The sequence below is a fragment of the Populus trichocarpa genome, chromosome 14, assembly GCF_000002775.5.
Source record: "Populus trichocarpa isolate Nisqually-1 chromosome 14, P.trichocarpa_v4.1, whole genome shotgun sequence".
In the NCBI taxonomy this organism is placed as follows: domain Eukaryota; kingdom Viridiplantae; phylum Streptophyta; class Magnoliopsida; order Malpighiales; family Salicaceae; genus Populus; species Populus trichocarpa.
In genome coordinates, this window is record NC_037298.2 from 7,076,672 (window position 1) to 7,187,404 (window position 110,733).

General features: G+C 34.2%; 13 protein-coding genes and 1 non-coding gene across 31 annotated transcripts; 10 read left to right on the forward strand and 4 right to left on the reverse strand.

Annotated features, from left to right (window-relative positions):
- Positions 1 to 794: 794 nt before the first annotated feature.
- On the forward strand, positions 795 to 1,859 carry LOC18105252 (60S acidic ribosomal protein P1). Of its 2 annotated transcripts, XM_006375326.3 has the most exons (4): positions 795 to 954; positions 1,111 to 1,183; positions 1,304 to 1,510; positions 1,613 to 1,859. In XM_006375326.3, the coding sequence occupies exons 2-4, from the start codon at positions 1,115 to 1,117 to the stop codon at positions 1,667 to 1,669; spliced, it is 333 nt and encodes a 110-aa protein (XP_006375388.2). In that variant the 5' UTR covers positions 795 to 954; positions 1,111 to 1,114; the 3' UTR covers positions 1,670 to 1,859. The 2 variants fall into 2 exon arrangements, with proteins under 2 accessions (XP_006375388.2, XP_006375389.2); XM_006375327.3 differs by lacking the exon at positions 795 to 954 and having other exon boundaries at positions 983 to 1,183.
- Positions 1,860 to 4,788: 2,929 nt separating this feature from the next.
- LOC7455362 (uncharacterized) lies at positions 4,789 to 16,058 on the forward strand. The gene is made up of 19 exons (XM_052446915.1): positions 4,789 to 6,409; positions 6,944 to 7,255; positions 7,387 to 7,626; positions 7,745 to 7,865; positions 7,929 to 8,086; positions 8,228 to 8,861; positions 9,237 to 9,301; positions 9,415 to 9,516; positions 9,608 to 9,750; positions 10,084 to 10,139; positions 11,004 to 11,662; positions 11,768 to 11,958; positions 12,073 to 12,379; positions 12,854 to 13,135; positions 13,242 to 13,351; positions 14,449 to 14,782; positions 14,938 to 15,342; positions 15,429 to 15,669; positions 15,752 to 16,058. Exons 1-19 carry the CDS (start codon positions 5,003 to 5,005, stop codon positions 15,775 to 15,777), a joined length of 5,793 nt encoding a protein of 1,930 aa, XP_052302875.1. The 5' UTR covers positions 4,789 to 5,002; the 3' UTR covers positions 15,778 to 16,058.
- Positions 16,059 to 17,745: 1,687 nt separating this feature from the next.
- Positions 17,746 to 17,817, reverse strand: TRNAC-GCA (transfer RNA cysteine (anticodon GCA)). The gene has a single exon. It is a non-coding gene; the product is annotated as a tRNA-Cys (tRNA).
- A 3,089-nt stretch (positions 17,818 to 20,906) lies between these two features.
- On the forward strand, positions 20,907 to 22,897 carry LOC7455363 (28 kDa ribonucleoprotein, chloroplastic). Its single transcript, XM_002320195.4, has 4 exons — positions 20,907 to 21,380; positions 21,883 to 21,984; positions 22,081 to 22,386; positions 22,481 to 22,897. Exons 1-4 carry the CDS (start codon positions 20,988 to 20,990, stop codon positions 22,541 to 22,543), a joined length of 864 nt encoding a protein of 287 aa, XP_002320231.4. The 5' UTR covers positions 20,907 to 20,987; the 3' UTR covers positions 22,544 to 22,897.
- A 1,117-nt stretch (positions 22,898 to 24,014) lies between these two features.
- LOC7455364 (pentatricopeptide repeat-containing protein At4g01400, mitochondrial) lies at positions 24,015 to 26,761 on the reverse strand. Of its 3 annotated transcripts, XM_024585121.2 has the most exons (3): positions 24,937 to 26,761; positions 24,613 to 24,725; positions 24,015 to 24,528 (listed from the first exon to the last, which is right to left on the reverse strand). In XM_024585121.2, the coding sequence occupies exon 1, from the start codon at positions 26,496 to 26,498 to the stop codon at positions 25,071 to 25,073; it is 1,428 nt and encodes a 475-aa protein (XP_024440889.1). In that variant the 5' UTR covers positions 26,499 to 26,761; the 3' UTR covers positions 24,015 to 24,528; positions 24,613 to 24,725; positions 24,937 to 25,070. The 3 variants fall into 3 exon arrangements, with proteins under 3 accessions (XP_024440889.1, XP_024440888.1, XP_002320901.3); XM_024585120.2 differs by having other exon boundaries at positions 24,015 to 24,725; XM_002320865.4 differs by having other exon boundaries at positions 24,613 to 26,761.
- A 4,230-nt stretch (positions 26,762 to 30,991) lies between these two features.
- LOC7486808 (two-component response regulator-like APRR9) lies at positions 30,992 to 36,069 on the forward strand. Of its 4 annotated transcripts, none has more exons than XM_024585100.2 (9): positions 30,992 to 31,157; positions 31,313 to 31,531; positions 32,135 to 32,296; positions 32,395 to 32,525; positions 32,634 to 32,774; positions 33,101 to 33,275; positions 33,384 to 33,789; positions 34,383 to 35,151; positions 35,524 to 36,069. In XM_024585100.2, the coding sequence occupies exons 2-9, from the start codon at positions 31,324 to 31,326 to the stop codon at positions 35,623 to 35,625; spliced, it is 2,094 nt and encodes a 697-aa protein (XP_024440868.1). In that variant the 5' UTR covers positions 30,992 to 31,157; positions 31,313 to 31,323; the 3' UTR covers positions 35,626 to 36,069. The 4 variants fall into 4 exon arrangements, with proteins under 4 accessions (XP_024440868.1, XP_052302876.1, XP_024440870.1 ...); XM_052446916.1 differs by having other exon boundaries at positions 33,158 to 33,275; XM_024585102.2 differs by having other exon boundaries at positions 31,015 to 31,531; positions 33,396 to 33,789.
- A 1,841-nt stretch (positions 36,070 to 37,910) lies between these two features.
- Positions 37,911 to 38,974, forward strand: LOC7455365 (NDR1/HIN1-like protein 12). Its single transcript, XM_024584796.2, has 2 exons — positions 37,911 to 38,721; positions 38,859 to 38,974. The coding sequence occupies exon 1, from the start codon at positions 38,063 to 38,065 to the stop codon at positions 38,705 to 38,707; it is 645 nt and encodes a 214-aa protein (XP_024440564.1). The 5' UTR covers positions 37,911 to 38,062; the 3' UTR covers positions 38,708 to 38,721; positions 38,859 to 38,974.
- A 3,096-nt stretch (positions 38,975 to 42,070) lies between these two features.
- Positions 42,071 to 45,689, forward strand: LOC7455366 (metal tolerance protein 1). The gene is made up of 2 exons (XM_024585748.2): positions 42,071 to 42,329; positions 44,199 to 45,689. Exon 2 carries the CDS (start codon positions 44,199 to 44,201, stop codon positions 45,378 to 45,380), a length of 1,182 nt encoding a protein of 393 aa, XP_024441516.1. The 5' UTR covers positions 42,071 to 42,329; the 3' UTR covers positions 45,381 to 45,689.
- Positions 45,690 to 53,061: 7,372 nt separating this feature from the next.
- LOC7455367 (transcription factor bHLH70) lies at positions 53,062 to 55,937 on the forward strand. 3 transcript variants are annotated; one of them, XM_024584924.2, is made up of 4 exons: positions 53,062 to 53,376; positions 54,042 to 54,701; positions 54,902 to 55,300; positions 55,468 to 55,937. In XM_024584924.2, exons 2-4 carry the CDS (start codon positions 54,159 to 54,161, stop codon positions 55,546 to 55,548), a joined length of 1,023 nt encoding a protein of 340 aa, XP_024440692.1. In that variant the 5' UTR covers positions 53,062 to 53,376; positions 54,042 to 54,158; the 3' UTR covers positions 55,549 to 55,937. The 3 variants fall into 3 exon arrangements, with proteins under 3 accessions (XP_024440692.1, XP_006375391.3, XP_006375392.2); XM_006375329.3 differs by having other exon boundaries at positions 53,063 to 53,686; XM_006375330.3 differs by lacking the exon at positions 53,062 to 53,376 and adding an exon at positions 53,734 to 53,950.
- A 12,464-nt stretch (positions 55,938 to 68,401) lies between these two features.
- LOC7455368 (protein CURVATURE THYLAKOID 1B, chloroplastic) lies at positions 68,402 to 71,347 on the forward strand. Its single transcript, XM_002320200.3, has 6 exons — positions 68,402 to 68,733; positions 68,838 to 68,941; positions 69,020 to 69,106; positions 69,239 to 69,301; positions 70,944 to 70,981; positions 71,083 to 71,347. The coding sequence occupies exons 1-6, from the start codon at positions 68,565 to 68,567 to the stop codon at positions 71,138 to 71,140; spliced, it is 519 nt and encodes a 172-aa protein (XP_002320236.2). The 5' UTR covers positions 68,402 to 68,564; the 3' UTR covers positions 71,141 to 71,347.
- A 142-nt stretch (positions 71,348 to 71,489) lies between these two features.
- LOC7455369 (caffeic acid 3-O-methyltransferase) lies at positions 71,490 to 74,377 on the reverse strand. Its single transcript, XM_002320866.4, has 4 exons — positions 73,845 to 74,377; positions 73,164 to 73,498; positions 72,481 to 72,545; positions 71,490 to 72,168 (listed from the first exon to the last, which is right to left on the reverse strand). The coding sequence occupies exons 1-4, from the start codon at positions 74,312 to 74,314 to the stop codon at positions 71,872 to 71,874; spliced, it is 1,167 nt and encodes a 388-aa protein (XP_002320902.1). The 5' UTR covers positions 74,315 to 74,377; the 3' UTR covers positions 71,490 to 71,871.
- Positions 74,378 to 85,296: 10,919 nt separating this feature from the next.
- LOC7486809 (caffeic acid 3-O-methyltransferase) lies at positions 85,297 to 87,208 on the forward strand. The gene is made up of 4 exons (XM_002320201.4): positions 85,297 to 85,767; positions 85,941 to 86,251; positions 86,617 to 86,681; positions 86,770 to 87,208. The coding sequence occupies exons 1-4, from the start codon at positions 85,298 to 85,300 to the stop codon at positions 87,064 to 87,066; spliced, it is 1,143 nt and encodes a 380-aa protein (XP_002320237.2). The 5' UTR covers position 85,297; the 3' UTR covers positions 87,067 to 87,208.
- A 9,788-nt stretch (positions 87,209 to 96,996) lies between these two features.
- LOC7455370 (protein DMR6-LIKE OXYGENASE 2) lies at positions 96,997 to 99,769 on the reverse strand. Its single transcript, XM_024585218.1, has 4 exons — positions 99,548 to 99,769; positions 99,187 to 99,438; positions 98,751 to 99,089; positions 96,997 to 97,239 (listed from the first exon to the last, which is right to left on the reverse strand). The coding sequence occupies exons 1-4, from the start codon at positions 99,767 to 99,769 to the stop codon at positions 96,997 to 96,999; spliced, it is 1,056 nt and encodes a 351-aa protein (XP_024440986.1).
- Positions 99,770 to 102,250: 2,481 nt separating this feature from the next.
- On the forward strand, positions 102,251 to 109,590 carry LOC7486811 (protein LATE ELONGATED HYPOCOTYL). 10 transcript variants are annotated; one of them, XM_052446918.1, is made up of 8 exons: positions 102,254 to 102,545; positions 102,775 to 103,235; positions 103,357 to 103,468; positions 103,676 to 103,737; positions 107,102 to 107,326; positions 107,417 to 107,702; positions 107,796 to 108,859; positions 108,991 to 109,590. In XM_052446918.1, exons 2-8 carry the CDS (start codon positions 103,197 to 103,199, stop codon positions 109,402 to 109,404), a joined length of 2,202 nt encoding a protein of 733 aa, XP_052302878.1. In that variant the 5' UTR covers positions 102,254 to 102,545; positions 102,775 to 103,196; the 3' UTR covers positions 109,405 to 109,590. The 10 variants fall into 10 exon arrangements, with proteins under 10 accessions (XP_052302880.1, XP_052302878.1, XP_024441065.1 ...); XM_024585297.2 differs by having other exon boundaries at positions 102,775 to 102,871; positions 103,046 to 103,235; positions 107,417 to 108,859; XM_052446917.1 differs by having other exon boundaries at positions 102,775 to 102,871; positions 103,103 to 103,235; positions 107,417 to 108,859.
- Positions 109,591 to 110,733: the final 1,143 nt, after the last annotated feature.

Consider the following 110,733-nt stretch of genomic DNA (forward strand, 5'->3'; position numbering starts at 1 on the left):
TTAAATCTCATTTTCTGGAAGCTTCATAAGACTTGTACAATTTCTTTGATTTAAGATTAATAGTATTTGTAAATCACCAATAGATTCGTGAATTTGAGTCAAACGGATGCAGTCTTCAAGTATTAGCCTTTCAAAGGCTAAGAGACCAGAGAAGTCTGGGGTTCTAATGAGATCATGCGAGTGATGGAAATCAAAGAACAGAAGAACTTTCAATTTTGAAAGAAACTGTGAAAATACATGAATTTAGTTGTTATCAATTGAAAACGAGAGAGATAGTTATAGAAAGAGACTAGATACATACCGGTTTGCCTTTCCAAGCATTAACTAAACAGTTTTTGGATAGATCAAGAACCACCAACTTCCCCAAGCATACGTGATTTTGTATGGATCTCACAGAGAATCTATGCCAACATAACCATATCAAATTCTTGGGAAAGTGTTCAAAACTTCCATGAAAATTAATGTAATTTAGTTGAAGAAATTTTACATTTAACATATTTCTAAAAGCATCCGTGTTGAGGATGAGAAACAAACTTGTTCGACTAGTTTGTAATTTTCCCCTATCAGAAAAGTCAGAAAGCCATTGTTGAAAGAAGTTAAGCCTGCTGCGCTTGCTGCGAACCAATACCAAACGGGCTCTTAACGGGTCAACGGAGTAAGAACTTTTGGAAACATGAGGGCTGATATTGACTATTTAAAATACATGGGTCGAAGTGTAACATAACTGAATATATGGGAGTGAAAATATAATCTATCACCATGCGAGTATTACATAATGGGCCTAGCCTTTGTAACACTGAGCCCCGTAAAACACTCAAGCCCGCCTCAGACTGCTTCTAATACTCCTCTCTCGCTCTGATTCCCAAACCCTAGATACTATTCTGTGTTGCAGCAGCGCAGGCGAAGGTTAGGGCACAGACAGAAGCAACCCATCTCAGATCTTATTTTCACAAGGTAAAAGCTCCTTTTCTCTTCTCAATTATTTACGCTCTTTATTTATAGATAGATGGATAGATGTGATCGTTCTACTTTTCTGTGTTTAAATTGATAATTGTGGAAACTTTGTCTGTTGATTTCTTATATTTTCTTTGATGATTTTCATGGTTAAAGAAAGATGTCCGGTAGCGAGCTTGCTTGCACTTACGCTGCTCTTATTCTCTTTGATGAGAACATCTCCATCACTGTATCCTTCAAAAACTAGATAAATAATACTATTGCTATCCGGTTTCTTCAAATAAGTTTTTAGGGCTTGTGATTTTTTTTATAAAGCGGATTTCTTGGATTCTTTAACTATTGCTAATAGGCAGAAAAGATTGCAACATTGGTGAAAGCAGCCAATGTGCAAATTGAATCTTACTGGCCAGGCTTATTTGCTAAGCTTGCTGAGAAGCGCAACATCGAGGACCTCATCATGAATGTTGGCTCTGGTGGTGGTGCTGCTGTTGCTGTTGCTGCCCCAGCTGGTGGTGCAACTGCCCCCGCCGATGCTCCCGCCGCTGAGGAGAAGAAGGTGAGAAGAAAGGAACAAATCGGATTTGTTGAATTGGGTGGTGGTTGTCTGAGGTGCTTGATATTTCTAACTGTTGTGTGATTTGTTCTATGAATTTTACAGGAACCAGTTAAGGAGGAAAGTGAGGATGAAGACATGGGATTCAGCTTGTTTGATTAGGAGCTCCTTTCAGAATGCACAAGTCCTCTGCTGCTTTTAGTGGTTTAAAGAGTACAATTTTTGCACCATATTGCAGTTTTTTGTCGTTATAAATATTTTATTGGTGAATGTAAGACTTGTTAGAGAATCCTGTATTTTTATCTTCATGACCTGATGGTGCTTCTAGATAAAATAGAAGTTTTTTAGATGAGTTTTGATTCTTATGATGTTTCCTAGTGTTGATCTGACGGGTCACTGTTGATGGTAGGTTTAATTATTTGCTATCCTGTTGCATGTTTAGATAGATCAGTGTAATCTGATATTTCCCTTTGAATGCTTCAAAGAGCTTTTTGTCATTGGCTTAAAAATGGTTTTGTTTTAAAGTTCTTTTCCAGACTAGACAGGTTCCGTAATCTTCAATTCTGTTTTTTTTTTTTTTAGTTTCTTGGTCAATTACAAATCAATGACATTATTGTTTGTCTACGCAATGATATTAGTGTCATGTACAGGGCGTCTTTGCATATCATGCAGTAGCTATCAACCCATGTTGATACTTGATAGTAATGAGTTTTTATGATTTGGATTGTTGTATTTGCGTATTTTCTTTGAAATATTTTGCTATTCAAGAACTAGAATGTCTGTCTTGAGCTATTTGCTTACCCGGGCAAGTCCGGGGACCATTGTTGATGCCCGATACTCTTCTGCCGGGTATATGCATGCATTCTGGGCAATTGTGGTAAATCGAGTATGCTACTTCTATAGATGTTTGCTTTGCTAACGCTGTCATCCTGTAGTGAAGTGATTAATAGCAGCATCTTTATTAAGTAATAGTTAAAACCCGAACTTGTCAATCGAAATTTATTGGATGTACTGCTCTTGTAATGTGCGAAGTGAGCATTTAACGTTTTTCTCCATGGACCCTGCGTGCTCGCATCATGGATACCATTGATGGTGGCATAGGGTCATAAAAAATTTCTGAGCTGTACTGTTCTTATAATGAAGAAGCAGCTTACCTGATTTGGTCTTTAGAGACTGTATAACATTTTAAGTGTTTATTTTTATAATTTTGATGTATAAATGTTAAAAATTAAAAAAATATATATTTTAATATAAGCAAATTTGTTAAAAAGTATTCTGCATCATATATAAAACACATACTTTCAATCTTGGGGAACTACAAATTCCTTTTGCTGGCTCTACTCCCTACCATTTCATGGATGTGTTTGGTACATGTTCAATCCCCTACCATTTCATGGATGTTTTTGAAATAAAACCTGGTTTTCACAAAGCTACCATGTTGATTGATTCACCAGGTGATACTGAGTTTGATAATTATAGAACAAATTTATATATAATGGAATGGAATTGAAATATTTACTATTTTTTTTTATTTGGTTGCAAAACTTTTAGAAATGTAATGTAGAAGATCAGAGTGTTATTTTAGTCCTTGTAGTTTTTGAAAAATTATTTTCGTTCCTAAATTCTATTTTTATTTATAAATTGGTCTTTATTAGAAATTTATTTTTGTCCTTGTACTTTATAAAACTTATAACTCAGTCTCTGGGATATTGTTTTGCAAGCATGTCTTTGTAAGATTACCCTTCATCGTGTGTAATGGTTCATCACGTAACTTTCTTATGCAATGCTTGTAATGTAATGAGTTATTATTCTTTTAATCCGTGTACTTTATAAAATTTATAATTCAATTTATGATAAAAGAAAATTGCAAGAAGGTCCTTGTAAGATTACTCTTCATCATGTAACGGTTCATTACATCACTTTTTTTATGTAATGCTTGTACTGTAATAAGTTATTATAATTTAAATGATCAATTATATTATAGTTTTAAAAATTGCACGACCAAATATAAGAATGCAATCATCATTATTATTATTAAAAAAAATTACTGTAGCTTTAGATACAAATTATTATTCAATGGAATAGTATAATTATAAAATTACTCTTAAAGAAAAAAAAACCTTTGAACTAGATATTGAGGGCAGGGTGATCTTTTTATTATAACACAATTATCTTTTACAAATTATATATAATTGTCTTTTACAAATTATATGAGGTTAGATTGGTAATTTTATATTTTATATAGTAAAAATACTCAATTAACCTATAATAAAATAATATAATGCCTAATACTCAAGGATAATTTTGTATTTTAAAATTTTATAGGAAAAAAAATTTATTTTTATAAATTAATTCAAATAAAACAAATAATAATCAAAATAACATTGACTAAATTCAAAGAAAAAATAAATTCAAGGGTTACTTTGAAAATTTAGAGATTGAACACGTATTTCAAGAAGGTGAGAGAACAAAAAAAAAAAGGCTATTGGTTTCAAGCCAGTCATTAAACCACACAACGCTTAGAGATGAAGGAGCTGTCGAGACGGTTTAAAAGCCGTCTCGAAAGCTATTTTTTAGCTGCTGAAAGCCTCCTTATACATTGCTCGAGTAGCGCGACCACAACTCTTTCGCTGGCAGGTGCAATGAATGCATTAATCACTTTTTTAAAAAATAATATTTATATTTATTAAATTATCAAACTACTCATCTTTTAACTTGATAATAACTAGAAAATCAAAATGAAAATATAAAAATACCCCTGAATCTCAATTAATTTTTTTTAATTTTAAAGGTAATTTAGTTATTTAAATACACTTTAAAAGTGAAAAATATGAAAAAAAAACCCTAAATGTGAATTTAAGTTTTATTTTGCTTTTAAGAATGATAGTTAATTCAACATGTTTTAAAAATTAATTTATTCTCTATCAATATGTTAAAGACTAGTGAATCCATGTAAAAAAATTGAATTTCTTGCAATAATTAGTTACTTAATTTTGTTAGAAGTCATATTGTTTCAATCTTTGTAATGTCTTGGTGACAACTACCCTTGTTATTAATTTTTTAATTTTAATACTATTAAAAAAAGAATTTAGGTAATATTTGAAGTCGTTGAGCTTTTAAAAAATTTAATTTTTTTAATTTTATATTATTTTTTATATTTTTAAATTGTTTTAATATATGAATATTAAAAATATATTTTTTTTAAAAATATTTTTTTAATATGTTTTTTAAATAATGACTACTAATATCCCAAACATTTCCTTAAACGAGGGGTCGTTGATTTCATACGCCGAGTTGTCGGCTTTTTATTTTTTACTTGCAGTGATACCGGTGGCGAAGAAAAGTAGAATACTATGGAGACGATCGGAGCAATTCTATAGCCCGGTCTCAGAGGAAGAAGCAAGAAATTTCTCTACCGTGATGACAAAGCAGCCTTTTCTTCTGCAGTCACATACATAAATGAACAAACATCATCCTACCGGATAGAAAATAAACATGACTAAGAAACTAACGAGTACCAAACTCCCTATGGAACTCGACCTTGACTCCTTCCTTAATTCTCATTCCACCTCCGATTCTGACACCGATAACACCTCCGTCCCTCACCGTACTCTCGACGAAATTCTCAACGACTCCGATTCCTCTTCCCCTCCTTCATCCCCACCCTCCATCAAACAATCAGATCTCCCTCCCTCCTACCTCCAACACGCCGTCTCACTAGATTCCTCCACACAATCACAAATTCTCCAGGATCAATTAAAACCCACTTCACTTACTCGAATTACTAATTCACCGTGGCGCCTTCCTCCTCCGTCTTCTAGACAGTTGCCATCGCTTTTCGGTGGAGTGAGATCGAATGCGAAGCCAGGGGCAGCCCTTGCAGCGGCAGCTGCTGCCTCTCGTTCTGTTCCGACACCGCATGCCGCCGCGATCAAGTCCAGGAGATTGAGCAGCGGGAGTGGAACCTTCCAGACGATTCTCGATATAGCAGAATCAGGCTCCAGTGGTGGTGGCGATCATGAAATTGTGTCAAATTCATCGAACGGAGACTCAATTGAAAGATTCCAGTCCCAGTCAGAGGAGAAGATGGGTGGATTATTTCAATCTGCTACAGCAGAGAATGCGATTCCGAATACAGAAGAGGATTTGAAGATTTCACGTGAAAGTGAAGGAGAGCCAGTTTTTCAAATCGAGGGGGAAGTACGGCTTGGTGATGATAGTGGTCAAGATATGTTGCATAATACTGGTTCGACCGCGAATTCTGATGCTAACTTAAATTTGGATGATGAAAATGCAGCTTGTGTTTCTAAAGATAAATTTGTGGAAGTGAGTGATTCGAGTGAAGTAGATATTATTAACTTGAATAATGTTGATTCCTTTAAAGACGAGGCGGTGAAAGGAGAGGGAAATAATTTGGAAGAAAATATGGACGAGGTTAAAGATGATGGGGTAGGTGTTTTTACTATTGATGATGGTGATGATGCAAGTTCAATGAGTGATATTTCGGAGCTTGTAGAGGAGAGAATCGAGCAACTGGAGAGTGAGATGATTAGTAAAAGGGCGGAGAAGAAACGGAAGTCTAGTCTGAAGCCGCTTGAATTGGCAGAAGAACTCGAGAAGAAAATGGCCTATACTGGATTGCATTGGGAGGAGGGTGCGGCTGCTCAGCCTATGAGACTTGAGGGTGTTCGGAGGGGGTCAACTAGTTTAGGATATTTTGATGTTGATTCTCATAATGTTATTACACAAACTGTTGGTTCCCAAACATTTAGGAGAGATCATGGTTCACCTCAAGTTTTGGCTGTTCATCTTAACTACATTGCAGTGGGAATGTCAAAAGGTGTCATTGTTGTTGTCCCTAGTAGATACTCTTCTCATAATGATGATAACATGGATGCAAAGGTTACTTCTGTTCACTCATATTGCTTTTAGTTTATGTTGCATGTGGCTTTTGGCTTGCTTCTTTTTAATTAGTGGATGTCTTTGCCTTTTGTTTTCTTGCTTTTATTGAAGGACGGGAAGGTTTGTTCTTTTGAGGGTGCAATTAGATACGTGCTTCCTGAGACGAGACCTATTTTGTTCATAGATGCAATGTGGAATAAGGAAATCCTAGATCCAGCAGTAATTTGAAGGACTTTCATAAATGTACTTGCATGAGATTATAGTGTTTCTTTTTTAAGTTGTGCTTTAGGCATGGGCTTAATTTATATGCGTGCATAAAATCTTTGTTTTCTTTTCTCAATAGACTCTTCTGGCTCCTGCTTACTAGGAAATTCACTGTAGTGAAACAAACTTCTAATGCTAACTGAATATCCAATTTTCAAGGAAAATCACAGCTGCAAAACATTGTCATTGTCGATATTTTGCAAGTTAGGTTCTTGTTTATCCTTATAGTTAGTCAGCATCACCCACTGAACCATCTTACTCCTTTTCCAGATGCTAATGCTTGGTTTACAAGGTGATCGATCTCATGCCCCAGTGACTTCGATGTGCTTTAATCAGCAAGGAGACATGCTCTTGGCTGGTTACGGAGATGGTCACATTACTGTTTGGGATGTCCAGAGGGCATCAGCAGCAAAAGTTATTACTGGGGAGCATACTGCACCAGTTGTGCATGCATTCTTTCTGGGCCAGGATTCTCAAGTTACTCGTCAGTTTAAAGCAGTTACTGGTGATAGCAAGGGTCTGGTTCTGCTACATGCTTTCTCAGTGGTTCCCTTGCTTAACAGGTTCTCGTTCAAAACACAGGTAAAGACACCATTCTAGGCTAATGGTGGACGCCCATGCCTTGCAGTAAAATGTGTTAATCTGAGTCAGCATATGGTAGGTATGTGTTGTACTTGCCAAATTAATGACTTAATGTTAATTGATTGTTATAGTGTCTTCTTGATGGACAAAGAACGGGCACTGTGTTATCAGCTTCACCCCTTCTTCTTGATGAATCTTGTGGAGGTGCTTTGCCAGCCACACAGGGAAATTCTTCAGCATCATCCACCAGCATTAGTAGCATGATGGGTGGTGTAGTTGGGGGAGATGCAGGTTGGAAACTATTCAATGAGGGCTCTTCTTTGGTTGAAGAAGGTGTGGTCATATTTGTCACTCATCAAACTGCTTTGGTGGTATGAAGTCCCTGGATAATTCTGCAAGTTCCATGCACCTTTTGTTTTGTGAATTAATGTTTGCTTATTTGTGGATGTTTATTCTTCACAATGTGTTGAAACCATGCCTTTTTTACAGGTTAGGCTCAGTCCCAGTTTACAGGTATATGCACAACTTTCTAGGCCAGATGGAGTTCGAGAGGGTTCCATGCCTTACACTGCATGGAAATGTACCACACAATCACATAGTTCATCACCTGGTATGGCCTGCAGAGTTTCTTAAATTTTCTAGTGGACAGTATTCTAAAAAGAATTTGTTGCAGACAATGTTCCAGAACATGTGGCAGAGAGAGTCTCATTGCTCGCAATTGCCTGGGATCGAAAAGTGCAAGTGGCAAAATTGGTCAAATCTGAGTTAAAAGTTTATGGAAAATGGTCCCTTGACAGTGCAGCCATAGGTGTGGCTTGGTTGGATGATCATGTATGTGTTTTTTTTTGGCAAATCTATTTGTTTCTAGTTGTTCACTGTTTATTGTTTTTGCTTTCTCCACTACATTTGCGCATGCTCTGTGGTTTATTTTATCTTTAAAACTTAAGTTAATGAGGGTTGTTCCCTTCCCAGATGCTGGTGGTTCTCACGTTAACAGGACAACTATATTTGTTCGCAAAGGATGGCACTGTGATTCACCAAACTAGTTTTGCTGTTGATGGTTCTAGGGGAGATGATCTAGCTGCATATCATACACACTTGATCAATATCTATGGGAACCCTGAGAAAGCTTATCACAATTGTATAGGTGTAAGGGGAGCTTCTGTGTACATACTTGGACCAACACATCTTATTGTTTCCCGCCTTCTCCCATGGAAAGAGCGTATTCAGGTTCTGCGAAGAGCAGGTGACTGGATGGGTGCCTTGAACATGGCAATGACACTTTATGATGGCCAAGCTCATGGTGTTGTTGACCTTCCTAAATCAGTAGATGCTGTAAAGGAAGCCATAATGCCATATCTGGTAGAGTTGCTTATGTCATATGTAGATGAAGTATTTTCTTATATCTCAGTGGCTTTTTGCAATCAAATTGGAAAAGCGGAACAACAAGATGACTCAAAGACTGGAAGCAACTCAGTGCACTCTGAAATAAAAGAACAGTTCACACGTGTCGGTGGTGTTGCTGTAGAATTCTGTGTCCATATACAGCGGACTGACATCCTTTTTGACGAAATTTTCTCTAAATTTGTCTTTGTTCAACATAGAGGTACCCCTTCAGATTACATAAAATTCTGTGCTTATTTGGTTAATTCTGGACTTTGAACTTTGACTGCTCCACCATGTAGCAATTTTGAATCAATCAATTAGATGCTAGTTGCATTACATCTCTCTGTCACTTCTTGAGGCTTGAGTTTTATAGATTGGATGTAGCCTCTTCCTTATTGTTCATTTTGTGCTTGCTTAAGTTTTCTTGTTATGGGTGTGCAATTTTCTACAATTAATGCTATGAAGTGAATGCCCTTTTCAATAAATTGATGCTGCAAATTGCATGTACTTTTCTTCTTATTTTGATGCTACATGCGATGATTATCCTGTTGAGTGGAAGCCTCAGTTTTTGAATCTTTATTTTTCTGTATTTTAGATACATTTTTGGAGCTTTTGGAGCCATATATATTGAGGGATATGCTGGGGTCTCTACCCCCTGAGGTATTGCTTGATGCTTGTTGTTTTGTTTACCCTCATTGATTTTTCCAATCTGGTTGCTAACTTTTTCACTGTAATGTCTTTTCTTTCATCTTCCTATTCTTACACCTTTAAAGATTATGCAAGCCCTAGTAGAGCATTACAGTAGCAAAGGGTGGTTGCAGCGAGTTGAGCAATGTGTCCTTCACATGGACATTTCCTCCTTGGATTTTAATCAGGTTTTTCTTAATTGTTCCCTTGTTCAAACTATATGTTTGCTATAGTTTTTTCACCAAGAATGGTGAATAATCATTGTATATTGTCTTTTAGGTTGTCAGGCTATGCCGGGAGCATGGGTTATATGGTGCCTTGGTGTATCTTTTCAATAAAGGATTGGATGATTTCAGGACACCTTTAGAGGAGCTATTGGTTGTTTCAAGAACTAGTCAACAAGAGACTGCTGCTGCCCTTGGGTACATGGCCTTAACCCATGACAGATTCAATAAATTAAAACTTCAATGATTTCGAGTAAATGTCATCCTGCATTAAATATATCATCTATAAGCTTGCTAACAAGGCAGGGATTTTCACATGTTAGGTTTTGACTGGGGAAATTCTTTTGCGTGAATTTAATTTTCCTAAGTGAATTTAATTGAGAATCACACTACATAAAATTATCCAAGAAAACGAATCACATCAATTTACCTCCCTCTTCACTTTAATCAAAAAATAAATTGTAAGTTGATTCGTTGACCATGGCTTCTCTATTCTGTATGGTTACCCTTTACTACTGAACTCAATTACAGGTACAGGATGCTTGTTTATCTGAAGTACTGCTTTTTAGGTCTCGCCTTTCCACCAGGTATCATTCAAGTTATGATAGACCTTGATTTGATTCAACTATTACAAAATTCTCTCCTTTTCAATTCTTGTCATTAGATAGATTGTCATAAAAAACTTTCAAATCAACTTCTAAGTTGGGTATTTAATGTTCTGAGAATTGACTATCGAGGAGCACTAGATTATTATCAAGCCTTTTGTGTGTGTGCGCATGTGTTTTTGAAAACAATTTATGCGAGCTCGGAGTCATTATTTTCTGAAGACAGCATGCATTCACACTTTAGAATGGTGCCAAGTTCTGGATAGCTTTTGCTCTTTAAATTTGATATATGAAACTTCTAATTTTATATATTTGTTTATTAAGACAAGTAAGAGGCTCTTGTTGACAAAGTCTATTTGTTTTTTGTAAAACAATAATATCTTTCATGATGTTATAATTTATAGTATAGATAGCTAGCGTCATGTTTGAAGTTTTTTATTACAATCCTTTTCCTATTTATTGGCTCAGCTTTTATCCAATCCGGTTCTTATATAAGTATATATTGATCATGGTACTGGCTATTATGTAACTTGATACCCACGACACGATTTTTTGGCTAGTGTACTCTGATAAGCATATACTTTCTAAATAATTTGTCATTACTTGATATTTCTTGTCAACATTTTATCCTCATCTATAACAGGTTGGTTAAACTTGAAGTTTCTCCATGTAGGAGGAACTTTGGCCGTTCACTCTCAAAATTAATATTTCCGTTGTTTAAACCAATGATGAACTGCTTGCATTTTGGAATAAATGATCACAAGTGGCATACGGATAAAGTACATGTTCAATGTGTAATTTGGTTTTCATGAATGATTATGAAACTTTGAAGCATTGTGTTTGCAGGACATGGGGCTCTTCCTGTCACACGTCTGTCATCTCTTAGGACCGAACTTGTGCAGTTTTTGCTGGAGAGTTCCGATGCCTCTAATCCACAGGCAGTGTCAAAAGGAACATACCTGAACTTGTATCATCTCTTACAGTTAGATACTGAAGCAACTTTAGATGTTTTGAGGTGTGCTTTTTTAGATGGTGAAAATCTGAAACGTGAGTTCTCTATGCAAGATGGTGCTGACACAAGTATGGAGGCTAAGCAAGAAAACAATATTATGGCTGAAAGTCAGAATTTATGGATTCAGAATACTATAAATGCTCTTGTTCAAATTACCGAAAAACATATATCCCGAGCAGATGAGTCTGCTGTTGATAATGTTGATACTCGATTTGTGGATGCATGGCCCTCAAAGAAAGACTTGGAAAATCTGTTTGAATTCATTGCATACCATGTTGCATGTAGGAAAGCTCATGTTTCAAAAGTTGTGCTGAGTCAAATTTTGGAGTACTTGACATCAGAAAGTACTGTCCCACCAAGTGTTCCTGCACACATCATTGAAACTTCAAAGGAGAGAGAGAAACAGGTGCTTGCACTTCTGGAAGTGGTGCCTGAGACTGATTGGAATGAGTCTTATGTGTTGCAGCTATGTGAGAAAGCACACTTTCACCAGGTATCTATGCCATGATCACATTTGTGCTATTGTTTCAGAGAGTGTTTCTTATATCAAGTTCTCTTTTTGGTAGCATCATGCCATTGGCTCTAATATGGGTTTCAGGTTTGTGGCTTAATTCATACCATCAGACATCAGTATCTTGCTGCCTTGGATAGCTATATGAAAGACGTAGACGAACCCATTCATACTTTTGCCTACATTAACAATATGTTAGAAAAGCTGAGTGACAATGATAGTGGTGCTTTTCGATCAGCTGTAATTTCTAGGATTCCTGAGTTGCTTGTCTTAAGCAGGTAAATTTTTTTAAATTTTTTTGTAAGAAGACATGTCAATTTTTACTCTCTTATTTCAGATTTCTGTTATTTGGGAACTTTCTTCTCTAATCGATCTTATGATTTTTTTTCCAGAGAGGGAACATTCTTCTTGGTCACTGACCATTTTCGTGTTGAAAGTCCACATATCCTCTCTGAATTACGCTCTCATCCACAGAGTCTTTTTCTGTATTTAAAGACTGTCATCGAGGTTCATTTGTCTGGAACCTTAGACTTTTCTAATTTAAAAAAAGCTGATGATATAGATGTTGCTGATGGAAGAAGGGTGAAAGATCAGTCAAAAGGACTCACAGCTTATCTGGAAAGGATCTCTGATTTTCCTAAGTTCATGCGGAATAATCCTGTTCATGTGAATGATGATATGATTGAGCTTTATTTTGAGGTCAGCCCATCTACTGTTATCCTAAAAGCAATTGATTGGATTTGAATGACATTGCAACACCACTCCCTCTGAAACATTAAAAAATTGTCATGTCTTTTTTTTTTTTGAGGGTTTGTGTTCAGTCTGATCGCATGGTCTACGTAACTCTTAATTTTGTCTCTTCAAATTTGCTCTCAAGGTGCGCCTGAAAGGAAATGAATAAGCTCAAGTGTTCAGTCAAATAAATGTTGTATTGGTTTGGGTTGTGATATAGGTGCTGCCTTTTTTTTTTTCCTTGTGGGATATAATCATCTACGTGCAATTTTATGCAATTATTGCTTGACTAATTGCATTGTTTTTATCAGAATTATGTTTGCTATGATAACTTCTAATTTCCTGCACTTCTAATTGCTGCTTTTTCACTTCAGAATTTTCAAGAATGGTGTTATCACTTCTTGGGTTAGATTCTTAGTATTTTGCATTTTGCTCTTGCAGCTATTATGTCAGTTTGAGCGCAATTCAGTTCTCAGATTCTTAGGGACTTTTGATAGCTATCGGGTGGAACATTGTTTACGCAAGTGCCAGGAATATGGGATAATAGATGCTGCTGCCTTTTTGTTGGAAAGGGTTGGTGATGCTGGAAGTGCTCTTTTACTCACACTTTCTGGTCTCAATGATAATTTTCCAGAGCTAGAGTCAGCTGTGGAAAGTGTGGTTTCAGATATGAGTGTTTCTGCCAGTAGTGATCATTACAGCACTGTTTTAAAATTGAAAGAGGTTGACAGATTTATGGAGTTTTATGATATGGTTTTAATTTTTTTTTCCTGATAAGAAAGCATGCTTTTAATGGATGTTTAATGCACTCTGCAATATTTATCTTCAGGTGGACAACATACGCAGTATATTAAATGCCTGTATTGGATTATGCCAGCGGAACACCCCTCGTTTACAACCTGAGGAATCTGAGATGCTCTGGTTCAGATTACTTGACTCGTAAGCTCAATATAGATTATTAATTTGATTACATGCATTGTGTGACATTCTATATATAACAGTAGTTTGCTTGTGACTCCTCAGACAAGATTTTTCATATTTCTTCTACCTTTTTTTCTTCTCTCTTCAGTACATCTATTAAAAAATCCAAATCTTTGGTCACCATGCAGAACATTAACAAGCTGTCTATGATGTAAGAAAAAGTTTACTGATTATCGACTCACCTTTTTTCTTATTTTTCTTCTATTCTCCTAGTGAAAGTCCACATCTTTTGTTACCGTTCAGAACATTAACTAGCAGTGTATGATATACGACAGAACACTTCGAGTACTATAGCCAGCTGCCAGGATATCGCTATGTGTGCTGTGTTTTGCCTGTGCATAGTTTTGAAAGAGGAAGCTGAGAATGTTCCTGTCTGCATTTTATGTTTTCTTGCGTTAACAAATGCTGTTCTATTGTTGGTAAAAGCACACCTGGGCATGCTAATGTGTACCTTTTCATCTTCTATTATATTGTTGGTAAAAGCACACCTGGGCATGCTTAAACATTTCAGCTCTCTTAAGGGCAAAAACACCTTTTCATATAAAATAATCTTTTTTTATTTGATTTTGCAGCTTAAACACATAATGCATGTGGTTTTTGATAAATCTCCAAGAATGACAATGTGAACCTTTTCATCTTCTTTTAATTTTGTATTATTTGAGAATGTGTGAGATTAACATCTGGTTAATAGGAACTGCCATAACTAGTGATATATTCATTCTGTAATGGAAGTTATCACTTGAAACAAGTCAACAGCTGAGCAACTGTACAAAGCACTCTTTTTTAATTAATTGGTCAAGTCAACCACTGTTTTGTTTGAATTTCAATTTCTCAATTGCATCTTATGAGTTTTCTTTTGGTAATTTCTATATTTGCATTAAGAGAACATGCATCTCCTTTTAGATCTTGTATTATTCATGCTTCTGGCTTTGCTCCACCAGTCCTTTATGCTTGCTGTTTTATCTATTTTACATTTGCCAAGAATGATATTGTTGTGGAAGGGAACAGTATATGCATTTTTCATTTCCTAATTTTCCATATATATAAAAATGCAGGTTCTGTGTGCCTTTGATGGATTCCTATTCAGATAGAAGGGCATCAAAAGCAAAGAATTACAGTGGAGTGCTAGGTGAAGTTCTGGGCTCCCAAGAGGATGATGGGGCATGGGTAATCAAGTGGAAAATCTCCAGATCTTGCAAAGGTGCTCACTCCTTGAGGAAATTGTTTTCTATGTTCATCAAAGAGATTGTCGAGGGGATGATTGGATACATTCGCCTTCCAACTATCATGTCAAAACTCCTCTCTGATAATGGTAGCCAGGAATTTGGTGATTTCAAAATTACGATACTGGGGATGCTTGGAACATATGGCTTTGAAAGAAGAATTCTGGTATATATTTATGATCTATTAACTTGGTCATTTGAATTTTTTCTTTATCTATTCATCTTAGAATTTGTCTTTTTTATGAACTTTGTGCCAGACGGTTATGAGCTGTTCAACCTTAATTCACAAATTTCTACTAACTCATATTTTATGCATTTTAGGATACTGCCAAGTCCTTGATAGAGGATGACACATTTTACACCATGAGCTTACTAAAGAAGGGGGCGTCTCATGGCTATGCTCCCCGAAGTACTGTATGTTGTATATGCAACTGCCCACTTGCAAAGAATTCCAGTTTCCGTATTCGAGTTTTCAGTTGTGGTCATGCAACTCATCTTGATTGCGAACTTGAAAATGAGTCATCAAGTAGGGGCCACTTATCCGGATGTCCTGTTTGCATGCCTAAGAAGAATACTCAAAGGGGGGCTAGAAACAAATCAGCACTTCCGGAGAATGGTTTAGTGAATAAGGTTTCCGCGAGACCACGGAGAGCACATGGAACTAGCATTTTACACCCACATGAAGATTTGTTAGAGAATTCCTATGGGCTTCAGCAAATATCACGGGTAAATGAGTAGCTTAATTGTTATTGTTACACCACTCATGGTTAGAAGTTGTTAATTGATCAAAACTCATCCTGAATTTTCTGCAGTTTGAGATCTTGTCTAGTCTCCAAAAAGATAAGAAATTAGTACAGATAGAAAGCATGCCTCAGCTGAGGCTTGCACCACCTGCTGTTTATCATGAAAAGGTGAAGAAAGGACCTGATCTTTTAACAGGAGAGAGTAGCAGTGCTCTTGCAGAAGTCGAGAAACCAGGCAAAAGGAGGCAACTCAGAGAGGTAAAACTGAAAGGGTCATCTCTCCGGTTCCCACTAAAATCAAGCATATTCGGTAAGCTTTGTGATCGCTCAGTTCATGTTGGTAAAATTTTGTCACAGAGATGCATCTTAACACCTGGATGATGCTTTTGCAGGCAAGGAGAAGACGAACAAAGGCTGACAGTAGTCACAGTACTGGCTTGTATAGACTAACAAACTGTAGAAATTGAAAACCGGCTGTCCATTAGCTCATGAGTTTGTCATCAACGATGCTCTCACTTGGCTGAGGTTTTTTTCTAACCTATGTAGTCTCTCTCATTCTGTTTTGTTTTTGTTTTTTTTTTTCCGTGATGTATAAAATATTCTGTGCAGTTGTCTTGTAACCATGTAGGAAAAATAAATTTTGTATGTAGTGGGGGGAGTAAATTTGGTGATAAATTAAAAACCTTTTAATTTAAACAAGTTAGGCTCGTTCTTGCCTGCATCGATTTAATGGTGGAGTTTGATGTTTGCAATCCGAAACTACTGTTACCTTTCCATGGGATGGAAAAACTGCTCTTAAAGGCTTGAATTTTTTAAGCTTTGATCGGACGGTTATGAGCATTCTGCTGGAAAATGGGATGGATACTGAAGCAAATATGTTGTTGGCCTTGTCGGGGATTAAGGATGATGCTACGAGTACTATTATATGTGTTCCACCAAGCACCAACTGAACTGAGGATGCTGTAATAAATTATTATGCATGGCAAATTGTAATAGGTGCCTTCTGGAGGAAAATAAAGGAAAGCCTGCAGATTGCTTAGAACGGCCACACTGGATAGATGGTAGGTTCAGAGGTTTAAAATTATAGAAGTAATACCAAATTTGGCCCTTGCTGTGGGTTGGTTTGCCATTGAGTTCTTTAATTAGAGTTTGTAGTATTCATTTTTTTTTTTCATTTGTCACATTTCTTTTTTCAGAACCAAATAAATTGTTTAACACTAAGCGAGTTCAATTTAATCTCTCATGCTATTTTTGCAGTCTAGAATAGAAATCTACCATGAGTTTTAAAATATGTATCAATAAAAGTATCCACTACAAAAGTTTTGACCAATTTTACATGAAAAAATAAAAATTTTAAAATTATTCTTTATTAAATGATTAAAAAATTCCATAAATAAGGGGGGAGATTACCTTGATCAGTTTAATTTTTTTTATATAATATTTTTGAAAATTATAGTTTACATTCAAATTTTATTACATGCATGATAGTTTATTTTACGGCCTGTAATTTTTTAAAATACAGAGGGTAGGTGTAAAAACAACTAAATTATAGGATTATCAGGTTAATTTTTTCTAAAAAAATAAAAATAAAAAGAATAAATAATCTAAGACCATGTTTGTTTAAAATAAAATGGAAGGATGGAAATGAGGAAAGATAGATGAGTTACTAATAATTTAGTTAAGTTATTTGGCCAATAAAATAGAAGAAGGATAATAATTAATCTATCCAAACTGAATATTGAAAATTACTAAAGAGTTGATCCAGGATTGAAAATTATAAATAAGGATTCTTCCAATAATTTTTGTTTGGTATATATCTGTCTTGCCAAAGTAGGCGAATACCTAAAGTCCTAAACCTCTCCTCGCATCACTTTCTCCGTGTGCATCCTTGCCATAATCTCTCCTAACAAGCCCACCTAGCGAAACATAAGTATGAATCTGTATCTTCTTCAAGAGAACAAGGCTAGATCCTTACACAATTGGGAAGGGCATGCCTATCGGAGATACAAAAACAAAAACCTGAAATAATTAAAATTACAAATGTAATCGAGATTTTAGAGCAAGGACTGGAATGCATTGAATGGCACAAAAACTGGAAAAATCAAAATTAAGAAAGTAATCGCAATTTCGTGAAACCAGGGACGAAACTGTTTCTTATCCAAAACAACAAGGAATATCAACATGCAATCGCAATCTTGTGAAACAGAGAGATGAAACTGTTTCTTTTGAAGGTAGTAAAACCTCACAGAAAACTGAAACAATTAAACTCAGGGATGCAATCGAAAATATGGAAACTAGGGATGAAAGCGTTTCTTATCCAAAAGAACAAGGATTGTGGAAGGTGTTGCACGATGTCGTTTAATGCATAAGTTTTTTCATAAAACAAAGGGCCCAACCGGGTTCGAACCGGTGACCTCTTGATCTGCAGTCAAATGCTCTACCACTGAGCTATGGACCCGAATTAGTAGTTGGATACCGCTTGTTTTTATATATATGTTTTAAATTAAAGAAAAAGAATTCTTCTCGTATGCTGGGAAAGGGACTAACGTGTTGGTAAATTACTTTACAAGTATTTATAATATCTTAAAAAGAAGAATATCTCATTATTCAAATCAATAGATTAAATTTTTATAAATATCAAGCAATGAAATTTAATAAAATGTATACATAATTAGGTTAGATTAAATGTAATTAAAAGTGAAGCAATGAAAGATTTAAATTAAAAAATCACGTGAAACTTTTTAGACATTTCAATTCGTCTTGAATCATCACATATGTATGGAATGAGATTTTAAATCATATGCAATGTATGAGTATTTATTTTATTTTTCCAACCGACACATCCCGGAATACATAATTAGATAATATTAACAAAAAATTAATTGAAATAACAAAATAGTATAGATTAAAAAATTAAATAAAGTATAATTGAAATCTTTTAGAAAAGAGTATGTGATCAAATTTAAATTGTGTTTGTTTTTACGGTTCAACCGTGATTTAAAAAAATCTTATTCGAGTGAGATTTTCACTCCTTACCCAAGACAAGATTATAAAGATTAAAATCAAGTCTTTATAAAGATGTAATTTAACTCGAAGATATGAAAATTGATTTGATGCGATATAGAATTTGAAGATTCTCAAGAGAATATAAAGATGAATGAAAACTTTTTAGAGTAAGATAAATTCAAATCATTAAATATATAAGATTGTAAAACAGTAGAAGCATGAGAGGGAGATCTTACATTGAAGTTAATTGGGTACTTATTGAGAAAAGTCCTAATATAGCCATTACTCACAAGAAGAAAAAGGAAGAAGAAATTTGCTCTTCTAAGTGTTTTTCTCAAGAAATAAAAATGGTTAAGAGATGCTTTTGAAAGAAAATTAAGGAGTTGTTGCAATATCATATTATAAAGATGAGTTGATATCTTACGTAAAATAGCTCTTCAATATTTAATACACTTCTTCCAAAATCACAATATCACCGCTCACTAAAAATACATATAAAACTTTCAGTGTGGGCAAGAGTTTAATATTATAATTGACGAAATATGTGATATCCATTTAAAAATACTTTAGTGATAAATACCAAGGCATGTGATGAAATAATATTTCATAAGGTAAGTATAGGTTTTGGCAATAAAATAATTTTTTATTGATAAAATTCAGCAATTAAAAAGTTATAAATAAAATTTATTTTATAAATGTCAAATTAAATCCTATAAAAACTTGATTATATCGTGTGTGCTCTTGAATCTTCAATTCAAGTTTGTATCCAAGAAGTTCATAACTTTAATTTGATGTAGAAAAAATCTTACAATAACAATACTCCAACATACATATTAAATACAATAATATATTGTTATCATCAAAACAATATAGGTGCTCACAGTCTCTTAATCTATAAAATGGCCCAAATTAGCTTTGACAATCTATAGAAAATTAGCAGATTTTTAGAGGACTTGTGGAGATTATCAAAGGTTTTCAAAGGTTTAAAGTGGTTGTTTTTTAAAGTATTTTTTGTTCTGAAATATATTAAAATAATATTCTTTTTTTATTATTTAAAAATTATTTTTAATATCAGCACGTCAAAATAATCTAAACTTATAAAAAAAATTAATTTTAAATAAAAAAAATTCAAATTTTACCAACCCCACCAAACAGATAACTATATATTGGCAGGGTAGATGAGAGTTATGACTCCCACATTGGTTAGGTTGCGGACATGGTGTAAGGGCTTCATGGAAGGTGAGGGTGGTTTCGTCTTCTTGCCGTTGTGGTTGGGGTTGGGGAGATTTTGTGAACAAAGGAAGTTAGAGAAATTTTTAATGTTTGCAACTTTGCATGATACATATATTATTGCATTATTGAGATTCATTTTATTTTTTTTACAATTTAAATTTGTTATGTTGAAATCAAATGATTAGTTAAAAACATAGATCCGTTTCTAATTATTTGGATCCAAACCACTATTTGTTTGAAGATTTATTTATGATAATAAACATGCATGTAAAAAACTAAACTAACCACGTTTGTTTGCTAGAAAGTAGTCTTTTTTTGTAAAGTGAATTCCGGGAAAGTATATTTCGATGTTTGGTAGTGTAATGAAAAATAAGCTGGAAAATACTTTCCAGTGTTTGGTTATGTAATGGAAAATGAGCTGAAAAATAACTTATTAATGTTTTATTTTTCTCAAGTTTATTAAAATAATGAGGAACAAATCTTACAAATTAAAAAGTTGAATGAGAATGAAATTGAAAAAAATATAATTTCATAAATTATCTCAAATAAAATAAATAATAATCAAAATAATAGAGATCAAATCTAAAAAATTAAAAAAAAATGAAAGATGAAGAAATTAAAATAATAATAATTAACATTTCATAAATTATTTCAAATAAAATAAGTAACAATAAAAAAAATAAGGACCAAATTTGATAGATAAAAAATTTCAATAAAAAAATGATAAGGAAAAAACAAATAGCAATTATAAAAATAAGGACCAAAATTAATATAAAAATTAAATTTTAAGAGATGAAATTAAAAAATAAATATTCAAAACAAATTATATATTGCAATCAAAAGTTTGAGGATCAAATTTGATATAATCAGCAAATAATAACATTTCTAAATTTTTCACAACTTCCAGAAAGTGTTTTCCGCCCAAATTTTTCAGGAAAACACCTTCCTGAAAACCAAGCTAAATTTTTCTTTAATTGGAAAGTGTTTTCCGTTGACCAACTTTTCTAATGGCAAACAAATACATGAAAGTAGAAAAGTTTGGAAAGTGGTTTCCTGGAAACCACTTTCCGGAAAACAAACACAACCAAAAAGAAAAATATTTTTCTGGAAACCAAACCAAAATTTTCTTTGACTGGAAAGTGTTTTTCGTTGATCAACTTTTTTAATGATAAACAAATACAAAAAAATTTAAAAAATAATTTTTTAAAAATTACTTCCAGAAAACAGTATAAACTAAAAAAAATAGAGGGAGTGAGAGAGAAATTAAATGGGTTCGGGGTAAAATATGGGAGCCCCGGAGACTCCGTTTTGCAAATGGGGCAGACCAGTCTTGTGAAAGTGTTTGTGTTAAACCATATCCACTTGGATGGTTAGAAGCTCATCTCTCCAATGGCCAGCAGTCTCTTAGGAGGACCATCCCCTCCCCCTTTACTCTCCTCTCCTCTCAAAACCAAAACCAGACCGCCTTCAGCAGCAGCAGCCTCAATATCATCATTCTGTCCGCCAATCCAACTTCAACACCCAAAACTCTGCTGCTCCTTATCCCTCTCTAACACTCTTTGCTTGCGCTCAAGAAAATTTCTCGCCGTTTTAGCAGTTGTAGATAAGGAAACCGTGATTACGGAGGAGATTAACCATGTAAGGGAGGAGATTGATGACTTTGAATTGAAGAAGAAGCAAGCAAAACCATGCGAACTATACGTTTGTAATCTTCCAAGGAGCTCTGACATTGCAGACCTTGTTGAGATGTTCAAGCCTTTTGGCTCTGTTCTCTCTGTTGAGGTATCTATCACTTTGGACCTTTCCTTTCTTCTCAATAACATCTACGTAAGGTTGGGTTCTATAAAGAAATATCATTTCTAGTTTAGTTTTCAAAATCATCTAAATTCATTCAGATAACTGTACCTAGCTCCGTCCTAAATTTTCAAGAGATAAATAGAGTTTTTGTGGATTTATCGCAGCTATGCTTCATCATCATTTTTTTCCCCATTGTTTTGCTTCAATTGCAACAACTACACTGTATAATTTGGAAACTTAGTGAGGTTTTAGTCAACAACAGGAAAGATGCAATTCTATCAAAGCTTGGTGGATGCTGGTTAGTTTTTTTGCTGAAAATTGAAAATTAAAAAGATTGAAACAAAATTCATCTGATGGGAAGCTGGGTTGTCTCCAAATTTGCCAACTTGGTTTTAGCTGAATACAAAAGAACAGCGAAACAATATTCATCATTTTGAAAGCTGTGGGATTGCACTCAAGTTCGCATTCCTTGTTGAGTTAATTGCAGGTTTCTCGTAACCCTGAGACGGGTGTAAGCCGAGGATGTGGTTACATCACAATGGGTTCTGTAGAGTCAGCAAGGAATGCAGTTTCTGCATTGGATGGATCAGTTGAGTGTGAACTAGCTACCTTTTTTTAATTATTACTGTTATTATTTCTCTATCTCATTAATGTATTGCCTGAAATTCGTTTTACTGTTTTGAAGGATGTCGGTGGCAGGGAAATGCGGGTAAGATATTCAGTTGAAATAAGTTCTGGGAGGAGGAACCCCGAGGCACTGAACTCAGCGCCCACAAAACACCTATTTTATGAAAGTCCACATAAGTTGTACGTTGGTAATCTTCCTTGGAGTACAAAACCGGATGAGTTGAGGAATCTATTTAATCATTTCGGGATTGTGGTTAGTGCAAGGGTGTTGTCTGATCGGAAAGGAGGAAAGAACCGTACTTATGCATTCCTTTCCTTTTTATCTGATGCAGAACGTGATGCTGCACTTTCAATGAATGGAACAGTTAAGCTCATTAACATCTCTTTTTTTCAACTTTCCTTCTCTTCTTTTGCTTCTTTTTGTCAATGCAACACGTTAATTTGAATTTTTCTTGCAGGAGTTCTATGACCGCATGCTAGTTGTTAAAAGAGGGGTTGAGAAACGACCGAGCTCTTACTGAAATTTTGCTGCTTGCATACATGTTATGAGGTCTGGACAAATAAGATAGTTCGAAGCATTTGTTTCACTTGAAACATATTGGCAGAGGGTTTGCTTTCTTATCCTCGTTCCTGCAAATTCAAGTTCTATATCTGACACTGAAGTTTAAGTACCCTTCAAAGTTTTGTAGGCATCAACATTATATTAAAAGTACATTGAGAAAATTTAACTAGATCTTATTAAAGTTGAAATTTTAGCTTTTGGTAGGTGATTGCGTATTCATATGCTCTCATCTACTCTTTGGTTCTTTGATTTGAAAAAGCAGAGTGTATGTACCCTATCTTGTCTCGATATCTTAGTTTCTGAATTTGGTTTCGCCGAAGTAGTAATTTTTTTCGAGTTCATGAGAATTTCAAGTAGCTGGGTTGCTAAGCTGGTAATATGTGTATACGAGGGAGAGGGAGATATATTAATCGACCTTTCAAATTGGTATAGCATGGCGAAATAGTGAAGCTAGCAACTTCTTAGAAAAACATATTATGTGATTGAGTACTTTGCTGATTTTTGTTCTGTAAGACTTAAGTAGAGGACAACAGCTGCCAAAAATTTCCCTGGATTTGAGCATGGAATTGTTGTTTGTGCAAATTAGGCATGGTTCTTCCAACTGAAAACAATGGTGGAAACCTTTTCCTTTTTTGTGTTTTTTCAGAATCGAAACTACAACAGGAATTTATTTTCATGATTACACCTATGTGCTTGCTCTTGCTATTCATGAACCAGTATCCTCCCGTCACTAGTTTAAAAAACATTAACCCTAATCAACCATAATGCCAATGTTCTCGCCTAGTGACACCAGTCTGAGGATCTTTTTATTTACTTACTTTGAGACACGACATTCAGTCACTTAAAACATATAGCAAGCAGGGCTGGGTAGGAATATTTTAAGGTGCGACATCCAATCACTCAAAAATTTTACTTTTCATCTCGTAGGAGCAGTATTGTATCCATTCATGCATTTTGTAATGAGAAATCCGCCGAAGGAAATCACCAGCAAGCAATACAACAGTTTTAAAACCCGGAAGAATACAGAATCGTGATCATAGAAATTATACAAATGGGATACGTGTTTTGAACACCCATCAAATACAAAAGGAGTAATCCACTGGAGGAAATGGTGAATGCATACCTGAACTAGAAATCTACAAGCTTCTTGTTTAAAAGGAAAGAATATAGTAAACAGCACATAAAGAGCATTCAACCTCTCCATTTCATTTATTTATTTATTTTTCATAAGCCAAGATTTGTAATAACAAATATCGAAGAACAGAAGTTTGCCAATGGAGGGAGAGTTACAAGTAGTCTGCCTTCAATAGTTATGCAGCAACATACAGATCAACAATGACCAAAGCACAACAGACAGACAAAAATGGTGGGGGGGTGGCCTACTAGAAAGACCAATTATTACATTACACGTGGATATTTTTGTGACCAAACATCAGCAATGACCAAAGTAGCAGGAGATTTTGTTAGTAATCCACATGCAAAATCAGCAAACAGTGTACTGTGTAGCAGGAGACAGTGCAAAGGGCAGGTCGCAGCAGGAAAGAAAGAGGCAGACTAACACCAGGAAAAAATAAATCCCCTCCTATATTCGAGCAGTAATTCATTCAAAAAACTGCAGAATTCTGATTCCCAACACAAGCCACCTGATGAAATCAGTTTGCTTATATCAATCTCAAGCAGCAGCAAAGCTCCGGGAGGTAATGTCGCAACAGCTACACGGCATGCGGACAGCAATCTATAACAGGGGTTCATACTCATCGCATCAGCATTGTAGAAAGATGACATCAGCACCATACCCAGAAAAGAGCAGAGTGAAATCAACAATAAAACTTGGAAGTAAAATCAAGCAAGGGACAGCATAATGACATTGCAGAATGATCGGCACAGCAGCAAAGGCTATCAGTTCAGATGAGAAACACGGAGCAATCCGAGGTAGAAATCAATCTGAGATAACCAGAAGTAAGATAGCAATAATCCAGGTCTTTTGAGCACCAGAAAATTAAAACTCAAGGCGGTCAGACACAATACCAATTCTTGGTAGCATGAAGTGGAAGCACAAGCGTAGCAACAGCCTGGAGGAAGTTTGTGATGCCACAAGCAAGCAACTTGGAGACAGCCAACATTAGTAGAGCCGAAAGATTCTGAACAGAACCAGATAGAAGTATGACTCTGATCTACGATAATCACAAGCATGCAAACTACAAGATTGAAACAAATCGGCAACATAGAAAAATGAAGAGCACCACAAGAAGTTTATAGCCAAGCAATGAAATCCATTTGATGCATAAATCCCTGTTAAGCCGAGCATTCAGCAAAACCATTTGCTTCCCTACGAATATGAGTGAACCAAACCTGGCTAATCTTACTCAAGAGAGGTGATATGGAAGACAGATCATGAGCCATTTTTCATGGTCTGCCAGCTGCTTTACCGAGCCAAGACACCACAATGGCAGAGTCAATTTCAATAATCAGATTCTTGAAAGCATTCAACCTCTCCATGCTTTTTGCTGTGTCCTTTTGATCAAGTACTCCTCCAAACCAATACCAGCCTCCACTATTCTAGTGTCACCCTTTAATTCTACCTTCTTAACTTTATCCAAAATTTCCCCAATTCTCTGCAAATCATCCACTTCACAAATCCTAGAAACCATCATCACCCAGGTCTCCGTATGTGGAGCTTCTCCATGCTTCAGCAATTCCTCCACAACACCACAAGCTTCCTCAATCTTACCAACATTGCAAAAACCCTTTATCAAAGCATTCGAAACAGCAAAATGCGGAGAAAATCCCTTCATCATCATTTCCTCAAGGTGACTCTTTGCCTCATCAAACATCCCTTGATCACATAACCCACCAACCAAAGTCCTATAAGACACCAAATTTGGCATGCACCCATTAGACTCCATATCCTCAAGAACCTTACAAGCATCCATTGCACGCCCCTCTCTACAAAAACCCAATATAACCGTATTATAATGAATAATATCAGGATTGCATCCTTTAACCTTCATTCTACAAAGAAGCTTATAAGCCTCCCTGAGCTTCTTCTTCCTACACAAACTATTCAACAAAGTAGTATAACTCAATGCATCCGGTACATATCCTTTATTCAACATATCCTCCAACAAATCAACAGCTCCATTAACCTGACTTTTTCTACATAAAGCCTGCATCAAAATCCTATAAGACTCAACATCCGGCATAACATCTCTCTTAAACATTTGATTGAACAATGAGTATGCCATACTTATTTGCCCATTTAAACAAAAAGCACGTATCAAAATGTTGTAAGACTTGGTATTGGGGAAAACGCCATATGTATGAGCATCCTTGAAAAGATCAAAAGCGGGTTTAATATAGTTGTGGTGAGAAACAAGAATTTCAAGAATGCCATTTAAATGTTTGGGCGAAGGATTGCAGTCGAACTTGAGAATAGTGTAGAATATTTTGAGAGCTTCATCTGGGAGATTTGCTTTTCCGTAGATGTTGATTATGTAAGAGAAAAGAGTCTGGGTTACGGGGTAATTTTTGGATTTGAGGTCAGTGAGAAGGTCATCAATGAAAGAGAAGTATTTGGCTCGACCGAGTTTGAGAATGAGAATGAGATAGGATGAGTAAGAGTGTTGGAAATTGGGTTGGCGAGAAGCGTAGTCGAAGATTTCTTTGGCTAAGAGAGGATCTGATTGGGAAGCTATGAGTTTTTGGACTCGAGATGGTGACCCAATTGGGGATTTGGTGTTGGCATTTGGATGGGAATCGGAAGGTTCTAGTTCTCGTTTGTGTTGTTGGTGATGGTGGGGTGATGAGGAGTAAAAGAAGAGTGATTGAGGTTTTGGCAGGATTGGGACAGTACGAGTACGAGGAGGAGTCGTTAACAATAAAATTTTGCAGGTAACCAGGAATGATTTATGCATGTTGAAAAGCACCGAGGATCAACACACAGATTCATTACCCATTAAACAAGGACTCTGATCTGGAGTCATCGGCAGGAGCCATCCAAGTCGAATCCGTCTTTCTGTCTACAAATATGGATTCGAACTAGTTAGGCAATGAAATATACAGTGTGAATTTTGTTCGTCTCGACAACTGAATTCCAGTCGAAGATGACGACTGACGGCTTAAATATACTGTGCGAGGATGTTTGGATTTTGGTGGGCTACCTGTCACTTCAGAGAAAGTTTTAGGAGTCTTTAGAATTGATAAGAAAAAAAAGGAAGATCACAACAGGACCAGAAGCTTGGTAAAATGAATGGGCTAATAGCCCATTGACTCAGTTTCAGGCCCAGTAAACCCGGGACATTAGAAATTTATTATTATATATCATTACTTCTTTCTTTTTCCCCGAAAGATAGAGATAATAGAAGTTACAAACCCCTTGCAAGAAAAACAAATCAGGAAATGAGGGTTTATGTCTATGCCTAGTGATGGATCGGCATTGTTGTTTTTCTTTGGATTTGTTCTTTAAAAGAGTGATTAATGAGAGTGTAATAACTTATTATTTCTAGTGTTGGTCAAATATTGAGTTTAAAAATATATAGAAATGGTGAGCTGTCAGACTCATTATTTTTGTGATTAGCCAAGTGTTGAGCTCGTGCTCTTTTCATGCTATGAATATTTTATTATGACAAGTTAAGAATACTTTATCCTAAGAAGTCAAAGATACTTTGTTGATGCTTTAACTCTTATCTTCAACAAAGAGTGCAAGGGGCTATAAAAAGATAGGGGTGTTTTTTAAAAGAAGCATAAAAAAATAACATATCTGTTTTATGTGTTTCTTCTAATTTATGACTACTTTTTCTCTTAAATAATACTGATTTAATAATCAGAGAGTTTTCATATATATATATATATATATATATATATATATATATATATATATATATATATATATATATATGAGCTTTTTGTAAGTATTAAACATGATCCACCAGCAAGCATTGTCAATAAAGAATGGATCAGATTTCTAGAACCACGAGATTAACCAAATATCTCATATACCAGCTCCACCTACAAGTTCATGAGATAAACTTGGACCTCATCACTGGATAATATTTATTGGTTGATGGAAAATAATCTCATTTTTTTATGTACGTAATTTATAATTTATCTTAACCTCCTTTTATTTTTACCTCATATTCAATTAAAATTTTGCTACATGTAATATGGAATTGGATTGTATGGTAATTTAAAAATAAATAAAAAATACTAATCCCATGTAAAGGAAGGGTCATAGCTAATTTTTAAAATACAATAATATTGATCTCACAAGTAGGCCTGATCTTTCTTTTCACAATAAAAATACCAAATAAGCTTAATGTCATAATTAAATGTCCAATGAAACTAGAATTTTAATAATTATATATTATTATGTAATAATGATTGGACAAGAAAATTTTAAGAGTATGGTCTGATGGTTAAGAAGATATACTTTTTTTTTAGATTTAAATTCTGAGATCATCATCTAAAATAATTATTAATTTTTTCTAAATAATTTTTTTGAAAAAAAAACACCTTCATTGTCTTGAAGTGGAGGAGAATCTATTTGGAGATTTTGATTAAGTAATTAGCATATCCAATCTATATTATTATTATTATTATTTAAAAATAAGTGAAATTTCGGTTGTGAAATTTTGAGGCCCGTTTAATTTGGAACTGGACCTTAAATTTTCCTTCCCACGGGCTTGACTTGATCCAACCGCACTGTCTTTCTCTCTATCTTTGCAGTACCGGAAAACCATCACATGGGCCCATAAAAGTTTTTCATATTTTATCGCTTAAAGTATTTTTCTCTTATGGGTCCAGTTTACGAAGTCCTTTCCTTCGCTGAGATTTATTTTCTGAGTCGATGACAACGAATCGAGTCCTCTTGGTCATGCTCACGGAGGGCGAGTACATCAACAAACACAGTAACCTGTCCTATTATCCTATATCCATCGTAGCGTCCAAAGATTATTTTGGTAGATTATTTGTTAGGGAATCAAAATTAATATAATAAAATATAATATTTGTTTTAATTTATTGTATTAAAATAAAATTTATATAATTTAGTTTTATTCAAATTACTTACTACAAATATATAATGACATGTGTATAAGGTAAAAAGTTTGGAACAATACCAAATTGAGTCAAAGCAATGAAATTAATTTCATCTTCATAATGTATCCATCACTTTAATGTTGTTAGTCTTTATACCTATCAAATATAAGCATCCAAAGTATATAAGAAACATTAGTTAAAATGAAACATTATTTATGTTTGATAAACTTTGAAATAAAGCAAAAAATAATAAAGAATGATTCTTACATATTTATTTTAATCGTGCTCGTCGTTCTTTCATAGAATAGAAATCATTGATTATCATATCAATTGTGAATCTTTCAGCAATTTCTTTTTCTATATAGACAATCAAATAATTTGCAAGAAAATCATCCTCCATCTGATTGAGAAGTCTTGTTTTAACAATCTTCATCGCTGAAAAAGCTCGTTCAGTAGGCTGTGAGTTATCAATATATTTTTTTTTTCGAAAAAAGAATCAATTCTTCTTATTTTGTTCATGGTTCAGCCTAAAATCAAAACATATATCATAAGAAAAAATTGATAATTTTGGTGGCTCTGCTAAAAACAAAACATAAAAAAATCCAAGCATAATCAAAACAAACCAATAAAATATATCTAATTAATTAGAAATAAAAATCACTGTAACAAGAATTCAAAAAAACAATTGGTAGAGCTAGCAGATCTGAGAAAAAAAATGAGCAAAAATGATAGAATTATATAAAAAAAACCTCATCAAATTATTAATAACACATCTCAAAACAAAACAAAAATATATTTTAAATTTAAGTTACCTTGTTTTGTTTGATGAAAGATAAATTAATTAGTAGCCCTGTTTCAATCTTTTCTGTAGAAAAATTTTGCTTGCGATTTATGTTTTTATTTGTGTTTTTGACCTGCAACAGGATTTATATTAGAATAAACTGGTGGCTTTGTTTTTTATTTCACAAAGTAATGCCTTTATATTTTTTTCTTTTCCATATAGGTCAAGAGTAAATTCAAAGAAAATCAAAAAGAAAATCACACTTAATTTAAGAGGCACACCTCTTTAAAATAATAAAAAAATATAACACTTCCTCATTATTTAATAACCTAATTACCCAATAAAAAAAAAATGTATTGTATGGGGCCTGGGCCCCTGCTTGCCCCCCTTGCTTTAGCCCCTGATTGAGGGTTTCTTTGGAATGCTGCAGGTTGTGTTTTTTTTTTTTAATTTTATTTTATTTAAAATTATTATTTTTTATATTGTTTTAATATACTAATATTAAAAATATTTTTTAAAAAATAAAAAAATTATTTTGATACATTCTTAATCGTAAAACACTTTAAACCACAACAGTTATCATAATTTCAAATACACCCTTAATTTTAGTGGATGTTTAGAAATGTGTTTTTTAAAATGTATTTTATTTGTAAATATATTAGAATAATATTTTTTTATTTTTAAAAAATTATTTATAATATCAGCACATTAAAATAATAATAATATATATATAAAACAGTTTTAAACAAAAAAAATTAAAAATTCTAAAAACACCTATTTGAAATATAATTATAAACGGCACCTTAATGCAAGTAACTATTTATTCTATAAAACTATTAGTTGAACTATATTTACTTAGAATCAAAATGGTAGACATGGAAGAAATAGGGAGCTCATGTCCGAAATAAATAATTTAATAATTTATTTTAGAAATTAAATCAAGAAAAATACAACCAAAGAGCTTGTTTTGAAGCAGGGATATCATCATTATGCTAGAAAATGTTTTTTTCATAAGAAAAATGAACCCTATATCTGCAAATCAATTATCACAAATTTATCATGCACTAAAAGAGGTAAAATACTCCATAACCGGTACCTTTTTTAAATTTTTTCAAAAGATGAAAAAGAATTTTAATACATTTTTAATAAACTAAACTAAAATTTCTTAAAAACAATGGGTGGTGGTGGTAATTCAGCAGAACCTAGTATTCACATCATCAATCATGAGATATTTTTAGTCAAATATAAACAGATAAGGCACATGTACAGAAAAAAAAGAGTTAAATTAAAAATTAAAAATTAAAGTCACCACTAACTTAAGTTGAAAGCCACAAAGAGTATTCTCTTGAATGTTCCACGTGTCGATCTCTCCACCATGAGATGTCAAATTGTGATTCACTAGGCCAACGTGGTAACCCCACTAAGAAAATCCTCTTCCAACAATCCCATAACTACGCAACACGTGTTCAGTCATGGACCCCACCAGATACCATCATAAGTGTACCGTCCCTACCAGAAAAATAAAAAACAGTGGCCCATATTATGACACGTCAGCTAGACCAACCACAAGCCAACGGCAGCATACCTTTTGATTGACCCTCAGATCTCCTCAATCAAAAAACTAAACCAAAACACACAATCGAAATAAAAGGAAAAGAAAATCCTCCTGGTGAAGAAGATATTTTTCGCGGTTCTCGCGGCTGTGAGTGAAAGTTGGAAATCAAGAGGCGGTTTTTACTATCTCGTTTAGGATGAGGTTAATTTCGTTTTAGCACACTCTCTCCTCTCTTTTCCTTCCTGCTACTACCACGACTACGGACTACTGTTTTCATTTTGAATTTTCTGCAGAAATTAGGTTTGTTTGTTGCGTTGATTTTTAAGTTCAGATTTTGTTTTCTCTGCGAGTAATAGCGTATTTGAGAATGGGTGAGGTTGTGGTGAGTAGCAGCAGTGAAGAGGTGGAGGGGATGGCGGTGGAGTTAGAGACAGAGAAGAAGGATATTGGATCATCGGAGGTGGTTCGATGGGAAAAGTTTCTACCAAGGATGGTGCTCAGCGTTCTTTTGGTTGAAGCTGATGATTCTACTCGTCAGATTATTGCTGCTCTTCTCCGAAAATGCAGTTACAGAGGTGGTTGATTTCCTCATTTTTTCCCTCTTCGTTGACTTTAGTTGTATCATTTTTTATTTTTTCTTTTACCCGGATTCAATTCTCATTTCTTTATTGTTCTTGATCATCTTATTTTTGTTAAGTAGACTACAAGTTGATTTTTTTGGTGATATAAATTTGTCAATCTCTCGTGGCTGCACTATCATCTGGACTTGTTTTTGCTGATTTTTATGGTTGATCCAAAAAAGAAAAAGAATTTGCGTTTCTGTTTTGTGAGTGAGTTGGAATTTGTGTCTTAAATATATCAGTTATACATCTACGCATCATTCTTGGTTGAATAAGTCAGCATTACTGTTTTTGCTGCTCTTGATGGAAAAATATATGTCGTGCTCTGTAATCTGAATGGATATATCTATTCTCAGTTTCTGGACGCATTACTGTTTTGCTCTGTAACTTGTTGATTCCCCTTTGCCGCTTCCTCTGTTACCTATACGATGTAATTGGGCATTATTCTTAATCTGCGAGTATTATTTGAAACTTAAAAAAATATATATTATAAGTTCAATTTTTTGTATCATTTACTTCGACTGAAAATGTACGCTTTCTTTTCTTCTCTCTGAGTAGTTGCTGCTGTTCCTGATGGATTAATGGCATGGGAGACTTTGAAGGGTGGACCTCATAACATAGATCTCATATTAACTGAAGTGGAGCTGCCTTTAATATCAGGATATGCACTTCTTACTTTGGTCACGGAGCATGCTGTTTGCAAAAACATTCCTGTCATAAGTATGTCAAAATCATGTTTTTGTTTACTTTAGTACCTTGATTTTTTGTTTGGCGTAGTGCTTAACATGTTAGGATTTCTTTGCATCGTAAACATACAGTGATGTCTTCACAAGATTCAATTAGCATGGTTCTGAAGTGCATGTTAAAAGGAGCAGCTGACTTTCTCATTAAGCCTGTTAGGAAGAATGAATTGAGGAACTTGTGGCAGCATGTTTGGAGGAGGCAAACTGTATGTTTTACTTTCAAGCTCATCCTTTTCATTCTCTTGGTTTGTTTTGTTCTTTTTGGTTCAAGAGCATACTACTAATGGAAGTCTATTAATTTAATTCTTTATCAGCTAAGTGCTGGACAAATCCCTCAAAACTTGCATAAAGTCGAGGCCTCATCTGAAATCAACGCTGCAAGCAATGGTTCGAGTGACTCTGTGATGTCTTCGCGGAAAAATAAGGATTGCAGCGAGAAAGGGTGTGATGCCCAAGTGAGTATTAGATCACTTCGATGTCATTCTTGTAGGGCTATAAAGTCTGTGCCTTTGAATTTATTCTTGTGATGTGACCTGCCAATTTCCCAAATGTATTTCCAAATAATCTGGTGAGAATCAATTGATTTTCCTCTTTGTTCCCCAATTCTTTTTGGTTCATCAGTTGCACAATCCTTGTAAAGCAGTAAGATACAGGTATATCCAGGATCCATGACAAAAATCATGTAGGCCACTTGTAGAGTGAGGAAAATTTCTCTTTCCAGATTAGGTTGGCTTCATGAAATATCACATAGAAACTGCATGTTTTGCCACCTCCTGTGCAGAGCTCTTGTACGACCCCTTGCTTGGAAGCTGAGAGTGCTCACATGCAAAATATGCAGGGACTTTCACAGATGAAGTATAGGAGTGCTTCAAATCTGAGCAACACAGATAGAGAGGAGTTCGAAGAGTGTGCCAAATTAGATAAAAGCCCTGTAACTCCTGAGAACAAGACTGGAGGTATGTCTCACGTTTCTGTTGCAATGTTTTACTTATCGTTTATTACAACTGCTTGAAAACTGTGCTCTCTTTGCTCAATAATACTTAACAAATGGACATCTGACACAGTATTTGTACCAGAAAGGCCGAACCGAATGGAGTCAGATGGAGAACCGTGCAGTGGAGCTTATAATCCAACTTCTTTGAGACTGCTAGAAGAGCACGCTTGTGCCAAGTCAGCAATTCAAGATGAAAATTCGAGGCCAGAAAATGACAGGGGGCTTGCTAATAGCTCCTTTGGCTGCGATGATGTACCTTTTGAATCCTCAAGTGGAGCCATTGACTTGATTGGTACCTTAAATAATGGTCCAAAGACCACATATGTACACTCTAGTTTACATTATGGCACAAACAAGTTCGAATTTGCTCCACAGCTTGAACTCTCTCTCAAAAGATTGTATCCCAGCAGCTCAAAGAACCAGGGGGTAGATGAAAGACATGCACTGAACCATTCCCATGCCTCAGCCTTCTCATGGTAAGTTTTTGTAGCCCATAACCTTACAAGTAAACTTGGAATGCTGAAAATTAGATATAACTTGTCGCCAGCATATTGTTTTCCGTCTCAAACTTCAGTTTAAGATCATGAAAGCATGTCTATCTTTCTTCATGAAAATTAGATATTAGGCATGGATGTATTGATGAAGGAAGAAGCAGGGGTGCTGGGACAGTGGACGTGATGGTATAGGTGGTTCTGATTTTCGTAGGTCAATATTGACATTAGATTATCAAGGAGTGCTCCTCAAATGTTGAATCAAAGGTTCAAAATTACATAATTTTATCTACTACTTTAATTGATCCGTTAAAGAACAAGAGCTGTGTTTTACAATTTTTTTCCAATGTGTTTTCTGTTTTAACCAATGGGCTTGTAGCTTCTTTGGTTTTCTTGCAAAGCAAGAGAGATGAAGTCTTGAGCTAAAGTCTAATGTTTCTCTCTTAAAAAAAAAGATACGAAAAAACAGTGGTATCCGGCCCCTGATTGCATAATTTTAATGCGAGTTAATTTTCTTAACTCTTAAAAAGATCACATGCGTAATGCTACTTCGATTAACTCATAGGTTCTCTATGCAGGTACAATAGCAAGACATTGCAACCTCCTTTTCCAGCATCTGCCAGTAATGGTTCTGATTCCAAGGAAGAAGCCAGCAAGTCTCCTGAGCTGTCATCCAATCAACATGCTCAAAACATTAATTCTATTTCTCAGAGACATGGTGCCACTTTGAGTGGGAATCAAGATATGACCATTCCAATCATTGGCCAATCTGGGAAGGCTGAATTAGCATATCCAAGCCCTCGACATGGATTGATTCCTGTTCGAAGGGGAATGCTCGACAATATATCTACCGAATACGGTCATGATTTCTCCCCTCTATATTATACTCAATCAAGTGCAGCATGGAGTCCCAAACTTGCTGGGTGGCAACAGTCTCCATATCCTCTTAGTACCTCAATTCATTCAAATCCTGATATTCATGATTCTGAGAAAAATCACAGGTGTTCTGATGAAACTACTTACAACTCTGTTGACCAAAATGATCATCAGCAGAACAATAAGGGACCTGCGGATGAAGTGAGACATGACTCACCTGCTGCTGGTCAGAGTACTGGTGGTTTATGTAATGGTGTTATCAATCATAATAAGAGCAGTGCATATGAAAGCTTTGGCAGTAGAGATGATGGAAATGCCAAAGAGAAGGCCATGGCTCAAGATAATTTGAATGATGGGGACAACTTCAATCGTGATGGTTTTAGAGGGATAGATTCCCTTCGCTCCAGCCAAAGAGAAGCTGCTCTAACAAAGTTCCGACTGAAGCGGAAAGATCGATGCTATGAGAAAAAGGTATGTGCTTACTTATTGCGTAGGCAGATATTGTGCTCATGTGCATCGAGGTGATTCCATCAACAGCTGCTCTGGACTCGTGTGTCATATAGCTGTCGTATCTTATCATGATCATTACTTTAAATTGTCATCCTTTCGTCAACCCTTCCTATTACTGATTTACATATGTTGCCATGAGTAATTTGAACTAGCTTGGTAATTTCAATTTCAAGTGAACTGTAGCACATATATCATGGACAGAGACAGGAAATCTTAGCATTCAGCTGCTAAGAATGATATGTTATTGCCTGTGGTGAGGATAGCAAAATCACATACCGTGACATGTATGCTATTGTCTGCAATTCTTAAACATGTACTTTCTTTGACCTGCAGGTTCGATACCAAAGCCGGAAAAGACTGGCAGAGCAACGTCCTCGGGTGAAAGGACAGTTTGTTCGTCAAGTGCAAAATGATTCCCCAATTGCTAATGGTTGACCATGAAATTCATCATCACACGCCTGTTTATTGCTATCATGTGCCTTGAACTTTTGGAAATTATGGCATGACCATGGTGAGATAAGAATGTGTTTGCAAGCTTCTTTGCCTTTGGGTCTAATGACAGTATGGTTCTAACTGTAATTTTTGGGTCTATTGAAAGGGTAGACTTGTAATTATGGGGTAAGGCTATCTGAATCCTCTTCTACTCTGGTTATTTTGTTTGCTTGCTCAGTAGATGACTGACTCATAGTAGTTAGAGAGCTTTAATATCGTGGTAATTTGCGTTGATAGTATAAAAATGGGCTTGTTTATTAAGTTAGCTATGTCAGTATTGTATCATATGATTGCTGAGCAGCTTCCACATTGTCTGGCGAAAATTTATGTACTCATCAACCTTGCTTTCTGTTGCTCTTCTATAAAATATGTTTGAATTCCTGGTGAGATTTGTAGATAAACTTCTGTTGATCAATCAATTAGGAGAAAGTGGATGCTATTGCTATTCTTTATGTTTCATTTGGCTCAGTAATCTTGCCATTTGGGGTTTTATCTGATTGGGGCATTCGTTCCCCTGGCTATCTTGACTGCTCTGTTATCAACAACAGTAACTTATGGATGCTTAATCCAGATTATGCATGTGTCACAGTTGAGCAAGTTAAGTACTCCCGGGAAAATTCCTGAATCAAGAGTCCATGGATCGTGGCTGGGAAGGATGCAAATAGTCACTTGGTTTTCTTGGGGGATGATATCATGAATGGCTGCAATTGCCTTCGTGTGTAGATATTTTTGCGAGAGAGAGGAGAAAGATATCAGATGCTTCACGTGCCAAGTAAAAAAAAAAAGGGGCGAGTAATGACGTGTAAGCATGGACCCGAGCCTCATAATACAGGGACTTGGTCTGTTGGATGTTGGATATCTGACGAGGCATTAGCTATGAAAAGAGGAAGCACGTAGAAAAGGTAGAGCTTAGCCACCTATTTTTTTTTCATGCAGACAAGACTTATCCATATGTCGGCGAAGGAACTGTCATTAGTGCTACTGCCTTTCTATGGTTTGCGGATAGACCAGAGTTCCTGTTCTTAATCTCTCGTTTTATTTTGGGGCCCGGTGCCCAAATCAAATGGTTTGGTGACAAAAGTTATAGAAGATTTCCCTTGTGTTTTTTTTCCTATATTAATTAAAATGGATGCGTGTACCACGCGCTTAGTGCAGAAATGGCCAGGGAGGCTGTATGTGTTTCCTATAATTTGCCTTGTTTCATGTAGCAAGTGTGCAACGGGGAAGAATCTTGGAAAACCTACTTCTGCATAAGTTTTGGAGGGGAGATGACGTGAAGATTTATCAGTGGTGCTCGAAAGGAAATGATGCACTGGAAGTGTTTAGGCTGGACCCAGATCCGTTGAAATCTGATTTCAGTATAATTCTAGGTGTCTTTTATTTGGCATGCACATGGAAAACAAAATGAATCTCGTCTTTCATATTAATTAATCAAAGAATATGATTTTGTTTATATTTTCTTAAGAAATAACAGAGAATTAAAAACATATACCAATAAACCATGACAAGTTTAAAGAGGGGGCCCGGATATTGTTGTTAATGAAACGAAAAGAATCATCAGAGAGGAGTACTGATTGTATCGATCCAGATTTGGAAATTGGCTTCATCCATATTGGAAAAGATTGGGAGGGGAGATGCTCGCTATCTTCACCTCTTGGTTTTTGTTATGTTGGTGATTTTGTTGAGATGGGGCACTACTAGATATCTACTAGTGTTCTTTCCCGCATAATGCCGCGGCTCCGTTTTAAAGAGTTGCTTTTATTTAATCTTCAGGTTATTAAAATAAATATTTTTTAAAACTCAAGCAATCAAGATTCTAGATTAAAAAAATGCATTCCTTCATCCAAGATTTCTTTTTGTATGAGTTTTTTATGAAGAAATTATTTTCTATTAACAGCATAAAAAAAGCTTAAATAATTGTAAGAATTAAAATAATTTAAATTCAGTAGAAAAAAGTACGCTTCTTTAGTCAAGACTCTGTTTTCGATTTTCATTTTTTTATATGAAAACATGTTTTTTTCAAATCAAAACTTTGTAAAGCAATTTAAAGAAACAAAAAATAACATTTCAATTATTTTTATGACATGTACTTGTAAGAAAAAAAGAAAAACAAGAGAACCTAATATATAAAAATATAAAAAAAGATCACTTTAGTTCCAAGTGACCCAACTCCCTTTCTTTCCTCTTCAATTTTTGTTCCATTTGTCACGTACATTCTTCTCCTTCGGCCTTTTTCTTTGTATCTTATACACACACACACACACACACACACACACACACTCGTCATCTTCACCACCCACGCTCTCCTTAATTCCCTCCTCTCTCTGTATTTTCTATATATACTCATTGAACACCCTGATATTATAAAATCGCATTTCTCATGGCAAAAGAGCACCAACGAAAAGAAAACAACCCACACCTACTCACAACGAAAGAGAAAGGCGCTGGTCATAAAAACCCACGCCATGCTCTCTTCACATTCATCACCACCTTCCTTCTCTTAGCAGGTCTTGCAGTTCTCATAGTCTGGTTAATTTACAGGCCCCACAAGCCCCGGTTCACTGTAGTTGGGGCTGCTGTATACGACCTTAACACCACATCCCCACCTTTCATTTCAACCTCCATGCAGTTCACTATTTTCACTAGAAACCCCAACACGAGGGTCTCGATCATGTATGATAAACTCACTGCTTATGTATCATACAGGAACCAAGCGATAACTCCCCCACTGTTATTGCCTCCACTTTATCAAGAGAAAAAGAGCACAGTGGTCATGTCTCCGGTGCTTGTCGGGGCAGGGGTTCCGGTGTCAGTGGAAGTTTCAGATGGGTTGGTGAGGGATGAGGCATATGGGGTTGTGGCGTTGAGGGTGGTGTTGCTGGGCAGGTTGAGGTGGAAGGCTGGGGGCATAAAGACTGGGAGATATGGAGTTTATGTGAAGTGTGATATCGTGGTGGGTTTGAAGAAGGGTTTTGTAGGGCCAGTGCCTTTGCTTGGGTCTCCACAGTGTAAAGTTGACATATGAAGTTAATTATATAGGTATGAAGCCTGTGTAAGGCCATGAGCTAGCTAGCTTCTGGTTCTTTTGCTTCTTTATGTGGGTTTAAGTGTTGTTTCTTTTTTTCTTTTCCCTTTTTACTTTCCTTAGAAGTTTTAACTTGTAATATGAATGGCAGATCAAAGTCCAGCCTCAGAGAATGTCATGTTCTAGTCCAGTACTGTCTCCATGCCTTGGCTTATATATGGTTAGATCATGACGATCATAAACAACAAAAATGATTTTTTTTCCCTTTTTCCTTCTCTGGAACTCATTGCTTACGCCGACAAGGGCTATGCATTGATGTGTTTGTTCCTTGTCAATTAATTTCGTTCTGGTTTTTATTATAATTATTATTATATTTTACAAGGATTTTGCTTAATTTCAACTTAATCACGTACGCCACACTAGGCGTGAAAACAAACGAGACGCATGGCTCTCCAGCAGCCAAACACGCACCATTTGTCTTTACCATCTAAAAGTATCTGATATAGATGTCCAAACTGAGAAGCCATTTGTCCATTAATGGTGTCAACTCTTAGCACAGCAGATTAAATAAACCATGATAATTAATATTTACTTCGACCCGCTTTGGATTTGATAACTAGCACATGATCGGATTCGGATATAACACGTATATATATGTGCTCGAACGGAATATGGAACGAGTCAAAATGTGGATAAGAAAAGCTTCTTTCCTTCCTTGGTCCTGAGGGAATATATTTTGTTCAAGAAGTGAGGAATCAGGGACGAGGGATAGGAAAAAAATAAATCTGTTACGATTTATGATATGATAGTAGATTGAAGGTAGGGAAACAAGTGAATATATCTGAAACTTGTAGAGGTAAATTAATTTGAACTAGTTTCTTCCAAAAATGGACATATATATAGTACTTGATCAGTTTATGACATGAACGAGGACTGGGGATGCAAAAGCCAGTAGGGCTCTCACCGGAAAACAGAAAACTGTGGAATATCTGTGACGAGGCCGTGCATGGTCTAACCACTGATGGCACCAGGAAACTGGGTAGCAAAATCAATCTGATTTTGCTGTGCTCCTTAATTTAAACTTAGAAATATGTATATAAATGGATTGATTTCAGTTCAGATTATATACAGTTATCGGATAAGCTAATTTTTTAGATTGTTTTGATATGATAGTGTGGAATTTAAATTTTAAAAAATAAAAAAATATTATTTTAATATATTTAAAAAACAATACTTAAAAAACGATCGATACCTGTCCAAGCAAAAATACTTCCCTTTCAGTGGTCCAGAGTACGGCGTTATCACTGAATACTCCAGTGTGATAAAAGACGCGAAGGATGCCTCAGTCGTTGACTAAATGTGCTTTCCTTCAAAAGTGAGACGAAATATTTTCACCGACAAGTTAAAGAGGAACTTATTTATGTGCCCTTTTGTGTTGTACACTGTATATTGCTAGCCAGGTGCGTGCCCTAGAGATCTTAGTTTAGTTTGTTTTTTACTCCACGAATTTGTATTTTTTTTCTTAACATTTATGACTAGTTGACAAAGAATATTAATATACAGTGGGGTATGACACCCCCTCATATAGGGCATCGCATCTCTCAAGGCTCAATTATAGATCTTTTACTTACTGCAAACTTGATTCTTTAAATGATATTGATGGACAGGTATCAGATTCATAGCTTTGACAATTTAGCTGCGAAAATATTTTTTACCGGTTATTTAACAACTACATTAAAATAACTTTAAAATTTAATTTTAAAAAAATAAATTAATTTTAATAGAAAACAGGTTGAAATTCATATGCGTCATCGAGTAATTATGCAGAAGCGTTGGGGATCAGCTTGTAAATCAATCACCAATCTTCTTTAGATCCTGCCAATGTAATAGACCCATTCAAAAGTGGAGGCTGTCTCTCTCAAATTAAGAGCTTGCAGCAAGTGGGCTGCTGTAAAGATTCAAAAAGAAAAAAAGAAGATTCAAAAAGAAAAAGGTTGGGAAGGGGAAGAAAAGAGGGATCAGACGCCCATTTGTCAGCCTTTTGAATTAAGAATCGTAAAGTATTCTGCATTTATAATTTGAGGAGCTCCCTAGTTACATTGGGATCATCCCTACCAGTCAGGCAGCATCTCCACGGCTTCTCAAATCCCAAGACACTACGATAAACATACAGCTAGTTATCTGGGCAAATTGTGAATACATTCATGGAATATTGGAGGGGAGAATCATGACTGAGCTGTGAATCGAGATCAAGTTGTCTTAAAGATACTTGAATTTAAGGGGAAAAATATCAAGAAAGAGGAGAGTTGCATTTACGTGCAACTAAATGTCTGTGATGAATGGATAGAAATAAGAACATCAAGGTAGGCCTGCAGGCGTGCGGACATGGCCATTGGTCACCTGTGCTGTCCATCCATTTCAATCTCTCTAGCAACGACGATATGAAAATGCCAATGGGCTTGTTGTGGACCCAAAGCACGGGCTTAGATGAAACATTGTCCAGAATCTCAAAATCGAGGCTTTAGTGTAGTCGGCCTATTCAGATTTGGGCTCGAAAACTCATTCATCTCTCTGCCTTTTCAAGTCCTCGAATCCTTTTTCTCTCTTTCTTCTTGAAAAGTAGATCTTTTCTTTCTACTTTTCGTGTAATACCAACTTTAATATCTCAACTACTAGTCAACTCTTTCCTTTCCTTTTCAACTAAACTTCCTAACTAAATCCCTGCACTCCAAGATTTTTCTATATCCAAATTAGCATCTATTCGGCAAGGATGTGAAAGCAGTAAAGATATTTAATCATGAAATTATAAGAAGTTAATTTAAAAAAAGTTAGAGTTATTTAAGAAAAATTTAGAATGCATGTACTTTTAAATATCTTATTCGAGGTGGATGCGGTCCAAAATTCAAGTCATGCGTCCATCACTAACTTGGATATCCAATATTTAACTTCTAAAATATGATTTTAATAATAATAAAAAAAAAACTTATCAACTCGGACCAAAGTATTGACTTGTTAGAATTGACTTGATGATGTTGTATTTTTTTAATTATAATTAATGGTATTTTTCAATTGAAAAATATATAAAAATAATGTTTTTAAATTTGTAACTAAGGAATAAAAAATAAAATCCTGCTGGGGTGGAGTGGAATGCGTCCATGTCTATTGTTAGCCTGGATATCCAATATTTAACTTCTGAAATATGATTTTAATAATAATAATAATAATAACTTATCAACTCGGACCAAAGTATTGACTTGTTAGAATTGACTTAGATGATGTTGTGTTTTTTTTATTATAATTAATGATATTTTTCAATTGAAAAATATATAAAAATAATGTTTTTAAATTTGTAACTAAGGAATAAAAAATAAAATCCTGCTGGGGTGGATTGGAATCTAGAAGGATGTATCTGGAAGGGGCAATGTAGTATTATAAAAAAAGAATTGGAAGATGGACACAAGATGGGTTCCCACTTCGCATTCCCAACATGCTGGATGGAAGGGAGGAGGAGGTCATAAATAGGCAAGGACAGATACGCATGTGAATTGATTGAGAGGCTTATTTGATGGTAGAAGCAAGAAAGATTCAAGAACAAGACCCGTTGTTTTTTTATTGATTCAAGGTATGTTTTTTCCTTGCTTGTTACACCTCTTCTATGAATTCAATTCATCTGTTTATGTTAAAATGTCAATTTCATAACTATATAGGTTGGATGGCATTGATGTATTTGCTAATTGCTTGCTGCTGTATTCTTTTCCTTCTTTCTTTTTCATTAAGTATAATCTCTGGACTTGTGGGTTTAAGTTTGTGTATAATTAGTATCTTTTGACGTTTTAGTTTAGAAAGATTCAGCCAGCCAGTCGTGTTTTGTTACTTATCTTAATTGTTCTTGTTTCCCTGTTGGGCAGTTCTCACTTTTCAAGACCATTAAATTTGGTGTATATGCTGGTTTTTGGTTTGGTTTTGATTTAGCATGGATCTGATTGCACTAGATCCTTTTCCTAACGATTCAATCGAAAAGCCTTTCTAGGAGATTGAGATCTGTATTAAATTTTGTACAATATGGGTTTGTATTGCTTCTTATAGTAAGATTCACTCTGATTCTCCGGTTGTTAAGCGATGCTCCTTAGTGTATTGGGTGATAAAGTTTTCCTTCAATTATTAGGCTCTTCGTTGCATTGCTGGCTTCCTGTGACTAATAAAGTTCGAGTGCCTTGAAAGCTAACCTCTTAGCTCATCTCCTTTATGGCTTTGGTCCTTGGATCTCCATTCTTTACTCTGCGGTTTTCTTTTTTCTCCTAATCTTCCATTAGAGATGTTAAATGCGCGGCAAATTTTTCCCTGTGAATTTTAGGTGCTTCGCTTGTGAACTTAAATTGCTAATTCCTGATTACCGTCTTTCATGGATTTTGAACGAGCATTAAAAAAAATTGAAACTTGTTTATATTTTTAATCGTCGTTGAGCAGGTTGTGGTGTCTTTTGTATCAAACAGCTTAGATTGCGGGCAGGGAATGTTCTGCTGTTGGCAGGTTTAGCTAGTGATCATCACATTGTGAACTTAACTTAACTTTCTAAGTCCGTCTGAAATTCTGAATTGAAGTTAGTGGCCTTCTGACACCCTAAATGCCTTGATTTTTACTGGTTTGGGCTGGCTATGTGAGTGACACTGTACGGAATCTATATATCTCTGTGTTTATTTCTACTGTGAAGTTATTGGGGGTTACGAGTGACACTCTACAGAATCAATATATCTGTGGGCTTCTTTCTACTGTGAAGTTATTGGTGTTATTTCTAACATACGCTACTTCAATGATGTATTCGTATTTTAATCAATCAGATTCCTGTTTAAGGTGGCATGCCTTGTCATTAAGAGTTCAGGGTCTAGTTCTGTTAAGACCACTGTCTTTGAAAAGGCCAGAGGAGGAGGAGTAAGGTTACTAGTTCAGAATTACAATATTACTTTTAACAAGTCCATGCAATCAAATAATCTTTATAGGTTTTGGCAATTAGACTTGTTGAATATTGAACCTGGAATTTCTCCCTTTGGTGCCTGAGTTATGAAATGTTCATCTTTCAGTTCTTTCATTTCTCTCTCTTTTTGTATGTTGGTTCATCATAAACTTTTTTTTTTTTAATAAGTCGAGATTCATTAAAAATAAACTGAAAAGGGCGAGAAAAGATAATGAGCGTGCCCACTACAAATACATTAATACATAATCTTGTGCTCCTAAAACAACACCAATTCTCCAAAAGAGAAACCTTAGTGCACTGCCCGTACTAACAAGGACCAAAATTCCTCGTTCTAACAAGCTGTGGTGTATTTACTGCTAATGTTTAGGACAGTATATGGACTCTTCCATGTTTCCTAATGTTTAGGACAGTATATGGACTCTTCCATGTTTCAATTACAGAATACACCGTGCAACTTTATACTTAGGCATGTTCTGTTAAAGTTCATATGGTATTCGTGATGTTGCTGTGAACTTTCAGATGGAAGCACAAAATCCTCAGCATGGGCATCCAGTTGAAATAAGCGTGGATATTCTTGATGGAGAGATGAGTGGAGGAAGCAAGGGATGCGGGGAAGCACCTTGTGGATTTTCAGATACTGGAAATAACTCCAAGAATGCCAAAGAACGTTCAGCTTCAATGCGCAAGCTCTGGATATCCGTGGCACTTTGTATAGTCTTCATGAGTGCTGAGGTAGCTGGTGGCATCGAAGCTAATAGTCTGGCAATCTTGACTGATGCTGCACATTTGCTTTCAGATGTTGCAGGCTTTGCTATCTCCTTGTTTTCTTTATGGGCAGCTGGCTGGGAAGCCACACCCCGCCAATCTTATGGATTTTTTAGGATTGAGATTCTCGGTGCATTGGTTTCCATGCAGCTCATCTGGTTGCTTGCAGGGATTTTGGTGTATGAAACCATTATTAGGCTCATCCATGGTACTAGTGAGGTAAATGGGTTCCTTATGTTTCTTGTTGCTGCATTTGGCCTTCTGGTGAACATCATAATGGCTCTTGTGTTGGGACATGATCATGGGCCTGACCATGATCACAAACATGGGACTGGCCACAGCCATGGAACCACAGTTAGTACTCATAACCATCATCACGTGGAGCACCCAAAACATGATGACAATCATCATGACCACTCGAACAATGAGCACCATCATGCTCATGAAGATCATGTTGAGCCGCTGCTGGATAAAGGGGAAGCCATGCATGAAAAGAAGCAAAGGAACATAAATGTACAAGGAGCTTATCTCCATGTACTTGGGGATTCCATCCAGAGTATTGGGGTAATGATCGGAGGTGCAATTATATGGTATAAGCCTGAGTGGAAGATAATTGATCTGATCTGCACCCTAATCTTTTCTGTTATAGTTTTGGGTACAACAATCAAAATGCTACGGAACATACTTGAAGTCCTGATGGAGAGCACTCCAAGAGAGATAGATGCTACGAAGATTGAAAAGGGTCTGCTGGAGATGGAGGAGGTGATGGCTATCCACGAACTGCATATATGGGCCATTACCGTGGGCAAGATTCTCTTGGCTTGTCATGTGAAAATCATGCCCGAAGCAAATGCAGACATGGTGCTAGACAATGTGATCAGCTATCTCAGAAGGGAATACAATATAAGTCATGTAACCATCCAGATAGAGCGTTAGCAGAGGTAAAGGAATTTACTAGTTGAATCTGGGGCGTGATGTTTCTGAGAGTTATGCTTTTTCAATCACATGAACGCATATACTGTTCATAGTGATTTTTAGGTACCAGGTAGAAATTGTCATCTTTGATTTGGCCATGACCGCTGTTTGGCTTCTGGTATTGTGAATTTACAAGTAGGTTTGGTATGTATAGTTTCTTCAATCTTTTCTACCGCTCCATGTCATACAACTTTATAAAAACATCCATATACATACAATATTAACATATACTCTGTAGCAATTAAAAGTTAAATGCTGTGGCTTTTCTAATTTGGTTATTAGAACTTATTATTTTTCAATTGCATCCTTCTAATTTGCTAACCAATTTGTCAAAATTATTTAATGAAAGAAATATTAAATGATGGGAGATTGAACTGTGAAATATAGATTCCATCGTCTAACTTTTATATTTTTTCAATTTTTTTTATTTTTCAGTTACTGAGTTAAAGATAGAATAAAGAAAATTATTGGAATCCAACGAAGAGATAAAAAGTTATCGGTTCATATGAATTATGTCCACTAAAAAAATTAATTTTGATGTTTTTTATTTCTATTCAATGAGAAAAGATTGTTTTAATTTTAATATTTTCTAAAAAAATAGATTAGGGTTGATGAAGAAAGATCTTAACCAGTCTAATTCAGTGTTTTCAAAAACAAATTGGTTTCTTTACGTTGATAGGGTTTTTTTTTATATTCTAGAAGTGTTATTTAGGTGATTTTATATAAAAATGTGATGAAAATAGGTTTTTTACGGAACCAAAATAACCCATGATTTTTCGGCAATACCGGTGGCCGCAATCTGTTTTACAGCAGACCACGTCAGCCTCTTTTGTTTGTGAAATGTGAAATAGTGTTTTAATAGAAGATGGGCACGGTAGTATTAATAGCTCATTTACTCAACTGGTCGAGGTAATGGAATCAAAGCTTCTTCTTGTTTTCCCTCACAGGTTCGAATCCTACGGTACATATTTGTATGATGTTTTTTCTTCTCTTCATTCCTTTTTTTTTTTTTTTGGAAGCTTTATTCGTTCTTATTTTCACTCTTCAGTAGTTCAATGATCATTTTTTTTTCTTTTTTTTTCGATGTGGCCTATTTTTAGGTCGATGATAATATTGTTTTTCGACATATTAATTATCACTTAAAAAAGTTGTTTTAAATCCCACAAATTTATATATATATGAAGTTTATTTATTTTAAATTTGACTTACCGAGTTTAATAATAATAATAAAAAGCCCACCATGAATTGGACAGTATTTTTTTACATTAGATTTGTTTTTATTAGACCTGCAGCATAGCAGGAAATAATCCTAGTTCTTTCTACAGGAAGAAACTTTCGTCAGGCTGGGAAAGGAAATTGCTTTGTCTACCGCCAGTGTTTTTGTCTACTGCCGGTGTAGAAGTTTGGACGTAATAATTATTTTTTTAAATATTTTTTATTTAAAAATAAATTAAAATAATATTTTTTTATTTTTTAAAAATTATTTTTCACATTTTCAAATCAAAATAAGATGAAAACATCAAAAATATATTAATTTAAAATAAAAATAAATAAATTTTTTCAAAATTATTTTCCGACAACAATGCGAAACACTGCCTTAGTTTTAACACAGATAGGCTAGAAGAATTTCTTGTTTTCTCAATCATCAAACTGTGTGCAAGTTGTGTGAATGCATAGTACATCCGTGAGTAACTGAGTGCTGTACAAAATTCAAAACCATGCTGACGTGTGTACCAGAAACAGCAGATAAAGATCTAAGATTATTTGGCCTGATATCTTTGACTTGATCATCAAAACTTGATTCAATAGCATGCACCAACTGTTACTGTGAGTCGGGGTCTACAACTGATAATTTTCTAGAGTCACAAGCACCAAATTGAGGTGGAGATGAAGCATCTCTCCGGGTAACAGCTCATTTGTTATACTACATCTGGGAACATGATGCTACGATGTGGGGGCGCTGCGCTGGTACCATCCCATTGAGTGAAAAGATTCGAGACCTTCTTACAGTGAAATGCTGGCATGACTATCAGTAAACTGACCTGGTGACGCGGTTGATATTAAAAAGATGCTGAAACAGGAATTACTGCAGAGAAGCTACTTGACCTTGTAAGATGAGAACAAGATCGATAGGTATAACGTTGATGGATGGGTTAATGCTAGACACGTTGTTGTTATTTTCTTTTCCTATGGTCTCTGGATGGGTTAGAACTAATCAATCAGCTACAAGACAAGTTCAAATTGCTGCAGTTTCTTGAGAATGACCCTGGTTGTGTGGCTAGAGGTGTACAATAATTCTATACGAGTAAAAAGGAACCACATCATTGTTCAGAATGGATAAGGTTCGTAGACATTGTCAAGTGAAGTTTGGTTTTTTCAAGCGAAGGTTCAATGGATCCAATTTGTCTTCTTTGTAAATCGTGTATTTCGTAGACTATCCGTCTCTTCCATGTAAGTTAAAACACACGTCTAGCATCTTGCCGCTTAGAATTTGTCATGGTGGTGAGCTGTGTTAGATTGCTCGCCCTGATGTAGAGAGGGGAAGCTGCCACATGCGAGGTGATTGTAGGAAAGTACATATCAAGCCATTAAAAGAAAAAACAACGCCTCACAGGACAGGAAAGGCAGGACAGGATTGAGGTTTAGAAAAGAGGATATGGAGTGTTTCATGGGATCCCAAGGTTAATTTTAAAGGTGGCCCTTTTTCTAAAATGCAAGATTGTCTTAGCTGGGATTCTCAGTATCTGGGAGTCAGAAGAAGCATGGTGCCCTCGTTTATGAATTATAGGCATGTTGTTGTTAGGATCCTCCGAAAATTGTGAGACAGGGTGCCTTGATCATGAGGTAATCTACTTGTCTGATTATAGGACAGTGTGAAGCTGAGGTCGCAGGTTTCCGATTTTCCTTTCTCCTTTCTCCTTTCAAATAACTGAAATTAGAATTCGGGTGGAGATAACCTCAAAATAACATTACTCGGTCATCCTCTTAATCAACATTTACTAGTAGATGAATTCTTTAAAGAGAAAACTTTTTGTTTGAATAAATCCAGGAAAAAAACAAAAACAAAAAAACCCTTTGAATGGCACCCTGCTTAAAAGAAAGGCAATGGATTAGTGTTCCAAGAGGATTTACCCCATTAGTCTCCGAGCAAAAAACTAGAGTACGGCACCATTTGAAGAAACAAACTTTGGACCTGTGCTTCTGTCCGGCTCGTTCTGCTACTGAAATTATATCTTTGGGATCTGTCAACTAATAAGTTCATCACTAGAACTGGAAGCTCAAAACCCACGGGAATGGGTTGAAGGCAAGTTTTCTGGGAACTCTATTGCTAATTTATTCTCCGCCATGTATGCTCCCTTTCGAGAAAAAAGGTTTCCTCCCCGACATAATTAATGCCAAATATGCGCACAAACAGAACCCATCCAAAAATATTCAAATACCTAGGAATTAGGATGACAACGCCCCCTGCATCTTTCAAAAATATCTACGATGAAAGACGAAAGGTCAAAAAGAACAGGTAAATTTGCCTTTTTTTACCAAGTTGCTCTAAGAATGTGAACGTCAAAAGTTCAATTAAACTTTAATAAATTCAGTCCAAAGTTGTGGTGGGGTTATACAAAGTTTTCAAGCTTAAAGCCATATTAATAAACTATTATTAGGATTTTATCTATCGAATTCCCCACGCCGCGATGTGATGGACCAAAATTTTTTAACATGTAAAAAAATAAGCCCATTATCAAGAGAGATTATCTGAGTATTATTAATTTAACGAGTTGAATCAGAAACTTCTTGATTATATTTTTTATTTAATTTAAATTTTAAATTAAATTACATAGAAATTATTTTGATAGAGCTAAGTTGACTTGTTGAATTAACGAAATTCTATTAAGTTTAATAGCTTTGTTTTTTTAAAAAAAAATTATTTTTATTTAATTATATGATAAAAACATATACTTGCAAAACCTATAACCATTTTTATTTAATAATATGATAGAAAAGGTAGATGATTGTAAAATTAAGCAGCAATCCAATGTCGAGATGTTTTTCCAAGACCACAATAACCTTGTATAAAGAAAACCAAAATAAATAAATAAAATTTAATTTCCAATGAAATAAAAGTTGAAATATATATAATTAACCCCTCCTCGTATGTTATTGGGAAACTTAATGACGTTTGCAGGGGATCAATTTCATTATAATAAAAGTTGTAAAAATATATTTCATTATTCATTACAGATGCTGAATGCATTGCTCCAACTGAAGTGGGTAAAAAGTTGTTATGGATGAAAAAGTTATTACATGAACTTGACTTAATGCAAGAAAACTTTATGTTGCGCTACAATAATCAGAGTGCAATTAATCTCATTGAGCATCATACTTTTCATTATTGATAAAAAAATCTTTGACGTTAGATACCAATAGATTCAATATATTATGAAGATAAAGTATTTTATTGTTAAGAAGATCTAAACCAATAACAATGTGTCAGATATGATGATCTAGCCTTTATCGAGAGAGAAGTTTAAGTCATATAGAAGACAAACAGGTTTTATGAAGCTTCCCAGATGAATCGGGAAGGGAAGAATTGTTGGGTTTAGTCCCTTTTTTTTTAACATAACTCATATAAACTAAAAAAAAAAAAAGGAAAAAGGTTTTAAAAGCCTTTTAAGTCATATGTGTGACTAGGTATAAAAGGCCAACTTTGATTTATTTTCATTGTGGATTAACATATACAAGTAAAAAAGAAGAGAGAGAAAGAGGGAGAACTTTTAGCCAAAAAGAGAGGGCGAAGAAAAAAGTATGTTCTTCATCTTTGTGCCTTAATCGGACAATGATTTGTTACCTGATTAAGACAAGATTTTGCAATGTTATTCCTAGCATCAAGCTCTTCAACTTGGATGGTGTTGATTGTTGAGAAGCTTTCACCTTTGGGTATCTCTACAAGACATAATTGGTGAGATCTAATCATATTTTTTTTGTTATTATTCATATAATCCATCCTTATGATGATGAATTAGATGAATTGATTCATATTCTCTAGTTAAGCGAGGATATAACTTTGTAATCTTGTTATTTGAACTGGTAAAAGAGTTAGAGTGAGCTACGATCCTGTAATTTTTCCCCACACCAAAATTTTTCACGTAAAAATCTTTAGTGTTGTGTGTTTATTCAACTTCATATTTTATTTTTGTTAATTGGTTAATACTATTTTAATTGCACAAAGAGGGAAAAAAAATTGGGACTTATGAATTATGAATTCGGTTATATTAATATCTTTTTCCCAACAAAATTTAATTAACAATAAATTATATGCTATTAGTAAATTGAGATTCTCTCTATCTCATAGGTTAATTATTTTTTATTGTATTTTACTTATGATGTTACATAAAATGGTTAAAGAACTAGAGACATAGAAACTTGCTAAATTCTTGCAAAATAATAAAAACAAAGCAGTTATAATTGTAAGTTGGTATTAAAAAATCATCTTAGTCTAATCATTTAAATTATCATGTGAGGTCCTAAAAATAATTTTATATTACTATCTGACAATTGAACTCCCATTTGCATTGTATTATATATATGAACAGCTGCAAAAATTATGCTAGTACTGTGCATATATAAATTTTAATTACTTTGAAGTTATTTTTGCATCAACTTACATATTAATTAAAACAAAATATTTTTCCCAACAATTTTTAAAAACACATCCTTGTATTATTATCTTGATATATTAAAAAAATAAAATTTTATAAATACCAATAAAGTTTCAATTAATTTTTTTATAAAAAAAAGTAACAAAACTTAAACTGACCGTATCACCAGCTCCTGGATTTGCTAGTAATATATATTTATCCTTCAATGAAAAACAAAAAACCGATAGGAAGAGAATGTGTTGTTTGCGCTGGGGGAGATAATCATAAATTCACCCCCTCTGTTTCATCAATATTTTTATTTGAGTTCATATACTTTAGTTTTTTATTTAAGTACTGTTTTCGAACATTTAAAAACAATCAAATGAATCGATTACATATATCACAAAAACAAGGTCATGAAAATGTTTATATAAGAAGCTCAAATAAAAATTATTAGCCTGTTGGCCCGTGTTGTCTCGCAGGTTGTAATAAAAAAAGATTTAACCGCAAAAAAATATTTATAAATTAATAATGTTTTTTTTTTTAAAAAATAAATTTCAACAATAAATTGAATGTTACTGAGATAGAAAAACACTTGATCCATTTGGGTTAAATTGAGCTAGCCTGTAAAATTTATGGTGATAATTTAAAAAAAAAATTAGAAAACTCAATTCTAGATTAACTTAATGTTGTTGGACAAAACCAACATAAAAAACAATTTAATTAAAAAAATAAAATGAACTCGAGTCAACCAAGCAAACTCGTGGAGAAAGTAATGCATATCATCAGATTCAATAAATGTTTAATCCAAGAGATTATTTTTCATTTAATTACACAACAATAAGACGTATGATAATTATTTTATATGAAACATATTTTTTAAAAGTAAAAAAAATCATGATAAGTTTAACTTAAATAAAAAAAACTATTGAAAATGCATTTTTTTAGGTTTGAGTTAAAAAAAAGAAAAAAATATCGATAACTAATAGTGAAATTATATTTTTCAAAAATTGAGGAACAAAAAAAGCATAAAAAAAGAAAAACAAATAACAATTTGGACATCATGGATTAACCTGTTAAACTCGCGACTCGACTAATGAACTCAATTGGGTTCAATAATTTATTTTATCAAATTTTTTAAATCAAATATAAAATAGCAAAAAAAAAAGCCATGTGGGCCTAGGCATTAAAGAAAATAGCCCAGACCTTTCATCCCAACACGCGCACTTAAACCTTCAAAACACCTAAAAAAAACCTTAAGCACGTTGATAAACTCATTTATAGCTCCCCAGGGCCAAAAAACATATCGGAAAATCAAAATCAACTCGAACCTAAAATCATTCTCGTGGTCAAATCTACTTCTCTGGGAAAAGAGAAGGAAAAAACACTTAGGTGAAACTCTCCTCATTAAATGTAATCAATTAACACCAAAATCGATTATTTTGATGATCGACATCGTCGTTAACAATATTTTTCTTTCTCTACACTAGAATCCGACAATTTTCATTTTCTTTTCTAACAAAAAAAAACTAGAAAGTAAGGGAAATAAATTTTGATATTAAAATTAAATTTTTAAAAATTAAAAGAACTAGTTACCTAATAGCTAAAAAAAAAGAGGGATAAAATAAATTTTTAACACAATTTTTAAACCGCCACCTATTTTACTCAATTTTTTTTACTTTAATCATATTTTTTTCATTTCAACCCTTCCTTCTAAAAAAACATGTAATTGAATACTAGTTTGGACATAAAATACCCCAATCATACAAGAAAAGAAAAGAGGATCAATTTAGAAATTTAAACCATAAAAAATGCTGCAATATTTAACCTACATGCTTTAGTTTTTGTTAATTAATTGACGGGGTAGAGATACCAAAATTGTGTGTACCTGATATCAAATTTGTTAATTAATATTAAGGACGCATCATCAGACGGAGTGACACTGTCCATAGAAGGACTTTCCAAAGGTGTTAAAATAATCGCATGAAAGAGGAGAGTGAGTGAGGGAGGGAGGGAAGGAGGGAGGGAGCCCCCACAACTGGCTGTCCCCGCTGCTGGACAAAACTGCCACCTCCAATAATGCCATGGGGACCTTTCAAACCAGACAACTGATCTCCATTCCCTTCTTCTCTCTATCTACCTGCTAAACCCTCACCAACTCTCAACTCTTTTCACTCACTACTCTAATTTACATCTTTCTAGCTAACTTGGGTGGGTCTCTCTCTCTCTCTCTCTCTAACCCTTCGTTTGATTTTTAAGTTTTACCCATCTTGAACAATCCTTCTTGGGCTCCATTTCTAATTACTAATACTACTACTAGCTAGGTTAGTTACTCTCTCTCCCTCTCTCTCTTCCTGTAGAGTTAGTTCTTCAAAGCATTTAATGTTATTATTCTAGATAAGAGGATCACCAGCTGCAGAACACAAAGGAATATATTAATTTTTGTGGTGGTGTACATGGGGTCTCTTCTGCTTCTTGGGGGGTTACATTTATTACTATTGTTTTGCTAGCACCACAATGGAATGTTGGTTGAGGAAGTGAGAAAGAGAGATAAATTAATTTAACGCTCTCGCTCTTGCAACTAGCTACTACTGCTCATCGATGGAGAGGCTCCAAGGACCCATCAACTCTTGTGTATGTTACTGCTATTCATTTTAGTACTTCCCTCTCTTTCCTTGAGTACCTTAACTAGAATCAAAGAAATGGACTTGCATTTACTTGTCCGAAGGCTTGCATTCAATGCATTGCATTATTTTTCTAGAAATGCTAACGTTTCCTGTACCGTTTCTTCCACTTTAACATTCTATTTTCGTTCTTCTTTTGTTTCACTTTCTCTATTGAAACTGAAACACCTATCAAATCCATGACAGTTAATTTTTCTCTATAATTCCTCAGAAGGTTAGGTGTAAAACCCCAACCAAGAACCTCCCTCGTTACCTTTCTTTTGTTTAAGATTCTTTTTTAATGAGTCTTAGTTTTCCTTTTGCAGTTCTTAGAGGAGCATAGCTTGGATTTGGGGTGCTTAGACCAAGTATTTATCAACACAGAAAGCTTAAGATTTGGAGAAGAAGAACCACACATTTCAAGTCCAAGTTTTGAAGACAAAATGCCTTTTCTTCAAATGCTTCAAACAGTAGAAACCCCGCCATTTTTTCCCTACAAAGAACCCAGCTTTCAGACACTACTAAAACTCCAACACCTCCAAAAACCATGGAATATGAACACCTTTTACATGCCTGAAACAGATACCCAAGTTCAACCACTAGAGCTTGAAAGTTGTGTCACCCATGACATAGTTGATTTACACTCGCCAGTCAAATCTGAAACCAAAGAGCACCCAAACCCACATTCAAATTCCTGCCTCGAAGGTGTAAGTCCTGAGCCAGCAGAACCCAATTCAGACTCTTCAATTCCATGGAGGGCTCAACCCCAAACCGTGCCTAATATGACAACCCATTTCTCCGAATCCTCTACATTAATAATCACAAGAGAGAGAAGAAAGAGAAAACGTACAAGGGCAACCAAGAACAAAGAAGAAGTAGAGAGCCAACGCATGAACCACATTGCTGTTGAACGCAACCGCCGTCGCCTAATGAACGACCATCTTAACTCTCTCCGCTCTCTCATGACACCATCTTATATTCAAAAGGTAGTCATATAATTACTATCTAAATTCTCAGCTGCGTTATTTTCTTCTATTTCTTTCAAGAATTCAATTTTAGACTTTCGAATTCAAACCCCTTAATTATTTCTTTTTCCACTATTTTCCTCGAGAACTCAGTTTTATATATTGTGGGCTAAAACTTCGTGTCTTTCTTTCTTGTATTTTTTTTTTGTTGGATAAAAAAGGGTGATCAAGCATCGATCATAGGAGGTGCAATAGACTTTGTGAAGGAACTAGAGCAGCTTGTTCAATCTCTTGAGGCACAAAAAAAAATTAGAGAAATAGAAACAGCCTCCACCGCGGGCATTTCTCCCAACCAGTACTCTACTTCGCAGCCACAATGTGACCTTCTGTTGGAGGAGGGAGGCACTTGTGAAGAGGAAAGAACAGTGAAGAAGAAATCGGAGGCAACAGAGATAGAGGTGGCTGCAGTACAAAACCATGTAAATTTGAAGATAAAGTGTCAAAGAATTCCTGGGCAGTTGTTGAGAGCTATTGTTGCATTGGAGGACCTTGGGCTTACGGTTTTGCACCTTAACATCACTTCTTCTCAAGCAACAGTTCTTTACTCTTTCAATCTTAAGGTACCACTCCTCGTGTTCCCTAAGCTATTTTCATTGTTTCTTTGTTTTGGTCAACTATTCTGACTAGCCAGCTAAGCTAGGTTCTTGCCCTAATCCATAAGACCAAAACCCCATTATCATGCCAGCTCTTTATTTTTATGGGTTTTATTGTGGTGCTGTCGTGGCAGTTAGAGGATAATTGTAAGCTGGGATCAACGGATGAGGTAGCAGCAGCAGCTCATCAAATATTCAGCAGTATCAGCGGTTAGCTGATGGGTCTATATATGATAGGACTTAGGAGTTCTGCTAGGCAAGAGAGCCATCAAATTTACAGCTGAATTTATAGGATTACTAATATTACTGTACTCTGCCCTTTCTATGGAAAACAAGAAAATGTAATTTTGGCTTTATGGGGATGGTAGACGAGGAGCAGACTATGCAGAAGGGCAACACCATTGTCTCCATTCTGAGCTCTTACTTTTTAGTGAGAGGGTTGCTAGCAGTGCACAGGGGCAGATGATGCTTTGCTTACTGCTTAACTTGCTAAAAGAGATTGCCTTGCTTATTTATTAGCCTTACTGAGTATGACGATGTTTTTAAAAAACATTTTTTTGATCTAAAATAAATCTTAATAATATTTTTAATATTTTTTATTTTATATACTAGAACATCAAGTCATTAAAAAAGAAACGAAACGAAATGCCAAATTGGACTGAGACTTTAAAATATGGGTGTGTTTGGAGATTGGGTTTTGGGTTCTTTTTTATTTTTATTTTTATTTTTATTCTTGGTGTGGGGATTGAGTTAAAAAAAAAACCTGCTTGGTTGCAGGGTACAGTCGGTGGTCCAAGCTGGGAGTTGGGGCAAATACCATAGAATAATAATTATCTAATATCTCTCTCATTATGACAATTGCAAATGATGTTTCTCTTTTCATATTGACTTTGGGATGTCCGTATGCATGGACTTGGATGTTTCATCATTATACAACATCCTATGCACCTGCTCCTTTTCGTCCTCTCCTTTTCGGCTTGGCTGGCTTTAGGTTTTGTGTCCATATTGGATTTTAATTCGTGGATATTCAAGTTTAACTCGCTAATAACCTATAGTTCTATGTTGGAAAATTGCATTAGCATGATATATAGATTATATTGACTAAATTTAAACATTGATTCTCAAATTCATGATCTGGAATATTGCTTAAGAGCCAAAAAAAATAGAAACAATAAAGTTGGGACCTGAAGGTTAACAGATTATATTGACTAAATTTAAACATTGATTCCCGTTTATATAGCTAGCCTTGTATTCCATATTTGGAAATGAAACTTGGAACGGCAAGAAAAATGTTGGGACCTGAAGGTTAACACAGTATTTGCAATGAAAACACGTGAATCGATCAACCCAGTACACTCTAAAATTGATGTTGCAAGAAAGGAGGTTGAACTGGTTAGAACATGATGTGTCTATGCTTCATGAATTTTTGAGTTGAATTTGAAGGCGTTTTCATAGCTTTTTCTTATAAACAAAAAAATAACAATAAAGCGCCAACAGACAAGCGAAGAAGCAGAAGACAAATTTGCATAAACCCGGGTTTTGAAGAATTGTCAAATAAAAGATAACATCAAGACCAGGGAACCACAGAGCAAAACAAACAACAAAGGATGCAGCTGAGCTCCACGCAACCATATTCTGAACAAAACTCAAGCAGTACTTCTGAGCAACTAACAATAACAGCATCAATGGCATAAATCAAGACAATAAAGAGAAAGACTGGGATCCATACTGGCAGGGTTTCATGGAGTAAAATAACTAGCAGACCAACCAAGAACAACCCCCCAAGCTATACAGAGAAAGCATAACCCCTAGATCCAGCCACTGCAAAACACTTTCAGGGATATCAACACCAACTGCATCATTAAGATAAGAATCCGCCAGAGATATGAGATAAAGACACAAAACCCATGTAATCATAATTTATAGAGACACCTTGTTTGGCATGACCATATGTTGCGATTAGCTTCATGCAAGATATGAGATAAAGACACAAAACCCATATTGTAAGAAGAAAAATGAGTAATTAACTAGGATGAAGAGTTCATGATAATGCCCATGGCCTAATAGATGGTTTATGCATCAGGTTAATCACATTAGAAGAGTCAGATTCTACAATAATTTTCACTTCAGACAGATCCTTCTCTGGAAAGGGATAATTCTAGAGCTTTAACCATAACTAATAGGTTTTTGATCCCTGCAGGGATAGTGAAAAGTCCCAGCACCATTACTTTATGATAACGTAGAACCCCACCTATACCAACAAAACCAGGCTTGCCAAAATAAGATTCATCCATATTCCATTGTAACATAAAGGGCTAAGGGCAGACCATACCAACAGTATTTTGTTTAGATGAAACATGGACCTCTCTTACTTTTTTTTTATTTTTTTAATAGTAACGGCAGCTACGCGAGAGGTTATCTTATTCCTGTTAGCTTAAGCTTAACCTCGTGGATTCATTCGTCTTCAAATAAATTAGAAAAAAATTTGTAAGTAGCAAACTTCATACTTGAACCACACCATTTTACGACAGTGGAGTCTATACTGCGAAGCAGATATTAGTGACGTGGTTGAAGGATTGATCGCAAAGGGCAAAGAGTTTTGAAGGATGGAAAAGGGGTAAAGTCAAAGTGTGAGGAAAGGAGAAACCCCATGTTCCAAGTTTCTGCAGATTGTCATAGGGGTCAGATAGAGAGATGCACACTGTACAGCAGCTATAATAGCACATATCCCCATGTCCGAAAGCATCCCCGACGTCTGGTCAGAGACATATCTCCATTTTCCAGCCCAGTCCTAGTCAGTTTGGTCTTTCGAGTCTCTTCTTTTAACAGCTTTTTTGCTCCTTTTTTTTTCCCGTCCTCTTTCTCCAAGGTCAGTTTCAGTCTCGAATCATATATTTTAACGAACTTTTTTTTTCTTAAAAAAAGAAGGAAAACCACTGCATCTTACCAGCTTATAATATCCATAATATTACCGTTTGTTACCAACTTTACTTGAAGTGGTTTAATAAGATAAAGGAAAAAAATATTTTGAATAATTGTATCTGATTGGACTGTTTAATGCTGAATTTGTGTGTATAATTACACAAACTGAATTAGGTTCATACAAAATCTATATGGATGTGTCAATACATAGTTAAGACATCAAAATTGCATAACTACACTAACTGTGTTTTTTATGCAGTGGAAGCTAAAAACAATAATAAACAAATAATACAAAAAAACATGTAGATTCAATTTACAGGTTTGTTTTCTTTAAAAAAAAATAGTAATAACATTTATCTTCTTATGAGATTTGCAAAGCCTTAAATAGATGAAAAACTCCATCTCAACTAGAAAAATAAAATTTTAAAAATAACAAGGAAACAATCATAGAATTTGAAATAAGACATGAAATCTGAAAATAATAAAAAAAATCATAAAACTGTCAAAATCCGGATCTTAGGGCAAGACTTTCGATATCTAAAGATTCAACGGTTCAAGTAGATACTTTTAGGAAAATGATCTCTAGAAATTCCTATAAAAATTTAAGCACGATTCAACGATTAGATTAAAAGTTATTATTCTTTTGAGCTATTTTTATTCTAATCTAACACGACTAGACCTATTCTTGTGACTAGACATATCATATTAATCCATAACTCATCTAACTATAACAGAATTAGACTTGATTGTTCAGAATCATATGTTATCACAAGCCTGAGTATCTAAATATGTTTTTTATTCATTATATTAATGTTTATATAAAGTATTTTTCCAAATCCTCGTTCATTTTTGAAACAGCTGAGGTTATCTCTGTAATTCGGAGAGTGTATAGGCCATTTGTATGGTTGAGGTTTTTTAATGATGGATTACTAGACATGATTATTAAATGGTATATTGCTCATCCCGATTTATATTTTATTAAAGTTAAGCCAGTCACTAACCTTGGGCAACTTCCACCTTGATAACAATGGATCCAAAAGGAACATTGGTCTCAGATATTGGAATAAGAGACTGTTTTATTTGGAAAGCCGAGCCAGCATATTCAAAAATTAATCTCGTTTTCATGTTATCATTGGCATTATATCATATTAATCTCGAATTTCCATATTATCATTATCTTATTGTTGCTTCTTCGAGTACATTAGCATATATTATTGAAAAGGTTTCTGCAGGTTGCCGTGAGAGAAGTTGAAAGTCTCAAAATGGTAGATTACCAAAGATATCGCCGTCAGGTTTGAAAACAACAATGACGAAAAATTCAAGGGGAAAGGACAAAAATAAAATAAATAAACAAAAAGAAAGGGAGTCATTACAAGTCATATTTTTTCCTTGAAAATCAGCTTTTTCCATTGTTTTTTCTTCTGTTTCTTCCACAGCATCTTCCCCGACTTTCCTATGCCTAGTAACTTGGTAATAATGTCTTGTGTTTCTTGTGGCTGATGCATGCAATATTCGATTTATGTTCCTCTTCCATTTGCTAGTATGAATACCTTATGTACTAGTGAAAATAATGTAATTGTGTCCTAAAAATTTTGCATCATTAATCAAATTATAATCACTTTAATCAATAAAGAATCAATGGTGACCCAAATTTATTGTAAATATTATTTGAACATTCGAACATGATATAAATTAATATTTTTATCTTTTATTAATTAATATAATTAATATGAAAATAAATTGGGTTGATTTATCATAGATGTGTTTTTTTTTTTTTTTGCTAAAAAGCTATTCAATTGTAGAAACGTTATCGTGGATTTTTTTTTTCCATGTGCGTGTTTGCTAATTTTTTATTTATGTTTTTTTTAATAGAGATTTGATTTGACATGCAAATGAAACAATGCGATATTAGCCATTAAACGAACTAAAAAGGCATTATTTCTTTTAACATAAGGGTCGTCGTACTTTTTTTTAATAAAATAGATATTCGGATCAGTTTGCATGTATCTCAATTAATATTACGAGCTCTAAAATTAATGATCATATAAATTTTTAATGACCCTAAAATTTACAAAGCTAGAATCAATTACCTTCTGAAAAAGTAAATTTAAGATATCATCAATTAAACAACTTCCTTTAATAATAATATTAATGAAAGAGTTTTGTTCCTTTTCTTGCTAATTATGGGCTATGGCATCATGGGTGTTTTGTTCCTTTCCTTGCTAATTATGGGCTAAGGTTAATAATCCATTCAACCTAGGAAAGGAACAAGAAAAAAGCAAGAAAACCTAACCCTTCAAATCAATCTTCAAATTCCAAAGAAATGGATGGAAATTCACGTACAAATTGTACAAAAGTGCATCTTATTGCTACCAATACCTGTCTCTTACACTACAAATTCCAAAGACAACCTGTCTCCCATCTGCCTAGTGTATTTTGGCCTCTCTATGAGCACCATTTCCAAATGATAAACTTCACAACTCATCCTAATTATTACCCAAACAAATAGTCTTCTTTCTCGGTTGAGTATGAACATGGGTAACCTTGTAAAGGCTGACGTCTATTATTTTTCTGGTGATTCTCTAGTACATCACCAGAGATTCCCCATCTTAGCTAGACCATCCCCTATCCTAGCTAACATAGTGAGGCCCCCCATGTATAGACTCCATGTAATTTTGTTAATCCTGGATTTAATTTTGTTTCTTGTAAATCAATAATTTTATGCGTGAATTGGGTTTTGATATTAGAAAATTTATGTTTTAAATTACGCAAATTATAACTTTTTTTGGCAGAATATTAATGGTAAAAGATAAAGAAATTATCTCAAGATGAGTCTATATAATATCTATGACTTGAGTGTCCTAATTGACATGTATAATTCTTAAGTCACAAATAAAAAAATAATTATCGAGTTATAAATTGTATTTATAACTCTCATATCACATGTATCATCTTCAACTCAATTAAATATATTAAATTCCTAAATAATTTTTCATGTGTGCTACTTCACTAGAATTTTTTTAAAAAAAATTATGCTAAATTCCCAAAATACTCCTCCATATAATAACAAATATATAAAAGAAAGGCATCGCAACCTAAATTGATACTTGAAAGTACTCTTCTTGGGCTCTATTTCGCATTGCAATTTAATTGTATTTTTAGAAAAAAAATATAGCTATTAATTATATTTTTAGATCATTAAAATGTAATGATTTCAAAATTTAATTTTTTAAAAATATTATTTTAAAATATTTTAAAATAAAAAAATATTTTAAAAAATAATATACATCACACTCACTCCCTTGAGCCCCCTTTATCCACCGTGCGGAGAATTAAAATCATTTTTCTGATTATTTTGACCAACGACTCAAAAAGAAATCATATACATCATCACCTGCAGCTGAAGTGCATGATTTTCTGTTTTTTGGTTGGTTACTCCAAGCGCAGGCAGTCTTCTCTTGGATTCTTTCCTTGTCTCTAAAATCCAAGTCAATTAAAAAAAGTCAAAGCGTCAAAGGTTTGATTTTTGGTGTTTGTATGGTCAACCACGCTTTCACCATGCCTAGCGCGCGTGTGACATGTCTGGCGCACTTTTTGTTGATGCTGGTGCATGCTTTTGCACGGGTTGCGGTGCTTTTCATTATTTTTTTAGATAATTTTTATATACTTATATCAAAAATTAATTTTAAAAAATAAAAAATATATTATTTTAATTTATTTACAAATAAAAAACAATTCAAAAAAAAAAAAAAAAAACTCTTACACAATTACAAACACCATCTTTATATATAAAATCTTGGAAAGGCTTTTGGCTTATGTTAGCTTTCGGCGTGTGATAGTCCAAAGCTATGGCTTTCCCATTTAAATAATAATAATAATAATAATAATGGTTATCTCAAAAGACCAATTTAGAAAGTTGCTTTTGCACTCCAATCAGTCAACAATTATAATGGTTACCTCAAAAGTTACGAAATAATACAACTATAAGACCCATAAACAGTAATGGAAGGGATTTATTAACTACAAAACGCAAGTAAATTCGCGTTCTGAATGGGTAAAAATAGATGGTGTGATTCGTGAAACGTGGATATTAATAAAGATTAACAGAGGTTTGTTGAAAACTACAACTAAGTATACTCAATTACAATTCCTAAATATGTAGCATATAACTATTATATTAATACCCGCTAGCTCTTGAAAAATAAATAAAAGAAAATATTGTTTTTCTTCAAACTCTAAAAAAAAATCGTTTCTTCAAATCTATTTTTGGGTTTGGGGAAACAAAACTTGTCCAGAGTAATTATTCATGGGTTTAAAAAATTGTTTCCCCCAACTATTTTTGGGTTCGAGGGAAACGAAATATATGAATTTGGGCGAAAACAACTTTTTTTAGAGGTAGTTAATAATGGGTTTGTGAGGAACCAATTTTTTTTAGATAATTATTTCTGGGTTTAATTGTCTAAAAATCTATACTTGGCCAGTTAATAAAAGTTTAAAATCTATAGATAGGTAAGTTTTTTCTGAGATTGTTTTATATAAGTATTCTTTCAATTTAGAATTTAGGGATAAGTCATGGCAGATGAAGTTTAGCTTTTCGTGGCTCTTAAAACTGAACGATAACCTTAAGAGATATCTCCAGAAGGAAAAAACTGGTATACAGTAAATTTTTAATTTCATTTCGACCGTTTATTTGTTGGAAAGTAGTTTTTTTTTAAAAAATAAATTCTGAAAAAATAAATTATTTTCTGATGTTTGGTAGTGTAATGAAAAATAAGTTGGAAAATACTTTCCAGTGTTTGGTTATGTCATGGAAAATGAGCTGGAAAATAATTTATTAATGTTTTATTTTTTTCAAGTTTATTAAAATAATGAGAAACAAATTTTACAAATTAAAAGGTTGAATGAGAATGAGATTGAAAAAAATAATAATTTCATAAATTATCTCAAATAAAATAAATAATAATCAAAATAATAAATATCAAATCTAAAAAATAAAAAAATTGAAAGATGAAGAAATTAAAATAATAATAATTAACATTTCATAAATTATTTCAAATAAAATAAGCAACAATCAAAGGAATGAGGATCAAATTTGATATATAAAAATTTCAATAAAAAAATGATAAGGAAAAGCAAATAACAATTATAAAAATAAGGACCGAAATTAATATAAAAAATAAATTCTAAGGGATGAAATTGAAAAACAAATATTCAAAACAAAATATATATAGCAATCAAAAGTTTGAGGATCAAATTTGATATAATCAGCAAATAATATGACATTTCTAAATTTTTCACAATTTTCGAAAAATGTTTTCCGCCCAAAATAAAAGGAAAACACTTTCCTAGAAACTAAGCCAAATTTTTCTTTGACTGGAAATTGTTTTCTGTTAACCGGAAAGTGTTTTTCATTTACCAACTTTTCTAATAGCAAATAAGCACATAGAAGTTTTAAAAATGATTTTTCAAAAACCAGTTTTCAAGAAACAAACATAGCATAATCTTGCTAAACACGTCACGAAAAGATCGATCAATCAAGATTTAGTTTTACTCATTGTTAATAGTTTTTAAAATTAATTTTATATTAATTTAATTAGATTGCAAGTGTGGAACATGCTAGCAAGTCTCATTCAAAAACAACTTTATACAGTCTCTTGTCGTTGTAATTGAGCACTTGGATCGGTCATCTTTAACCGTCCATAATTTTTTTAATTAATATAAATATTCAAGTTAATTTATGTATATCTTAATTAATCTCAGAAGCCTAAAATTAATAAACTATGAAATTAACAAGTACAAAACCAAGCAACCGTGAACGAAGACCTTTCTCTTATGACCAGCCATCTTCTTTTTCAGTTAGAATTCAACTTGAAATGATGTCCCATGTCCTTCAATACCATACCCCTTTCTTTTGCCTAGCTGTTGGATTTTACCTTTTTACCGTTGTTCTCATTTTTTTTATTTATTAAAATCTCATTGCGAGCTTGGTCAGCACCGGTGTTTTTCCCCCTCGAAAAATGAAAAGTTGTCGCCTATTGAGGGGGGATTGAATAGAGAGTTTTTTTATGGATTTGTAAGTGGATAATTTTCCATATTTATGCAGGATTCAAATCTTAAGAAATTATATATATATATATATATATATATATATATATATATATATAAAAGAAAGTACTGATGCGATAGCATAATTTGTTCAAGTCATGATTAAAATCTTTATATGATAAAGTTGATTGGAAAATACCTATATTGTTAAGAACAAAAAACAAAGAAAAACAAATCACGAGCACACTGGCATGTTAATTATCAGTCAATCCCAAATAACGACCACCAGTTTTTTTTTTTTTTTTCCTCCAAGAGGAGACTCGTGGATTGTGGTAATGGCGACTTGGTGAACCTCGAGAACCATAATATGTTTTTTTAATTTATTTTTAATATTAATATATTAAAATAATTTTAAAATAAAAAATATATATTTTAAAATAAAAAAATATTTTTTTAAATTTTTTTTCAAATACATTTTAGAAACACAAAAACAAACGAGTTCTTAAAACTTGATTTTATTCGAAACATAATTTGTATTGTTTTTAAAAATAATCATCCTGATTGTTTGTTTTTACTGCCACACTATATTTTTAAAAAATTAAAAAAGAAAATTAAATTAGTTTTTTAATGTTTTTTTTATCATTTTAATATATATATATATTAAAAAAATTGTTATTATAATACCCAACACTAATATAGTATAACATGACAAATCTATTAAAACCTGAATTAATTTTTTTAATATGATTTTAAATTTTTTATAAAATCAATTGATTGATGCTTACTAAGTTATTACTTCCCATGCTTTTCCAGCTATATCTTGTGCTCGTGCTCACAGGCCCATTAACTTGGTTTGTCGGCTAAAAGTTGGGTGTTAAATGTAAATCATTTTTTTTAATTTTTTATTAACATTAAGAGTATTCTGGTTGAATTCCTGCATATGAAGATCAAAATTTCTTACCAATGAGTTCTTATGGATTTTGATTTTGTTTTATAATAAATGGCTCTATTAAATTTGTTTTCCAACATCAGAGGCTCAATCTTTGGTTTTGGTGGTCGAATTTACTGCATATTTTAGGCTGATCTAAGAATTCACAACGTAGCGCCAATTACATAACCATTATTATAAAAAACAATTCATAACTGATAATTAAACAATGAATATTTAATTATTTGATAGTGTGGTTGCAAGCTGGATAAACAAAGGGGGACAGGTGTCGAGATGAGTCATCAACGGATTCAGGCTCAAAGAGGCCAGATCAAGCCTCTCTGCAAAAGCCACCCTAGAGGGAGTGAATGATGACATCTGTGGATTTTTTTTCCCACCAGAAATTAAAAATGTTTTGGCCAACAAAAGATACGGATTGTCAAGCTTAGATTAGATTAGGGATGATTATTTTCGATTCGAGTTGATTTTTATAAAAAAAATAATCAAATTGAATTAAAAAAACAAAGCTAAACTAAAATTGGTTCAAATCAACCGGTTTTGGTTTGGTTTTTAGGACAAAAACCAGTTCAAACTGGTTTGGCTCGGTTTTTTAATTTTGGCTTGGTTTTTTCGGTTTGACTCGGTTTTTTTCCGGGTTTTTTTCGGTTTAGGGTTCAATTTGATTTTTTCAGTTTCAGACTTATAAAACCAAACCAAACCGGTCGGTTATTTTTAAATTTTAATCGTTTTAATCGGTTTTTTTTCACGGTTCGATTTTTTCGGTTATTTTTTTTCCAGTTTTCTCGATTTAATTAATTTTTCAGTTTTTTTCCTTACCCCCTGGCCCAGATCTTGCATTTCTTGATCTATAATTAATTGGTTTTCACCATACAAGAATTATTATGATTAAAATCTATATAAACACGTGTAATAAGCTAGCAGTTAGAATATCTAATCGTTTTTATTATTATTATTATTATTATTGGGAAGTATGGTGATAATCTAATATAATAAAATGGTTTACATTTGTAATACAAATGAACAATTTGAACAACAGTTATCTTATAGTTAAGTACATATTTGATCATGTAGACCTTTCAGCTTATAGATATCACAGACGAGGATATTCTCCAAATTCATAAAGAAAAAGAGCCCGGTTATGCACTAGGTAATAATACATAGCAATGCCATGAGACTGTTTTTAAAAACTAATTTTATTTATTTAGTTAAATTAAATCTTCAAAGAAATTCCAATAATTCAAATTCTAAAGGAAAACATATATTTTATTTGTCAAGAAAATCCTTTCCTTATTTATGTATTTCTTTTTTGTTTTGACCCAATATATCTTTTTTTATCAACAACATGGTTTTTTTTCTAATAAAAACTCAAGGTAATTAAAATAAATATTTATAATAATTTTAATAATTTAAATCAAGGAAAAATAAGTGTATTTCTTGAGCTAGAAAAACCCATTTCCATTATTCATTTATATCTTCTTTATTTTTGATAAAAAAAACTTGTTTTTTTTATTACAAGCATTGTTTTTTAAAATAAACTAATTATGATTTGAAAAGCAAGTTTCAACCAAAAAAATAAAAAATAATGTCTTGATAGTTTTTGTGTGACTATATAAGAAATAAACTAATTCAAAGAAAATCTATAAAAAACATTCACAACAAAAATATAACAATATACAATTTATTCTTAATGAATATCCATGAGCGGTTTTTTTTTATAAAAATTGCATATTAGTCCATATATAATAATTTATAATATTAACATAGAAACCTCAAATATTAAAAATAATAGCATAAATGTATGATTTTTTAAATATTATTGTACTTATTTAAAAAATATATATTTTAAGATATAAAAGATGATTAAAAAAAAAGGAAGAAAAAGATGAAGGGCCAAGTGGATGATGCCCAAGCACACCTGCACTTGCAATGCTAGGCCCACATACTTGGCCTTTAAAAACCAAACTTAGGCGCACTGACAATTTCTCCGCTCTCTTAATTCCTAAAGACTAAATATATATAAAAAAAAATAAAGTTTTATGTCTAAAATAAAAATCTTTAAAACTGCAAAGATCAAAGTGTAGCGTGACGCATCTTTTAAATAATGCAAATGAAAAAACAGTTCTCTATGTTTTTTTTTTTTTGTTAATGATGATTTTTTTTTTAACTATAGCCTATAATTCTATTTCATAATAATGATATTTAATCTAATTTAAGAATAATCCATATTAAAACACATTTATGAGAGCATCCACATCGAAAAGATATCTCGGGTAAAACTATAACAATACAACTTTTGAGTTTTAAGTATCGAGATACAAAAAAAAATAAGCATAATGATCGAAGCAGATAATATGAAAAACTTGAGGGATTAAAATGAAGAAAAAACTCCTTAAGTAAAGGGATGAATACTAAACATGAACTGCTCTGTTTTTTTTAAAAAAATTTATTTCTTTATCCCAAAATAATGAAATTTTAAAGAAAACAGGTTGCAAATACAATGATTTTAGTTTACTTGATTATTACAATCATCATGCATTTACTAACGTTATGGATGGAGAATTGCATGCTCCACTATCACTTATTTATTATAGAAAATGGCAATAATTGTTTATCTGACAAGTAATTTTTGGGTGAAAAGTTGGGGGTTATTATTTTTAAAGTGTTTTTTTATTGGAAAATGTATTAAATAATATTTTTTTATTTTTTAAAATTATTTTTAACATTAACACATTAAAACGATTTAAAAATATAAAAAAATAATTTTTTAAAAACCTTAAATTCGTTTGTTTTTTCATTTTAAAAATATTTTTTTAAAAAAATAAATATTTTTTGTTTAAAATTTTTTTTGGATGTTTTTCAATATATCAAAAACTACCTTACAAAACTCTCCACCAACCTTACAAATCAGGCATAGATATTAAAGTAGACATAGATATTTTTGGCCCTATTTATGGGAAGGAAAAAGAAGAAGAGAAGATAACAGAATAAAGTTGTAAGCACAGCAGGGCTCCAACCTGGAGGAAGAAATCCAATCAAACACCATAGATTGGCTATCCAAACAGCCATGTCAGCATCCTATCTAGATGAAAAGAATGTGTGGTGCTCTAGCTTCAAACTTGGAAGAAGATCCATCTCCACATTTCAATCAAGAAAATTATCAAACACCTCAACTAAACCCACAAAATAAATAAATAAATAAAAATTAACAAATAAATTAACTTGACCATATTGGAACCATTTCCGCGTTTGCTCTCCCTAGTAGAATTCTCGCGGGACAAACAGTACAGGGACCTCAAGGGATTCGCTACTGCAGTCATGGCTTCAACTTCCTCCACACCCCTATCAATCTCCTCATCATCAAGCCTCATTGATGCCAAGGCTTCTCGCCAATCAGCAGCTGCATCACCACAGTGTGTGAGCCTCCCTACACTCCCCCCTCCTCCTGTCCAGCCCCAAAACCGCCCCTGGAAAGCCACTGCTTACTGTGAGTCTCAAATGACATATACACATACATGTAGACACATAGTATTACATACCAGACATACACTGTGCTATTTTATTCACAGTGATTCTTGTTTTTAATCTCAGGTCGAAAGATAGCTCGCAATGTTATGACCATGGCCACAGGAGAGGCTCCAGCAGAAGTTGCTTCAACTGAGCTTCCAGAGATTGTCAAGACAGTTCAAGAGGCTGTAAGAATTCTTCCTTTGATGAAATGTGCTTTAATGGGATTGGTGGGAATTCTTAATGAATTTGTTATTGGTGGACAGTGGGATAAAGTTGAAGACAAGTATGCAGTGAGTTCACTTGTGGTAGCTGGTGGAGTTGCCCTCTGGGGTTCGACAGGGTTGATCTCGGTGAGCTGCTTCTCTAAGTGGACCTCTTTTATTTTTTATCTTTTAATGTTATTCCTTTTAGTCCTCTTGTGTTTGGCACTGATTTTACTCCTGTTAAATAAAATTTAAGAGATAGAAGTGTTTCTGTGTCAGGCAATCGACAGGCTTCCTTTGATTCCTGGGGTTCTTGAGCTTGTTGGAATTGGGTACAGTGGAGTAAGTACTATTCACTCAATATTGCTGTTTTGGTTTATATAAAAACATCAAATATATTCTGTAGATTTTAGTTTCCTTGTTAAATCTGAATGCTTTGGTATCATCAACATCGGATTATTAAAGTAAAACTCTAAAATGCTCGTGTTTTTTTACTGTGCAAGGATCTATTATTCATCCTTTTACACAGTATTGTACATAGGCTATCTATTTTTTTTTTTAATTTTATCCTCAAATTTTTTTTCAATAATTTAATTTTAATTAAAAACTAATTAGTTTTGATTTTTTATGAAAAAATAAGATTGAAAAAAAAAAACCAGAATGAAGAAGATACTAAACATGGGTGGCGTACTATAAGTTTTGCAAAAGATACACTTTGGTACTTAAACTTCAAAAATCACATAAATTATACAATTTCAGTACCTCAATATTTTTTCAATTCAATTTTGGTACAAAAATTTATTTTTGTTATTTTTTAGTTTTTGATTAAGAGAAGAGAGAGAGAGGGGTTGCCAGATTCCAGCGGTAAAAAGAGAAAAATGTTGTTAACATCGATTTAAGCCACCAAATAAGATGATATTTGTGTCAAATTGTTCCATTTGATGAATGAAGTTCATATTAGGTGTTTTTTTACCTTAAAGTTCGTGAAAAAACAGATCTTAACTTGGGTTGATTTTTTATTTCTGGTTGATTTTGGTTTTTCAGGTGGTTTTTTTGGGTTTTTTGATGTTATAAATAAATTTATCATGGTTGCTACAGAGTTTATAAGTGTTTTGGATAAAAAAAAAAATAGGTTGAAAAGGCAGGTTTTTAGGTCAAAACAACTTAAGCCTTGATTTTACGGCCATCACAATGACCGAAATCTAGAAAAATCAGATAACGTGTCATCAGTTCTATTTTTTTAATTTATGTTTAAATTAGTACCCCTTTTTTATTTCATTTTGTTTGGAGAGTATCTTTTAAATGAAAATTATTTTTTTAGTTGTGCATTTAAATTTGAAGAGTTTTGCTGATTTTGTATATTTTTTTAATCTTTTACATGGATGAACTTTATTTTTGAAAATAAAAAATTATTTTCAGATAATATTTTTAATATGTGCAGCCTTGCATGATGTTATTTTTTCTTTTATTTTATTCGATTAATTTAATTTTTCTATATTTATATCATTGTTTGCTTGAATAAAAAAATTATTTTAATAAATAAATATAACAAACACAACCGAGTAAATGTCATGTCTTTCAAGATTAAATATCTTAATCTACACTTGTATCTTGATTTTTAAGTTTTATTTTTATGTATTATTAATAACTTTTTATTTATTTATTCGCATATATAATTTTTAATTTATTTAATTATATATATGCATAAATTTTTTATTTAATCTTAAATTTTTTAAACTATAAAAATACATAAAAATATCTGACTCGCACTAGTCATAACCGGTGAAATACTGTACGATGTAGGGAGCTTGTTCGAATTTCAACACATTATCTTAATAATCGAGAAATTAATTTTATTTTATTTTTGTCCGTCACATATGAAAATTTAAAATTTGTTGTTTATATAGTGTGGCGGACAATACAAGATTTTTTTATTTTTTTGGGTTCTAATGAGCTATCATGCGGTTCTTGTTTTTCCTTGCAGTGGTTTGCATACAAGAACCTGGTTTTCAAACCTGACAGGTAACTTATATACTTGCTACACATCCTCGTAGAGATTGGTGCAAAAACGCATCATGTTTGGCCCACTAATATCATGTTTATACACATGGGGCAAATTGCAGGGAAGCTTTAATCACGAAAATAAAAGACACATACAAGGAAGTAATCGGCAGCAGCTAAAGAAAGCCAATTGAAAGACTGCTGCAATGAGGTGAACTTTCTGTTTTCACAAAAAAAAAACAAAAAAAACCATGCAGCATTGTGCATAAACATGTTGCCTTGCTTCATTTTCTTTTCTAAGATTCTAACCAGAGTAAATCCGTGTAATGTACCTTTATCTTAAAGATACATGTAATTAAATATTTTGCTTCCTCGCCCTTAGAACTATATATGCCCGTAATCACCTTCTTCATGGAAGGTCTAGAGCAGCTAAATTTAGAAGAGTACCTTGCACCACCTATGTTTTGGCGACTAGCAAGTTCAGGAAATCATGGTTTTCATAAATCCGAGGCCCGAATTAGATAAGCAATGACAAAAGCTAGTTACCCTAGAAATTCAGTGCATCAAAGATCCCCGTAGTAATGTCAAGTGTGTTGAAAACCAGAGAAGATACATTTGGAATCTGTGATGCTAAAACAAGCTAGAACGGTTGTGTCAAACAGCATCTTCCAATTATGCTAGTTTGTAGTTTCACAACATCCATGCACCACCAAGTCTTTTCGTACCATGTTCAAACAAATTCACCCAGTTTATCATGACACTACTATTAAACACCATTTTCCAGCTCTGCTAGGAAACCTTACATCAAACAACTTCGTTTCTCATCTAGGACGAGTAACTAACAAGGGCTCATATGAGCTTACTACTTTTAAACTGGGATAACTGCAATCCTAAAAAGGCAAGGATATCATCTACTTCAAGAACTCCATAACCGAATAGTGATAAACATATGATACGTGACTGATACCTTTAAATCCAGCACTGATTGCCAAATTGAAAAGGTGACCTTGCATCCGTTCCTTTCCTCCTGGGGTTTGAGTCAGTGAAACCATATCAAGTTGAGATTTGTCTTTGGAAACAGCACTAATCTCTGCAAAAGTTGGAAGAATTTGCTCCACGACGATTATCTTTCCATCAACTGGAACAGACATGTAGCAGTTCTTTAACAATTTCAAGCAGTGTTCATCATCCCAGTCACGGAGTATCCACTGCAAGATATCCATAATATCCTTAGATTTCATCAAAAGCATTATCGATTGAGAACAATCCAAACCAGAGAGCATGTATCAAGATGACAACTTAAAAAACAATATAGTCGGAAACATAATGATTATGTATCGCCTATTACTGATAATAATAACAGAGCAACCTCAGTTGAATGGAAAGTTAAGAAGAATAGTCATTATCCATGACATATATCAGTGTTTCTAGTATTTTGCTAGGCTACAGTAAAACATAACTACCTTGATTGAACGGGGCCTTGTCAATTAGGGAAAACAGTCAGCAAAATTTTAACTCACCTTCAGTATAATAGCATCTCCCTTTGGAACACTTTTGAACATATCTCCCTCCACATGCTTTACACCTGCACCATAGATGTTCTCTTTCAGTTGCTACTTTGTTAACATTTCACGATAAGGCCACCTTGGTTCCTTCTATTCAATTTCAGATCAAGAATTTATAGATAGTATATGAGTTGAGTTGATAGGACCTCTATTGTCTGTCATAGCTAATAACAATTCTAACTCAGTAGAATTGATTCAGCTGAGGATAAAGGCATTGAATGGATAAATAGCACTAGCTTCTTGGCATGCAATAGTGCATTACATTTTAAAGGATCACGAATCACAAAACCTCAACTTAAACAACTTAAATAAAGACAATGGGTGCGGAGTATTTCGAACCAATATATCATCAATTTCTATCACAAATAACTGATAGTGATATAGTTATTTGGCAAACTTAGACATAATGATTAAACAACAAGAATAGAGATGAGACTAACAGCTCAATTATGTTATGACAACATGCTTTTGTATAAACCATGGTATGCAGGGCACCTTGGGCCAATCATTAATCATATGAGTTTTATATCCCCGTAAAATATTTCATCTCCTTACATATGTATGCCCGAATAAAGGAGACGATAAATTTGCAATATCACAAGGAAAAAGAAAGGTTTGTATGGGAAGAGATATCATACCAGGAAGTGGAGGGGCGTTCTGGATAACATGAGGTAAGTCAAAGTTAATAGCATTGATAAAAGGGTATTTGAAAGTGATCAAGCTAAGGGCTACTCCGATTCCACCACCAACATCAACCACCTGCTTGAGGTTCTCAAAACCACTGTAGGACTCCAGTATCTTCTTAAAGACTAGAGTGGTGTGGTTGAACATTGCTGTGTTGTAAACTTGACTAAACCTGGCATCTCTAGCAGAGTACTTAAACAAATGTGTACCAGAGTACTCAGACAAAGGTTTCCGGTGGGCCCTGTCAAATGGAGTTCCTCCCTCAAGAATTGCATCCTTCAGATGTGACCTGTAAGCCGAGAGTTAGCTGCATATTCTAGTTATGGGAAAAACTAGAAGGGTCAAGGTCACTGTGCCTACTATAAGTCCTCGCGAAGTAGAAACACATAAAACAGAAATATAGAATATAAGGCATATACATCAAGATCAGAATATTCGAAGACAGAAACAAAATAGTTCTTCCCAGTTGGCTTTAATATCATTTTTGAACACCATGGGCTCACAACAAACGGTTTAAATTTGCTGAAGCTGTTTTCGGAGTCGCTAGGTTTGTAATTCAATACTAAGAAAAAAAGGTTCCCATTTGATAAATTTAAAAAACACTAGATTAATAAAACAAACAATGAAAGGCAAACCAGGTTTCCAAGTAGACTTTGTCGTGAGCCAAGGTCATCAAAGGGGCCAAAGAAACCCCATTTTCAGCACGCACGAAGTATTTACCCACACGACCCAAGCGGTACTTCATTGGGGCCTCGTCAAAAAGGTCAGAACTGCAATAAACAACACCCTCGTTCATCAGCAGCCTGAGGATTCGCTCCAGCATTCCAGGGGCCTCCGGATTCCGGGTAGGAATCCTCTCGGCAATCTCTGCAGCAGTGAGCCCAACATCAGGGTCCGCCATGGATAAAACATCAAGGACACCAAGATCGACGACGGTTTTTAAAGCCAGGGGAAGGACTGAGGCATTCACGAGTAGCATGGCACAAGTAAAGCTCTCTCGTTCTTCTTCTACGGTTTGGTTTTGGTTGTCATTTTGGGTAGTTTCTTCTTCTGTAACAGAGGCGGCCATTGGCATTGATCGACTCACTCCGTGCTTTTGGTTCATTTGCTTGTTTTTATTTCTGGCCTTGCTTTGCAGAAAGAGTAAAACCAAGCAAAAATATAGACACCGCAGAAGGACAATGATGGTAGCCCAGTTTTAACTTTTTTTTTTGCCGTCATAAAAAGAAATGACATGGAAAGTAAATCCATTATTTTAGACTATATTATTTTTTATTTAATTGTTAAGATTTTTTAAGATTCATTAGTTTTTTTTATTTAAAATGTTGTTATAGCTTTTAGTAGGAAGACTTTATAAATAAAAATTAAATAGTGTAAACATTACTCCTTTAAGAATTTGAACTTATAATAAACTTTGTCATCTTTTATTATAACCTACATCTGAAATAAAATGATTCGAATTGATGATTATATATATATATATATATATATATAGTGATCCAGCCATTTGACCCTCTTAGACCCTTCCTTTCCTTTTATTTTTCCCTTTTCCTTTTCTAGTACTTAGCAAATCGAAGACTATAGAGATCTCGGTGGAAAAAACACGAAATAGATTTGTAAAAACATTTACCATTTTTCAACTTAATAAGCTAAAGGGTCACCCACATCCACTGTACTGTGCAGTGCATTCCTTCTTTTTTTTTCATTTTTTTTTTTGCACCTTTTCATTTGTTTCCCCTTTTTTTCATTTTTTTTGTCACCTTTTCTTTTCTTTTCTTTTTTTACCTTTTCTTTTTACACTTTTTCTTTTTTCTCTTTTTTTTTTGTTTTTTTTCCCAAAATTATCTTTGTAAATTTTACTTTTTTTCATATTGAAATGGTTAAAACTTTCGGGTTTTCTAAAATTATTTTTGTCAATTTTATTTTTTTAATATTAAACTGGTTAAAAATTTTGCTTTGTAATTTTTTTCTTTTAAAATACTATGAATTGTAACGGTATTTTCCCACATGATTTTTCTATTTTTTTTATTTTTAAAAATTATATTTATTAATTTTATTTTTTTAATATTGAGTTGATTGAGAATTTAGTTTTTATTGTTCACCCACACCAAATGTACCGTGGATAGGATTATAACAGTAATCCATGGTGCATTCCTTTTTTTTTCTTTTTTTGTCACTTTTTCATTTTTTTGTTCCTTTTTTTTCACTTTTTCGTTTTTTTTTCACTTTTTCTTTTGCACTTTTTCTTTTTTTTTTTGTTTTTTTCCCCAAAATTATCTTTGTCAATTATATTTTTTTGATATTGAGCTGATTGAGAATTTAGTTTTTATTGTTCACCCACACCCAATGTACTGTGGATAGGATTATAACAGTAATCCATGGTGCATTCCCTTTTTTTTTTACTTTTTTCATTTGTTTTTATTATTTTGCACTTTTTATGTTTTTTCCACCTTTTTCTTTTTATTTTTTTGTCACTTTTTCGTTTTTTTTTTACTTTTTCTTTCACACTTTTTCTTTTTTTTTCCCCTTTTTTCTTTTTTTTTTTCCTTTTTTTTGTCACTTTTTCGTTTTCTTATTTTACCTTTTCTTTTGCACTTTTTCTTTTTTTCCCTTTTTTTTTTGTTTTTTTCCCCAAAATTATCTTGGTCAAATTTATTTTTTTAATATTTAGCTCATTGAGAATTTAGTTTTTATTGTTCACCCACACCCAATGTACTGTGGATAGGATTATAACAGTAATCCATGGTGCATTCTTTTTTTTTTCACTTTTTCGTTTTTTTTCACTTTTTCTTTTGCACTTTTTCTTTTTTTCCCCTTTTTTTTCTTTTTTTTGTTTTTTTCCCCAAAATTATCTTGGTCAATTTTATTTTTTTAATATTTAGCTCATTGAGAATTTAGTTTTTATTGTTCACCCACACCCAATGTACTGTGGATAGGATTATAACAGTAATCCATGGTGCATTCTTTTTTTTGTCACTTTTTCATTTTTTTGTTCCTTTTTTTTCACTTTTTCGTTTTTTTTCACTTTTTCTTTTGCACTTTTTCTTTTTTTCCCCTTTTTTTTCTTTTTTTTTTGTTTTTTCCCCAAAATTATCTTTGTCAATTTTATTTTTTTAATATTGAGCTGATTGAGAATTTAGTTTTTATTGTTCACCCACACCCAATGTACTGTGGATAGGATTATAACAGTAATCCATGGTGCATTCCCTTTTTTTTTTTACTTTTTCATTTTTTTTATTATTTTGCACTTTTTATGTTTTTTCCACCTTTTTCTTTCCTTTTATTTTTTTGTCACTTTTTCGTTTTCTTATTTTACCTTTTCTTTTGCACTTTTTCTTTATTTCCCCTTTTTTTCTTTTTTTTTGTTTTTTTCCCCAAAATTATCTTGGTCAATTTTATTTTTTTAATATTTAGCTCATTGAGAATTTAGTTTTTATTGTTCACCCACACCCAATGTACTGTGGATAGGATTATAACAGTAATCCATGGTGCATTCCTTTTTTTTTTCACTTTTTTTCGTTTTTTTTTTCACTTTTCTTTTGCACTTTTTTCTTTTTTTTCCTTCCTTTTTTTTCTTTTTTTTTTTTTTCTTTTTTTTTTTTTTCCCAAAATTATCTTTGTCAATTTTATTTTTTTAATATTGAGCTATTGAGAATTTAGTTTTTATTGTTCACCCACACCCAATGTACCGTTGGATAGGATTATAACAGTAATCCATGGTGCATTCCTTTTTTTTCTTTTTTTTCACTTTTCATTTTTTTCCTTTTTTTTCACTTTTTCGTTTTTTTTCACTTTTCTTTTGCACACTTTTTCTTTTTCTTTTTTTTCTTTTTCCTTTTTTTTCTTTTTTTTTTGTTTTTTCCCCAAAATTATCTTTGTCAATTTTATTTTTTTGATATTGAGCTGATTGAGAATTTTTTTATTGTTCACCCACACCCAATGTACTGTGGATAGGATTATAACAGTAATCCATGGCATTCCCTTTTTTTTTTTCATTTTTTTTTATTTTGCACTTTTTTATGTTTTTTCCACCTTTTTTCTTTCTTTTTATTTTTTTGTCACTTTTTCGTTTTTTTTTACTTTTTCTTTCACACTTTTCTTTTTTTTCCCTTTTTTTTTTTTTTTTCCTTTTTTTTGTCACTTTTTCGTTTTCTTATTTTACCTTTTCTTTTGCACTTTTTCTTTTTTTCCCCTTTTTTCCCCTTTTTTTTGTTTTTTTCCCCAAAATTATCTTGGTCAATTTTATTTTTTAATATTTAGCTCATTGAGAATTTAGTTTTTATTGTTCACCCACACCCAATCTACTGTGGATAGGATTATAACAGTAATCCATGGTGCATTCCTTTTTTTTTTTGTTTTTTTATTTTTTTGCACTTTTTTTTTCCCTCTTTTTTTTTTTTTCCTTTTTTTGTCACTTTTTTGTTTTTTTTTTTTACTTTTTTGTCACTTTTTTTTTACATTTTCTTTTGCACTTTTTCTTTTTTTCCCCTATTTTTTTTTTATTTTTCCTCAAAATTATCTTTTTTAATTTTACTTTTTTAATATTGAGCTGATTAAAAATTTTACTTTGTAATTTTTTTCATTTAAAATACTGTGGATTGCTACGGTGTTTTCCCACGTGATTTTTCTATTTTAATTTTTTATTTCTAAAATTATATTTGTCGATTTTATTTTTTTAATATTGAGCTGAATGAGAATTTAGTTTTTACTGTTCAATCACACCCAATGTACTGTGGATTAAAACAGTAATCCATAGCGCATTCCTTTTCTTTTTTGTTTTTTTTTTCATTTTTTTGCACTTTTTCATTTTCCCCCCCCTTTTTTCTTTTTTCTCTTTCGTTTTTTTTTTTACGTTTTCTTTTTCCCCCCCTTTTTTTTCCCCAAAATTATCTTTGTCAATTTTACTTTTTTCATATTGAGTTGGTTAAAAATTTTGCTTTGTAATTTTTTTCCTTTGAAATACTGTGGATTGCTACGGTGTTTTCTCACATGATTTTTCTATTTTATTTTTTTATTTTTCAAAATTATATTTATCGATTTTATTTTTTTAATATTGAGCTGATTGAGAATTTAGTTTTATAATATTTTTTCTTTAAAACATTGTTGATTGCTACAATGTTTCTTCACATGTTTTTTTATTATTTTCTCCAAAATTATCTTTTTTATTTTATTTTTTAATATTGAGTTGGTTAAGAATTACAGTTACAATATGTGAGGGAAGCACTATAGCTTTCCTCGCAAATTACTGTAGATTACTACAGTGTTTTTTTCCACATGGTTTTTTTATTATTTTTTTTGTTTTCTTCTAAAATTATCTTTGTCAATTTTATTTTTTTTAATATTAAGCTGGGTAAGAATCATAATTACAAGTAAATACAAGTAAAGTTAAATCATGTGGGGAAAAAAACTTTCCTATTGATATAGTTTTTCTTCACATTGTTTTTTTCAAGTTTCTTTCATGTTTTCTTTTTTTGTAATATTTTTTTCAAAAATTATCTTTGTCAATGTTATTTTTTTAATATTGAGCTGGTTATAATTTAACTTTGTAATAAAACTTAATCATGTGGGGAAAGCACTGTAGTTTTCCCCACAAAACACTGTGGATTACTACAGTGTCTCTCCACATAGTTTTTTTTTAATGATTTTTTCAAAATTATCCTTGTCAATTTTTTTTTTTAATATTGAGCTGGTTGAGAATTACAATTATAAGTCATTACAAATAAGGCTAAATCATGTGGGGAAGCACTGTAGCTTTCATCACAAAAAACTGTGAATTGTTACAGTGTTTCCAGCATAGTTTTTTTGTCCCCGTTTTTTTTATTTTTTTTAAAAAAATTTTCTCTGTCTATTTTATTTTTTTAATATTGAGCTGATTGAAAATTTAGCTTTGTAATTTTTTTTCTTTAAAACACTATGAATTGCTGTAATGTTTTTCCACATGATTTTTTTTATGATTTTTTGCCAAATTATCTTTGTCGATTTTTTTTTTGAATATTGAGTTGGTTAAATATTATAATTACAATAAAACTAAATTATATGAAAAAAGCGTTGTTGTTTTCCTCACAAAACACTGTAGATTGCTACAATATTTCTCTAAATGGTTTTTTTAGGATTCTTTCTAAAATTGTCTTTGTCGATTGTATTGGGGAAAACACTGTAGTTTTCCTCATAAAACATTGTCAATTGCTACAAATATTATCTTTGTCAAACACAACGTTTTTCCTCATGAGTTTTTTTCCTTCTAAAATTATCTTTGTCGATTTTTTTTAATATTAAGTTGGTAGATAATTTAGCTTTGTAATTTTTTTTTGTTTTTTATTAACAGAAAAGCTAAATCATGTGGTGAAAGCATTGTATTTTTCCTCATAAAACACTATGGATTGCTACAAATAATTTTGTTCAGTTTCTAAGTTTTTGATCACCAACACAACTTTTTTTTTCCTTCATGAAATATTGACTGCACCATACCTTTAGTTTTTATTACTTATCTAATGCTGATTCACAATTATAACACTATTAAGTATATTTGTTTTTTAAGCTCGCAGCAGCGCGCGAGCATGCCTTCTCGTAATTATTATAAAATGTAAATATACTCGGATCAAAATTTAGAATCAACATTTTTTTTAAATGCATTAGGTCAAGCGAAGTGATGTGTTTTTAAAATCATATAAAAACATTTAATCTCATTTAATATATAGACTCATTTAAAAAGATTTTTAAGAATTAAATAAAAAACTTTAATATAGCTATTATAATCAATGTCAAACAAAAACTTTTGAATGGACTAACTTTTGGTAATCAATGTATAATATATTAGTTGTTGTTCACGCTTCACTACAGGTTGAACAATTTTTTTCAATGCAAATTAAAAAGAATGTGTGAGTGTACAATTTTTTAAAAAAATTTCATTATTTTTTAATTTTTTAATTTGTTTTAATTTGTTTGAAATAAGTTTTGTAATTAAGAAAACTAGTTTAGCTGTTTTAAGACTGATCAATGCTCCATTAAGACTAGAGATTAATTAGAGTTGTTGATATTTTTACATATTATGTTTTTTTAATGAAAAGCAATTTAATGAAATGCATTTTCAGTGTTTTAATGGAATCACAAAGTGTGAAAATAACAATCATCAATTTTAATTATCAAAAGAATTTCACTAGAGGTCCAAAAACTTCATATTTTTCACGGGTGTTTAAGTTTATTTAAATTGCTTCTTTCCGCATTTTTCAATCATTTCAACATTTTTCGACTGAACTTTTTCTTTTTTTCTCCTCTCTTTCTCTTTTTTCTTCTCTCTCTCTTTTTTGCCCCTTTAAAGGCCCAACAACTTGTTTGATTTGCCCGAAGCTGTGCTGTAAGGCTTGGCCGAATCCCAGCCAGCTGACAAGCCCAACTAGGCAGCTTTGGCCTAATAAAAAAAGTGGTTGGGCCCATACGAGAAAAGAAACAAAGTGAGAAAGAGCTAGATTAGAGCTCAAAATATGACTAGATTAGCAAACAAGTCGCTCTGTTTTACTACAGTGTCACCCACTATGGATATTCATGTAAATTCAGTGGAGCCAAATAAATAAATAAAAAAGTCGGAATGCAATCCATTGATATATTCTAATGATTTTATTTGCACCGCACATTCAATGGTTAGCTTAGATGTAATGGGGCTGGAGATATGCGCAGGGATGGAACAACAACATGCCTGCGGGGGGTTTAAGCTTCTTTTGGTCTTGAAATTTTTAGCCTTTTGGAATATGCTCTTGAATTGTGCCGAGTGTATCTAGCTCTTATCAAAATTTTCAAAAAATGATTTCCATCGTTCACATTTGCCACTTCCCTTGAGCTTGATCATTTGTCTTCTGTTCGTGTTTCAGTTCTTTGAACACGAAAAGGCAACGGATTGTATCCCGAGTCCAGCTTACCAAACCATCCAAGGTTCCTTTTTCAAAACTCACAGCAACAAATCAGCATATGGCATTGCTGTTGCACCCTATTCGTTTTAAATTGTGCACAGAAATGGCATAAATGGTCCTGGATTGAACCTTTTTTAACTTGATCTTCCTCTAGCCAAATGTAATCTTCATTTTAGATGCTACTTGAAAAACCAGACTGTTATTTTAAACAGCATTCCATTCATCAGTAGGCTAGCTGCTCTCCAATACTTCTTTTTCCCCCACATCTCTCGCACACCTTATTTTCAGTTGCCGATAAAAAGAAAAGCGCTTTTTATCTGCCTGCTGCGGGGAGCAAGGGCAACAACACTAGTTTCTTCCCAAAACAAAAGACATCGGATTTTTTAGCCCTTTTACAGGAAAAAACAAGATTCAAGTTAAGTAGAGTAAAAACTGATTAGTAAAAAATTAAATTTGAATCTATTGTCCCAAGTTTCTTCCCTTTAATGAATTTGAGAATATATACAACACGAAAGTTCCTTTAAAGATACGAAAAACCAATGTTTTTTTACCTATTATAAAAATGAAAATAGGTAATTTTGATTTTAAACCTTTATTGGTGATTACAAAAAAAAAAATGATATCGTTGAAGGTTTTGATATGTGTTGTTTTAATTAATCGGACAAGAACTATCGATAAGATTTAATAGGATATGACAACAGAATTGAGTCCGACAAGAATCTAAGAGCTTTGCCGACGTAGGATTCATTAGTCTTGAGATTTTTATTAGATCCAAGAAAATTACATCATGATACAGGACTCATGAGAATTGGGTAATGAGAGCTATCGATTAGATTTATAATAGGGTAATGTTAGGGGGAGGCGCTAAGATCATGATAAGAAGATGGGCCTTGAGGTAGATCAAGTCCCAGACATGTTCGTAGAATCCCATATAGACAACCTGTTTATTTAGAGGAAATTGAGGAAGATGAGATTGATAGAGGTTTTGCCGATTATGATAGTAATAAGCTTGAAACAAATCATTATAAAATCAATGAATTTTGTTTATGAGTTGATATCCCTAACTTTAATAGAGGAATTTCTCGACTGAGTTGCCGAATATGACAAGTTCAGTGAATACATGAATTTCTTGGAGAAAAGGATGATGAAATTGGTGACTAAATGATTGAGCTTTTTCCTAATAGAGAAGGGTTTAGGATGATTTGGTCATATAAGGTAGGCCACCTGTTGCATTCTTGCAGGTTTCGAATAAAATAATTACCGAGGGATATATTTTTTCTGCTAGAAACCAAAGACTATTGTTAGAGTTGATTAGGAAGGTGATGATTTGAGAGAATATAAGGAAATTAATTAGATATGAAAGTCTCCAATTTGAAGTTGTTAACCCTATAGTGAAATTTTCGAGGAGCTTACTCGTAATAATCATAATTATATTTGTACAAGATACAAGGCATATTGTGGTATTGCACTTAAGAGTAGATATAATTTTGTTTGAGAGTGTGGTTGCGATTGCTTTTTAAAATGTTTTTTGTATTAAAATACAATAAAATAATATTTTTTTATTTTTAAAAAATTATTTTTGAGATCAGCGTATCAAAACGATACAAAATATAAAAAAATTAATTTTTAACCAAAAAAAAATATAAATTTTAATGAAACGTGCATTCCCAAACCCTTTCTAGACAACCTTACAAATTGAATGGATAAAGGTAAATAATGATAATCTTCGCAACAAAAAATATATCAAAAAAGCAATATCAAATATGAAGTGTTAAGCATTAATAATTCATATGACGTTGGTATTTTATTCTTCATATTTTTTTGCATGGGTTCAGAAATTTTACATAAATATATCTTTACTTTGAACCGACAATTTAACTTAAAAAGAATTTTCTGTCAAAGAACCATCTCAACCTAAAAGTTTAAGCTATTGGGTTGAGATGGTTCTTTGACATGGTATCAGAACCTTGATGAGCAAGTGATTTCAAGTTCGAATCTCATCATCCCTATTTATTTGATAAAAATTAAGTACAAGGTAATGTGGACCCATGCAAGTTTTAAGTTTAAATGACTTTTACTTAAAGGGGTGTGTTAGAGAATAATATAAATCATATCCTGGAACTTCACATAATAGCTTAAACTATTGGGTTGAGATTGTTCTTTGACATCCTTTTTATTATATTTTTCAAAGACATATATCCTAATCGATTTAATATATATCTCCCACCGGTAAATATGAACTGCCCATACGAAATTGAAATCCTCAAAGTCTAGGGTCTTGTTGTTATCTTTTGACTTAGTTTATTCTTATCATATAAGATAGTTCTTCAATTTATTTTTAAAAAAATTAATTGAAAAGTCATTTGATACAAATCTAATCATATTCTCTCTCTTTTTCTTACAAAAAAAAATAAAATAGCAGGAAATTGTGTAACTAAAGACCCTATGACCCTATCCTTGCGAAAAGAGAAGGGAAAAACTTGTGTAGTTGTGGGACCTCGTTTGTCACGTGTTTTGTCGGTGCAAGGAGAGGTTCAGACATGAGGTAAGCACTTACGCAATTGGCTTAGGCAAAGACTTCGTCACCCACTTCTTGAAGTAGCCAATTGCATAACGCCATTGTAAACACAACTCTAATTGCCCAATTTTGTATGAATTATTCAGGAAACTGTAGTAGATCTAATATTTTCTAGGAAAGATACATCTAATCATTCTTCAATTTTGTAAAATAATATAATACGAATAGAGTTAATAATATTGTCGTTGATTGTTTTTATATTTAAAATTATATTTGAGTTCGTTTTAAAAATATATTTAATTTAAAAAATATTAAATTAATATTTTTTTATGTTTTATGATAGTTTTAATATGCTATTGTAAAAAAAACTTATTTTTAAATGAAAATACATTTAAAAAAAATGTATATTAGATTTTTAAAATTTTTTAAATATGCAAAAATAATAATAAAAATTTGGATTATGACAATTATATTCGAAGTATTTATTCTTTTGGGGAGGAGAAATTCAATTTTTAATACATAATTGAGAACAAGTTTTTTTCAAGTATGAGAGATTGACGATTGACGTAAAATAATTATTTGAGGAAATTATGAACCAAATTAACAAGATCAAATCTGAAACAAATTCTATAAAAAAACCTAGAAGCATTGCATATGAAATATGAAGCTACTATTTTTTGTTTCAATTATTTTTCTAATTAATTTAAAATTTTAATTATTTATATCTACCTAACTTATGACTTTTAATTTAATTAATATTTTACTATTTAAAAATTCTAATACTAGATGAATTTTATTAATTAGATAAGTTTTAATTAGAAATTTATTTTATAAAAAATTTTAGGACTAATATAAATAGAAATGTTTAGTATATTTTATGGAGATTAAAATTATTATTTAAATTTAATAAAAATATGAAAGAATGTTTTTTTAAAGTTTTTCTATAGTTAGATCTCTGACTTTAAAGTTTAATAATTCTAGATTTATCTTTGCAATAAATTGTGTCATGAAAGTATAAATGATGGCTCGGCCTGGTACTTGGCAGCATGCCTCATTGCCCCGGTACTTTTCAAGCTACCCACAGTTCTGTATTTTTATAGAACCTTTTTGATTATTTACGTCATTTTTTAATTTTAGGACGTTTGTTTTTTTGTTGTAAAAATATTTTTTTTATTTTAATTTAATATTTTTTTAGTATTTTTAAATTATTTTAATATGCTATATAAAAAATAATATTAAAAAAATAAAATAATATTATTTTAATTTAATTTTAACTACAGAAATATTATTTAGTTACATTATAAATATTTGTTTAAATTGGTGGCCTAGTCTTTTCTTAGGTTGTACGTCGGTTATAAAAACTCTCACAGGTGGCCACAGTAGGAGGTCCCATTCCAGCTCATTAGTCTGTTTGGCTCTAAGTTAAATCTGCTTTTGATTAAATTTCAATTTTTTTTTTTTGCTAAAATTAAGTGCGGTTTATACTTTTTAGATTGTTTTGATATACTGATGTCAAAAATAATTTTTAAAAAATAAAAAAACATCATTGATATATATTTCAGCACGAAAAGCTATTTGAAAAGCAACCATTACCACACTGCGAAACACTCTCTAAAAAGATTTTCCACCCATTTAATTCAAAATTTTTCCATTATAAATAAAGTGAATGGTGGGAGTCCAATATGCGTCCAGTTTCTATCTAAAAATCAACCAACCTCCTCCAAGAACGAACATGGGATCTTTTATAGAAAGTCACATTGGCCAAGTTGATGAAGCAAAAGATGAAAACTTTGGATATGCCATGCAACTAGCGTTGAGCTCAGTGCTACCCATGACTATGTATTCTGCAATTCAGCTTGGCATTTTTGAGATAATAGCCAAAGCAGGTCCAGATGCCAAACTCTCTGCTTCAGATGTTGCTGCCCAGTTGCCCACAAAGAACCCAGATGCACCCATGATGCTGGACCGTATACTAAGGCTCTTGGCTAGCCACGATGTGCTTGGTTGCTCTGTGGATGGCTCGGAGAGGCTCTACAGTCTGGCTCCTGTGTCCAAGCACTACGTGCGTAACAAAGATGGTGTTTCTTTGGGCCCCTTCATGGCCTTGATTCAAGACAACGTTTTCTTGCAGAGTTGGTTTGTCACTCAATTCCTATGGTCGCATTTTTTTATATTCAGTTTTTTTAACTTCTATTTGTTATAATAGTATATCATAAATATTGTACGTACCTCTACTTTCCTTTTGTTTCTGCTCTCTTTTGTTGATAAGGGTAGCTAGCTAATTTCAATGTCTAACCATTCACTGTTAGGTCTCAACTAAAAGACGCAGTTCTTGAAGGAGGAGTTGCATTTGACAGGGTCCATGGAGCTCACGCCTTTGAGTACCCTGGCTTGGACCCTAGGTTCAACCAGGTTTTCAACACAGCAATGTACAACCAAACTACTGTAGTCCTAGAAAATATGCTTGAGGCATACACTGGTTTTAAGAACCTGAAACAGCTGGTTGAAATTGGAGGCGGCATGGGACACACTATAAAGGCAATAATCTCTAAGTATCCCCAAATTAAGGGTATCAATTTCGACTTGCCACATGTTATAGAGCATGCTCCATCCTGTCCTGGTATGTCTTGTTCTTCCTCCCTTGCATGTAATTTATGGTAGTTGTTAAATTTTATGCTCTGCTTAAACTAATACTTGGAACAAATTAAATCGAAAAATTGGGAGAATTTAGGAGAGATGCTCCGTACGTTTGAATTAATCTGCCTGAAACTTCAAACCTCATTTCACCAAAATCTAAAAGTTGAGCTGCCACGGTCTAGAACTCGAGAAGCCATAAAAAGAAGTTCGCCGTAAACCCCCGGAAAAACAAGGAAATAAATTAGATAAGATGTTTGCAAAGCATCACGGGCATTACAGAACAGGGAAAAAAACAAGACATTGAAAGCCCTACTAAATCTTAATAGAAGTGGTTGGTTTCTGATTCAGGTGTGGAACACGTGGGAGGAGATATGTTTGAAAGTGTTCCAAAAGGAGATGCTATTTTTTTGAAGGTACCAGAATTTGATCGGCATCTAATCTTTTTTTGCTCAGTTTTGGACCCCAAAATCACTAACGACGACTAATATGGACATTTTGTAGTGGATACTTCATGACTGGAGTGATGATCACTGCTTGAAGTTGTTGAAGAACTGCTACAAAGCTATTCCAGATAATGGGAAGGTGATCGTTATGGAATCAGTTCTTTCAATCACCGCCAAGACAAGCCCTGCTGCGAGAGCGATCTCTCAACTTGATGTGCTGATGATGACTCAAAACCCAGGAGGGAAAGAACGGACCGAACATGAATTCATGGCCCTGGCCACTGGAGCTGGATTCCGTGGAATCAAATACGAAGCCTTTGTTTGTAATTTTTGGGTGATGGAGTTCTTCAAGTAGATTATTGCTTATAAATTGCATTTGTGGAAATTGAAGGATGTATCCTCACTTTCTAGCTATCAGGCTTGAAGCTTTCTTTGCCGCCCGTGTGGATCGAAATATATGAACCAAATAAATAGCTGCTGTTCATCAGCCTTTAGCATTTCCAAGGTTGCAGTTTGACGAGCTACATACTTTACAAATAGATATTGTATTTTTGCTGCAACAATGCATTCCTAACCCTGTTTGAAATCAAATAACTCTCCTATTAATTAATTTCTACAACAAGATTAATCAACAAACGAGAAATGCTAGAATTCCATACAAATTAATATGTTGAATAACAAAGTGGTGATCCTGTATCCATAACATGGGATTTCAGTACCAAAATAAACGCAATCCTCTTGAGCGTTATTATTACATGGGGTTGCCCTAGAGTTGGTAGAATGATGTAAAATGAAGTAACTGTTCATGTTGGTTATATGCTCGTATTTGAGAATGCTATCCTACCTTGACTACGTACGAGGAACCTGTTCCAACTATTTTGAAAAATTCTAGATTAGCCGTGTGAAGACAAGGGACTTGTTTTTTTAATTTGTTGAACAATTAAAGTATGCTGACAGGATCAAGGAAGGAGATTTTTCTTGGAGCCCATCATGCAAAAGTTTATATATTGAAGAAATAAAATGATTAGTCAATGGTTAAGAATTTAAAATAATCCCATCCCATAAAATTAACGTGACAGAATAGTAGTTCATAATAATAATGCTGATAATAATAACAAAATAACTTTAGGATAGTCCGCTGTAATATAGTAAAATAATGATAGTCTATACTAATAATGCTGATGATAATAATAAATAAATAAAAGCTTTAGGATAGCCCAATATAATATAGCAAAATCAGATCGCAGTTCATAACGCTGCTCATTATCTGTGTTTATCAGAACTTTTCTTCTCTTTATATATATAAAGAGAATTTATACTATTTCCATTTACTACTGGCAGAGAATTGTTTGTTACGAACTTACATTTTATAACATTTAATTGTCATGCAAATGTTTAGAGTGTTATTTTAATTTAAAATAATTCTCCTCGACACAAATCTGAACTCAATTCGTCACTCAATTCGTCACTCAATAGAAGTTGTTTTCATGATTCATAAAACAATTATTTAGGTCAACATAATGAACAGGAAAACAATTATAAAATCTCAAATTAATTGATCCTCACGGGTATAAAATACATAGCCCTGAGATCATGGGCCCTATCCTAAGCTTAAAAGGAACCCTCCAACATATTTGTGATTTTCATGATGACATGAGATCCGTTTACATGTGCCAGGAGGAGACATTGTTTTTGAGACATTGTTTTTGGTATAATCATTTTTTGAATTATTTGATAAAATATAATATAAATTATATTTTAAAATTAGATTTAAAAGTTTAAATTGTTATAATATTAGAATTTGGTTGATTAAGTAGTTACGAATTCGAGTTTTATCATCACTATTTATTTAATAAAAATTGATATTAATCTGTATTAATTTTAAATTTAAATTTTTTTATTTGAATAAATATATTAAAAAATAATATAAATTATATTTTAAAATTTTATTTAATAATTTAAACTTCTTTCATATGAGTGGATGGTGGAGGCCTCAGGAGTTCTTTACAGCAAACAGGTAACGTACTATCATAATTTAGGCACTTCTTGTTGGCAACGTGCACCGACATAAAGTTTTAGAACGATCTTGTTTCTTAATGGGCCAGCTAGACTTGGGCCTAATCCTGGGCTATGGGTTCTGTCTCTTCTCGATGACAATAAACATTAAAAGTAAAACTTCAACTAAAGACACATTTTTCTGTTTTACAAATTTCACAAGATGGTAATAGGGCTTGAAGCCCAATATATTGAAACAATAAAAAATCTCAAATAAAGCCCATCTAAGCTAGATTTGATAAGATCAAAGCCTCAGGACTTTGTACAGAAACACGAAAGCCTTTTATTGCAGCAATTCATGATAATTATAATTTTTTTTAAAATTTTATCCTTACTTTTTCCCCAATTTAATGATTTTTTTTATTAATTTATTATAGAAAGATAAAATTCAATAAAAAAGGACTAATATGTAAAACAAGGAGAAATCATATGTTCGATCTCACATTCACACAAAAAATTCTTTTTGATTCACGTACTTTTCTTTTTCTTCGTTTATAGTTTTTTTAGTTTTTTGTTAAAATTTTAATTTTAGTTTTAATTTGTTCATTTTCATGTCTATAGATTTGAGAGAGGAGAGACAAACTCGCTATAAAAAGATAAGTGAGAGTAAAAGTCATCGATTGGCCGTATTCTAGCAATAAAAAAGCTGATTTTAGGTACTAACAAGTTTTATTTGAGAACCTGAGTTCTATTGAAATGTTTTTAGATCTTGATTTTGCTTGAAAATTATATTGGGATATAAAGAGATTCGGTTTGATTGTGTTCTTGGAACAATTCAGAGGTGTTTTGAGACGAGAGATTGATTTATTGATGTGATAAGGATGTTTGCTAGGTATTTTTAGATCAAAATGAGTTAAAAATAGATTTTAGAAAAAAAAAATCCCAGCTTGATTTTCGACCACCTTTTTGGTGGCCAAATTCCAGTAAGTAGATGATGATTTGCCTGTCTTTTATTTTTAAAAAAATATTGAACGACATGTCGTATGTCCCTTAAAGATAAAAAAAAAGGGCCTAACTCATGGACCTAGCCTTGTAAGCCTATGCGTGTCTGGCCTTCGATATGTTGGATCTTGTGCTAGGTCCTAATCCCTTTGTATTTTTTTTGTTTTTTTATTTACATTTAAATGTACTATAAAAAATTAATATTATTTTTCAATTATTACTTTCATATTTCTCAAATAATATTATAAGTTTTTAAGAAAATGTTAACCATATTATTCCAATTATTATGTGCCTTATATGGAAAAAAAAAAGCTCATGAAAACTCAATTAACATAAAATTTATGTTGTTTAAAAGTTTTAATATATTTTTGATATATTTATATCATATTTATCAATTTATTTTTTGTCTATAATCATATACAAAATACCGAGACCGAGTTTTAATTTCCTTAAAATTTACTTTTAAAACCATGTTGGATTTTTTATTAAAAAACGCACTTGCAATTTAAAAACATGTTTTAATAAAATCAAGCCTGGAATAATTATTTGATTATATAGAAGAAATGGTTTGAGACCAGCTATCCTTGAAACCTTGTCGTGGAACAAACTCATACTAGGAGAAAGGATATGCTTCGTTCATCGCAGGTAAATTATCCGGCAACATGTGCTAGGCCATAAACCCTTTAGACATGGCGACCATCACCATCATCACGATTGATTGATAGCATTGGTGCGAGTTAGCGCATAATAATGTGTTACAAGCGGAAGAAAGAGCATAAGTCAATGGCGGGCTTTAATTCAAAAGGAAGTTACTGGTCACTTTATTATAAACTGCACCGTTTTAATTACCTTTAAACGCACCGTTTTGTTGTTATTAAAACTCATCGTTTGGATGAGTCAATACTCACCGTTTCAGTAAGGCTTTTTATTCTGTTACAATTCTGTTGTAAGAAGAAGTATATAACGTGCATCTGTGCATGAAAAGACAGAGATATATAATGAGAAATGAATGACTTCCTAGAATTACGGAACACCCCTATTGCACCTTCTCCTGTTCCTTATCATTCCCCACAACAATGGCTAAGTGGTAAAACTGACTCCGGCCATCTCTCAACTCATCACTGCACTCCTACATCCCAGCTGCAGAACTCCATAGTTATAGGATCATTACGTTTTTCACACGCAACAACTGGTATCAGAGCCAACAATCCTCGGATTTCCACCATGCCACCAGAGACGAGAGCAACAGATATCAAACGCATTGAGGACTCCATAGCAGCGGTAGCTCAGGACCACGGCCAGAAGTATGAGCTGTTAGTCGACATGTTCAAAGGACAGACTCTGAAGATAGATCAAACCATCGAGAATCAAGGTGGCCAGATTAATGACATAAGGAATATGATGGGTACCATGGCACAACAACTGGAGTATACCCTGCAAAAGATTTCCCAAGCTTCCAGCAGCTCAAGTCTTAGCAGAGACAAGCAGCCTCTGCATCCTGACAGAGCAGATCTCAGGGGCAAAGAATTAAGGGAGGATAGATTTGCAACCTACAAGGTACACAAACCAAAACACTTCTTTCCCACCTTCCATGGGGAGGATGTACACAAGTGGTTGTTTAAATGTACACAGTATTTTGAAATTGAAGAGGTAGCAGATTCTGACAAATTACAAATAGCTTCATACTATTTGGATGGAGTGGCTTTATACTGGCATCAGAATTTCTTGAGGAGTTTGGAAGGTCAGAATACATCCTGGGAAGAGTATGTTGAAGCCATTTGTTACAGGTTTGGTGGTAGAAAGGATCCCCTGGAGGAGTTGATGGAGTTGAGGCAACATGGAGATCTCGAAGAGTATATCCAAGACTTTGATATATTGTGGAACAAGGCTGAGATCAATGAGAAACAAGCTTTGGTGATCTTTTTGGGGGGCATGGAACTTGAAATAAAGAACACGGTTAAAATGTTTGATCCTAAAACCCTCAAACACGCTTTCAATTTAGCTAGACTACAAGCTAACACCCTCTCTTATCGAAAATCCCCTGGCTATATTCGAAAAACTTCTACCCTGTGCACTAATCCTACTGCCAATACTCCTCTCACCTTTCCACAACAAAACCCCAGGAACCCTGCAAACTCTCAGGCCAATCCCTCTAAACCCAACTCAGTTCAATGGACAACCAACCCCAACAACAATATATACCCAAATTCCAGTAAACCTACCAAATTCATTAGGAATCAGGAGTTTGAGGAGAGAAGATTGAAAGGACTGTGTTTCTGGTGCGATGAAAAGTTTGTGCCAGGTCATAGGTGTCGCAACAAAAAAGTGTATTCCCTCAGTGTAGTAGAAGAGGAGGAGGTCTACCAAGAAGAGGAGGTTGAAGCAGAGGAAGCTTTCAGCCGAGAGGTCACACCCCACATTTCCTTGGATGCGTTGGAAGGAACTGTGGGTCTCAATACAATGAAAGTCAATGGAAAAATGGAAAAAACCACAGTATGCATCTTGATTGACTCAGGGAGCACCCATAATTTCTTAAACTCAGCAGTGGTAAGGAAGCTCCGGTACCACTTGACTCCTATCAAACCGATGACTGTGCAGGCAGCTAATGGAGATAAAATGGTCTGTAAATCCATGTGTAAGGGTCTCAAATGGAAGATGCAGGGCATAAGTTTTCAGGCTGATGTGTATATCATTGACCTCAGCAACTGTGAAATGGTCCTAGGAATCCAATGGCTTTCCTTGCTGGGAGACATACTTTGCAATTACAAACATCTGTGGATGTCCTTTGACTGGCAAGGGCAGAGGGTATTATTGAAGGGCGAGAACCCACCCAAGTTTCAAGGTATTGAATTGAAACAATTAAGTGCATTGGTCCAGAGTCGCCAACCAGGGAAAGATTACTTCATTTATAGTTTGTAGTTCATGGAAGTAGAAGAAGTTTCCAGGGGTCATAACCCACAGTTTCAGGGTGTTACAGATACCTCCCTGTTGACCCTGTTAGAATCCTACCAGGATGTGTTTCAGGAACCTCAAGGATTGCCACCCTTGAGAGATCATGATCACAAGATTCCTCTGAAGACAGGGAGTGAAGCAGTGAACCTCAGACCCTACAGATATTCGGGGTTACAAAAAGACAATTTGGAGAGGATGGTGACAGAAATGTTAGATACTGGGATCATCAGGACTAGTAATAGTCCGTTTGCATCTCCAGTTATATTGGTGAGGAAAAAGGATTCAACCTGGCGTTTATGTGTGGACTATCGTGCTCTAAATCAACTCACGATCAAAGACAAATATCCAATTCCCATGATTGAGGAATTGCTAGAAGAGTTGGTCGGGGCTACCATATTTTCCAAGATAGACCTTAAATCGGGATATCATCAGATTCGTATGGCAGCAGGAGAAGAATTCAAGACTGCATTTCGCACCCACAGTGGCCATTACGAATTCTTGGTTATGCCATTTGGGTTAACCAATGCCCCAGCCACTTTTCAGAGTCTCATGAATGAAGTTTTCAGAAAACACTTGCGCAAATTCATTTTAGTATTCTTTGATGACATCCTAGTGTACAGTCAGACTATGATTGATCACTATGAACACCTCGCGATGGTTATGCAATTATTAAGAACACATCAGCTGGTGGCCAGAGCTACCAAATGCTTTTTTGGTCATTCGCAGGTGGAATATCTAGGCCATATCATCACTGAACATGGTGTGGCAACTGATCCTCTCAAGATACAAGCCATAGTTGATTGGCCTATTCCACAAACTCTAAAACAGTTGAGGGGATTTTTGGGATTAACTGGTTATTATCGCAGGTTTGTTAAGGGCTACGGCAACATCAGTAAACCTTTGACACTGCTACTCAGGAAGGACACTAAGGGGTGGAATGAGGAAGCTACGCACGCATTCAATAACTTGAAGGTATTGATGACGAGTGCTCCTGTCCTGGCTCTGCCTGATTTCACCAAGGTATTTGTGGTGGAAACAGACGCCTCATTGACAGGTATAGGGGCCATTTTGTTACAAGAAGGTCATCCCATTGCTTTCATTAGCAAATCCTTAGGGCCAAAACAACAAACCCTCTCAGTTTATGAGAGGGAAATGATGGCGATCCTACATGCCGTTACCAAATGGAAGCATTATTTGTGGGGAAGGCACTTTCATATCCGTACTGACCACATCAGCCTTAAGTATTTGTTACATCAAAAACTGACTACACCAGCTCAGCATCTATGGGTGGTTAAGCTCCTGGGTTATGACTATGATATTGAATACAAACAAGGAAGGGAAAATGTGCCGGCTGATGCATTGTCCAGAATTCCCAGCCAGGAAATCTATGCTTTGACTACTTCCACAATATCTACCAGCTTGATGGAGGATATTAAAAGTTCTTATCAAAATGATCCCATGATTCAGACTATTATCAAGGACTTACTAAGCTCTGCAGACTCCCACCCTCACTATACTTGGGTGCATGACCATTTGAACAGGAAAGGCAAGGTGGTGGTGGGTAATAATAGGGCAGTGCGTAGTCAGATCATTGCCTTATTTCACAACTCAGCTGTGGGTGGCCATTCGGGCATGACGGTGACATCTAAGACCGTGAGCAGCTTATTCTATTGGAAGGGGCAACAGAAACACATCAGGGAGCATGTGCGTGAGTGTACCATTTGCCAGAGGAACAAGCATGAGAATGTGGCAAGTCCTGGCCTCCTACAACCCCTGCCAATCCCTAGTGCCCCATTTATTGATATTAGCATGGACTTTGTGGAAGGCTTACCTAAATCAGAGGGAAAGGATGTCATAATGGTCATAGTGGATCGTTTCAGTAAATATGCTCACTGTGTGGCCATCAGTCATCCCTATGCAGCTCCTACCATTGCAAGAGCATTTATGGACAACGTCTACAAACTTCATGGCACACCAGCTTCAATTACCAGTGACAGAGACCCAGTATTTCTTAGCCGGTTCTGGAAAGAACTATTCAACAATCAAGGAGTCAACTTAAATCATTCCACCGCGTACCATCCACAAACAGATGGCCAGACCGAAGTGGTGAACAAGTGCATTGAACATTACCTAAGGTGCATGACTGGGGATTGTCCACATCAGTGGGCAAAATGGTTGCCTTTAGCCGAATGGTGGTATAACACCAACTACCATTCAGCCACCAAGATGACTCCCTACGAAGTGCTATATGGTTTTCCTCCTCCCATTCATATTCCCTATTTTCCCAGGGACTCAGCAGTGGCTTCGGTGGACGAGTATTTAAACACTAAAGAGGAGGTAATTAAAAGAGTCAAGGCACATCTACAACTTGCACAGAACAGAATGATTACGATCGCAAACAGGAAAAGAAGTGATCGCAGTTTTGAAATTCATGATTATGTATACCTCAAACTACAACCATACAGGCAACAATCCACAACATACAGATCATCTCAGAAACTAGCAGCTAAATACTATGGGCCATACCAGGTGATTGCGAAAATGGGCACAGTGGCGTATAAGCTTGAGCTTCCATCCTCCTCCACGATTCATCCTGTGTTCCACGTCTCTCAACTCAAGAAGCATGTGGGTAATCAGGTGGTGCAACAATCACTTCCGATTACATCTCCAGGTCCCACCTTGCAGCCTCGTGCGATTTTGGACAGACGAATGACTAGGCAAAACAATCAGGCAGCGACACAAGTTCTTATTCATTGGGCAGGTCTGCCACCTGCAGATGCTACTTGGGAGTTCACCACTGAATTGAAGCTCCGATTTCCAACATTCAACCTTGAGGACAAGGTTGGTTTCATGGGGGAGCAATTGTTACAAGCGGAAGAAAGAGCATAAGTCAATGGCGGGCTTTAATTCAAAAGGAAGTTACTGGTCACTTTATTATAAACTGCACCGTTTTAATTACCTTTAAACGCACCGTTTTGTTGTTATTAAAACTCATCGTTTGGATGAGTCAATACTCACCGTTTCAGTAAGGCTTTTTATTCTGTTACAATTCTGTTGTAAGAAGAAGTATATAACGTGCATCTGTGCATGAAAAGACAGAGATATATAATGAGAAATGAATGACTTCCTGGAATTACGGAACACCCCTATTGCACCTTCTCCTGTTCCTTATCATTCCCCACAACAATGGCTAAGTGGTAAAACTGACTCCGGCCATCTCTCAACTCATCACTGCACTCCTACATCCCAGCTGCAGAACTCCATAGTTATAGGATCATTACGTTTTTCACACGCAACATAATGGCTAGCTAGAAGACACAGTATCCGGTCCACAATCTTAGGTGCTCGCTGGGGTTATAAATTAAGAAGACACATAATGGCCCTGCTTTTGATAATCTCTCTAATAGCTCACCTAAGGGAAGACCAAACTACCTGACAGTATCATGGCATAAAAGCAGTCCTCTTCACTTGTATCCTGTACAGTGAACTTCTTGTGTGATTTTTTTGAAGCCATATATATATGTCTTATTGTTTCTGTATTTTATGTATGCTTGTCCATTACCAGAGTTGAAGGCAAAGAAAATAAGTATGATTACTTTGGATTGCGATGAAGTATAAAATTTTTGGGATGAGTTATTGATCACGAAAATGACTGTTCTTGCTTCAAATGGCATGAAACAATTCAATCGACGGAAAATACAAGCTGTGCTAACCACAATAATCTGTTTCCTGTGGTGGTGCATCACCTCATTGTTTGTCACTCACCATGTTGATTGTCGAACGAATTCAAGTTACGTTCAGAAACTATTCGCAGGTTGTAGGATAAGGAGCAGACTGACAGAAAAGTCTAATACAAGCGACAGCTCTGTCCAGAAGAAGAGGAGACCAGCAAAAGGATTCTTACAGATTATATATATTGCACAAGCTTATTTATTCTTGCCTTGCGCCGAGTGGAGTTCCCATCCGTAGCATATGTAGAAGGTTTTGCCTCTTGTAGGATATAAGAACGGCTTCAGTACCCTACCAATCTCTTTCTAGCTAGAAACTCACTAATATCTCTAAACCAGGCTGAAATGACGGATGTCATACAGGGGATTTAGCATGGATGAAGCTGATACAGAAGGCTAGTGTCTCCTATGTTATTACAGATCAAGACAGACATTTAAACATACAAAATCACTTATTTGTCTTCACATACAAATGGAAAGCTTTATTACAGTCTCATACTTAACAGCTATGGTAAATGCATTTAATTTGCTCCGCATTACCAATCCAAACTCCAAGGTAGATGATAAACATACATAAGCATGGATGAAGTTACATTGGAAAGGAAAATTCAGTTCTTAAACATGCCCAGACAGGTCTCAGTTGCAAGCCCATGGTTCCAGAACTTCTGGTAGTACTCACTGTAAGCAAAGTTCCTATACAGAGCAGGGTGATCATCATCAATTAGCGATGGGGCTGGTCCAATAACTGCATCATGTGATGGGCAGTAGAATGTAGGGATAGAGATCCTCTCCTTGTCGCGGTCCACCACGGCCCGATGGAGCACACTCCTGTAACGATCATTGCTAATGACCTACAAAGACAGAAACTTAGATGGATCATAAGCAACAGTTTACTGGTTAGCAAGGCAAAACAAGATAACTATCTAACAAATATTTTCCAAGTTTCTAGATTAACAAATAATCTATGATTTGATTCTGAAATGGCAGCCTAACTCGCCCGCAAATGGTTTACCTTAACAGTTGACTGGGTTTGAATCAATGGCAGTCTAACTTTTTTTTGTTTGTGTCCTTTACAAACACAGATATTTTTATATCAATTTACAAAGTAAATTTCTTTTTTGGATCATCCAAATTAATACACATTCTACGCACATCGACATGATGGTGTTGTCTTCGTTGTTTTACAGTACAAAGATGCCATTACCTAGTTCGTCGTCCCTTGAAACCATGGAGTTGTTTTCATTTTTGGATGTTGTGTCCTCCACCGATTTCTTCTACTTTATCATCCTCTTTGGGTCAAAACGCATCCTCTGACCTCTAGGGACCCGTGTGAGGTTTGCCTTTGTTTCATTTTTTTCTCCAATACTTTTCTCTATTTTATTTTTTCCATCTGATTCAATTTATATATTTTTCTTCATTTTATTTTCTAAGAATTTGTTAAAATTATATATATATGTTTCTCTTTCTTTTTCCAAGCGCTTTAAATCTTTCCCTTCCCTCTTGCATTTCTTAAAGACAGCAATGTCAAAATAGTTAGCGAGTATATTGTTTTTTATTTGAAAATACCTCTTCCCTTACTTGCCTTTTCTATATTTTATTTTTTATATTTTTTAAGAATGCACTTAATTAGAAAAATAATTTTCATAAATAATTTAATATGTTTTCCATTTATGAATTAATCAAACACACGCACAATTTCTTGAAAAATTTAGCAAACATATACCGTAATATATATATATATATATATATATATATATATATATTACAAATCAACCGACTATAATATCCAACAACCATTTTTTTTTCATATTTATGTAAAATATTGTACCATTTTTTTCAAGTTGAGTTGGACGTGGGTATGTGTACGAGACACACACCTTTTATATTAATTAGATCCCGAGTCTCATCTTGTTTGGGAGTGTAGTTGTAATTGTTTTTTAAAGTGTTTAATTTTCACTCAGAAATATATCAAAATAATATTTTTTTATTTTTTAAAAATCATTTTTAATATCAGCGCATCAAAATGATATAAAAATATCAAAAACATATTAATTTGAAGTAAAGAAAAACAAAAATTTAAATTTTTTCAAAAACATTTTTGAAACGCAAAAATAAATAAGGCCGAAGTGTCGTGTTCAAACAATCGGAGAGATGGATGGGGATTTGGGAAATGGCTCGTGGGGTCGCCCGAACCGAGAGAAAAAAGAGTTCATAGGACCAAAAGGTAATTGAACCATTCCTACTGCAGTACTGCAGGTATGGATCATGGACTGATCATCTAGAGTTGTGTGTGGAACAAGGAAAAGAAAAAATCCTTTTTGTGGGAGAAAGGCAAATCAGGCACTCCTAATCCTTTCCTTACCTGTATCTGATCCCCAATGTTGACAATAAACGTATATGGAATCGGGTTTATAGCAACCCATTTGTCATTTTGGAGCACCTGCAAGCCCGGCACATCATCCTGCAGAAGTATGGTGATGGCATTAGGATCAGCATGGGCAGGCAATCCATACGTGAGCTCTGGTTGTGGACAGGGAGGATAGTAATTAACAGCCATATGTTGCCCATGATTGCTCAATGCCTTACTGATGTAATCTGTTTCAAGACATAAGCTCTCTGATATTGCTTCAAGCAGTCTGAGTGATAATTCTCTAGCATTCCTGCAATACTCGGCAACATCTTCTCTGCACACCACGAAGTTCTGTTAACCATGAAAGCAAAGACAGGAAAATCTCAAAATACATACAAAAATGCAATCAATTAGAGAGAATTTTGTTCTCCATATAGGTATGGGGTACGTGCCTGAAAGATGGAGGGTTGCTCGGCCATTCATGAATGTAGTCTTCCAGTGGGTAGCAGTGAAGTCTTAGGAAATCCCTCCAGCTGGATACAGTTTCAGTTTTCACATTGAAGCTAGTGGAGAGCCTTGTTGTCTTCGTTGGATCATCAGAGTAATTCTTCAGCCTCTCTCTCTCAGTTAGATGGAAAAATTCCTTGGAAACGCGTAGCGTGCCATCAATCACCTTGTTCGGAATTCCATGGTTTTTAACCTTCAGAAAATAAAAAATTTAAACGAAATGATCACCATAATATAATTTACAATGTCTCATCAAATCTAAACTAAATTTTCGAATGAAGCAAAAAGGCAAATATATGTGCCTGAAAGAAACCATGGGTTTGGCAAGCTTGGCCTATCTCTCCGACAATGCTAGAGCGGTTAGGACCTTCAAGGCCTTGGAGATCAATTAGAGGAATAGAACCATCCGAGGATAGAACTTCACTAAATTTTGGTCGGGCAGATACAGGTCTGATGTAATTTGAGGGAACATAGCTTGCAATAGACACAAGATCAGATAAGAGTACTGGCTTTCCAGTAGCCATTGCAGTCACCTAATTGATCCTGCCTTCTGAAGATTTTCAGGCTGTGTGCTGGTACGTGAGGTGGTGAGCTAGGTCATATATATATATATATATATATAGGCTGGGGCTTTTTTTTTTTTTGTTTTTCTTTTAACAGGACTGTAAACTTCAGTGTAACGTACAGTTCATTGGTTTTTTTTTTAAATAATCTTTTTAAAGCATAAATCACACCTTTTAAAAGTTATAAAAAACATGCTTTTAATTAAAAAAAAACCACCATATCTCCCATCCAAATAGACCAATATATCTATAGAATTCAAAATACAACTTTTCTGTCAAATTAAAAAAATAACTTGACAATAGTTATCAAGCATAATTAATTAATTAATTTTGAAAATTAATTAATTAATTAAATTAAATTAAATTCAAAAGTAAAAAATATTTATTTTTTATAATGACAAGTGCATATTCATTATGAAAAATAATTTCCCTCCAAATCTTTTTATTCAATATCAAAATCTATTGATTTGATATCTTTTACTTTATAGAGTACAATAAAAACATTTTTTTTATTTTCAATACGGGATAGAATTATTTTTATTTCCTTATATTCAAACTATTATAATATTTTCTGTGTGTAAGAATAACATATCACAATCTATCATTACTCATCGTTGAATGTTTTGGCAAAATAAATTAAAAGATTTAGCCGTCTTTGGACGCTAGCCATCTTTCAGAGGAGGCAGTAAAATTGTTAGGCTATTGGCTTTGGACTTCACCTTTCTAACAAAAAAAGAGTCTACTTCAGTTGTCGGCAACACAACATACAGGCAGGAAAGTTGGTCCACTGAGCTCAGTTGCGAGTTTGGGTTTTAATTGTTCCCGTCAGAAGTTGCATGTAGCTAGGAACTCCTTTTTCTTTCTTCCTCTTGAATTGCGCAAATACGTTATACAACAAATCTCGAGATCTGTCATCGATGCATGTATTTTTATGGACTTAAAAAGACACCGCGAGCATGGTTTGATTAATTAATTTATCAATTAGTGTTGGGTTTTAGCTTTCATGTATGCCAAATTGATATTTTCTTATTCATTCATCTTCACATCCTCGACTATCTACATCTATATTTTGGTTGGATCTGCAGAAGTTGGACAGAGCTACTAATCCAAAGATGGAGTGTGTCTAACTGGTTGGAAGATGCCTAATATATAGTGGTTCTGTCAAACTTAATACAAATGGTGCGATGAGATTTTCCATAGAAAGAGCAACTACAGGTGGGCTTCTCAGGGACTGCACAAGATATTTCTCTTACAATATTGGTATTTGTTCAATTCCTAGAGCTGAATTATGAGGCATACTTATTGGTTCACACCTCACATGGGAGAAAGACTTCAGGACTGTTATGGTGGATTCAGATTCTGCAGTGCAGTACTAAATCTCATTCAAGGTACTCAAACCAGTAATAATTCTAATATCCAAATCATCAACTCTATCCAAGAACTCCTTACGCTACCATGACAGGTTTAAATTCATTATGTTTATAGGGAGGCTAGTCTCTGTACGAATTGGATGGAAAATCATGCTTTCTCTCTTGAGTTAGGTATTCACTCTTTTGCTTCTTGCTTTTCTAGGTGTTTTATTGCTCTTCTGAAACACATGTATGGGACTGTGTTTCTTAAAATTATGTTCTTTGTAATTCTTTTATTTTAGGCTTTAAGCCATCCTTTCAATCCAAAAATAAAATCAAGAACAAAGAAAATTCAAGTGGTTCATATTTTAAACTTTGCAGACTTGATCTTGTGCACAGAAAAGCAACTATCTCCCAATTGTTTTCGAAAAAAGAAACCCGAATTCATCTGTCTAGTTACACCATCGGCCCAGTTATTGGCCCAGCTCACAAAAGCAGGGCTGCCCTATTGCCTCCACCTTCTAGATTTTTTACCAAACACGCTACTTCCAGATTCACCAAGAAATAAGAAACGTTTAACGGGCAAGATGGTCACGAACTTCCATCCCCTTGATCACACCGTCCATTACCAAACTACCCCATAGTCAAAGATAACGGCACTGGACGAACCTCACGAGCATTCACTGGAGTAGAAAACATGTGCCCTTCTCCGCTTTTTCTTCATAAACCGCCACGTAGCGGTATTATTCTCCACGCTGGCATAAAACTGTCCACTATTTCCAGTTTACCCTTACGTACATAAACGCTACCGTATAGAACCGATCCTTCGCAAAGAGCCACGTCACCAAAGGACCCCACAATCAATATTGGCTTTTACGGACTTAACCTTGAGAGCTAGGAGTTTGTGGTGGAGATTTGAAGATGGAGTGAGGAGAGCCAAAATGGGGAAAAAGTGCAGGGGTGTGCTTTAGACTAATCCGCCACTAAATAATTGCCACATGGCATTATCTCTCCCATTTCTCCCTCATAGTTCAGCCTTCAACTTCAATAGCAGCCTCAAATAATAAAAATTAATAAAAACAAAAATAAACCCACAAAAAATTATAGTGGCTGAGATTGTTCCTTGGTGTAGTTTCTTCTGGTGTTAAAGGTCTCACCGAAACTTGGAGTTCGCGCTTCTCTCTGCTTTTACTTCTGCTTCTTCTTCTTCTTCTTCTTCTTCTTCTCTTCAGTTCTCTCTCGACACAGAGTTTGCCGTTTCCTTTCCCCCCTAATTTCCGATCCACCATTGCCTGAAACAGCGAGTTCTCCATTGAGCTCAGTGCGTGCATGATCACGAACTCTATCAGTACTTCTACAGCTTTACTTCACCATGGCTTTCTCTCAAGGTACCTTCTCTCATATCTAGGTATTATTTCTTTTCACTTTCCGTTTGGTTGCCGAGAAAATTCAACCAGATTTTTTCCCTCAAAATTCACCCAGATTGTTAAATCAGTGTAAATTTTCGATATCTTACTTAAATTTTCCTCGGAATCAATTGTAATGTACTGTTGAATTTATCGGAAGCTGTTTTTAGTTACTGATTTGGATTTCACTGTTTTTTTTTCTCTTGGGAAGGAATTGGAGTCCATGCGTTCGTTTTGGTGAGGATTCTGAATAAAGGAATTTTCTTTTAAGTTGTAGCGGAGAAGCGTGTCTCTCTCTATCTGTTCTGGTGGATTCTTTTATGTTCTTGAATGATTTATCATACATGCATTCTACGTTTATACTATTAGTAATATTAGAAGTATATTTATGCATATACGTAGAAGTATAACTACATACATACGGATTAAACAGAGAGACGGATCTCTATCGATTGTTGTTTTTTGTGTCTGTGTGTTTGCAGTAGTATTGAATAATCTGATTTTGTGAAGTTGAAATAAAACGACGGCTTTATTTGTAGTATTGAGTGTTGCAAGAAATGAAGGGAGATTTCTTTTTTATCCCTTGCTCGTTAGAGAGGATTTGAAGCAGCGTTGGCTGCCTAAGGTCCACTAATGGAAATATTCTCTTCTGGGGAAGACTTGGTTATTAAGGTAAAAAAAAAAAAAATCTATAGATTATTATTAATCTTACATATTTCTTTCAAGTTGAAATAGTATTAGTTTTAAGTGCTAATTTAATTTTATCTGAATTATTAAGTTGTGTTAATGATAGACAAGGAAACCATATACAATTACCAAGCAACGAGAAAGATGGACAGAGGAGGAGCATAGCAGGTTCCTAGAGGCCTTGAAGCTCTATGGACGAGCTTGGCAGCGAATTGAAGGTCTAATTTTCATATATCTTTTAATTTTTTTTTAATTTTTATTGAAGTGGGCTGATTTATTGTAATTTATGGAGTGTTTTTAAAATTAAACTAGGGGAATGATATGGATATTCCTTATAGGAATGCATGAAATACTGTTCTTGTGTATTTTACTCTTAATTGGAGATCGGTCTCTTATCTCTGTGTTTTCATCGTGGTGGTGTGCAGAACATATTGGTACAAAGACTGTCGTTCAGATCAGAAGTCATGCACAGAAGTTCTTTTCAAAGGTCAGTATCCATCTGCCTTTATATCAATTGTATATTTTTCTGCTTCTATATTTTTTGATTTGGTGTATCATTGTTGATCCTTCAGTTGCATGCCTTTTTAATTGTAGAATATTTTCTATTTTAATATCATTTGCCTCAAGGTTATTTTGTCATCATATATGTAATTTGAATTTCTGGTCATTTATCTAGAAGCAAACTGTTTCTTGTGCTTGGGAGTGATTAGAGTGTATATGTTGCTCTCAGACATGCTCATTGCACAACACCCTCACAGCTTATCGATTTTTTTGTGAGATTGACTGCAGGAGACTACTTGCTTGGGACTTATTTGAACTTATAATTGACTACATCCATGCATAAGAGTTAATAATATTTAACTTGCCTTTTTTGAGGAAGAGGAGAGATGGATATTGAGGTTTGTTTGTTACTCCCACCTTTTATCCTTCATCTTTCAGAACATCCTCCCATAAAATATTTCTCTCTATAGATGCTTGGTCATTAAGTAGTCAGGGAAAGTTAGAGAAAAGAATATGGTGTTTGAAACACAGTTTTTTTTCCTGAAATAGAACTAGTAGTTACACAATGTGCTTAGAAGCCCAAGGAAAATTGCCACTTAAGGTTTTTAAGCAGTTTACACACCACCAGTCAATATCTTTGATTAAGTATCTATTAGTGAGATAACTACTGGGGAAATTTTGCTTTTTGTATATTGTTTTCCCTTTTACTGTCTCTGCAGTCATGTAGGCGGTACCTTTGTCTGTTACAATAGGCAAACTTCATATTGACCTTTTAGGTAAGCTGAGATTTGGGAAACTTAATTTGACATATGCTGTGGAGAATATAGGCTCATGTCAGCCAACATTTTCTACTTTGGACAAATTCGGTACTATTCCAAAATCAAACCCATGATCATTATAGGTTTGAAATGGGCATGGAGATTTTTGTGCTGACAAAATCTGCTTCCAATAATACATGAGGGTTGGAAGTTTCATTTTGGGCTGTTTAGTATACCTGGACTGGAGTATCTGAAATTCCCTGATGCTTTCTTTCTATTATGACCACCTTCCACTTTTGAATGTCATCCAGATCACTGTACTAGCTTGTCAATGTAGCTACTTGGATTTGATCTTATATCATCAGGTGGAAGTTCATCGTAATCCACGATGCTGTTAATTTTTTTGTGCTGACATATGGTGGTGCTGATGACCACTTAGTTTCTTTTCTTACCACTTTTTAATAGGAATCTGTGTACTTTGTGCTGTTATGAAGATTATATCTGAACCATGTGGTGTTCTATACCAAGCCATTAAAACTTCAGTCAACACCAATGTTTGATAGACATACACTACATCGAAAGGCACTAACTTCTAAGAAAGGGTCCTACTGGAGTTCAGAAAGATCTAGCATACTTTCATATGGTTACACTGTGTTTAGTCAGTTCCGTAGAATAATGAACAACACATTGGAGATTGATGATCATTTTGGCAGTGGCACTTGGGAAATCTGGATCTTTGATTAGTGACAACAGTGAACTTGCTAATCAATTATGTTAACATTCATTCATGAAATAAAGTTATATGACTTCGTTCAAATAGCCACTTCAGTAGATCTTGGCTGTTTTTTGTAGCCCTTTTGTGGATTATGGCAGTAGAACCTGGGCTAGGAATATTTGAGAAAGTTAATGGGAGAGGGGCATGCTTGCTCTAGTAATCAACAGGCTTGTCCGGTCTTATTTGGACGGGTGACCCCAATTTTTGTTCAAAAAATTGCTTCTTCCCGTTTTCTGACTGTCATATCCACCCTTCTTCCTTGAAGAGCAGAGTACCATGATGGTGTGAATGAAGTCCAGGATTTTTTTGTTATCAACCTTGGGTTGTTTTCCACAGGTAGATTTCCCTTCTTTTAAAAGACTAAAGGTAGCATTGATTTTTGCTAAAAAGAGTAAAATAACTAATTTCAAGATTTTAGTCAATATATTAGTTTCAAATGAAGTCGCCATGTGAACAGAGATGGGTATCCCAAGCTAGTAATGTGTGAAGATATACAGTCTCCTTGATATTACTTATTGTTCAGTCAGAAATTGGAACAAACATGCTCTTATCGTTTATTTTCCTACATAATCTGTGAAGATTCTGAATTTGTTCAGTCAGAATTACACAAAAATGTGCCTATGAAAAATCTCATGGTCCGTTTCTGTCTGTCCCAACTTGATCACCATGTGTATTTTTCTGTCCTGACAATAAGCGGGGATGATTTGGCCAATTAGTCAAGGTGACTGCTTGGCCAAACCAGTCCCCTTTTTTTTAAAATATGAACAGTAGTGAGTGTATGCACAAATGTACTCTTTATAAATGTTCAATCAAACTAACTTTACAGCATATTCAACTGATTAGGAGAGACTAGGGAACTAAACTACTTTAGCTTCTGATTTGAAAGAGTGCCACATGATTGAAGGTGGACACTTTTGTGAGGACTTGCAAGTTTCGGAGTTCAAGGGGTTAAGTGGGAAGGCTTTATTTTTTGAAAATGAAAGGAACGAGTATCGCTAAGAAACCCCATATTCCTATGCTTATTCTGAACGAAACTTTTCATAAATGTTACAAGTAAATGTCTACTTAGGATGAGGTGGGGGGTCACTAGGCCATTGCAGAGAATCTGCATGAGAGTGCCAAATGAGCAAGTGAAGGAGGATACTATCTGAGTAGCATATTTCCTTTTCCTTTGGTGCATGAGTGCATTTTTTTTTAGAGGACCTTATGGAAACTCTTGAAAGTTGGGTGTTTTAATTTCTCATATTGAGGAGGTTGATGCATCGGATTATTCCTTTTTTGTGTGTGTGCGCGTGCCGATTAGTACAGCAGGCATTGGATGTTTAGCATGAAGATTTGGACCTAGGAACAACACTGAATGCTGTATAAAGGGGCATGGAGGTAATGTCATCTCATAAAATTCTCATCTTGTCCAGCAACATTTTAGGCGATGGGTTCTGGGATAGAGTGGCATGATTGGATTATTGAGGTAGCAAAAATTTCTGCTCAGGCTTAATGCATCTGATCTGACAATATTATCAACCTAAATTTATTCTCCTTTTTGTGTTCCTGTTTTGATACTGGAAAGTTTTTTGATATGTTACTATATTTGGTTTATGGCCTATTCTTCTCAATCAAAATAACATGCTTTCTCAGAGTTCATAGAATAGAGTTTCACACTATATATTAGAAGTTTTAGAGAAACATTTGTCCCATAATAGAATATTTTCCCGCCGAGGTGTTACCCATGATTGTGGACTACTGCCAAATTGCGGAGCAGATCTTTTTCTTGTATTTTTCTTCTTTGTTGAGGATGCTAACAAATATTTCCCTTGCAGTTGGAGAAGGAGGCTGTTGTTAAAGGTGTTCCAATAGGACAAGCACTTGACATTGACATTCCACCACCACGTCCCAAAAGGAAACCAAGCAATCCTTATCCTCGAAAGATAGGCGTGGGTCCTCCCGCATCACAGGTGGGAGCAAAGGATGGAAAGCTTTTAACTTCAGCTTCTTTTCCGTGTTGTAAGCAGGTTTTAGGCTTGGAGAAAGAACCACTTCCTGAGGTGAACTGTCACTGTCATTTTCTTTTGTCCCTCTTCATTCATTTAGCTGTTTCTTCCCCTAATATCTTCTTTATATTGTACATTCTTCAGAAACTTAATGGAGATGAGAGGCCAACCAATGCTAAGGAAAATCAGGATGACAATTGCTCAGAAGTATTTTCCCTTCTCCAAGAACCTCACTGTTCTTCTGTACCTTCAATCAACAAGAATTCTGTACCAACACTAGATATTCTCAAAAAGGCTAGCCCTTTCAGGGAGTTCGTATCTTCACCGAAGGAGGGAAATCATGATGCAAGTAATCAATCCTCTGTCACCGTCGAGCTTGGAGCAAATCAAAAGTTGGACAACTCTGATGTCAAACAGGATAACAGCACTAGTGAGTTTTCAAAATCAGAAAACTTTTGCTCTTTTTCTGAGAAATTGTTTCAGCAAAAGAAATCAGATGATTTTATTGGAGCATTGCGAACAGATGGGATGCAAGCCATGCAGAACTATCCAAGGCATGTCCCTGTGCATGTTCTAGATGGGAGCCTGGGAACATGTATGCAAACTCCTCCCTCAGATTTTTCGTTTCAGGAATCCATGTTTCATCCAATAGGAGAAATTCCAGCATGTCCTAATTTATATTCACATCCTGCTGCATCCAAAACCACTGATCATCCAAATATTTCACCGAGATCCTCTATGCATCAATCATTTCCAAGTTTTCCTCCTCCCTTTACCCCAACTCATCATAATCAAGATGACTACAGATCTTTCCTCCACATATCCTCCACATTTTCAAGCCTCGTTGTATCTTCTCTGCTACAAAACCCGGCAGCCCATGCTGCAGCAAGCTTTGCATCTACCTTTTGGCCCTATGGAAATGTGGAGAGTTCTGCGGATTCTCCAGCATGTGCCCAAGGAGGTTTCCAATCCAGGCAATTGAACTCTGCTCCTAGTATGGCAGCTATTGTTGCTGCTACAGTGGCAGCAGCAACCGCATGGTGGACAGCGCATGGACTACTTCCCATGTGTGCCCCTCTTCATACCTCGTTTGCCTGCCCTCCTGCATCTGCAACTGCAATTCAGTCTGTGGATACTGGTCAAGTTTCTGCAACCAAGACAGAAAGGAAGGAAACAGCTGAAAATCCTTCTTTGCAGGGACAAATACAGGGCCCAGAGCACACTGAAGCATTGCAAGCTCAAAACTCAGCATCTAAATCACCAAAGATAACATCATCAGACTCTGAAGAGAGCGGAGGCCCAAAGCTAAATACTGGACCAGAAGTTATTGATCATGAGTTGACTACAAAACCTCACGAGGTCCAGGATTCAAGCAAAACAAAGAGCAGAAAACTGATTGACCGTTCTTCATGTGGTTCAAACACACCTTCTAGCAGTGAAATAGAGACAGATGCATTAGAGAAGGCTGAGAAAGGCACGGAAGAGCCAAAAGAAGATGATGCAAATCATCCAGCTTCCGAATCTAGCTCTCGCCACAGCAGAAGCAGTAGCAGCATGAATGATTCATGGAAAGAGGTCTCCGAAGAGGTGACTACATAGATATATTTCTCTGTTGATAAAATATATAATGGCATTCCTGTGACCCAGAAGAGTAGCTTATGATTGTATTTTTTATTTTGCATCTATCTCCACTCTTCTTATGTTACAACTTCTATCAGGGGCGGCTGGCATTTCAAGCACTCTTCGCTAGAGAGGTATTGCCCCAGAGCTTCTCACCTCCACATGATCTGAAGAGTAAGATGCACCAGAATGAAGATGCTGGAGAAAAGAAAGATGCAGATGAGAAAGATGGAGATGCATCACTGATAAATCTCAACAGTAAAACGTGGGAGTGCTGCTCTGGTCATCAAGAAGGGGAGAAAAATGCTTTGTCTAGATGTGAAAACTATGGGGAGGAGGAGCTGCTGACGATTGGGCTTGGACATGGAAAGCTTAAGGTTCGTCGAACCGGATTTAAACCTTACAAAAGGTGTTCACTGGAGGCCAAAGAAAGCAGGACCGGAACCGGCAGCGGCCAGGGCGAGGAGAAAGGCCCCAAGAGGTTACGTTTGGAAGGAGAAGCTTCAGTTTGATACTTGATATTGCTTGCTTGAATAAGGGAAAACCTTTGTTTTTGCATGTAATTTATAATATCCTCGCTTGCCTATCATTCCTTTTATGTTTAAATTAGAGTATCTGCAACCCACAAGACTTGTCGTGTAAGTGTGTGTACTATATGTCGACATTGGCTTATTTACTTTCTTGAACCCATTACCGCATTTAAGAACTCCGTTAAATAGACGTAGATAAGAACTTAAGAACCATTAGAACCATTAAGTATTGAATTGGCTTTCCACGGCCCTTTTCCTCCAAAGTTCATAATTATTTTCTAACATCTATATCTACTGTTCTATTCTTCCTCGTCACATTATGGCTGTGAGAAGAAAGGATGTGCTTCTGCTGGCGAGTTGCCCCTTGCCACGGAAGTGAGAAAGAAAATGGAACTTGCGTTGAGAAATCTTCTGGCACATGGTTGCCAAATGGGCAACAATTCTGTAACCTGGGTGCTATCGTGGCTCTTCTAGGATGTCAAGGTGTTGGACATTTTAGAGAAGGGTACTTCGGCTTTTCTATTGGGGAGTCCATAGCTTCAGTTTATTATGATTTGAAATGTTATTTTCAGGGAGGTTCTCTGTTGACTAAACATGGAAGATTTTTAAAAAGTTCAGGCCCGCAAATTCTATACACCATTTTCTTTGATTCTCAGAATTCATCCATAGACTCATTTATTCTCTAGCTTGCTTGTACGAGTCATCTTCACACCATGGACATGCTACATCCTTTCTAGATCATTTCCTGTATATATTTTTTTGTAGGTTACATGTTGAGATACATGAATTTTTTTTTTTACTTTATTATAATTTGAAATGCCATCACGAGCAAAATGGGTTGATCTACCATGACATGATGACCTTCGTTACTGTGGGAATACACTCACCTGAAATTTTTGCATCTACTTGTTCCATCAATCCTTTTAGCTACAGTTTATTTTATCTGGTAGGAAAAGAATAATTCAGTTATTCATTAGAGTTATTTTTATTTTTTATTTTATTTTAACTTTTGTTTTTCTAGTTATCTTTGGTCAGTTTCACCTTAGAACATGCCTTTATATTTCTTGAGATATGTCACCCCTACTTTTATGTAGTTTTTTTTTTCATACAATTACTCTTGTAAAAAAAAAAAATTCTTCGGGCACAGGTTGGATTTGCCTTTTCCATTTAAATTGCATCATGTATCAACGATGATGGATAAAGAACTAACATTTGTCAACAGTCCATGTCCGCGGACTGTAGATGATAAACCCCACAGTTTGGGCAGGCTTCCGAATAAAACCGACGACGGTTTGGCAAGCAAGCTTGCTT

Bases quoted from the DNA above. Each gene is read 5' to 3' on its own strand.
- LOC18105252 (XM_006375326.3), top strand. From the start codon at position 1,115: ATGTCCGGTAGCGAGCTTGCTTGCACTTACGCTGCTCTTATTCTCTTT. The intron at 1,184-1,303 runs GTATCCTTCAAA...TATTGCTAATAG, and splicing joins ATGAGAACATCTCCATCACT to GCAGAAAAGATTGCAACATT. The intron at 1,511-1,612 runs GTGAGAAGAAAG...TGAATTTTACAG, and splicing joins CCGCCGCTGAGGAGAAGAAG to GAACCAGTTAAGGAGGAAAG.
- LOC7455362 (XM_052446915.1), top strand. From the start codon at position 5,003: ATGACTAAGAAACTAACGAGTACCAAACTCCCTATGGAACTCGACCTT. The intron at 7,256-7,386 runs GTAAAGACACCA...TGATTGTTATAG, and splicing joins GGTTCTCGTTCAAAACACAG to TGTCTTCTTGATGGACAAAG. The intron at 11,663-11,767 runs GTATCTATGCCA...TATGGGTTTCAG, and splicing joins AGAAAGCACACTTTCACCAG to GTTTGTGGCTTAATTCATAC.
- LOC7455363 (XM_002320195.4), top strand. From the start codon at position 20,988: ATGGCCAGCAGTCTCTTAGGAGGACCATCCCCTCCCCCTTTACTCTCC. The intron at 21,985-22,080 runs GTTGAGTGTGAA...ACTGTTTTGAAG, and splicing joins TTTCTGCATTGGATGGATCA to GATGTCGGTGGCAGGGAAAT. The intron at 22,387-22,480 runs GTTAAGCTCATT...TTTTTCTTGCAG, and splicing joins CACTTTCAATGAATGGAACA to GAGTTCTATGACCGCATGCT.
- LOC7455364 (XM_024585121.2), bottom strand. From the start codon at position 26,498: ATGCATAAATCATTCCTGGTTACCTGCAAAATTTTATTGTTAACGACT.
- LOC7486808 (XM_024585100.2), top strand. From the start codon at position 31,324: ATGGGTGAGGTTGTGGTGAGTAGCAGCAGTGAAGAGGTGGAGGGGATG. The intron at 32,297-32,394 runs GTATGTCAAAAT...GTAAACATACAG, and splicing joins CAAAAACATTCCTGTCATAA to TGATGTCTTCACAAGATTCA. The intron at 33,276-33,383 runs GTATGTCTCACG...CATCTGACACAG, and splicing joins TCCTGAGAACAAGACTGGAG to TATTTGTACCAGAAAGGCCG.
- LOC7455365 (XM_024584796.2), top strand. From the start codon at position 38,063: ATGGCAAAAGAGCACCAACGAAAAGAAAACAACCCACACCTACTCACA.
- LOC7455366 (XM_024585748.2), top strand. From the start codon at position 44,199: ATGGAAGCACAAAATCCTCAGCATGGGCATCCAGTTGAAATAAGCGTG.
- LOC7455367 (XM_006375329.3), top strand. From the start codon at position 53,654: ATGGAGAGGCTCCAAGGACCCATCAACTCTTGT. The intron at 54,702-54,901 runs GTAGTCATATAA...TGGATAAAAAAG, and splicing joins CACCATCTTATATTCAAAAG to GGTGATCAAGCATCGATCAT. The intron at 55,301-55,467 runs GTACCACTCCTC...CTGTCGTGGCAG, and splicing joins TTTACTCTTTCAATCTTAAG to TTAGAGGATAATTGTAAGCT.
- LOC7455368 (XM_002320200.3), top strand. From the start codon at position 68,565: ATGGCTTCAACTTCCTCCACACCCCTATCAATCTCCTCATCATCAAGC. The intron at 68,734-68,837 runs GTGAGTCTCAAA...TTTTAATCTCAG, and splicing joins CTGGAAAGCCACTGCTTACT to GTCGAAAGATAGCTCGCAAT. The intron at 70,982-71,082 runs GTAACTTATATA...GGCAAATTGCAG, and splicing joins CTGGTTTTCAAACCTGACAG to GGAAGCTTTAATCACGAAAA.
- LOC7455369 (XM_002320866.4), bottom strand. From the start codon at position 74,314: ATGAACCAAAAGCACGGAGTGAGTCGATCAATGCCAATGGCCGCCTCT. The intron at 73,499-73,844 runs GTTTGCCTTTCA...CTCGGCTTACAG, and splicing joins AAAGTCTACTTGGAAACCTG to GTCACATCTGAAGGATGCAA. The intron at 72,169-72,480 runs GTGAGTTAAAAT...GATATCTTGCAG, and splicing joins GAGATGCTATTATACTGAAG to TGGATACTCCGTGACTGGGA.
- LOC7486809 (XM_002320201.4), top strand. From the start codon at position 85,298: ATGGTGGGAGTCCAATATGCGTCCAGTTTCTATCTAAAAATCAACCAA. The intron at 86,252-86,616 runs GTATGTCTTGTT...TTTCTGATTCAG, and splicing joins GCATGCTCCATCCTGTCCTG to GTGTGGAACACGTGGGAGGA. The intron at 86,682-86,769 runs GTACCAGAATTT...GACATTTTGTAG, and splicing joins GAGATGCTATTTTTTTGAAG to TGGATACTTCATGACTGGAG.
- LOC7455370 (XM_024585218.1), bottom strand. From the start codon at position 99,769: ATGGCTACTGGAAAGCCAGTACTCTTATCTGATCTTGTGTCTATTGCA. The intron at 99,090-99,186 runs GTACCCCATACC...CATGGTTAACAG, and splicing joins ACCCTCCATCTTTCAGGCAC to AACTTCGTGGTGTGCAGAGA. The intron at 97,240-98,750 runs GTAAGGAAAGGA...CTGTCTTTGTAG, and splicing joins ACATTGGGGATCAGATACAG to GTCATTAGCAATGATCGTTA.
- LOC7486811 (XM_024585297.2), top strand. From the start codon at position 103,197: ATGGAAATATTCTCTTCTGGGGAAGACTTGGTTATTAAG. The intron at 103,738-107,101 runs GTCAGTATCCAT...TTTCCCTTGCAG, and splicing joins CACAGAAGTTCTTTTCAAAG to TTGGAGAAGGAGGCTGTTGT. The intron at 108,860-108,990 runs GTGACTACATAG...AACTTCTATCAG, and splicing joins GGAAAGAGGTCTCCGAAGAG to GGGCGGCTGGCATTTCAAGC.